We start from the raw sequence: 134871 nt of genomic DNA on the forward strand, positions 1-134871 counted from the left end.
TATTGCTTGGTTTAATGGATTTAAATTAGACGTAGGAAGATTATGTCCATCATCATTTAGTGTAAATGTTGCTTTAAGAAATTTTGCGAATAAATCTGCTTTTTCTTCGTCACTTTTGGCCCATGATATGCCATCTGCTTTAATAGGAGGATTATGTTTTATAGGATGTTTTACTGCTTTCACGGCTTTCCACAGCGAGTAATCTGTGCGTTTCTCATAGGAAAGGCTTCTAAGATTCTGTTGTATCTTATCGTTTTTAACATTATTGATAAGTTTTCGTAGTTGTGCAGTTTTCCTATTTAATTCCGTTTTATCAGTTGGTGATCGTGTTTGTTGCCATTTTTTACGCAATTTCCTTTTTTCCTATAATAGTTTACATATTTATTTCTTTTGGAAGAGTTGGTCTAATCTGGTGTTTAGAGAACTGTGAAGTACTCATCCTTGCTGATTTTTGAATCTGCTGTGTAAATAGAAGAACTTCGTTATCCACTTTAGTCGCTGAGTTTAGATCAGAGTTAAGATTAAGAGTGTTTTCAAGATGCAGCCTAAAGTAATCCCAGTCAGTAGATCTATTTATTAGGTAAGGCTTCGGTTCATTTATGACTACACTTTTATTAATAGAGAGGTGCACAGGTGAATGATCAGAAGAGAGATCGTATCCATTTTCTATTTGTAAGAGTTCTTTCGGTATTTTTTAAGTTATAAAAAAGTCAATCAGATCCGGTATTTTCGCTGGGTCAGTTGGCCAATATGTTGGGCTTCCAGTTGATAAGACATCACATTCTGTGGCTTGTATGGCTTTTAATAGTTCTCGGCCCTTAGTTGTAGTGAATCGCGAACCCCAATGGACATGTTTAGCGTTGAAATCGCCGCCAATAATGAATTTATTTTTAAATTTAGAAAGGAAGTTTATATATTGATCTGTACTAATAGAATGTCTTGGAGTACTGTAGACCGAAATAATTAATAATTTTTGATTTTGTACTTTTATTGTAACAGTTGTGGCTTGAAACTCGCTACAGCTGATATTTTCCTCTTCATAGTGACTGATGGTTTCCTTTATTCATAACCTTTAAATAAAAGGTTAAAGGTTTCATAACCTTTAAATTTTATATGTGATTCCCTCGTAAAGTGCGTTTCTGCTATTAGACATATATCGATGGACTTTTTGTAAAGAATAGTCTGTAGTTCGTTTTGTTGATGTAGCAGCCCATTTGCGTTCCAGAGCATAACTTTTATTGAAGACTGCATTACATACGGTGTTTGGGAAGGATCTGTTCTAGTTTACTTATCCTTTCATCTAAAACTTTATTAAATTTTTCCTGGTTTTGTAGCAGTTGAAGTACCAACTGCAAGGTTGAAGAAATTTCTCCAGGGTTTTGAGAGTTATTATTTGATTTTAGTGCTTGGGCATATGAAGGTGTTTCATAATTTTGTGTTAGTTTAGAAACTGGCAAATTTTTCATATATTCAGTGGCAGCAGAGTTGGGTTTATCTGGCTTACTACTTTGGATATCTTTCTGAACAGTTTTGTTTCGCATCTTTTGTAGCTCTTTGGCTACAATACATCCGTGATAGTTAGCTGGATGAGATTCGCCACAATTGCAGCATTTTGGTTTCTGTTGGTTTTGTACAGCTTGTTGTTGGATGCTTTTCCGTACATTTGACACATCTTGCCATTTTTGAACAGTAGTTCCTTGTGTGACCAAAAGTTTGACAATTTTTACACTGAGGTATTTGGTTTGGTCTTTTTACTGCTTCAATAGAGACAATAGTAGCTAATATATTATTTATTCCGTTAACCTTTTTAATGTCTTCAATAGACTCAAAGGTGAGCAGAAACATATCTAACGGCTCCTTTGTTTTCCATTTAAATTTGCGATCTGCACTTATGGCTTTGAGCCTTTGTCTCTGTAAGTCCTCGACAATAAGTTTAGGTTCACAGGAGTGATGCAGGTTTTTAACAATAACACGAATAGGTCTTGTTTGTTTATCTTCATATGAGTACCAATCTATCTTAGTATTAGACAGCAGCTTTGTTATGCTTCTGTAGTCATCTGCTTCCCTGGTATTGAGCTTATACTTCCCGTTATTTATAAGCTTGAATGAAAAATCAGTTTTCGCAGTGTTTTTAATGTCTTCGTAAATCTTTATGTAATCAGTAACTCCTGATATCATTATTGGAGGGGGAGAATGCACTTTGGGGCCTTTAGTATTTAATAGAATTTCCGGTTTCGGATTGGGATTTGTATTTTTATCATATGAAACATGAAGCTCTGGAGAAGATTCAGCTTTTCGTTTTTTATTCGGACGTTTTTGTTTCAATATCCAGTCAGTTTCTAACGCCAATTCTTCTTCATCAGTGTGGTACTGAACACTCGTGCTATCTAATTTTGCATCAACAGCATTCTTTTCAGCTTCTTTCTTTTGTGATAGTGTACTATTCTTTTCTGCCTTTAGTTTTTGATTTTCTTTTTTAAGACTTTCACAACTGATTTCTAATAGATTTATTTTTTCTGTTAAAAATTTAATGTTACGTTTTAACTCAATTAGCATGTTATCTTGAGTCTGATCCAAAGGCCTTTCATTTCTACATGAAGGGGATGGAATATTCCTCATGGCATCTTGCATCCTTTTAGGCTGAGCTATTCGCTGATCATAGTTCAAAGCCTAAAATAAAGTTTATGTCGATGACAGATTTGAAAAATGTCTGGTTGTTTAAGTGTTGTAGTTATCCTGTAACGCACAGTTTTCACGAAGTAAACCAAAATTACGAAAACAATTATAAATAATTGAAAGAATTGAACAAAATATAAGAGTGTCACAATATATTTACAGTTCGTTTATTTAGTTATTTAAAATATTTTAGGTTTATAAATAAATAAAAATTTATTTTTATTTAAGTTTTTAAAGGTATTTATAACTTACACTGTGGCAACGCCACATTTGCAATTTCTTACTTTCGTTAAGAAAAGCATATGCTGTCTCTATCAGCTGTTGAGCAAATAAAATTTTATTTTTGTTTTTTTTTGCCTTTGTTTAATTTGCAAATTAAAGTTTAATTTTTTAGAATAAAAAATTTTTAAATATACAAAACTGAACTTCACCTTTTAAAATCGGGCACCGTTTTGATCAATTTTATTTTATTTATGATCAACGGATCAAGTGTTTATAACTTTGAAATTTAACTTTTCGGATTAAAAACAATAGAAATTGCGGAGCGATCACTTTTCAGAAAAAATTGTAAATAGCTATTGCTGTTGATGAGTCCATCATTACTTCAATAAATTTGCTAGTTGGCAACTGATTTTGGAGCCCAATTGGATGTTTTCCATCTGGTCCTGTCTTCAGGTTTACCTTGACAGAGTTAACCGGTGAGAAATTTAGGCACTCCGTGAATGCAATTGTTGAAGCAGAGGAAGTTCCGGTAAGTGAGTATCTAGTAGTAAGTCCAGTAAATTATTACTATTGCTAGACCATATCCCATCAGGTTTTTTGAGTAACTCAGGGATAGATGAGTTCTTGAATAGAATTTTACCCAGTCTAAAGATTTCAGAATTCCTGTTTATTTTCTAGCAGTATGAATGCCAGCTATTCATTTTAGACGTTTTAAGATTCTTCTTATATTTTTGCAGAGATATCTTGTATTCTAATCAATCACTCACCTTTATTTAGTTTCCCCGTATTGAACAGTCTCGTACACCCTTTTTTGCAAAAGACCTTAGTCTTTATTTCACCAAGATGGATTGCATTTCCTACTAGGTCGAGTAGGGAGACAGGCATGATTAAAAGCTTTATTGAGCATTAAAGTGAGATCTTGGATTTGGTTTATTGTATAGAACTTAAATGTGTAAGACTCTTGGAAATACCAATGATCAAAAAATAAAATAAAATTTTTCATTTAATATATGCTGACTTTTTAAGTCTAGCAATTTTTTTCTGGTTAGTATTACTATCAATAACATCTATATCAGATTTTATATCAATATCTGCATTTGTTTAATAGTTACGCATGTGGTTTGTGAACATCCCAAAGTTAATTTAGCGATCTGATTTTCTTGAGGAAAGATTTCACATCAAATTTTGTTTGTCATCAGTATTCCCTGGGGGATCGAAGGACATACTTAACATCAGCTCAGTTACAACTGATTTGTAATTTTTCCAGTTAGTATTCTCAACATTTTTGAACTATTTTTGACTGCAGACACTTAATTCATCTAGGATTAAGTTAAATTCTATGATCATATGGTCTAAGAACGATTTACTTTTTAATTCGTGAATAACATGAAGCTTGGCAGTAGCGAAGGTAATGCCTAATACTTCCTGCCTGTTTTTAGTAATAAAAGTTGGTCTTTTGCCATCATTGCATATAAAATGATTGCAACTAAAAATAAAATCAAAAAGTAACTCACTTATTTTATTTGTATTTGAGCTGCCACAAACCTCATGATGAGCATTGGCATCACAGTCTATAATCAGCTCCACACCAAGTCTCTGGCGCCGCTTGTTAGCTGTATTAGGATATCCGATGGTAGTGGAGCGTTGTTATGTGCCAGACATGCGGATACTGTCCATATTTCGCCCCAGGAGCTCTCAATACTTATTGCGGTTTGATTTCCGTCATTAAACTGCAAGAGTAAGAGATTATTCTTTTTTTTTATTAATTAGTATGCAGGATCACGGCTTACCCTTGTTTATCGCATACAATTATTTTTTGTCCTGATTTCGCATACAAGATTCTTGTAAACAAATGTTTCTTGTACCAGGACCATGTCAAGCACGTTATTGTGAAGGCGCTACTGTAGGCTGGCGGATGCAACCTTCCAGTGATGCAGATTAATTTATTCGACCCTCATGTTGGTATTGTGTGGATTCAGTCCTCTCCACCACTGTAACATGTAGAGCGCTTTGTTGAGGTGGCGTTGCCACGTTATTTCACGTATTTAACGGTTGATTTCGAAGCTGATTATCCAATTAGTGCTGACGCTTCGATACCGGTTTCTTTTTGTTATTCTTAGGAGCATTAAGGACCTGCTTAAGCCAAGTTAATCTAAAACTTAATGATTGGGGTGTAACCGAAATATTTTTGTACCTTTTAAACAGTCTGGTCGCCGCTCGCACTTTTTATAAATTCTCCTTGAAGGAGGATCAGATCTCGTAGACGAAACAGAATGCGTGGAATTAGCAGAGTTGTTAAAAGGTACTCTTTTATTACCGCCAGAAGTCGCGGTGGGTACCTTATTAGGACATGTAGTGTCCGAAAAAGTAGAACTCGGTTTTAACGAGCTTATTTTCGTTATATTTATATTTGGTTCATAATTTTTAACCCACAAGTTGCGGATAAGGGAAAGTCGATTCGGACAGAGATTACCTATACCCGGACATGGCTATTTTACAATCGGAATAGGGAATAGGGAACACAGATTACTAGATTTTTCGGCCTGAAAGGAAGTAAAATTTTTAGGAGAGATTAACAAACGTTTTGGTTCCCCCGCATAGGAAAGGCCATTAAAGATTACATTGCTGCGTAGACCGAATGCTGTTATAAGATAAAGGACGGACAAATTTAAGGTACTTTTCATTGCAATGTACTGGAACCTATATCCGTTTGCACGTGGATTACTTATATCTTTGTGATATCTGATGCATTTACAAAATTTGGTGTTGGTAACGCTGTTCAAAGTACTAACACAACCCTTATTATAACCCTTTTTAACGTATTCAATGAACTGTAAAGTTGTTCTGCTTTATCAAATCAAAAAATTTCGATCACAAAACTACGTTTATAGTAAAAACAAATAATTATTATAAATATTAATATTTTAGGTTCTTAATAATAAAGTCATAACATTTACATTTACAACAAAGTTGTATTTGTATTTGCTTCGTACTCGAAAATCGTATTTTCGAAGGCAAACGCTCTTCTTTATGTATTTCTACAAATAATTTACGTTAAGGCTCATGCCTTTGTTTTTTTCTTTTTCTGGTCATGACCGTAAAACTAGTCGTAAGTGATTCATTTTTCATCACCACTTACCAGCCATTTCAGAAATGGGTCGATTTTGTTCCCGTTCAGCAGCGATGTGCAGATATAATTTCGGTACATGAGATTTTTTTGCGTTAACTTGTATGTCATTTATACCATACATCGAACTAGCTTTTATGCAATCTTTAGCTCTTGTGCAATTTCAATTTTATTTTATCGACATTTACGACAGTTGGCTTCCAGTAGGTGATGCATCTTTGACATCGAAATCACCAGAACGGAATTGACGAAACCAAAACTTAGCGTGATTGGCTGTTACAGTTGATACTATTTAGATTTTCAGCCGCCTGGCTTGCGTTTTAAACTTTATTAAAGAAAAACTGTAAATGTGGCGTATTTTCTTTTTGTTAGTGTCTATCTTTGACGCACTTTGACTCAAACATAACTGAGTCAACCAATTAATGAACTGTTTTTTAGTACGAAATTCATTTTTCTAACACCATTTAGCGTAATCCGATCGAATTTATACAACGCGAGATACAGATAACTAAGGCCATTTATTAGGAAAATAATGGATTTCTTTTTACTACACCCAATATTTTGGTTCTAATTAAAAAAGAATTTATGGGAACGAAATATTAATTGAGAGAGAGGTAGTTTTGATTAAAGTTAAAGTTTCATTTGAATATTTTTTTTAAATATTTTAAATCACAATTAAAATGTCTAATGGGTTTTTTATCTTTAGAGGATTTGAAATAGATTAAAATATTGTAGTACTAAGTTTTTTTTATTATCTGAACGTTATCTCTGATTTGTCAAAATATGTCTGTCTATCAAAATATTATCACTTTACTAATATCATCTATTTTGATACTTCATTTAAAATTTGATAACATTTAAATTAATTAAATTCAAATATTGTTTTTTAGATTAACTGAGGACATTTCTGTTTTCTCAAGTTCAATTGCTCATTTATATAGCAGTTTAACTAAGCCTTGCTTTGATTTGATGTTAATTGGGTTAACGTTGATGCGTTCGTCACAGAAAATGAAGGCAAACATATTATCAGGTATGTATAATTTAGTTACATTCTATTGACCTATATTAGAATTAACTTGTTGTGTATTATCTAAACTGATGAATGCCTTATAAACCTTATAAACGTATAAATTTATCTTCTTGGTAAATGAAGTGTCAAATTTTGTATGAAAAAAAGTTGTTGTTGTTGTGGTTTGAGTTAGTGTTGTTGCGCACTTTTACTCTTTTGTGGTTTGGTGGCCATTGTTTATTTTAATCTTCCATTTCTGGAACTATTGACACGGGCTTAAGGTGGGGATGTCTGCCGTATATATATTAAACAATGTGGGTGACAGTGGCGACCCTTGAGTTACATTTGCTTCTATTGTTCGTGCGGACGAAAAAGTGCTGTTGATTTTAGTTCGGAAAGACCTTTCTTGCAGGAAACTACCGATGATTTTAATCAGTCCGCTGGGGACCCCAAAATGGGCCATTTTGACTACAAAACTATCATGCCAGACCTTATCAAAGGCTTTGGCTATGTCGAATATTATCATCCCGGTTGATTCCCGTTTACTTATAGCGGTTTATATCAGCTGCACTGTTCTCCATTTGTTCGTCCGGAAGGATATTTATGGCGTTCACTACTGTTGCGCTAATGGGACGCCAGTTCTCTGGAAATAAGGGATTCTTGTCCGGTTTAGGAAACACTACATATCCTACCGAGGCCATCTTCCAGGCCTTTGGGAACTTATCAAGCCTAAACATGCAGTTGATGATGTTAACGATGCATTGGATTGCGTCTTCTGTAAGATTACACAGGCATTTGTTGCTGATATTTTCATCGGGTACCTGGTCCCTAAGAATAGCAGCCTCTTGTTTAATAATTTCTTCCTCCTGAGTATCATAGTCACTATCAGCATTGGGTTGAGATTGCAGCTCCAGAGAATCTGTAAATGCCTCGGCTTTGACTATGTCTGTGAGAGCCATGCTGCTCCATTAATAAGCGGCACTGTCGGTTTACTTTTAAGTCTGAAGTACTTATTCAAAGCTCAGAAAGTTTTATCACCTGTATCAATACCTGACAGAACTTCGCACCATTTTTCATTACTATTGTTATGGACTATACCTAATTTGATACAGCTTTTAGCTAATCCGGCAAGTAAACCAGCTTAGCTTTTACACGTATGTTTTCATGCGTATCTAGTCTGATACGGATTTAACTAATCCGGCACATTAACCAGCTTAGTATTCACTTACGCAATCCGGCACATGAACCAGTTACGTATTTTATAAACAGATATGTATATTTATATATATATATGTGTTTATTTAATTAATTATTTATTTATTTGTTTGGTGTTATTAGTTATCAAATTCGGCACATAAACCGACTTTGATCAAGGTTCCTTTAGGCACTTAAACCAAAGAAAATGCTTGGTTGAATTCAGGTTTTGAAATTGAATTGAATGTTTATTAAAGAATGTTCTGCTTTTAAACAAAATTCTTAATACTGAGCTTATGGTAAATGAGGAAATGCACCTAGTTCCCACGATTTGTTATCCGATGGAGTTTGAACATTCAAGACCAAGAGCATTCATGGGAAATATGTGCATTACCTAAACTTATACTATTTGATGCAATCAGCAAACTGGTATATGTATTTAGCCATATACCCACTTGTTTCACAAATATGATGACTTAAATGTGCTATCACTTATGCCATGCGTCAACAGAATTGTCGCAGCGGCTATTTGGGCAAATTTTCGAATCGCATTACGCCGCTTGATGATTTGTTTGATGGCCTGCGGCAGATAGAAGTAACTACTTGGTTTTCTGATTATAGTAATGAAGCTATTGTCCAAGGCCTCCTTAATCTTGAGCGTGACAATTGTTTATACTTGCAACATCAACCTGGTACTTAAATGCGTCCCAATCGGTGGTTACGTACGTGTGATTCATGTTGTTTACTGGGCAGTTTTCAAGAATAAAAAGGACTGGTTTGTGATTCAAATCCAGTTCATCAAGGACCTCTATGTGAACGTTCAGCTCCAGGTTGTTCGATATGTCGAAATCAATTACATGGCCTGTAGTGCTGCCATAATGTGTCGGTTCGCCTTGCGCATGATTTTGCCATAAGTGTTCTGTGACGAGCCCGTCAATATCCCTGCCAGTTCTGTTTAAACTTCTGTCACCCCAGCTGCTATGGTATGCGTTCATGTCGCCCGCTAGAAAAATTGGTATGTCGTTTTTGAGGAGAGCCTCAAGGTTATTTGCGAAAATTTGCAAGCTCGGCGACCTATATGCTGATACGAAATTTATATTTCCAAGCTGGCTTTCGACCGTTACGGATGTTGCTTCGAACGTTTGTGGGTTGTTGGTTGTAGCATGGTGCTTAATGCTATATTTAATCTGGATGGCTGTGCCTCCACCTCTTCTTTAAACTCTATCTGACCTGTAGACGACATAGTTGGGGATTTTAAGTTGGATAGTTGGTTTCAGAAACGTTTCTTGGATCAACATGATGTCTATTTCGAAATCATGCAGGAATTGGATGACCTCATGTATCTTGTAAATAATGGGATTGGAATTTCACGTAACAATTTTCAGGCGATGTGGTGATGTACTCATTTAGAAGCTAGGGTTGGCACTAAATTTTGTAACATGGTCTGCATCAGAGTTTTCATCATTGTATTGAGTTGTGCTTGCATATTATCCAAAAGTTTCTTCAAGTGGGAATTGGACTAAAGTTGCTGGACTGTAGTTGCTTTTTTCACAGCATCGGCATAAGATATTGATGGTTGCACTTTGGAGCTGACTTTTGAGATTAGTGTGGAGAAATTATTTTTCTTCAGGATTTGCGGAGCGCAGCGGCAACTTCTGTAGTTGGCTGGGTGGCCGCCACAAATCGGGGCAGTATCGCGCGGTGTTGTGCATTGTTGGTGACGGTGCGAGCCCTCGCACTTAGCACACTTTGGTGTGGCTCTGCAGTTAGTGGCGACATGCTCGAACTGCTGACAATTATGACATTGTGGGGGACCTTTTAGAGGGCGCTGTGCTTGATTATCATCTTCAATTGACAAATGCTGGAGACATTATAGATGTTCTTCTGGTCTACTGGCAGTCGGATTTTGACTAGATTGCTGGTTAATTGCCTAGTTTTCAAAAAGTGGCATTCGAAGATGCTAAATCCTTGACCTACAAGATCTTTATTTTTTCATTGTTCTGCCCCTCCAAATCGTTAATTATAATATTGAGGTGTTTTTCATCGGGAAGAAAGTGGGTGTGGAATGGCTCACTGATCTCATTCAGATATCTTGTTATCTTGCGGTGATGGTCTATTATGGCAGTAGTGATATGATATTTTCATTTGGGTTTCTAAAGAGAGGACGGCAGGCGACTTGACTGCTGCATTAGCCGCTGGACGTGGTGCTGTTTTGGGGAGTCTTTTCTTTACTACAGATTTCACCTGCTTGGTTGATTTGATTTTTGAATCATATTTCGAAAATCAAGTTCGGTTGCCTGAATCTCGGAAGGGTTAACCTCGTCTACAGAGATTACCATCTCCATGTCTTCCTCGCTGGAGCCTGCGGAGTTACGGGGGAACTGACTGGGGAATGCAATGAGATCTTCTTCCTTTTATTATTGTTTAATTGTTTCCCAGCAGCTACTGGGTTTGATATTGCTGCCTTAGCTTGGTGTAGTTGGCTTGTAGAATTTCATTGAATTTTTTAAGTTCAATGAGGCCTTTCACACTGATGTTCACCATTTCAGTTGAGGTTTCATAATTAACCTGTTACGGGATGTCAGGGGGTTCTGACACACCCGCTTCATTAACCACTTCTGCTATGGTGCTTAGTGACCGCTTCTCAAACTTTTGCTCCGACCCAGTATCTGTCCAACTGTTTCACCGGTCCAATGTTTGGCAAACTGTACCGCCCACTTGGAGGGCCCTTGGTTTTTTTGAGTGTTTGATAGACCTTGAGTGCTTAAGTACTTGGTAACCTTAATAATTTGCTATTTGACTTTGCGGAGTAACGCAGTCAGTGACCGTACACCACAATTGCCAATCAAATACTGGACAATGTTACCTAATCCAGGGTAATAATTAACTAACCTTGAATTCTTGACTGAACTTAAGTTCTTGAGTGTTTGGGTGCTTGCGTACTTCATGACTTTGAAAATTTTAGTTTGCGAACAACACACAATTTCACATGTTATTTAAAAAAAAGAAAAAATAGAAAAAATTTGTAACGCACAAATATTTCACTAAGTGCGTTCATATAACTGTGTACGTAAACGCAAAAAATTATACGTTCGATAAATGTATGTGCTAAATGTATGTACTCCTATTTGACTTAAGTAAAAAGTCAATTTTTAAAGTTACTGCTAAAATTAACGAAGTGATTATTTTACATTTTTTTATTGAGCAATGATTGCGAAAAGTAATATTTACAATTCCCTGGTAATCTTGATGATAATTTGTCATGCTTGATATTTGAGTGTTTCGGGTTAGTGAGACACATTAAATACCGCACACAACGTATTGTGTGTGGTCAAGGTTAATATGCCACTACAATATAAATATGTACACCGCTTTCCAATAAAGGATAAACTATTCGATTTTTGTACGTCAAAAATATCACCTGCTAAAAAATACCCTTTATTATACATTATAATCCAAAATTTACCTAATCGAATCGTTTGTTGCTTCTATAAATGCATTAATAGGTTTTTTTTGACTGTAAGTGTCAAGTTTGAAACTTTTAATCTGTCAAATTTAAAACAAATATATTCAAAGATAATTGATGAAGAGTAATTAGCAGTACCCGAAACTGCAAATTTAACTATTAAGTAAAAATTTGGTAAGTTTTTTATTAACATTTAGCCCTTTATATTTAAAAAATAAATTTCATTTAAACCTATACTACTTTAGCTTAAAAATAACAATTGATATTTATTGTGTTAACGTAGGACCTACTTTAGCTGTATGTGTTATATCGCTTACTGCATACATTATGCGAATTGTGTCGCCAAAATTTGGACAACTTGTATCAGAAGAAGCAAATCGTTATGCATATCTGAGGCATATACACTCTCGGATAATCACGAATGCTGAAGAAATAGCTTTTTATGGAGGACATAAGGTAATTATTATTACTTTTTTTAGAGATATGACGGAATATTCTGGCAGTATCAACATATCATGATGTAGAGTTTACGATGTACTTACAAAATTGAATGAGGGCCTAACAAGTCCAATATGATATCAACGAACATAACCATTTTGTTAAAACATAGTTCGATCAGGTGATCATATGTCGTCAGAATATCTACTTAAACTGTTTCAAAAATCCAACTTCTATATTAAGATTGTAAACTATATATGTATACAATTATTCGTATTTCACGTTAACATAAGTCACATCAAAATTTTCGTTACGTCAATTGTATATTTACATTTTGTTATTCGTAACATGATTAATTAAATTAAATAATTAAATAATATTTAAATAAATAATGAGATTTTTTCGAACAGTAGTGAAATACAACAACAAAAATTTATTTTTTATATTATTTTAATTAATTGAATTTTTCGCTGACCATACAGCTGTTTCGAGTATTGCCAAATACCCATCATCAGTGGTCTTGGAAATAATTCTTGTATTTAATTATTCGTAAATAATTATTTTTTGAGACTGCAAGTACCAGGAATCGAACTCGGGTCCTGTCAAATATGAAGCTCAGAATCAGCGCACCTTAACCAACTGGTCCAAAGCCGTACTTGACTTTTTTTTTTTTTGTTCGCATATTTTTCTGGAGTTTTGTTACTATTACTATGAAAGTTTTTATTAACAATTTTACTTGCTGTGTTCATATTAGAACGAAATCATAAACCAGCTGTAGAATAATTGAATTAATTAATTAATTATAATTTTATTTTCAATTGTTAAATTTCAATACTATTTTGTTCGTGGAGGCATTATTTGTTGTATGATTTGTTCTTTCTTATGTATAGAACCTAATCTAGGAACGTAATGCTATAAATAAATAATTAAATAATGTATTTCGTGATTAAGTCACTGTTATTGTACTAATAATTAACGGTAAAGAACATTTAAACAAAAAATAAGCGAATCGATTTTGTTGAATAGCATAAAGCATCTTCAGTATTTCTTTCCAAACCGTATTTTGTTATTGATGTTTGAGTTATTTTTTATTGTGACTAGTTAACAATTTATTCGAATTTGCAACAAATGAATGTAGCAAAAAAATACTCACAACTTACGAAAGAAAACATGTGAAGCAACAACACTGCTCTTAAAACATTCAGAGTTAGGTTAAAATTATATGAACATTTCATTCACCCATAAATTTAAATACATATATAAATTAATTAATTTATTTAAATATATAATAAAAAAATGCTAACTATTACCGTTCTAATATTCATTTTGTTTTCTTTTATTTAAATAATTAAGTTTTAGTGTTTTTACTCTTTTTTACTCTTTTTAGTAAAGTTTTACTCTTTTTAGTATTTACTTAAAAGTACAGATAAAAAATCGTACACTTTTTCTGTTGTTGTTGTTGTAGCCCGCTGGGATCTGAAAGCAGATAACATGTAAGGATTACAAAACGAATAAATGGGTAAGGGAGTGGATAGGTGGGGTTAGAGTTAAGGGGATAAAGAAAGAGGGAGATGTTATAATAGAAATTAACCAGGGTCCAGCCGAATAAACCTAGCTACCTCTAGGGGATGAGTCTAAATGTCGATTGGCCTTAAATCACTGTGTGCATTGGGGCAAGAAAACAAATGGGCGGCGTCATGAGGCAGAGCTGCAGTTTGGGCACACATTAGGAACGGACGTGTTTATGCGTGACAAGTAACTGTTTAGCACAAGGCTGTATCCTGATCTCAATTGAGCTAGGGCAATTTTTGCTGCACGGAAAAGACTACGTTTATCCTGGACGATATTAGGCGGATGCCCATTGAGGACCTTGTTTGAAGTCAGTCTAGGTCTCGAAGAAGATACTGCATCGGTATGGAGTGATATTAGTTCACGTTTGTATGCGATCTCTGAATATTGGTCGATATGATTATAGAAGGTGGTAAGGGATCGACGAATGCATCGTGGAGAGAGGGCTCTACTAGCCATGGCGCCATTAGGATGTCCATCTGTGTGACACGAAAGTAGAAATTGCTTGGACAGCGGTTGGTTGTGTTCCTTTACTAGAAATAGTTTCGATTGCGCATGAAGGAGGTCAGAATGCGACATGCGATGGCAGCCGGTTGCAATTCGTAAAGCTGTGTTTTGACATGTTTGGATGTTATTCCACTGCATCTCGCAGAGTTGCTGGGTCCATACTGGAGTTGCATAGGCAGCAATAGGGCGACCTATTGCTTTGTATGTGCTCAGCAGGGTTTTTTATCTTTACCCCAAGAGCATCCGGCGAGGGCTCTTAACACATTATTACGGGATTTCAATCGTTTACAAGGTTGAAGCATGTGCGGAAAAGGTCAACATGCTGTCGAGAACGACACCCAGGATTTTGGGTTTCGTGGTAGTGGGGATCGTGAATTCACCAATATTAATGGGCAGAGTCATGGATATCTCACAAAGAGTGATCTCGCAAAGAGCAGAGGTGGTGCTATGTCGTTTTCTAAATCCATGCGAATGGGGAGCTAAGTGAATATATGAAGATATCTGTTTTAAGACTAAAGACTCCAGAACTTTGGCTACTGGAGATAATAATGGGATCGGTCCATATGGTTCCCCTAGGCCGGTTTCAGCAGAGGGATAATCCTATCAGGATGATGTGGGAACTGATAGAGGTGTTCAGAATATGAGTCAGAACTGAAAGGCCAATAGACCCGAGATGCTTGAGCATGAGCATCGAGCTTTCGAGGCTGTGACTTGTCTGATCACATTATTTACATCATTGGGGGCACGAAAAGATGACAAAATTTTTGGGAGCAATGCTTGGGATTGGAGAAGGTGATCCCATTAAAAGTTATCGATTTGTTGTTGGGGCGTGAAGGGTTAGATAGTGCTGTAATGGTAGTCCACAATTTACTATTTTGAGAATCGCAACTGTCTAAGTGATCCTTCCACTTATTTAAATGATGTTTATCTACCATTTTGCGTATGTTACTGTTCAGGGTAACTATTCGTAGATTTGCTGAGTCAAGTCTACGAAAATTATCACGTTCGGCCTTAATACTTTGATCCTACCAGTAGGAACAGCTGTGGCAGCGGATTTGATGATAATACTGCGAAATTGTTCCTCTACCTTATTTAAATCACAGGACAGGGAAATATTGCCAAAGTCGCCTTCGGAGACGTCTTTAAATAGAGCCCAGTTCGCCTTTTTAAAATTTTTGAAGGTTTTCTTGTCAGCTTCGTAATAAACCTCGAACGACGGAATTGAGATGGTAATGGGAGTGAGATCTGAGCTTTAAGCTATTTGCACACTCCGATTCGAGACAGCAAGCAGCCTGGGGCTGGCGAAACTGGCATCAGGAAAGCCAAAGGAAGTTGGTGTTACCCTAATTGATGAAAAGAAGAATTATCAATTATAACCCCTCTGATCGGTTGGTAGGTTAGAAAACCACATAAGGTTGGTGGGCATTCAAATCATCCAACACAAAACGTGAGTCCCCTTCGAGAGGATGAAAAATATCAGGGGAATGCTGCAGTGGGCAGCTAGAATTGGGTGGCAGGTAGATGTTTATAACTTCAATGACTTTATATATCCTTCCAATAAAAATTTTTAACCCTATTACTTCTAAATATTCGTCATTCGACTGGGGTAATGTCAGCTCACTATGTGATATTGAATCCCGCAGGAAAAAGGCAACTTCACTTCCGGCTCCCCTGAGGTGGTCCGTACGTATAATGGTGAAATCTGACGATGTTGTGCAACTGCGATGTTGTGAGAGGTCATAAATGCTGCAATTTCAGAAAGCTTCCTTCTAAGGGCATTACAGTTAATGTGCAGAATTTTAAGAATGGAATTATGGGTGGAAGTTGGCAACAATTGCCGACGAAATTTAAATTCAGGCCATGGTGCGAGTTTAATCCAGAGCAAGGTCTAAAATAGCAGAAATTGCTCGATTGCAGACTGTGCATACCCAATTGATAAAAGATGGAAATGCCATGGAGAGAGGTTGGGTGGCATTGATTGAAAGCTGATTGTCAGTGGTTGATTACGATAGAGATAGTCTAAATGGAGGAGTAGTTGGACAATAGGCTCCTGTAAAGGCAGAGTTCCAATCAGTATGGTTATTACAACTGTTTTTACAACTGCTGCACCCAACAGTTGTTTGGTTTCTGCGAATGAGAATGTTGCAGACAGACCAGTGGCATTTTGAAGCACCAAACCAAGTTGGTGAGCATCCAACTATTCCTTCCACCGCACCTGATCCTAATTTGGAACTAAAGTCTTCAATGATGAGATTCAATTCATGGGACTTCGTATGTTTCAGTAGTTCGGAGATTACTCGTTGCTTTCTTGCAAAGAGTTACAAAGAGTTTTGTGTCAACCTTCAAAAGCATTGTTCTGTTTGTTTTTTGAAAGAATGATTCTGACTTCTTTATTATGCCTGTTAGTATCATTGCCTGAGAAATATATAGTTTTGTCATCGGATTGCAATTCACCTGAGCTTGGCCAGAATGTTTCATGTCGTTTCCTGTTAGAATGTACGCAATAAAAATTTATATAAACAGTATTAATTTAATCGTCCTAGATCATAATTTATATCAATAAAACCAATTCAATCCATTCTGAAAAATCTTTAGCGTCAATCAAACAATAATTAAAAATCTAATATACATCTTATATTACGTTTACATTGTGAGATTAAGAGAACGAGATTAAGTTAATTTGCATATTTAATCTCCACCGTTTACATTATATATTGGAGATTAATTTTGACGTTCCTCTTGTTGTGTTTTGGTTCGTGCGTTTGATAAATTTCTGTAAATAAAGCATTTAATTACAATTTTGTATAAAAAAAATTGTAATACATATTCAATAAATAGTTTTAGAACAATAATTTAATAAATTTTAGTTATAATTATGTATAAAAATATTATTAAACGAATTTAATAGAAATTTCACTCAGTTCGGAATTTTCAAATTTTCAATGCTTGTTTTGAATAGATTTTGACATATTTCTTTAAGATCGTAAAAAAATCTACGATATTAAGACATTTTTTAAGGTCGCAAAAAAAAAATACGATATTAAGCCATTTGTAAAGTTGCACAGACGAAAAAAAGATTAACTTTAAAGATTAAAAATATTAACGATATTTGCTCTGATCTAATTTTAATCACACAATAGGCGTTTTCTTTTGTAAGCAAATCACAAAAGAACAACGGCTTATTTTAAAAATAACATATGAAACAACAACACTGCTCCGTTATTTAGTCTAACCTTTTTGAAACCGCTTAACTAATAAGCAGCTCAAATTGCATGGTTGCCAAGACTAAAAACTTGTTTATTGTGAACGATTTTTGGAAGTACATATGAAATTTCCAGTTCATAATTGGAAAGAATTATTATTCATTTTTGAAATTTTAACTTTAAATTTTGCTACGCGTTTTGCATATGTAAGCCTAACAAATTTTCCGTTTTGTCCAGAGTTGCCATCGAAAGTAGTGCTTATTTTATTTGTGCTTTTACGACATGCTTACAAAAGAAAAGGCCTAATGTAAACGTTGTATTAACAGACTAAAATTGACACTGTGGGATTTAGACTAATTATTTATGTATATATGATAAACGCATATATATAGTGTTTTATTTGTATTAAAATATTGTTAGTTTTAATTATACTCTTTACACTAATATATTGATATGCAAAATATTTATGTTCCGTGTATTTTTGACCTAGGTGGAACTTCAACAACTTCGACAAGCATATAATCGACTTGCAATTCAAATGAATAATATATTTGTACAAAAACTTTGGTTTATAATGCTTGAACAGTTCTTTATGAAATATGTTTGGTCTGGAACAGGCATGGTTATGGTATCTTTACCGATTCTTACCTCCTCCTTTCAACATAATGCAAGTAATGGAAATATAAAAAATGGTGATAAAACTGTTACAGATCCAAATATCAGCGAGCGAACGCAATACTTAACTACAGCCCGTAATTTACTTATATCAGCGGCTGATGCAATAGAACGTCTTATGTCTTCTTACAAAGAGATTGTTGCCTTAGCTGGTTATACCCATAGAGTAGCTGGAATGATTGAAGTTTTACAAGATACTGCACAAGGTGTATATAAAAGAAATACAGTGGATGAGAAAATGATTACCAATAATATTATCGAATTTCGTAATGGGACCCCAATTGCAAAAGGAAAAATTATATACTTTGACGAACAAAATGAAGCATGCATATCATTACATTCGGTTCCAGTTGTAACACCAAACTGTGATATTGTTATACCTAATCTAACGTTGTGTATTAAGCCAGGGATGCATTTATTAATAACTGGGCCAAATGGATGTGGAAAATCTAGCCTCTTTCGTATACTTAGCGGAATGTGGCCTATATATTCGGGTGAATTGCATATTCCCCGACCTGTTGAAGGAAAACCCTGCATGTTTTATATACCTCAGAGGCCTTATATGTCGATTGGTAGTCTTTGTGATCAAATTATATATCCTGATAATAGAGACGATATGAAGAACAAAGGAATAACAATAAATGAGCTTAAAAGAATTTTAAAAATGGTTAATTTGGAACACATTGCACAGAGGTATTTGTAATTTAATGTTAAAAAATTATGAAATTACTAATGTAATATATATATAAAACAGAGATAGTTTTGATGGAATTAGGGATTGGAAAGATATTTTATCCGGCGGAGAAAAACAGCGCATGGCAATTGCAAGATTATTTTATCACAAGTAAGTTTAAGTAGTTGTAAGTATTTAAAGTTAAGCACTCAGTGGATTTATAAGAAATTCATCACTATAATGCATCACTATTCATGGTATTTATGAACGTTGTATTATGACTTAATGATATGGTTATATTATATACAATGTACTAATCTACATATTAAATTGAAGTAATAACATGGACTGTTACTAATCGCAAACCAGATATTATAGTTTCTTTACCTGTTGTCTTTATTGTTACTCCTTCAAATGCATTGTAATTGTTGTAACTTATACAAATTACGTTGTATTTAAAGAAATATTAACATAATTAATGCTACTACTTGTACGCTAAAGTAGTAAGTCAATCTATCATTACTTATGACAACATGTATCGGCAATAATAGATATCTAGAATACCGAAAAAAATTTTACTCAGTTTAAAAAATAATAGTATTGGTAGTTGTAGTCTGTATTGAATTCTTGCTATTTGAAACCATACATGTGAAGTTTTTAAACGAAACCACCTAATTTTAACTTATTAGATTTACAAGATTTTATGATTTGATTCCGCACCTGTGCAGTAATGATTACTTTTATAAGTAGATTACCCTTAATTAATAATTACAGGGTAATTTTAATTGGTAATTGAGATGTTAAATTATAAGTGTAATTATAATTACAAAACCCAATTACTAATTACAGGGTAATGGTAAATTTGTAATTGATTTCTATATTACAAATTATAATTGAAGAATACTGCTACTGATTATAGGTAATTTGTAAAAATAATTGATAGAAGAAGAAGCATCAAAGCTTCAAATTTATTAAATTATGATTAAATATTAATATGATATAAAATTTTATATAAAAAAATAGAAATTACAGTAATGAACGCATTCTTTTTTATTTTATAATATTGTATATATCAGACTATATATGTTCTTATATCTATTATGAGTTTAGTTAATTTATCCTTTTTATTAAGTTCGTTATTTTATATTGATCAATAATTTCTTAAGCAAATTTAAATAAAACTCCAAGCAACAATATTGACGGATAGAACCGAAAGACAAAAAAGGTTGAGTTTCAACCAATTGTAGAACTAGCTATTAAAGTATTAGTTAATATTTATATAGTTATAGTTATATTTGAAATAAATAATAAAAACTAAAACAAGAAAAATAATAATCACATCAAAACAAGACTTGAATCTAATTACAAAAATTAATTTCCTAGCTATTTTCTCAACAAATCTTTCGTTTAATTTTTTAATTTTAGACCTAAATATGCTTTACTTGATGAATGCACTAGTGCTGTTTCAATTGATGTCGAAAGCTCCATATATGAGGAGGCAAAAAGTATGGGTATAACTCTTCTAACAATTACGCATAGACCGACCTTATGGTATGAAAAATAAAACGAAATTAATTTTTATTTGCAATCTATATATAAATATTTTTAGGAAATACCATACACACATTCTAGAATTTGACGGACAAGGAAGTTGGAACTTCCGCAAAATGGAACCAAATGAGCAACAGAGACGAGTAGCAAAATAATTAATTATATACGTCTCTTATAACAATAAGAGACGTATTTGAATTTGTATTATTGGTGTGGTAATAAAAAGAACAATATTATAATGTAATATATTAATAATAAAAATTATGTATATTTTATGTAAATTATAAAAATGTATGTTATTATTGGTGAATGCATGCTGTGGTTGAAATTTGGGCGTTAATTTAACGTAGTTTTATAGTTTTTTTTTGTGTACCATAAAATGAGTTCTCGTGTTCATCGAGATTAATTTATAGTGAATTGTATGAGAGGACAACTTTTCATTTAAAACTGCAATTTTTTTTTTCAACAGTCGTTTACGAAATTTCTTAATATAAAGATTACTTTGTAATTTAAAGAATACAGTGTTTAATACTGGCAAAGTAAAGTCTACACAAAAAAAACTGAATCAGCTACTTAATTCTTTTTTAATAAAAATGCACAAATAAATTTAACATTTTTTGTAATTTTAATTTATAATTTTGAAAACGGAGATTGAGCAGGAGATGCGCCATAACTCCTGCAGTTCAACAGTACAGTTAAAAAATATTGACATTGACATCCGTCAAAAATAGTTTTTGCATTTGCTTTAAAATTAATTGTATTTGCTTTTTCATACATTTGTTAGTGCCGAAACCCGGGAGTTTCGGTTGTTTAATAAAAACTTTTTTGGTGTAATACAAAGTTGGTGTCATATGACGAGAAAAATGGCTGCCCTAAATAAGCGTACGGCTGCGTGGTCAGCATTGAAACGAGTGGCTGCAAAAATATTGATAGACGATTATGTGGAGGATGGCTTTGGCATGTAACAAGGTCAGGCATCGAGATCGAAGAGATCGAAGACCTGTACAACGAGACATTCGTTGCATTCCGGCATAAGTTGGCCCGCTGTGATGCACAATATATAGATGCAGCATCTAACAATGCAGGCGGTGCTGCGTCTCCTCATGGCTTGGCAATTAAATTAGAACAGTTGGCGATACCCAAGTTTGATGGTACGATGCGTAACTGACTGGCATTTAAGGATACATTTCAAACGTTGGTGCACTCGCAAGAGTTTCCGGAGGCATACAAGCTTGGTATTACCACACAAGCTTGGTGACGCAGTGGCATTAGTCGCAGGCATGTACAGTGGCGGATACGATGAGGTATGGGCAGCACTCAAGTCTTGGTATGACAATCCGAAGCTGCTGGCTGAAATACACGTGGCTAGGCTAATTGGCTTCAACTCACCACAAGCTGAGTCAACATATGCGTTGCTCTCGGTGGTTGACACAGTGCGAGAGTCCTTGCGAGCGCTTGCGGTAATGAACCTATCCGTGGATCAATGGCATGCATTGGCGGTACCCATTATAGTGGCCAAGTTACCAACCGTTACGCAACAGGGATGGGGCATGAGCCGCACAATAAATACCTCTTTTGGCAGATTTGGCTTGCATTCTTGGAGACTCGAGCTCACAGTCTAGTTGGCAATGTTTGGCGAGCATTGAAAAGCAAACCAAAATCTGATGGCAAGGCTACTACACTGCAATATCGTGGCACATCTCAGGGTGATCATAAAGGCCAGGCTCACGTGTAATGAGGACAAACCTAATAGCAACTATTCCTGGCCACTGCCAGTTTTGCAATGACGCAGCGCACCAAATAGGCAACTGCAGCAGGCTATTGGCTTGCCCCCCCCCCCTCAGCGGAGCGCTTCACATTGTCAAAGGCTCGAATATTTGCTCCAATTGCTTGAAAACTGGACATTTCATTAAGGCATGTGGCTCAACTAATTGCCACATATGTAATGGCAAGCATCACACTCTACTATGCCGAAGTTCACCAGTAAAATTCCTCCTTTGTAAGAGTCCAAACAGCAGGCACAAACTACACCTCAAGCACCAGTGAAACCAAACCAGGCTGGCGTCTCACCACGTTTGCATCAGTGACTACACTATCCAATGCAGACATTCGCTACTACAGGCAATCGGATTATACTCTTGGCAGCAGCACAAGTACGTATCTTAAATGGATTTGGCGATATCGACTCGTGTCGAGCTCTATGCGATCCAGGGTCCCAGGTAAGTCTAATCACTATGCGATATTTCAATCAATTAGCTCTGCGGAAGCAGAAAAGTGCATTACAAATACAAGGCTTTGGCAGTGACAATCGCTCATATAGTGGTGGTTGGGCAGTCTCACGCATATTTTCGACTGTTAATGCTTCATTTGACTTGGATGTTGAATTCTTCATTATCAACAAAATCACCTCAGCAATCCCTGTCGCTCATATCATGGAAAACTGTTGGCAGCATTTACGACATTTACCTTTGGCAGACCCGAAGTTTGGCGAGACAGGTGCCATAGATGCATTGCTTGGCTCTGACTTGTGGGGCCAATTGTTGGCAGATGGCATAGTTCGTGGCGAACTTGATGATCCTGTAGCAAAAAAATACGCAATTAGGCTGGGTTGTATTCGGACCAGCCGAAGCAACCAAGCATAACTACAAGGCGGAGCAAACTATGGCATTGACATGGCTAAAGGCGATAAACTACCAGCAGTTGAACTTTCCGAATGCATTTTCATGAACACACATAAACGTTTTGATGATGGCAGTTACGGAGTACAAATACCATTTACACCAGATGCTCCAAAACTTGGCAATTCACATCAGATGGCACTCAGGCAATTTAATCAGTTGGAATGAAAATTGGCGTCCAACTCAGAGCTCAGGCAAAGATATGTAGCCTTTATGCGCGAATACGAACAGCTTGGTCACATGCACCCTATTCAGCATCGTTTAGGTGACCCAACTCAGGTATACTACATTCCACATCATGCAGTTATGGCAAAATTCCGAGTCGTTTTCAATGCTTCCGCAAAAACCTCGAATGGCATCTCATTAAATGATATACAATTGGCTGGCACTCCAATACAGGATTTATTGCTCAACCTTTTGCTTCGCTTCAGGCAGCATCGCATTGCATTCACAGCTGATGTGGAGAAAATATTCAGGCAAGTCAAAATTGACGTTAGGCGGGAATCGTCCGATCAACCCATTCGCACATTTCAATTGGCTACCGTGACATATGGCACAACCAGTTGCACATATTTGGCAGAGACAATTCTCATAAACTCCCAGATGAACTACGAGCTAAAACTGCTAAATACCTTTCATTGGCATGGCAATATCTCATATGTATTGACAGAAGGACAGTTCCATTGCAGGATATGGAAATCAAATAGCACTGAAGTCATGGCACACCTTCTTGGCGATGCTGATCCATGTCAGCTTAATCCAAATTTGGCAGAAACCACTGTTCTTGGCTTGCATTGGGATCCACTTCCCGATGAACGCTTTTATCAGGTCAGCTCTTATGATACACAGCATCTCACTAAAAGGCAAGTGCTTAGCGACGCTGCGAAATTATATGATTCAATTGGCATTTTAGCACCAGTCATCATCACGGCTAAGCTTTTCATACAAAAACTCTGGCAGGCAAAACTTAACACGGGACGACCCATTACCACTTGAACTGTTGCAAGAATAGCTTATATACCGAAGGCAGCTGTCGCAACTGGAGGCAGTGCGAATACCGCTTTGGATAGGCATACAACCCGGGGATGAAATACAACTTAATAGCTTCTGCGATGCTAGTGTCAGGGCGATGGCTCTTTTTGGCAACAAACCACGATGGCAATATCACTAGTCACGTCATTGCATCAAAAACTAAAGTGGCACCATTACATTCGGTAACAATACCCCGATTGGAACTTTGCGCTATGTAATTGTCGGCTACCCTTTTATACGAAACAAGGCAGGCTTTGCATTTGGAGCACGTACCATACACTCTATACTCCGACTCAAATATTGCTCTATCAATGAGCTGAACAACTGTGCACTAACAGAGCTGGCAATAATGGAAGGGGAGTTAAAACCACTTAAGGTAAAGGCATTGCAGGTAATAGGTCAACCCGCACTACAGACACAGTACACTTCTGGCGTTGAATTGGTCGTCATAGATCTGTCATCTTGGCAAGCTATTGCGCACTATTGCATACATATTGCGTTTTCGCTCGCATACACACATCTGTACAGGCGAAATGGAGATAGCTTTAAATCACCACATGAAGGCAGAGCAAGCAAAATATTTCGCAGCGGAACTCACGCAGCTGCAAAAGGCGCAGTCCATATCCATATCCAGCAAGCTCATTGAACTGAGCCCGTTCATCAGCTCGACTGCGGACAAGATATTGCGAGTAGGCGGACGCCTACATAATGCGAGGGTGACAGAGGCATGACATTATCCAATCATTCTTCCTAACGGTAGCACATTGGCTAGGCTTTTAATATGGCAGGTGCATCAAGATACACTTCATGGCGGTATACATCTTATACTGCATACTGTTCGACACAAATATTGGATTTTACAGGCATACATTTTGATTAAGCAAAGCATACACTCATGTGCGATATGCAGGCGGCATAAACACATAGTTCTAAAACAACGTATGGCGACATTACCAAAGACTCGAGTCACTTTATCTCCACCATTTGCAAGATCTGGCTTAGACTATTGCGGTCCATTCAACATACGAATTGGCTCCAAGGCTGTACAAACTGTACGGAGGGCTTACGTGGCAATCTTTGGGTGCATGGTGACCAAGACAGTGCACATCGAATTGGCTGAAGATCTCACTTCTGAGGCATTCATAAACGCATACACCTGTTTCGTAAACCGGCGTGGTCCATGTAACCACTTATACAGTGACAATGGCACTACATTCATTGCCGCAGATTGTTTAATGGCTGCTGACTTACAGGTTTGGCATAATGAATATTCTCAACAGCAATTGACCAATCGAGGCACAAAATGGCATTTTCTACCACCTGGCGCACCACATCAAGGCGGTCTATGGGAAACTGCCGTTAAGTCAGCAAAGAAATACTTATCACGCATTGTTGGCACTCATTCAATTTACTATGATCAGCTACATACTCTACTTGTGCACGTCGAGGCTTCCTTGAGCTCACGTCCGCTCATACCATTGCATGACACTTGTGACGATAAGATGGCTCTATCACCTGCAGATTTCCTAATCGGAAGATCTCTACTGGTAGTACCAGATGAACCTATTGGCAAGGTACCTAGCAACAAATTGTCATACTGGCGACAATGCAGCAGCATTTTTGGCGACAATGGCACGATGAACATCTTTCAACTTTGCAACCACGTTCCAAATGGCATCAGAATGGTTATCACATCAACATAGGCGATGTCGTGGTTATTCGGCATGAGAATCTACCAGCAACACATTGGCGGCTTGGCAGGGTGATCAAACTTCACCTACGCGAGGATGGGTTGGTACAAGTAGTCACAATCAAAGCATTCTACTGGCGAATGCATGCGATCTATCCAGAAGATATGCAGGTTTGTGGAGCATTCTGAACGTACCCGTCCAGCCGGGCAGGATGTTTGAGATTTGGCACAACAAGCAGGCAGTATGGCATCACTGTTGTAGTGATTTTGACAGTGGCATTTCAACATCTGGCAAACAATAATTTTTGGCTTCGTTTTTGCTTTTTCTTCCTTCTTCTTACTTGGATACTGGCAAGGTGTGCGCGCTTTTACTGCCTTCGTGAAATTACTTATATTATTCCAGTCTAATTTTTGTAAATTAAATAAACATACAATTTTGCGAGTGAGAAATTGATTGTATTTGCTTTTTCATGCACTTTTTATTACATAACGCACCAATTTCAAAATTTTTTAATAATCAAATTATTCTAATATTGTAATTTATTAGTTATTTATTTGGCTATAACAACCCGTTAGCTGGTTTTAACCTGAGGTATCATATGTCTATAGGCGCCTATGCTGCGTGCGCACCTTCTCCAGTCTCGTACATTAAGTTTTGTTAACTTGATCACTCCACCGGAAGCACAGTATGCCTTGCCTCTACACTTACGTTCAACTACCGCTTCAAATATCTTTTTTGCTGAAGTACCTTCATATATTCTCTATTTTCAGAACATGACCAAGACAGCGAAGCCGCTGGATGTTAATTTGCTGAATTAAATCAGTATCGTGATAAAGCCCGTTCAATTAGTGACTCATTCGAATGCGATGGTCGTCCCAACTCGTAGGGAACTAGAAAATTGACTAAGAACTTTTCTCTCAAAAACTTTCAGTGCTGCGTCATAATTCTGTGATAACGTCCATACTTCTTTGCGAGGGAAACCATTACATCCCAATTGCCACTTGGATCCATAGTAGCACCTATAGATAATGGTGTTTCTTCGTTTGGTCTACAGACTGACATAGATGTTGTTCGTAACGGCGGTGTCAATGTAGATGACGTCCGTGACAGATTTTAAAGTACAGTCGTCAGCCACTAGCACGGCATCTGAGCAACACACTTTTTTACCAGTAGCCAACATATAATTCGTTTTGACCTCATTCGCTGCTCAGCTAATTTTTGTAGATTCCTTTTCGATAGCATGGCTGTTGTTACATCTCGGTTGCTACGCCCAATGATGTCACTGTTGTCGACGTAAGAAATCTGGACACCATTTCATTACAATGAATACTTCCCTTGTGTATGATTACTTCTAAAATGAAATTGAAAAGATCACATGATCAAAAACTGCGAAGAGACACAATCCTGCCATGACGAAGCTACAGTTATTGCTCAACGTAATTCTGCAGACTCGTGTTAACTTTTCAAGTATACCGAGCTCTGACGTTGCGGCATTTAGTAAGTCGGCATGTAGTTTCAAAGTTTGAAACTTTCACACAGTATATTTTAAAGGACCTTGTACGCGACAGTTATTAAGCTGATCCCGCGAGGGCACAAATCATCGGACCGCTTTTTTTTAAATATGACAAGCCTTTCATGATCTCGTTTTTTCCATCTGAATTGGAGCCTCTTCACCTTCGTCATCTCACGGTATTATTTACGCACGATTCGAGTAGCTGATGACTGCAGGTCGCGTTCTTCGCAGCAGTACTTTGACAACATCGCTTGTTGTACCATTGGTTTCGTGGCGGGGGATGTTGGAAACGAAGAACTTCTTCCGCTGTTGTGTGTAAAGAATGAGAAATATGTCCCCTTTGCCGGTGTTATCGGGACGAGAGGGCGGCGAAGACTTCGGCTGTCTCGCGTGACCGCAGTTTACCGATGTCAAGTCTTTTCTGTGTACGGGAACGTATGCAGTTGGCAGTACTCAGCCACATTCGTACATTGGCTGTGACTAGATAGTGGTCTGAGTTGAGGTTTAGACCGTGGAACGAAAGTACGTCCATCACACTTGAAGCGCGTGTATCACGAAATAATAAATCTAGTTTTTTCTGTCGTTCCATGAGCACAAGTCATGTTGAAGAATATTCCCTTGAGTGGCTCATAGCCCACCGTAGCAGTAATTACTTAATTAACAAAGCTACGATCAATTAAATATTTACTTAAAAATTGTAGAGCAAAAACTTCTGTCACTGAGATGTGCTATGCTATACTGAGGTGTAAATTGAAGGAAGAACTTTATAACACAAATATACTGGCACATATAATCGAATTATTCGTGTAGGATCATCGCAGTATAAGGATAAATTGTCGTTTAATTAATTGTAACTCTAACGCAATTAATTGTAACTCTAACGGTGGCTCTTCTTGAAACAGTGTCTTTAATTTGTTTTAGTTTGTTGTTCCGTAGCAACGATTCATAAATTGACGATACAGCTGAAATATAAGAGAACGCATCTGTCACAACATTGTGATTTCCAGACAGATGTAAGATTGCGAATTTGTCGTCGCGATACCTTTTCTGGTTTTCGCTTGAAAGATATATCAGCGGTTTGTAGTCTGTTGTAATAACGAATACTCGAGTGTCTAGAAGGTGTTTGAAAAAAACAAAAGAAAAAAACGCTGTAGATTGCTTATATTTCCTTATAGTGAGCCCTGTAATTTTTTTCTGCCGCTGATATTTTTCTCAAAAAAAATTCGAGTGACACCCAACTATTCTAGTCATATTGTTAACAGCAGCGCCAATAGCAACATCAGATGCATCACGAATTAGTTCAAATTCATCATCAGGTGTAGGATTCGCAAGTAGTGCAGTATTTGCAACTGAAGAGTTGTTAAACACTTCAGACTTTCGAATGTCCTAGAGATTTTTCGTTTGTCTTTCTTTTTTATGTTTTGTACCAGATCACTAATTTATGCTTGATGTTGCGATAAGTGTGGGATGCAATGCCGACAGTAGTTTAGGACCATTAAAAAACATACTAACTGACTGGTTGTGTCATGGTGTTCATAATTCATTGTTGTATCTATGCGATCCTGTGGAGATTTAATGCCATTTTTGTTGACAGTGTGGTCTAGAAATAGAGTTTCTGATTTATCCCAATTTGATATTTGTTGGCATTTATACTGAGTTTATGTTAACTCAAATTGGTACATACTACATGAAAATGGCGTTCATGTTTCTCTACACAAGTTGATGAGAATGTCATCAATATAGCAATATACGAAATCAAGAACCCGAAAAATTTAGTCCATGAAATGGTGGAATGCCTGCGTTGTCTTTTTTATCCGAAAGGCATGTACTGAAATTTAATCAGTCCAAAAGGTATGCACACGGCTGTCTTTTGATTATCACCCTCTGCTATTGGAATCCAATTATATGCTATTGCCAAATTAAGTGCTCAAAATATTGTTTTGTCATGCAATTTTACAGCAAAAACATGCGTTATACTGGACTTTTTGACAGGTGGTAAACACCCTGGTCTAGTAGGAAATTTATTTCAGCCTTAGCAACAGCAACTTTTTCTCCAGTTATCCTTCTAGGACGATCGTTAACAATGTTGTCTACTGTTTCAATTTGGTGTGAAACCATATACTTTTGAGAGTCGGAAAATGACTTTCTCAAAACAGGTCATATGATAACAAATTTCTTGAGAAGATCGATTATGTCATTTGTGTTACTGTGAAATTGGTTGAGGGTGGAGTAGCCGAAAGGTTACCTTGTGTGTTAAGTTTCGACGTAATGTTTAGAAGTTGTTTGTTTCTCAGATCCACTAACAAATCAAAATGGTTTAAGCATTTGGCATCGTAAACTTAAGTCTAATTCCATTGTGTAGTTACCAAAGGTAGTAATGACAGTTCACCTTGTGTTGTCTTACAATTCCTCGACATTCCATGTCGAGAAAATGTTATGTGTATATTTATAACACCAATCAGTTTTTTTTCAAGTTTACTTCAGTTTCACTTGAATGAATTTTTGAATAGCTAATTGGGTTCAATATCTATGATATGCGCTTTATCACTTAAACTCATTTGGAGTATAGCGCCAGCCTTTATGTTATGATATAAATCTTATAAATATTTAATTTGGAGGAGTATAAGGATGTATCAAGCCACAATAGTTTTCCGGAAGAACGTGTACTTTCTACTTGTGTTAACTAAGTCTTATTCCTGAAAGGTGACCTCATAGTTTACGTACTGGGTTGAGCAGATCTTTTTCTACTGTATGTAACATAAAAAATATTAAAAATACAAACTGAACGACATATAAGAGTGGTTAAGTGAGCTGTTATCGAGCATTTCCTCCGATCTCCCAGAGAACACTGTTGATCTAGACAATCAAATCCAGGATCTGGCGTCAGTGCTCAATGAAGTTTTTAATTATGCCTGTCCACCTACTCGTCCTAGTAGCGACTGCAACCCACCGTGGTGGAATAAAGACTTAGGTCTTTTGCGAAAGGAGTGTAGGAGACTTTTTAATGGGGCAAAATTAAACAATTGTGAGAGTGACTGGCTAGAATACAAGATCTTTCAGGAAATAAACAGCAATTCCGAAACCTCTAGGCTGCGTCAAATCTAATCGAAAAATCCATCCGTCCCTGAGTTACTCAAAAAATCTGATTGGATATGGTGCTACAGTAGTAGTGAATCATTAGAATTACTACTAGATACTCACTTTCCAGGATTTTCTACTTTGGTAATTGCATCCACAGAGTGCCTTAATCTCTCACCCGTTAACTCTATTAAAGTAAACCTATATTCAGACCCTATAAATCACCAGGACCGAATGATATCCATCCAATTGAGCTACAAAATTCTTGGGAGCTAATACACAACCAGCTTTTGGCAATTTTTAGACATTGTTTCATTTTTAACTATGTTCCGATTAAAAGGAGGGAGGTTAGAGTAGTTTTTATATCCAAAGCAGAAAAAATCTCACACCATAACCCCAATGAACTCCGTCCAATAAGCCTCTCATTTTTCATGTTGTAGGCTCTTGAAAGAATCATATATACAGAAGTAAAGCGTGCTGTAAACCCCAATCAATGGTCCCTCTCCCTGCACGCCTACACTAAGGGAAAATCTAAGGAGACAACTCTCCACTCACTCACATATAGAATAGAAAAATCCATTTAACTTAAAAATTTTGTCTGGTTGCTTTCATAGATATTAAAGGGGCTTTCAACAATATACTCTCAAGTGCAATAGTAAGCGCGATCTCGCATCTGGGTGTTGATGATGCGCTTATTAGCTTTATAAATCAGTTGCTAACCAGCAGACTCATTGAAGCAACGATGGGCTCTTCAACAACACGTAGAAGAGTGAATAGAGGTACCCCCCAAGGGGGAGTTCTCTCCCCTCTCTTCTTCAATATAGTGGTAAATGAACTGTTAATAAAACTGAAGGATGAGGGCTGCGAAACTATTGCATATGCTAATGATATTGCGATAACAGTCACCGGAAAATGTACTACCACTCTTAGGGATATTCTGTAAAACGGTCTTAATATCCTAAAAAAATGGACACAAAAATGTGGTATTGGGGTAAATCCCAAAAAAACTGAAATCGTAGCTTTCACCATAAAGCATGCGATCCCAAATCTTTTTCTACCCTCTCTACGAGGTTCTGTGTTACATGTGAAGGAGGAAGTTAAGTTTCTAGGTATAGTTTTCGGTAGGAAACTCGTATTGAAGAAAAACATCTCAGAACGTGATAGGAAAGCTAATATTGCGATCCTACTATGCCAAAAAGCTATTGGTAAGAAGTGGGATCTTTAACCGCACATCACTCAATGGCTCTATATAGCTGTTATTAGGCCCATATTGCTATATGGTATTACGGTATGATGGACAGCTCTTGATAAATCTTCGTATTATTCGGTACTTAACAGGGTCCAGCGTAGAGCTGAACTCTGTATAAGCGTTGCGCTATGCACTACACCATCCATTGCACTAGATGTGTTGCTTCAGTTACTGGCAATGGGCTTTATCAGTAAACAAATGGCAGTCTCATCTGCTCTTAGGCTAAAAGCTACAATGAAGAGCCAGTGACTATGGACATGTCTGCATTCTTAATCTTATCAATTTTACTCCTAAAAACGTCGACTACACCTCTCCCACTCTCAACTTTGACAGAAAATTTAACGTCAAATTTCCACCTAGACAGGTATGGATGTCAGATGGTGCCTTCAAGTAGTGGTGTAGGCAGTGGAGTTTTCTCAAAAGAATTGAACAATTCTTCCTACGTCAGGCTTCCAGATCATGGTAAAGTCTTTCAGGCGGAAGTGATCGCCATTAGGGAAGCTATAGCTTGTTTGAATGTAGATGATATATTAGGCAGGAATATATACATACTCTCAGATAGCTGCTTTAAAGTCGTTGAGTTTAGTCCAATTTACATTTATTATTATGTTGAAGCTATTTTGAGCTAGTGCACTAAAGTATTTATACTCTTTTTTAACTCGACTAAGCAATAATTGACCTCAGATCTGCATACCTCTCCGAGGAAGCAGATTGAATCAAAGTTTGAAAGTTTATGCAGCCTTGGTTGCTTGGAAAAACATTAGTCATCGCTTCTAATTTGACAGGCATGAGTTCTAAGCCTGGTACCTGCAGTCCAAACAAATAATACACGAACTATAAACTAATTAAAAAATTTGAATATTTCCTAGGACCAATGATGATGAGTACTTAGCAATACTTGAAACAATATTGTATAATCAGCCAAATTTTAAAAATTTATTAAATTTTTGTTGTTGTCTCATTTCTATTCAAAATCTTCAAAAAATTTTTTATTTAATCATATTATCTCTTATATTTAATTTTTTAAAATTAAAAAACTAAAAAAGTACTAAATTAGGCTGAACAAAATTATTGGCACATTTGCATTATAATTAACTGTTTTGACATAATTTCATCCATCTGTCGTCTTTTTTCTGGAAAAGACTTGTTATTTCTACATTATAAATGACATGGTGGTTTAGTTTATACCTATAAACGGCATAATGCCTTATTTATTTTGAACAAACTTAATCCATTTTCCACAAAATGAGCAGTGAACATAAAGAAACCACCGAAACTTGGCGGAAAATAATTCTATATCAGTACCATCAAGGCAAATGTTATGCCGTTATTAGGGAAATGATGGATAGAAGCCACTACATCAATTGGAGCATTGTGCAGCGTTCTAAGATGGCAACATCATTGCAAAATGCAAAGCAGATAGACCAACCTAAAACTTTGAGCGATTGTAAAACTACAAATTAATAGGAAAGGTGAAGGCCAACCTAAAATTATCTTTAACCCATATCGCAGCTAAAGTTAAGCGAAAGTTCGTAAAGAAATTTATAGCATAATGGCCAAAATGATACCTTATGATCCTAATTATAGTTGGCGTGTTACTAGACGAAAAGCGTTTATTTTGCAGGTCCACCATCAGCAAAGGAGTACTTAAGAAAGCCAATTGGCTTTTGGAGCAATGCACCCTTCTAGGATGAACAAAATTGAGGTTTGAAGAAAATTAAACACCGAATTGCAAAAAAAATAATCCTGCTATGTCTGTGAAACATTGCGATGATATGAAGGTGTATGTCCGCTACAGGTGTCGGCGAATTGGAATTCATTGTTCATTTTTTGATGAACAAAAAATATATAGTCATCATTAAGAGAAATGTCAAAGAAAGGGCCGATATCTTAAGTTTACTAGCCACGTTTAGCATTCAATATGACAATGATCTGAAACATACCTTGTGATCAAAAAAAAAAAAGAAAGAAAAGATTTTTAATTTTTGAATTCTTATCATTAACCAAGCACCGTACTTTCCAGATATGGCCCCGTGTGACTTTTTCCTCTTCCCCCGATTCAAATTGCCATTGCGAGGAACGCGTTTTGATACCATAGAGGTCATAAGGTAAAAATCGGCAAACGAAAATATTTCGACTTTTTGTATAGACGCAAAACAAAAACTAATCGAACGATGTGCGGTAAACTTTGACAGAATGTGTATAATAGTGTTGCCAGCGTGAAAATAAAAAAATTTACCGATTGGATAAGCGCGGGAATTCAAAAACAGGCCTCTGGTTCTTTTTTGGTCGTAAGGTACGGCTTATTTTGTGCGTATGTGACTTACATATCATGCAAAACACATCCCCCTCAATCTCCAGATCTCAACCCCTTTGAACATTTGGGGGAAGAATTGGATGGACGTTCAAAAAAGTTTATTATAAGCACAAAGGCAGAAATAAGGGTGACACTGCTGAAGAGTGGCAAAATATTGGACCCAAAACCATACAAATATTGGTTTCTTCGAAGTCAAAGCGAATAGTATCTGTTATTAAACAGAAGAGCTTTCCCACTAAATATTAATTGTCAACGTAAATATTTTTTTTAATTATTTTTTGATTTTTTCAAATGTGCTAATAGTTTTGTTCAGCCTAATTTAATATTTTTTGGTTTATTAATTTTAAAAATTTAATTTAAGTGATAATATAATGAACTAAAATGAATTTAATTGCAGATTAAGTATTTTAGGTAAAAAAATTTGTAATTAAAAATCGGTACAAACAATGCTATAGTTCAATTTGCTAGCTGTGCCAAAAATATGTTCGTCACTATATGTAAATACGTGTTATTAAAACAACTGTTTACTTTAATAATACTCTGACTATACACATTAATTTTCTTATGCGTTATAATTTCAGTACTTTATTTTACAACAATTATTTAAGAATGAACTAATTGAACCGTAACCAATTAGCTGATCCGTTCTACTCTACAAAAACAATGCATTCGATTATTTGCTCCTAAGTACACATAAAAAATTTGCAGCTAATATTTATCAGCTAAAACGAAAATTGAGGACTTATATGGCGTTTACACTGGCCAAAAATAGCTCATTTTGAGTAAGCCATTTGAAAGTGTTTACATTCGTTGTAATTCGTTTGCTCTCATTTCAAACAGCTGATTTTTCAACTTGTCTGTTGATCTTGCATGAAGAATAAATATGCCTTCAAACCTTAAAATATAAACTTAAAACATATTTTTAACTTCGATTAATTACTTTTTGGGAAGTAGAAGTTCTAAGAAGAGGTGCATCGTTTTCAAGAAAATGCAACCACCAAACATTTGTTTACCTTTTTTTGTAAATATCTCAAAAACAGTTTTCTCAAACTGTCAAAATGCCACGAAGAGCTTTTATTTAGGGTATGTTCAATGTATTCCTTTGTATTTGAAACATTCGATGAAATGGATCGCATTTGCGCTTGAAATTTTTTATTCGCTTCTCATTTTCGTTTTTTGACCAAAATGAGCCATTTTCGGCCAGTGTAAATGTCGTATTACTTTGCATTTCTTTTAGTGCGAGCTTTTTGATGATCGGATTATTCTTGTGCTCTTTTTGTATTTATGTTGTTATGCGTTGTGTGTACTCCATCATAATTAATAGTGTTTCTGCGTTGTGTCATTAACGGTTTCAATCTTCGCTAAGCTTATGTCATCTAATTCAGTCTTTAAGTTAGAACGACTGAGCTGACTAATTACAGTGAACTAATCAACTAGCATTAACTTAAAGCACTATATTTTGTGACGAATTGTATCATATATTTTAATAATATATGTGGTAATTGATCAATTCATCTTCAGATTTTTTAACGCAATTAAAGTACATCCTTAGAATGTTTTGATTAATATGCACTTTTGATGGTGTTTTTTACTTTACGGACCTACCATAAAAGGTATTAAAAACCCAAAAAGAGTAACGTCGTGAAATATAGTTGGTTCACGCGTTGTACAGTTTTTTCCGGTGATCAATTGTATTTTTTTTTCTCTAGCATAGTGATTCGAGAGTGCCCAAGTATTTTGTGAGTTGTATTTACCCATGTACATTTTTGGATTTCATAACTTCTATATTTTAACCAGCTGTTTTTATAATCAAAAATATTTCACAGTATGTATTTCGAACTATTGAAATTATATATATATTATACATATACAAATATTTTCTGTTAATAGCTGTGTTTTATTTTTGTCGCACACGTACATACCTATATGAGTCCGTGCTAAAACATATGCATATGCAACAAAAACAAATCATGGTTAATGTCTAAAGAGAAATTAAAATTAATTAAAATATGGTATCTATAAATATCTATGAATTATTATGAGTTGATGGTGTTCTAAAAATATTTGTATCTTATTCTACATATGTTTTAAGTTAATTTGTAGTAAATTCGAAATTAAGTTTATTTTTTTTTTTATTGGTTGTTTTTTTAATCAAAGTATGGATAAAATTATATTGACAATTATGTAATACTACTCAATTTTTATACATATCGCATAAAACTTTCTCCATAGGTGTGTTTCCAATAGTTCGCTGAAAAAATAAACGTTCAATTTTCTGAGAACTTAACATTCTTAACAGAGGAAGCATAAGTAACAATCGACCGAACCGCGCTATTTGCGCAGAAAAGTTTGCTTTTGTGTGTTGGGACAGCATAACCTATAAAGAAAGTATAAATTGAATGTTTTCAAATATAAAATCAATTTTTACATGGGCTTGATCCTGTAAATTTTCTATTTGGTTAGGGTCCTTCAAACCTCTTGTTTCTGGACGAAAAAGAACAATAGCTTTTAGGCAGGCGAACTCTGCAGGATCCACGAGTACAGCTTTATATTTACAAAATATATTATATAACGATCGAATATTTGTTGCAGTCTAAAACGAAAAAAAAAAAAACATTTATACAATTAAAGCACTGTGGTTTATTTAAATATATGTTTCTAATATAAAATATGACAAATGTTCAGAAATAATTTTTATTTTACTCTTAAATGCTTGTAAGGGCGTATTGTATTGTATTTAATTCAATTGCATACTTTAAATGGTTTTTAACAATAGTTTATGAATACCGTAAGAATTGTTTAAATTTTTGTGCATAATGGGGAGTTGAAATTATTCCGAAAATCTCGAGTTATTTCGTAATATTGGCTAAGTGCCGCAGAAAGAAGAATTTTGCCATAAAAAAAAAAATTTGTTAAGTGAGTTAAAAATACATTAAGCAATTTCCTATAAGAAGAAAATTTAACAATTTGTTTTTAACTCATTAACTATTTAATTCAAATATCAAATATGAGTATTTCATTAGCGTTAATTCTAATACTGGATTCACACTAGTCTTTTGATTGTAATTATAGTTATCATTTCAAATTATTCTTGATTTTGAAAGCAAAGCAAATTTAAATTAAAAAGATTTGTATGAACATTCTGACAACTGAAAATAAAACAGAATCATAATTTCTTCAAAATCAAGTTGATTTTAACATAGACAGTTCACCGTAGTACAGTATTGTGCAGTATAATACGGCGTTTACATTGGCCGAAAATGGCTCATTTTGAATGAGCCATATGAAAGTGTTTACATTCGTTCTATTTCATTTGTTCTCATTTCAACAGCTGATTTTTCAACTTGCATGTTGATTTGATTTTTGGCATGTGCCAAAAAAATGTTGCATGAAGGTTAAATATGCCTTCAAACCTTACATTAGAAACTTAAAACATATTTTTAACTTCGATTAATTACTTTTTGGGAAGTAAAAGTTCTAAAAAGAGGTGCATCGTTTTCAAGAAAATGCAACCACCAAACATTTGTTTACCTTTTTTTGTAAATATGTTAAAAACAGCTTTTTCAAACTGTCATTTTCATTTAGGGTATGTTCAATGGATTCCTTTGCATTTGGAACGTATGTGGAATGCATTCGAACGTCATTCATACAGAATGTGAGAAAATTGCTCATTTTTGTGCTTGAAATTTTATATGCAAGAATAGGCGTATTCGGTGGCTCGCGAGTACGGCAAAAAACAGCAAGTTGTTGGCCTATGCAGGCCTATACTGGCCGCAATGTACGCAAAACAACAACAATATTTTCTCTACATCGGCCAGCATAGTTATGCTGGCCAACCACATCGGCCAGTAAAAAAAAAAATGTTACCAACGCAATAAGCGAACTATTGTGAACCTTCATTGAAAATTCCAACGAATAGTGCAATCAAATGTCAAAAATTGAGGAAATAAAAATTCAAACAGAATTCAAAAATTTGAAAAATCTTGAAAAGTAACGAAGAAATAATAAGAATGGAGAAATCGTAAGTATTAAGCACATTGAATTTTTTATTATGTTAGTTATTACCAAGTAACATTTATTTTATTTCATTTAATTTGTAGTTTACATGCGTAAAAAATTTTTTTATAGAAATACACTCAAGTAAAACGTTGCTTTCTTCTCCCAACATCGACAGTACCTACAAAAATTTACTTATCTTAGTGTTTTATTTTTAAATTTCCAATATTCTTACCATTCCTTTTAATTTCTTGTTCATTTTAATTTTATAATATTTTTATAAAAATATATTTGATTTATATGCACGTATACAAGATTTGCTGTTTGTCAAAACAAAACATTTGACAGATTGCAACAGTGATGCCAATGACTCGCGTGGCCAACATAGGCCAACATGCATTTTTTGCCGTACTTGCGAGCCACCGAAAAGGCCTAATGACCCATTCGATACTCATTTTCGATTTTTGACCAAAATGAGCCATTTTCGGCCAATGTAAACGCCGTATAACATTATGCTATTATGTATAGTTTTAAGGAATAAATGCAATTTTCATACAAAGTAAATATTTTATAAAAGTAGATAAAAAGTGTGGACAAACAATAAATCTGACAAACAAATTACAATAATTAATCGTGTGAATCGATACTTTTGCTTTTTGATTTCAGTTTAGAATTTTTGTTTGACAGCTAAAATTACATAATTTAGTATAACAATGTAAGTTTTATGTGCTGAAATAACCATTTTTTGTGTCATATCAGGTATTAGATAGATACAAACATGATTGAAGAGAAGATCACATCATCCGGCCTTGAATAACAAAATCATTAACAAAGTCATTTGTCACGTCACGTTAGACTGCGCTTCTATTGGTAAAACACATCATTGTTTTTTTATTTAGAATTCCCACCTCACATATCATATAGTATAGCAAATATGCGTAAATATTTTTACTTTACATAGCTTACATATTTAGCCTTGACTATGGCTTACAAATGTGATCTTCCGGTATTTTGGCCCATTACTGAACAATGGCTTTCTTTTAGTCCTCACTTTACTCTCCAAAATGGTCCAAATGAAATAGTCCATCGGATTTGGATCTGGCGAATTCGAAAGCCATTGTGTGGACGAAATTAAGTATGGCACATGATTTTTTAACCATTTCTGGTTCCTTATGTGAACTTTATGAGACCGAGACCGCTTTGCAACCAGAACTTACTCTTTGGCATACGTTGCGTCTACTTACTAATCTCCACCCTAACGCCGTACATTTTCTTACCATACATCCTTTCAGAACCACATTTAAGCAGTACTTTGGAGATTTGTGATTCAGCGATGGCTATCACCTAGTTCTGCAGATCTAGCTCTCTCTGCTGCCTTCTTTTGGTCGAACAATTTGTTTTCGGTATGATCTCATGTGTCCCTCTTCCTTTCGTGGAAGTATCCCAACTCTGTTTTCACTTAATCAATGCTTCTTCTTTGAGGTCGCTGTAGTTCGTGAGCCCAGTTCTTTTAGCTGCATGTTTTTCATTTTCAATTTATGCATCCATTGTCGCATTAGTACACACTGTGCGGAAAGCGGAAACAACTCTGAGCGCACACCTCTTGTAGGCTGCGTCTATTCCAAACCTGTATGTCTGTTTATTCATTACATCTGCCCATATGGGAGCCGCAAACATAGCAATAGACTTAACTATATTTGTCAATAACTGCTTCTACTGTATTATTCTGATTATTCTGTATTATGCCTATATTGGTCAGTATACGCGATAATGCAAACGCTGTTATCACATACTTTACAGCAACAAGGTCCTTCATCGCGATGTCATTGGCGAAACTAATGATTTCTGCTTTTTCTGAGAGCTCAATTCTCAGCAATCCGTCATACATAACGTTCCATAATATTAAACCCAATACTGATTCCTATTGCTACTTGGTATACATTACTACTTGCCTCTGTTTGTGTAGTATAAAAGCACCATGTCTTTAAAAAAGTCGACAATAATTTCTATTAGATACTTCAGGGCGTTTTTTCTGTCGAGTTCTGGTAGTGTAGTCTGGAACACTGCCGAGATAAATTTATTTTTGACGTCCGATGTAATGATGACACAGTATTCCTTATATCCTTCCAGCCAGCGGTCTGCTTCAATGGTATCTTTTGCTATCGTTATGATGGCTTCTACGACTTCTATTGTGGAGTGTGCCTCACGAAAACCGAATTGTCGGTCTGACAAAGCGTTACTGTTCAAGACGAGTCATTGGCTGATTATTTCATTCAGTAGTTTACCGGTCGTATCAATCATACATTAACGGGTGGTGGCCCGATGCATCTTGAACGTAATTGTTTTTCAATATAAGCACCAACCTTTGTATTATATCTAACATATCTAGGGAAATTCTGTTTTCTTTATGCATGTGTCAAACACTTTCGACATTGATTTCTATGGTAATTTTTAGTGTCAGATTTGGTATTCCATCAACCCCGAGTGCTTTATTTAGTTGCTGTTGTTGTTATCGTACATTAGCGCTAGCATATGCAACGCTAGCTACTTCTTAAAATAGTCTTTTGTTAACCTTGAAATATTATATTTATGATCTTAATCACGATAAAAAATAAAATAAGAATAAATTATGTGAATAAATATATGACCTGATTATAACAGAAATAAAAATAATAATATTTGTAGTAAATAAAATAAATCAAATATATCATATTTTGTTTTATAAATTAATTTCATAATATATTTTTAACTTTTGTGTCTACTACAGCTGCCATGCAAATAGTCGTGCATTCGGATGCAGTTTTGTGGTTAACAAGATACTATCAAAATCAGTTCAGCGAATCACACTAGTGAACAATCCGTATTAAGGGAAAATTTTCCAGTATCACTATAATTTGCGCTCACGCGCTAACAAAAAAAAAAAAAAGACGACCATAAATACTTTTTACGCACGACATCTCACTAATGCAACTCGTATCTTAGTAAAATTAGATGTCGGTACGAATAATAACATGTAACTGCAATTTGCATGGCACAAATGCATACATGTAATGAACTTAGTTACAGAAAGAAAACAGTGGCGCAATAGCAAAATATTTTGCGATCCGAATTGAAATATTTTTTTAGAATATAATTGTTCATTGTTCGATATTCTCTCTTATTGATTATTATACATTTTCTAGATGACAAAAATGTGATACAATATAGAAATACATATTCGCCATGGACGCTGCTTATTTTAGAACGCTCGTTACATGTTGCGATTATTATGGCCGATTTAGCAACGTGTTTAGCATTACAGTTGTTGCGAATAAATGGTTAACTATTTAAAAGAACACTTAACTAAAGTTTGTGCTTATATGTACGACTACGTATGGCAGACATTTTCATCTTTCTTCTAAGATTAATCTAAATTAAAAATGGATTTGGTTGAGATTGCATTTTAAGATATACGTCACTGTGGGGTGTTTCTGCATCTCACAATATATTTCTGGGACATATTAAGTTTTGTGATTGGCCAAATTAACATGAAATAAGAATAAAGGGTAATGCAATTTTTAGAAACAAAAAGATAAAGTCGTGTTTATAATTTTGAAACATTTTTTATTTTTGACTTTATATGAACACTAAAAATGTCCTTTAGCCTGACGAATTTAAAATTTTACTAATTCTAATTCTTGTTAGTATCGTATAATGAACATTATACAAATTCTGTTTTATTTTTTAAATTTATTTCATAACATTTCAAATGGTTTCAGAATTTAATGTTTGTTTCAAATAATGTACCTCTTCTTTAGTCATTCCACATTCATTTATATTATCACCATTACTGCAATGCTCACTGACTGAAAATAATGTACACAGTTTTGGTTCCAAGGGAATGCACCACTGTATTGCGTTCAGCATAAAAAGTTCTGACCAAGATTCTTCCAGCAAAATAACCTATTGATATAATAATGATAATAACTAGAACTTAGTTTTCAATTTAACTTATATTTAAGAAATAGTCCCGAAAAACTATGTTCAATATATAGATTTTTAAAACTTTTGCATATCTGAAGATAAAATTTATGTGAACGATTAATCATCGTATAAGAAATATTTACAGGGAAAACAATAAAAAAAAATTTCACTAAATAATAACTTGTCTTAAAATAATTAATATTGGATAATATTGTCAAGCATAAAGAAATGTAGGAATCCATGTAGGAATCCAAGACATTAGTGGTTGCCCAGTATATTGCAGAAATCAAAGCAATAGCAGATTTAAATACCGACACATTATTATATAGAGCTAATAGATAGACACAACAAAAGACTGTTACTGTGCGAAGAAAAAAATTACAAAGCAACACTCTTTGATTGCGTGACAACCAATTTTGATTAAAATTTTTCATGACGAAAGTTTACTGCACGAAAATATTCACTGATCGTAAAGTTCCTCTACGGATTGATGAATGAACCTAGAGCAGCGGCTCGTTAATATAACTTTCTCACTTACTATTTTCGAACGATTTATCTCACTTTTGTCAAACAATATGAGGAACTAATTGTCAAAAGTGAGAAAAACTCACACCCTCGGCGGATGCGAGATATTCTCTATAATTGATTTACGCAAAGCGTAACATCAAATTCCAGTTGAAAACTCTAATATACCAAAGACTGCCATAACGACTCCATTTGGCATGTTCGAATTTGTGTTAATGATTTTTGGTCTCAGAAACGCGAGTCAAAGCTCTCAGCGCTTCATGGATCAGATTTTGAGAGAGTTTGAGTTTGTCTGGGCATATCTGGATGGCATATTGATATCTTGGAGACGCGGACGAACATCGTTCGCACCTAAGAATAGTTTTCGCCAAACTACAAGAGAATGGCATAATCATACAGCTATCGAAATGTGTATTTGGAAAACCGTAACTAAAATTTCTGAGTTTTACGGTTAGCAAAGACTGTGTTAAACCACCACATGAACGCGTCAAGGCGAATATAAATTGCCAGATAGAAAATGCGACCTCAAAGGCTTCTTGGGTATAGTGAAGATGTCTACCTCATGTCGCCGAGCAACAGGCTGTACTTTCAAAAATGCTAAATGCCAATAAAGAGAAAGACACGACCAAAATTGCCTGGTTGAATGAGTCGCGAAAAGCTTTTGAAAAATGCAAGGAACAACTAGTTGAAAGTGAACTGTTGACTTTCCTGATATCTAAAGCACCACCGGCATTAGCAGTTGAAGCATCCCACATAGCAACAGGTGCAGTTTTACAGCAGCTAATAAATAATAACTGGTAACCACTGGGATTCTATTCCAAACGTTTAAATGCCACCCAACCAAAGTATAGCACCTATGACAGGGAGTTACTAATTACTTACAGAGCCGTTAAACACTACAAGCATATGTTAGACGGACGTCAGTTCTCGAACAGAGCTTAGAAAAGGCGTCAACCAGACAACCACGTCAGCTAAACTATATTGGCCATTTTTTGTCGGACATAAGATATTTGCCAGGAAATCTAAATCGTGTCCCAGATGCTATGTCACGAATTGACGCATCTGATTATGCAGAACTAGCTTGACAGCAGAACGCAGAGTTTATATACCCCGAAGCAAGATTCGAGCATATCAACATCGATTTAATCAGATCTCTACCCGTGTGCAAAGGTTTTCGTTATTGCTTGGCGATGATAGATCCATACACACGATGGACAAAAGTTTGTTCTCTTGCAGACGTAACCAAACAAGCAGACGCTCATGCATTTTATAGCAATTGGGTAGCAAGATTTAGTACAACGTTACGAGTCACTACAGACCAAGGTCGAGGTCAATTCGAATCATCATTGTTTAACGAATTGACAAAAATCTTAGACAATCCATCCATTCGGCATCTAACGGCATCATAGACTAATTTCATGGCTCACTCAAAGGCGGCATAAAATGCTATCAAACTAATAATTGGGTCGATGCATTACCGCTAATTTTATTAGGTTTTCGAAATGGTGTTAATGAAGACATTGGCGCATCTCCACTTCAGTTAACCTTCGGTTGCAGTTTACGATTACCAGGTGAATTCCTCGTTACTGAACATGGCGATAAAACACTGCAAAGCAATGATGTTGCCGAATTTTTTAAGCGAATGAGGGATCTACAACCAACAAGTATGTCCAATTATGCAAAACAGAACATATTATTTGAAAAACATCTGTTTACATCACTGTTCGTCTTTGTTAAGAACTCAATGGTTCGCAAACGATTGTAACCGCCATACGAAGGTTCGTATCCAGTGCTTGAGAGAAGCGAAAAAATTTTTAAAAGCGACGTAGATGGCCGAAAGAGCAATATCAGCGTTGACCGGTTCAAAGCAGCTTTCATATTTAACGATTCTCAGGGCACCGTGAGTGACGACGTTGATCGAGTAAACGATATCGCGAACAACAGTCCTGCCGCCAAGAAGGACATGGACAATGGCAAGACTAAAAGGTTGACAAAAGACTATATATCCAGGTATGGTCGCAGGGTACGTTTCTCACTCAACTGTAAGGGGGAGTGGTGTGGCAGCCATATAACATCCATGTACATGAACGAACGTCCAAATGAATAATACGAACGTTGCTATTAGAAGAAAAGAAAAGTATGTAGAGAAAAGGCGACAAGCCAACATATTAATTTTAGTGTAACTTAGTAAATGTGATAATAAATCTTTTGAGTTTTAAAAGACACACACAAGCGTTTCATTCAACACACCTCTACATACTGATGATTTTTATAAAGTTGTCTTATAATAAAGATGTTTTAAAAAACCTATGCTTGAATATCTGATTTGGTTACAGGTAGATAAAAAGGGTTGAAAACCAATTTTAAATAAACATTCCAATCAACATTTTCAGTATAAAAGTTGCTAGCGTTTAGCCAGAATATTGTTATCAATGACAGCTTATATAATTTATTCAGTAGACAGAGCTGAAAGTGTTGGGTTTGAATAAATTTTCAAACGACTTAAAACACATGTGATATTCGGAATAGTGTTGCTCCTAGTTCGTCCAAAAAATTGTGGAAATTACAAGAAAGTAGCTCGGTATTATATGCAGACAGCATTGATAGATTAAACTATTAACGGCTAGATACCTGTTCTGACAAGTGAAGCAAAGTCGAATTAGGATTGTAACGATTTGTAGTCGTTTGCGTAATACTAGTTATAGGGTAAATATGTAGTGATTAAGGTTCGTAAAATACACTTAAAAATGAGATTGCCATAACTCAGGACACTTGAAAGAACTTTTGGCTTAAAATAATTGCAATCAGTCCTTTTATATTGACTGAAAGCAAAGATTAGTATCTTAAAAAAATAGTGAGTCATTTGTTCTTCTCATTAAGGAAGAGAGCCTCAAGCCATTGAAAAAGACGGACAACAAACTATCGCATGCCGTGAGTTAATAAAAAAATTTTTCAGTCTGCAAACCAGAGAGAAGAGCTGCGCAACGATATTGTCGCTAAGTAACTTCTTTGTCGCTAAGAAAAGGCCTTCTTCTAAAACTTCTAGCCTTCTAAAACTGTTACGGATTCAAAGTAGGAAGAGATCAAGTATTATAATAATATTTTAAAAATCTTCTTATGAAAATTTTCGTGATAGTCGCCTCGTTCGAAGGATGTTATCCTAATATCTAATAACGATGAAGAAAATTAAAATAGGACGGTGTTTAATCAAAAATCGATTTCTGATAATAGCTGAATACTTTATAATCTGAATTTTACTGTAGATCCATTTGTACCGAAGAGTAAACCTAAGTAAAGAGTAGGAAAATTTGTAGTTAATTGAATAATGTCTACATGCTTATAAAGAGTGTTAACGCTTTGAGAAATCCACATATATCATTTGAGATACCATACCTATAAAAAAATAGTCTGAAAATTTTTCCTCCAAGAATATATAAATGTTCTAAAGTGAAAAATTGCAACTATACAAGAAAAGCCAAAAATTTCCATTCAGTAAAGATTAGACTGTAGGAAAATAGTTTTTTTTAATTGCTAGAAAGAATCATAGACTTCCAAATAAGGCGTGTTATTAATCCCAATCTTTAGTCCCCCTCACAACACGCCTACATCAAAGGAAAATCTACGGGGACAGCGCTTCACTCTTACCATTAGAAAATCTTTCAATTTAAAGGAATTTAGTTCAGTTTTTTTCGTAGATCAGTTACTAACTGGCAATATTATTGAAGCAAATATGGGTTCATTAACAACACACAGACGAATAAATAGAGATACTCCCCAAGTGGCGTATTATCTTCCCTCCTCTGGAATGTAGTGGTCGATGAACTGCTACAAAAACAAAGAAGAGCGGTTTGGGAGACTTTTACATATACGGATGATATTGCGTTAATAGTTCTTCTGGAACAGCGTCATATTCTCAGACGAGTCTAAATTCAATATTTCTAACTCGGATGGCATGACTTACGTGTAGCGAAAAGCTAATACTGAACTCAATAAAGGAAATTTATAGGCTACAGTAAAGTACGGTGGAAGTATTATGGTTTGGGCCTGTATATCAGCCGCCGGCTTTTGGAATCTGGAGTTTATTGATGGTAACATGAACAAAACAATGTACCTCAACGTTTTGAAAAAAAAATTTACTCCTGAGTGCCATGATACTTGAAATTCCTAAAACATTTCGCTTCTGCCAAAACGATGACCCAACACATAAGACCAACATCGTACAGTCTTGGTTGATTTGGAACTGCCCCCATCTGACGACACCGCCGGAGTAGAGTGCAGACATGAATGTCATTGATAATTTATGGGCAATATTGGAACAAAACATTCGACAATATTGAATGTTTTTAAAGCTGCTTGATATCTCAAAATGATAATACAAGAAAAAACCTTGTACACAAGACAGAAATAATAAAATTTTTTTTTTTATAACCTGCTAGATAATTTCATGGCATGTACCGTGGCTACATGGTCTTTTCGATTAATGCAATTTTTGACTATTTTTTGCAATAAATGTGACTCTTGGGTGTCAATGGTGGCAAGAGTTGTTGGTTTGTCGACATAAACCAAAGACTTTACATAACGGCATATAAACTAATTGAGAGACATTAAACAGTTCGAACGAGAGGGCCAGTTAATAGGACCACTTCTGGAAATAAAGTTGTTACCGCCTACCAAATTATTTTGTAATAAATCGATTGTTAAGCGCGCTGTATGGCAAGTTGCGCCGTCTTATTAGCACTATTAATTTTTGGAAGCAAATATTCTGTCAGTATGGCTCGACGCCATGACATTCATAATAAATTGATTATTATGATTATTATTATTATACAGGTGCCATTCTCAGATGTCAAACCACAATTATCGTTATCGATAGTTCTCATACAGTGAAAAAAACATCCGATAAAGCATATCAGTAAGTACGTAGAATTGGCCATTCACTGGCAGTACGGCTAAATGACAATTTTTAGTTATAGCTGTCTTACTAACGGTACTTTTTATATTTGTAGAACAATGGATTCAAATTAAATACGAGTTTTAATTTATTATACCTTTTTGGTAGGAAAAACGCAGTTGTACAAATACTGAAAGAGTTGATAATACCGAAAAACATCAAAAAAAATAAACAAGATTCCATACTCTGCGGTTTTGGTGAACCGTATAGCGAATCTGCAGAAGTGAATAACTGACACTTTAAAGATTTCAAACGGACATGTCTATGAGAAAGCTCTTTTCGAAGTGGGCACTGCTGTTGATGAGAGTTCACTAAAAACCAACACGTGTGATGAATCTAAGAACTATTTGGAACAGTTGAAGCAAAATAAATAAGGTTATGGGATACGCGAGAAAAATTTGTTGATAAGCTTGAAAAATTTAAATGCATTAATACCCCTACTGGTGCATTAATAAGAGGAAATCACGAAACAACGGCCTCATATGAAAAAAAAAATTCGTTTTTTACCAAGACAGTGCGTCAAATAACAAGTTGTTGGCTAATATGTCTAAATTGCACGAATTTGGCTTTGAATTGCTTCCACACCTACCGTATCTATCAGGTTTAGTCTCCAGCTAGTAATTGCTGGTCGAAAATGTCAAAAAAATGTTCGACGAAAAATGATTTGCACGCCCCTTTTTTTTACACTCATAAGTATAAAAGCAAATTTCAGTTGTCAAATAAAAAATCCAACGAAATGCGGACCATTTATAAAACCAACAGTGGCGGTTCTATCTATAGTTGAGACTTTGTAGCTAGATTGACAACGATCGATCTTTTGATACTGATGATAAAATGGGAATTTTAGTGTCGGTAGTGAGTGTCGTTGACTTATAAATAGAAGAAACTTCATTATTGGTAGTGGTTGGAATGTAATAAGCAGAGAAAATTCAACGTTTATAGTAGAGTGACTCTTTAGGCAAAAGTTGAAGAGAGCCTACACCAAAGACTCATCTATGAAAATCGACATCGGTCATATGGTAACATTAATTTGTTTTGGAGTTTACTTTTGTGAAACAACTGAATGAGTGAGTCAAGTCTAGTATTAAACTTAAACTTATCGATCATGCATTAGGATTATTACACAGTAGAATATTTAAGGGTCAAACTATTCAATGAGCTATATGAACACGACTAATCAAAGAGAGAAAATAATGGACAATCAAAATAAATACTAATTATGTTTTGAAATTCTTAATATATAGGTGAGTTTTTCAATTAGTCCAACGTTGAACATTATTTTTATTTTTAAAAATCTGAAAGTCGACTAAACAACATCGTCTTCCTATTCCTGTTTTCTTAATTGAAGTAGCATCCTTGCATTGCGAATATAAGTATCTTTCAATCACTCGATTGCTTATTTTACAATATATTACTCCAAAATATATGAAAAAGAAATTTATAAGAAAAATTCTATACAAGGCAGTAAAAGACAGATAAATCAAAATCCGAATAATTAAGATGGGATTATTATTATATATTATATATTACAAAAATAGGTATGTATGTAATACATTATGTGATATGACTGTAATATGTATTCAATAGATTCATTTAAAAAAAAATATGTTTTATAGTTTGTTAGTATTACCTGGTCACGAAATGATAAACTGGAAAAACTAGGCAAATTTTTCGCCCATTTAACAGCCATAAATAAAAGTCGGGCACTAGTTTCGTATACAGTTTCTTGTGGATGAACACATACGTTGGACGACATGAATTGCGGCTTACAAAATTGAGTTATCCCTTTTTCGGTTATTGTAAAAGCTTCTTCATCGTTTGTTACATCGATGGAATCATCTAAAAGTGTAGAATAAAATGAAATCAATTTGTTTAATGAGAAATAATAAATACTTCCTATAAAAAATGAAGGTTTAAAGAAAGTTTAGCTTCATTAAACTCTAAATAAATTTCACATATATAACTACATATAATATAATGTGAACTAACGTTCTCAATGCAATATTTAAGTTTCTGGTTTTTTACTTTTTTATAAACACAAGCCTGTTTGATCTACCTCATATTTTTAGAAATCTAAGTACAATATCAACATGTTTGGCGGTTGTTAAACGAACCATACAGTAAAATGTTAAAACCTATACTAGACATATGATGTCATGTATGTAGTTCTTTTCGACATATTTTACTAAAAAAGTGCTTATAAATCAGAACAACTTTACTTTAGAAATGTGGTTTTAGGCAAAATTCTTATCGGCTAGTTTATACTAATACTAATACTAATACTAATACTAATACTAATACTAATACTAATACCAATACTAATACTAATACTAATACTAATACCAATACTAATACTAATACTAATACTAATACTAATACTAATACTAATACTAATACTAATACTAATACTAATACTAATACTAATACTAATACTAATACTAATACTAATACTAATACTAATACCAATACTAATACTAATACTAATACTAATACTAATAATAATACTAATACTAATACTAATACTAATACTAATACTAATACTAATACTAATACTAATACTAATACTAATACTAATACTAATACTAATACTAATACTAATACTAATACTAATACTAATACTAATACTAATACTAATACTAATACTAATACTAATACTTATACTAATAATAATACTAATACTAATACTAATACTAATACTAATATTATACTAATACTAATACTAATACTAATACTAATACTAATACTAATACTAATACTAATACTAATACTAATACTAATACTAATACTAATACTAATACTAATACTAATACTAATACTAATACTAATACTAATACTAATACTAATACTAATACTAATACTAATACGAATACGAATACTAATACTAATACTAATACTAATACTAATACTAATACTAATACTAATACTAATACTAATACTAATACTAATACTAATACTAATACTAATACTAATACTAATACTAATACTAATACTAATACTAATACTTATTTGTGAAGTATTTTAGTTTTATGTTATTGAAATTAAACTTTCAAAAAAAATTATTTCTAAAGAACTTACCATCATTATCATTCCCTTGAAAAAAACTCGATGAGCTGATTGATGATATGCTTCCAGAGATTTGATTTTCATTTGAATCTAAAATTAGAAAATAAATTCTTTATTTAAACTTATTAATTTAAAGTAAGGAAAATAAATCATAAGCTTATGTTATAATGATTTTACTTTTTACCGTAAAGTAAAATTGAAATTAATAAGAACGATATTAAAAACAAATGGAAATTTTGGTATGTAAAATTAAATGTGTTTGTTAGTCAATATTTTGCTTCCATTTAGATTTCTAACCTATAAATTTGATGCATATGAAAATTTAACAAGGACTAAAACAACTTCCTTGTAAGGCTTAGGTCGTGTTTATGTTATATTAAAAGTTTGCAATTATAAAATTTTGTAAAGACTTCCTATAATTCAATTAATTATTTGAAAACTGATTTATAATTTAATGTTATATGAGTCTTATTACAGTCTCACATAATATATCCTTTTAAAGTCGTCCAGATAACTGAAACACATTAGCAGACATTAGGGCCCCAATAAAGTAAATGGTCGAAAGTAAAGAAGACGCTTTATAAATAATAATCACCAAACTTAAATACCAATATAATACATATGTACTTCCCATAGTATACCGCCATAAGATAATAAACGTTTCTATTTGTCAATGAATTATACCGAATCTGTAAGTATATCAATACTTCAAGTTAATTTAAAATAAGTTAAAATTAGATCCTTTCCGTAGGATTTTTTTAGGAGTAACAATAAGTTACTAATTAGTAAAGTTGCCAACTCTAATATCCAAAGGTCACAAGTTGCTCAAAGTTAGGCTTTCCGAAGCCTCTATAAAGTGTCATGGTACATCCACACGAATGACAAAGCGCTGAACCTATACGCAAAAACTGACAGGCTGCCCTATATAGCACTATCTAATCTTAGAGCAGTCACTAGCCGTAAGGGACGGTATGCAGGTCTTAGATCAAACATTGAATAATCAGCGAAGATTGTTAGGAATACATAAATTAGTCAAAGAGAAGGATGGAACTCTATAGAAACCCCCCAGCTAGAGAAAGAGTAAAAGTGTCCAGTTGCACTAATTAGGGAAAACCTCCACATAAGATATTTAGTTATAATTTATTTTATATAAACGTACGGTTGTTATTTAACAATGTGTGTTGTTAATTATATGACTTATTATGATTTCTTCGTTTAAACAATTTTATTTTTAGAATATTTTTCGTTGTTTTAAGAAGATTCATGAAAGAAGAAGATTTATTTTAGTAAGACGAAAAAGTGATGAATTTCACCACACCTGGAACCACAAGTAGAACAATTGGTTGCTGAATTAATTGTAATTAAATAAAAGTTTTCGCTCCTAAAATTATTAACAATTAAGAGCTGTACAAAACAAAATACAATACTTAAATAAGTGTGACCTATTTTCCAAAGAAAATCAATTAAACATTAAAATAATATTCTATTAAAAGAGTGTTAATGTGAATGGGTTAGATGTGTCCTATTTTATTCTCCATTGCGTTATAAACAAATTGACAAACACGTTTGAGTTATATATGAAATGTGTAATAATATAAATTTTATTACTTTCTCTTACAATATAATAGTAACCGTTGATAAAAATATTGCTTACCAGCTTGGATCAAGGAAATTGGATCGATTGAATTGTTAGAGCTAGAATTAGTGGAAGTAGATACTGTGCTGCTTGAGAGTTCTAAATTTGACTTATTTGTACTATCACTTGTAAGCATTAGAGCGTTATTTGGCTTACTTATATCGGAATGCTTGAACGTTGAAGAAAGTTGCATGGAAGAGGCTAAATGGCTTTGCTGTAACAAACGTATTGAAGGTAAGTTTGTCAGATCTAAAATAAATGTATTAATACATAAAAAAAAATAAATTTAATTGTATTACTTGATGTTGGAAGTAAGCCAGGAGCGTAGCATGTTGGTGATAGAAGTATGGGAGGTCTGTAATTATTGATTAAATGAATGTACATTTAGATACGATAGACACGTTTGCAAACTTACCCAAACACACCAACAGCCACCGCTGCTTCTCGTAACGCTCGCCCATGCTCCATATCCCGCAGAGTTTCAGGCCTTATTGTCGCCGTATTACGCGGCTGGCGTTCGTTTTGTACAGCTAAACATTATTAATAATATTGTTGCATGAAATACTTTTATTGAAAGTAGTAATTTAAATAAGGTGTTAAATAATGTGATGAGTTTTTATTATTCGTTTGAAAACCAAAAAAGTACTTCATATAAAACAATTATAAAAGTGTTACGTTCTCGACAACAATAGGACAAATGCATCGTTGTGTGTAAATCGCAGCATGTGTTTAAAGTCACGTGTTTACAAAGATATTATAAACAATTACTTAGCAAATTTTGGTTTTGAAAACTAATTTAAAACAATGTCAAGGTGTGTAGTTCAAATGGAGGAACCAAGATCAAAAAGTTGAGATAATAATAAAACTATTCCTCTTACATAGGTTTTTCCATTAATTTTTAAAAGCCTTACGAGAAAAGTTATTAGATCACAAAAATTAAAATGGATATCTACTGAACCGCAGTTAATATCTATTTTGTATTATTGTTATCCACCATCGCCCTAATAAACTTTCTAGATTAACTCTGGATTAACATTTTTATAATTATTTATACACTATAAGCAATTATTTTATAAACTAATGTACATTTGTATGAAAATTGTCGTTTTTAGTACAAGTTTAATAACTATTTGTACTTTTCCGATGAAATATAGTACTTCTATATTTGTACGCTTAGATATATATATGTACATAAAAAATTGGAAGAACGTCTCTTACTTTGCAAGTAATATACAAATTACACTTAATTAATTTATGTTATTTGGTATAATTTTTTAATGGGTTTCGTTGTTTGGTGTAGATATTCTAATTAAAAATTATACAATTTACTACATCGTCATATAAATATTTGTAATACTATGAAAACATTATTTTTTATTGTTGCCCTGTCAGCATTGAGACGATTCATTAACCGCTAATCCTTAAAATCGCATTACAAACCTTTAGGATAGTTCGACGATGTTCGAATTTTCTTTTTTTTTTTTTGTTGTGAAAAAATTGTTGCTGATATATAAATTGTAATTCAAATTATATTTTGTATATCATGAGGAAAGCATCATCTATCACTATTAGAAGCGTGCATTCCCGATTAAATTATACAGTTTGTATCACGATTTGCGGAAAATGTTTATGTAACACAAAATGCTCGCTTCGTAAGTTTTTGCTATGGGTTTTTTAACACTTATTCAGGAGTATTATCTGATAACACTTAGCATAGGAGATACTCTCTAGCTACCAAACACCAGTTTTATCTCCAGATTTGCACAGTATCTGGTCTTATAGGTTGCGGGTTGATCACAAGGTCAATAACCATGCATCGAAATCTTCTTTACCCGCTCCGCAACTTCTTTAAAAAAGAATCAAGCTAAGGTTCACACTGGACTGTAGTGCCAAATAAGAAGAAGAAGATTCCATAACTTTGAAAACTGTGTCTAACAGTGTTCCACAGCCTTGTTTCGAGTCTTGCGCAATTGTACATGCAAAATGTACAGGCAAAAAATATACAGTAAATATGAAAGCAATTAATTCGAAAAAAGTACGTTCTTAGGTATTTTTTTAGCAAAATTCAAATCAAATATACGGCTTATATTTTGAAAATAATACAGAATAAAATGTTTTGAATATATAATATTAAAACTATCAGTTAAATGTAGCCTTTGAAATGGAGAATTACAGAACATCAAATCATTAAATATACAATATATTGTTAGAAACCATATACATCATCAACAATATATATGGTAAGTATACTCAGAAACCGGGGAAGGAGCACCCAAGGAACAGTTGCATAATTGGCATAATACAATATGTATGTATGCATTGTATATCTATCAAGATGCAAAAATGCTGAAGATATGCAAAACATATGCAAATATTAAAATATGCTTACACATTATTAAACATATTTGTGTCCAGATTCGACATTACTACGATGGAAAATACAAATATGCAATTTTATAGAATTCTGATGTCTAATTATTATACATCTAATTAAAGGTATGAACTAATCAGGCTACAAGAAGAACCGTCCTCAGCGGTAGAATAAATAATGATCTTATTTAAATGAGCTTAAAAATATATCAATAATAATTTTCAAGAGGTTTAAAACATAAACGAGGAATTTCGACAGGCTATGAAATTAGAAACAAATGTGAACAAACTACAATTTATTGGGAACAAAACTCTACTAGGAAGTGCTAAAATCGAATTGCCAAAACTCGGTTTAACAAGCTATTGGTCAATGCGCACCTATGACAAATATTAGATATTTTTTCCATCAGAAATGCATGACGTGCATGAATGTCGAAAACGAATCAAGTGAAAACTTTGCAAACGCCTATGAATCCCGACGAAAATATCGAGAAACTCAAATTAAAATTAAAAAGCTGTAATCAAAGTCTGATCTTAAAACTGAAATTAATATACCGTATGTATAATCAAAATAATAATATGAGCTAGAAATATTACTTAATAATATTAGCGTTTTTAGTATCATAAGTCCAACATTTAACGAGGGTACTGCCTCAGAATTTGGTTGTAGACTACATGAATTGATCAGCACAGTAAACTAATATTAGCGCAAAACCACATGCTAATTTTTATATATCCCGGAAGCTCTACATACCATTATTTTCTTGTTGACCAAGTAATTTACTAATAAAGACACTTTACAACGGACCTCACAAAGTAATGAAATGAAAAGTTAAATATATACCATCATAATACATATTCAACTAAGGACCACAATGAAAATCCCTTAAATACATCGACGCTGTAAACAATTAAAGGCCAAATACACATTATATAGATAGGGTTTAGCATACTTTTTAAAACTGTAAAGCTCGCATAAGATTAATAAGAAAATTTAACGAAATCAATATAACAAAAAATAAATAAAAATAAGTAAAAATAAACAAAAATAATTATAAGTAATTATATTAGTTATGTTGATATACCGTCTTTGTTCATTCCCATTTGTAGACACTTTTTTAAGCGGCAAGCCTGGCATTGGTTCCGGTGTGCCTTATCAACAATGCATCTTCCTGTACCCGCTTGACATCTGCAAAAAAATTTTTTTTTATCATTTATATAAATATATACTATTCGAACTATACAATATTGTATTTTCTTCGTAATCATACGGAATTAATACAAAATTAATGTTAAATATATGCTGACATATTACGTTGGTCAAGATATTTTTTATATTATATAACTTTTATATATAAATTGAACGCGTTTATGCAGTTTTAATAAGAAGATATAAAGAAATTAAATGTAATATAATAAATATAAACAAAATCTAACATATCAAGAACCATGGAAGTTTATATATGAACTTTTTAATCACATCCAAGGTGGTGGACCACATATGGCGTCAGCACTTTTCATTGTTAAAATGTTTATAGTTCTATATGATAATATTTATCGTAAATTTTTGTAGCTAAAGTAATCTTCAATCTGGTATAGTGGCATCATGCAATATTGTGTTATTGTAAGTACAAAATGTTTAAGTTGAATAACGTATTTTTAGCGTTTATAAAAAGACTATAAGATTCCTTTATAAAGCACAACTAATCTCCTAAAACTTTTATTTTCTCTCGATTAAGTTCTTCCAATTTCAGACGAATTTCAAACTGTCCGAAAAGCAGGCTAACAAAATCTTACTAAATCAAAAATACTCATTTTTTTCAATAGGGTCGTCGTAAAAGAGGGCATAAAATTCTAAATGATACCGAAACTAAAAAAACTTTTGGGAAGTTTAAGCACAGATTGTTATCAGTAAAAAACCTACTAACGACTTCATGCTCTTAGTCGACTGGAGAATTGTAATTATAGAACCTAAATAAATATCGGAAAGTAAATTCTATATGCCCATCACACTGTCTGCAACATCACAGATATCCATAATGGAAGTGAATATGTTTCCGAGTATAATGAAAAATGGGAACCCCACCAAGAGTAATCTAGCGTTCTCAATTCAATGATTGTCCAATAAAGAGTGTCAAAATAGATCTCACTATCTCCATCAATAATATAATGTCTACATAAATGGTTTCATAATATATTACGAAGTTGGGATAGACATTTTCCGGAAACTTGACATAATTATGGTATCACACAGAATGCCATTTATTGTAAGATATATCAAGCAGAAATCAGACAAAATCAGAGCCTTACAATGTTCATATAGATATTTAACCAAACTTTAGCTAATTCTGAATCTGATATATGAAGCTATATAAAAAAAATCCCAATTATTTAAATAGGAAGCATCTGATGACAAGAATTTTGTGAAAGGGTGTCGGACTTAGACGTTGTATTAAGTTGGTATGTATTATGTCTAAGATATAATTTATAATTTAGTTCAATGCCACTTTAATTGATTTTTTCTGATTATTTTTAATTTATTTATTGTTAATTTATTATGCTAAAGCAGGGCACACGTGCAATATATTGCTAATAAACAAAAAATTATATAAAATTAAGTAGGTCACAAAATTATTGCACGTTTGTCTTTTCTTTAGAATTATGGCGTAAATGTTTATTTTAGTAAGAAGCTTGTAAGCAATAATTATAAGAGAAAAACTGTATATATAGATAAGTAAAAAATGAAATAAGCATTTGATTACACAAGTAGATTGCACATTATAAAAAAACACAATCATACCTTCCAACAAGTTACAAGTGCTTGGAGGAGTTTCAGTATAAACATTAACATTTATATTAGTAGAAAATTAAGGATAAATGCATATTTAACATTTTTGTGACCCCGAATTGATAAACTTATTTAAAAATTTTATCTTCATGAAGGAATTTGATACAATGATTACCCAACAACAAGTGATTGGAGCCAGTGACAGTAGTCAGAAAGGCTGATCGGTATTTCAAAGACAGAATTCAAAGGCTATCTGAACAATAGACGAGATTAGACAATAACCATACTATCACGTAAAGTCAATACTGAAAATAAAGATGACTACTATTTCGTAAAGGAATACTTTGAAAGGATAACTATGCTGGCAAACATATGCCTAGATATATATAACAGGGCATTAACTGAAGGTAAAATTCAGGACCTAAAAACTGTTTAATCAAAGTAACTTCGGCGCGATAAAGACTCATCAAGAGTATTGCGCAATCAACGAACACTCATAAATATCATTAAAAAAAACAGTCAAAATATTGAAGTAGCAAGCCAAGAACTCTAATCTGAAGTGTTTTATACTTGCAACCTTGCTTTGATGGAAAATGGTTGCAAATCATTAAATGATAACAACACAAAAGTATGTAATTTTTTTTCAGTAGAAACCATTGAGAGATACTCTTGGGAATTATAATTCGAAATTAACCAAAAACTCCAAGACATGGAAATGCATCTAAAGTTTAATCTGAACTTATACAGTTTTAAAAACTAACAGAATTAAATATTACAACCCGAGCCGCGTTTGCGTTCAAGTAAAATTAATGAATGGTTGACTAATAAATTCACTGCTATGCTTTGAGTCTCCTGTTAGAACTGTGTTCAGCCCTTTTAGGAGCAACACTGATAAAAAAGGACAAAAACAATCTGAATCATGTAGCAACAACGTTTCTTTGAATCAATACAATCCAGGATATTAGCTTGAATTAGCAGAGGCATCAGGGACAATACAGCTGACTCATTATCACGCGTCATAAAACCATCTCAATTAACTTATGGTTATATAGTCCACTTTTTCTACGTGGTTCTTTCTAAGTGGTCAGGCGCATTCAACAAGTACCTCTGTATTAATCCGGTAAATCCTGAGTGTAAACAAACTACAAAGGAAGTACCATTAATCTCAAATGATTATGACATTAATTAGATCCGCCAAAATAAATCTCAAAAATTCATTCAGAATACTATTATATGGTATACTGTAATGCTGCTATTCGTAAATCTCGCAAGGCGAACTAGTCTAAACAATAATACTACAGCCCTTAACTCTAAGAAATTGGAGAATTGGAATTAAAAATAATGAAGAAATACGCTGGTCATTTTTAAAGAAGATAGTGTATAATCTCTGCAATTGGCATTTGGGGTGAATAATAAAAAAGACCTTTTAAAGCGACCCAATCACAAACTTGAACTGAGAAGCATAGTTGATCAGTAGTGAACGCAGTCTTGTTTTTAATTATTGGAATCATTGTCTTAAAGATAAATAAATTCGTACAGATCAACCAAATATACAAATGTTTCAGAAGCTAAGAAGACCGAGGTCAACTTTTGATATTACAACAACATATTGTATAATATCACCATAATAAATTGAATTACAAAATTCAAAGCGGAATATGTTAAAAATTATGTCCAAAATATATTTTATTAATTTAGTTCATAGCAACTTTGTTTTTTGCTAATTGTTTTAAATTTACTTATTGTTAATTTACCACCTCTCATGCGGCAGAGTCAAGAATTCTAAGAACCACGAAAACATTGGTGGAGCTAACTCAGCGTCTGAATCAGATTAGCATGTCAAATGTTGATAGTGAAATTGACAGTTACATTGTGATATCAAGCTTACAAAAATCAGAAGAAAAGAAATCAGGTCATAAGAAGGTCTCCCTGGCGGCCGAAGGAGAAAGCGACAGATCCAGCACTAGCAAAAGATGCAGGTCAAATAACACATTTTCCAAAGAAGCACAACGCCCTCAGCTCAAAATGCCAAAAGCCGGTCGACCAGCTCGATCGAACACCAGCAGATCCTGACTCCATCTTACAGGGACCGTACCACCGCCTGCAAAGCGGCTATTGCCCATAAAAAGTATTCAGAGGTACATCTTACTGATGATCAAATGGAGCTAATAAAATCAAAGCTACGCTAATTTCAAAAGGAAATTGAAATTCCTAAACAAAAGTAGATAGATGGCTCTTATTAACCTGCTGCAATGGCAAAATGCAAAATTGGCTGAAAAATTGTGTCCCAAAGCTTTAGCCATTCCCGGATGTCATTCTAAAAGTGTTTCAGGGTGGAGAAATGCCCTCGACATATGTGAGCATCACCTTTGTTTCCCCCCTCCGCTGTGGTACCACTGAACGTTTCGCAGCTATGCTTAGAATTGAGTTCCGGAGAGTTTTTAACAATACTAAAAATATATTATAACACCGCCCTCACCGCCTACAATAAGGAAATCAGAAGTACAAAACAAGTATCATGGGGAAGCTTCTGCTCTGAGATTCAACACTTAAGCAATAGCGCTAAAATCCTCAGAGTTATCTCGAAAAGCCACACTAATCCCATTGGGTTTCTAAAAGACAAGATGGCGTTTATACCAATGACTGCAGAGAGTCACTTTTGCTTATAGAAACAAACTTCACGGTATCCACAGTTTACTGGAGGCCCAGAGTCAATAACTAGTAGTTTATTCGTAAAATCTTCACTGCCTATGCACTTATAATAGCATTAGACAACATTCCCCCAAAGGACATAATATCATTTTTAACTGCTATGCGAACTAAAATGGATTTGTCACACTAATCCTCAAAGGATGCAGTAACGTGGTGACATAGTTCCTAAACTTTTCAAAATCTGATCTAATTTACTTCTTAACAGAAATGTTTAGTTGTGTTTAAACCTTTTATACATACATTCTACAAATTTGTACAAAGGTGAGATTGGATTTCACACCTAAAGCAGATAAAATGCTCGTCATTGCAAACCAAATTATTTTATTATCAGTCTAAATCAATTTTCTAGGAAAGTTGGAGCGAATTCTTAAATTTCACATAAAATATAACATAGAACTTATCCAAATCTCTCAACATAAATATATTTTACATATACTATAGGTAAATCAATCAAAACAGCGTTTCATAGTCTAGCATATATATGTATTTTGTCCAGTCTATATGTATTTCGTTGCATTCCCCGATATGGAAGAAACGAATCCTATAACCTAAAAATTCGCAACCCCGTTTAAGAGAGTTAATAAGGCAGCTGTTAGCAAGATGAATAACACACAAAGCTTGGCTTATTTTATCAGTGGTCACGATTCGCTGATTGTATTGTGAATCAAATGTCTTTGCAATATCTAATTTTAAAATTTAGTAATGTACTTTAAATCTGAAATTGAAATAGGTCTATAAATCCTTTATTAAACTTTTACTATTTTTATATTATATTAATAATATATATTATTAAGTTTTTTTATTCGACTTGCCGAATCTTAACTGTATGCATCGAAAGAAGAGTCTTAACGTAAATATTTTTAAGTAACATTAAATATTTTGCAAGAGCTGTGAACTGAAATTTTTACATGGCTTTTTAAAGGAACTATTTAAAATTGCTTTAATTAGTTATTCAACATTTTCTATAATATTTTTTGTATTTGATGTATAATTTATTTGATTTTGACTTTGATAAATACATTAACAGAGAATATTAAAGATGGAAGTATAAAACACATGAGGTATATCACACCATAGTCATCGAAAGTGAGTCAGTATAGTAATTTAAAATAATACCATTATTTGTCCTTGAAATTAATATAACACTATTTGGATTATTATTTGTGTTTTAAATATTACTAATCCTATTTGAACTTATAATTGGACTGATAAAATGATATCATCATACTGCTCCAGTATTAGGAGTAATTATTGTGTTTTTAATAGGTCTCACAAAGAAGGATGGGCTCTACTGATTCTAGCAGAATGCCAGATAGATCTTAATGGATATGGGTTTTGTGTGGTAAGGAATATTTATTCTAAAGTTTTAGTTTCCTACTCTACCTGATTAATATGAGAAACTTTTTTCTATCTTGGAGAATTGTCTATTTTGTACTAACTTAACGGCTCGGTATTATTTTTCTCCAAGTATTCTGTATCAAGTTCGGAAGAAGATTGAATTCTGTATCTAAATTGAAATGATCTGCCTAAATGATTAGTACAATATGATGTGGCAAGCATAGTGACTATCTGACGTAATCTGTCTAGTTCTACCTGAACGTTTCGTGGGCTGCCAACGTAAGGACCATTGAATGAATGCCTTCTTTAATCTATCCTGGACTTCTTGAATATTCCGGGGAGTCATCTAATTGTGTTTTTAGATTTGTAATCTTTGTTATAAGCTGCGTATGCACGTGCTCATTCCCATTGTAGATAAGAATATTGTTTACTTCTTAGTTGATGTCTACAAATAAAAGATATATTAAATATTGAAGTTTTTTCATATCGTACTAAATGGACTTATTAGTTAAAAATAGATATATATTTTAGCAATGGATGCAATAATAATTTTTATCGTCCTCAAATTATTTCTAACGGGAAATGGCCAGTACATACCCATTAAAATTTTGGTAAAAAAATTATTAATGTAAGTATCAAAGTAATTTATTCTATATGTATTTTATTTGTAATATAGAAAGCATATGTTCTGTACTAATGAGCTTTGTACTTTTCAGTTGTCCGTGAAAATAGGTGATATATACTAATATGTGTAGTAAGATTAAGTCTACTATATGGTAGGCATAGCGATGTACAAACATTCTACTATTTGAAAAGTTGGATTTAATTCAAGGCATTGTTCTATTTGTATTTTAGCATTATAAACTCCAGTAATCAAGACACTCTTACCACCAATCTCTAACATAACATCGGATAGCTTTTTAAGATCGGCTTCCTAATTGTTACAATTAATACACACTGGAACGAGGTAGACTGACTCCATTTATAACTTTAACTCTACTACAATCAAATATAAAATAGTAACAAATAGCATTCCTTAGTCTGTAAATAAATCTTTTTTTATAACATTCCACTATTGGCTCTACCTCATTTTTTAAAACGTGTTGCTAGGAATCAAAACAGTTAATAATTGTTCAATTCTCTTTCGGTGAATTCTAACGTATGACGACACCTGATTCAGTTAGTATTTTGAGGTATTTACTTTCAAGGTATTTTCAATGTCGTAGGATGACAAATTTATATAATTAATTTGATAGCCATAGAATGTTCGAAGTATATCTATTCCACATTTAGATCAACATCATCAGCAATCAATTCTACCTACAACTCATATAGGTTGTAGTGTCTGATATGAAAATTCGCAAGACCTCATGAACCCATATCTCCATGAACCAAAATTTTAAAAAATTTTTTTCCAAAAAACGTTTTGTAAAACGTCTCCTTTTAAAGGAGTTCATAAAAAAAATTCAGTCAAATTGGAGATGATGGAAAGAAAATCCATTACATTTGTTAAAGAACGACCCACATTTATGACTATTTCTTTTGTTTAGTCCTTACTGTATTAGTACATGCGATAGTCATAACTTCAATCACGTTCGAAAAATTTGTGGAAAAAATAGATATTGTCAGAAAGTGAAATTTTACTTCATTTAGTACTAAGAAAATAATAGTTTCCAATCAAAAGGTTCTAATAACTGGTTGGTTGGTTATTATTAATAATTATAATAGTATATTAGTTTAATATAAATCACAACGATTTGATATGTTGCGTTTATTATAATATGTTATCAAATTATTGAGAAATTATGTATAATGTTATGTATAATATAATGACGAGAGCGCACATAACTCAGTTGTTAATAAAACTTGGACGGGTTTTCGAATTCTTTACGCCATCCTAATAAAGTTATATATCTAATACTTCAACTATACCTTTTTGGATGTATTGTTTTCTTCTATATTTTTTCTTGAATAAAAGAAAACACATTGAAATATTTTTAAAATTAAAAATTTTTTTGAATTATTACATTTGCATTGAGCATATTCTTTGGCAGAAGGTATTCGATAAAAATTATAGTACCTGCATCTCACACAACAGTGATCATCATTCATCCAGTTGGATTTCAGTGATCTTCGCCATTTTGGCTTAACCTTTCGAATTCATTATTTTCACCAATGTACCATTGGTTCGAGGTTTCATCCATAGTTGAGTGATCAAAACTATGTGTGTAAGAAGTAAACACACAATTACATTTAAATTAATTTACCTATCTCTATATAGTTGTAAATGCAGTGAGTTATATTTAAAATTCAATAATAGCATTTGAAAGAGGATATTTCTTATTTAGAGGATTTTTTTAAAACTTGTATAAAAATATAAAAAATTCCTAATAGTCATATCCTGTAAGTTAAAATAAAATCAAATTTATAATTTCAACCCCAATATATTTTTCTTCATCCCCAATATATTTTCTTTTTAATATTTTGCTATTTATTTTATTTTTGTCACATTTGTTTAAGTATATTCAGCTTAAGCTTCATTTCAGTCTCTTGAGACCAGATAATGTTTACTGGGCGATGAACATAGAAATTTTATTTCTAAATAAACTTTATTAAATATGCGGTCTTTTAAAAAGGACAACAGACAAGTGTGCTGTGAACATATTCAAAATAAAATCCGTTTAAGAATAATTGTGCCATTTGATTTTTGTAGAATTTAGTAAAATTATATGCGATTATGTATAAATTTTTTTTTTTATGTATAAATTTTATTCAAAAAACTTAGTTATTTTCTGTTAAATAAACTGCAATAATACATAAATTATACATCTATATAACATATCACATAGTACTTCGTGTTTAGCTTTATATTGTCTTCATTGAAATGTTTTGTTTTTTGATTTGTTCACGTATTCACTGGATGCAATTCTATCAAAATTTATCTGCTTAATAGACTCTCGCAAAACTCTCGCTTTCTTTTATATTTCATATGTTTATGACAGTAGAAATTTGTACGATTCTTTTAATAATACCTATAATAAGATTATTCTGTTAATTGATATCCGAGTAAATAGAATAAATAAATAATAGACGTTTTCAGTGGCTCGCAAGTATAGCAAAAAACAACACTATTTTCTCTATTTAGACCAGTAGCTGTTAAAGGCCAAACACATCGGCCAGTAAAAAGAAAGTGTTACCAACGCAATAAGCGAACTAATGTGAACCTGCATTGGCACTTCCAACAAATATTGCAATCATATGTCAAAAATTATATGTAAATAAAAATTCAAACAAAATTCAAAAATTTCATAAGTTTAAAAATTAAAGAAAAAGAAAAATTTGTGTTTTACTTTAAAATTTTCAACATTTTTAGTATTCCATATAATTTTGTATTCATTTTAGTTTTTAATATATATTAATTATTTATTTTTATACAAAATGTAATTTGAAAATGTAACAGTGATGCCAGTGTCTCGCTTAGCCAGCATGCATATTTTGCCACACTTGCGAGCCACCGAAGAAGACATAATGTTAGTTATGTTGTTCTCATCGTTGTGCTGTTTTTGGTGTACTTTTAAATAATTCTTTTTTTTGGGTAACAAAATGCAAATAATAATTTAAAGTTGAGTAAAACTTTCAATCTTTCAAATTAACATTGCTTTGTTCTTCACTTCACGTTTACCTTTAATTTTTTTCCGCTCTAAAATCACTTTCACATCTCTTGTGAACGCGTGCACAGTCGATTAAAAGTCAATTTCAGTGGCCAAAATGAAAGTTGCAGATCATTAATTTTTAAAATGTTGATAAAACATTTTTACAATTCCTTCAAATATAACCAATTTAAAAATTTTTATAAAAATATTTATTATTGAAAAATTCAACGAAGTGGAAAGTTGAGTATTCCCTGCTTTTAAAAAAATTGATTTTTTTATTTTTAAGCAATTTTTATACTTAATATATAATAACAACTAAGAATTAATTTTTTATTTTTTGTTCATAAATAAGTATGAACAAGAGATAAAAAATGAATTCTTAATTGTTTATGGAGAAATTGTTTAAATAATTTAGTATTTAGTGTTTCAAAGTTTTAATAGAATAGATCTTTTAATGAACTGGACGGGTCAACCAAGAAAATATATTCTCTTATTACTGAAAGTGTGTTTTACCTACCCTATTAGTTTTGTTAAAAACTTTTGGAGTATAGATCAATAAATCACACTTTTGTGAAGACGTTTAGATTCCTCGTGGGTATACAATGCTTCTAAAAATGGACACAACTATTTGAAATATAAGGGGATCGTTTTTTAATATCGTAATTAAAACAAAATTCTAGAAAAACATAATTATAATCACAATTTCGTAATTATTAATATATATTATAATACATTAATATATATATATATATATATTATTATAAATTTCATATAAAATATTATACATCATTGATAAAAAATTGAATAACAGGATGAAAGCAGCCAAGTATATATTTGTTTAAAAGGATTAGGTTAGTATTTTGACAGTTAAGTGAATTTTTCAATATTTCATACATACAATCATACATACTGAAAAGTTCGTTAAATTTTGGCAGATACTAATGCAAATAAATATCCCGTCTACTGAACCAAAAATAAAAAGTACTACCCAATTTAAAAGCTTTGAAGTTCAAAATATCTTCTATTCATAAAAAAATTAAAATTAGGGACTACGTCCTTTAAATAGATTATGATCATATTTTGAATGATCAAGATCAGAAAGAGGTGATTTAAAAAACAAATCGTAGAGGAAAAAGCATGTTGAAGTGGTGTAATGGAAGCCCAACTTCAATTTTAACAAGGTAAAAGCAACTTAAATGATGGAACTACTGGTCAGAGTGCTGCAGGTCCAAATATTGCGAAAAATATTACAGAAATTTATGTTCCATGGAAATAAAATTATTTAATTACCTATACTTTCGTAAAGACAACTTTCGTGGAGAAATATGAAAGAAGAGATAAGGTTTTTAGCATTTTAAAAAACTTGACAAGAATAGCATGAAGAATGACAAAGTAATACATAAATCCTTATTATTTATGTAATATTTTGTTACCTTCTTCAGACCCATTAATATATTATAATCACTTTTAGCGAATTAAGAGTTACGAAGACTTACCTAAAGAAGTGAAAAAACTCTTTAAAACAACTCTATTCCTGTAGTAACAGCTTTATAATGATGATTATTATTCTGTGAAAATACATATAGAGTATAGACTCTAAGATAAAAAAAAATAATTGCATTTTTTTAATATTATTTATTCGCCTTAAAATAATAAGAATGCACATTGTAAGTAAAATGTTTTTTCTTTTATACGCTATTAGATTATATGGAGAAGACGCAATTCTTTTTTAAGATTTAAATTGCTAAAATTTATCTGAGGAAATTTGGTGAAATAATAGGGGTATTCAGGATGTCTGTGCATCGTTGAGTGTGTATCATTGCAAACTCAAATAATCGTGAACACACTTTGTGCATATTAGTCTTGAAAATATTTAGAACAGCTGATTTTTGTTTACGTATTTATTGCTTGTAAAATATAACTCAGATTCATTATGAATAATTTCAACAAATGCCAAGAACAAGCATAAGACATTGACATTGTCCGACATTATTGGACGTAAAATAAATAAAAATCAAACAATTACACAAAATCATAAAATTACAATATAACAAAATCAAAACAAACCTAACAGTTTCGCTGAAGTATTGCCCAGCGAACAGTAAAAAAAGTAGTATCATTCACAATAGAGTCTTGAAAATCAAATATGAAATAGGTAATTGGTGTTGAAAATATGGTCTTGAATATTGTCTTGCAAATCAAGTGCAGAATTATAAAAAAAAAGGAATTGTTTTTGTTTTTTTGATTTAGAACCACTGTGTGCCGTTGTTTTGCAGTTTTGTGCACAACATTCTTCTACACGTGCATGCTTCGTTTCCGGTCGCACAAATGTTTTTCTCGGTTACAGTTTCATCTTTGTTTAGCTTTCATACAGTTTAGACGGAAAAAAATGAATCAAAGAAACTGCGTACAATTTTATTGCTCAAACGTCTAAGAAGGCGGTACAGGCTATTTAGATCCATGATGCATATAAACAAAGAGTGGGATGTAAGTAGATCAGTCAATTGGTTGTTTGCCAATTTAAAAAATATCTTCATTCAATGAATTAAACAATGAACTTAAAAGGTGTCTACAGCGGAAAACAAATATGAGCGCATATTTAATTTACTGAGATGTTGTACAGTGTATTTATTATAATTAATTTCTAATTATTATTATATTGAGAATATAAACATCTATTTTTGACATAAAGCTGAATTTTTACATGTACAATGAGTGGATAAAGGCGTGTAAAAAATTATTTTAAATATAAAAAAATAATTTTTGCAAGGGGATGGGTATTGCAGTATATAAAATATTAGAAAACTTCTGGACCTTAGTAATGAAATATCGTACCCTAAATTTATTTACTTTAACTGTCATAGTTCTTGATATATTGTAAAAAATCTAAAAGTACGCTATTCCTAGAAGTTCCAATACTAGTTTTTGGAACACTTTATTTCAATATATCTAGTGGTTCAAAAAATATTGAATTTTATTTGGTTAATTTTGATTCTGACACATTGTGCACCGAGCCGCTGTGTGGATTTTTTTTCCTCATGGAATAATGTTCTTAAAAGAATCATCAATATCGACCAAATGATTCCTGCGTGAAACAGTTTAAACAGAGAAATTAATGTACAAAATTTCATTTCATATATTTCACAATATGGAATATTTTATAGAAGTCAGCTAATATTAATAAGTATAAACATATATGAATTATAAATTATTTTATAAATACGTATTTATTAATAACAAATTATGTTTTGAATCGTACCTGTAAATAAGTTTTCGGCGAACACTGCGCTTAAAAAACCCGGAACATCCATTGCACGCTAGAATCCCGTAATGTTTACCCGAACTTATGTCCCCACATACAACACATATAAGCCCAACACCAGAATTTTTTGAACGAGAAACCATAACATTAACATTTTCTTCAGAAATGAGACTTATAGATGACTGATGACTCCAATTTGAAAGTCTGTCAGTTGAGCAGATACTTTTCGTAGAGGCAAAACCATTGATATTTTCTGAAAGAATTAATATAATAAAATTGAATAAAGAGCTTTTCAAAAACTGATTTCATTTTAATTTGAATTTATCTCATTAAACTTATGTACTCGTATCGAAGCCCCTGATGGTATTTAAACCACATTTGAATTGAATATATTGTGAGCTTAACGTGTTGACATTCAAACGGTATTATCCAAATTTATTCCTACATTAAATTAGGGTGCCATTAATGCATCACATAAATCTGTGCACAAATTTTTCTCTGGGGACAATTACTTTACCATCACACCCTAATTCAATTATAAAAACTTTCGATGTACTTAACCCCCGTCACACCAGCAGCCACATTAGTGATAGTCAATACATTTGCAATTATAATAACACCAAGTGTGGCTTATATAGAAGGGATTAGAGTCATATGTTTAAATTTTGGCTGCAATTTAATGATTGCTACAATACATTTTTTTACTACTTATTTTTAAATTGAATTAATTTCTATTTTTTCAAAAAAAAAATACCAGTTGTTATATTCCAGCTGATACAAACCTTGCATAATGCTTGACTTGCATAGTGCATGCCCTTCTTACTTCAGTATCATTTATATACCTACATATGCATAATAAGTTTGAAGTTCATATTGTACCAAAAGCAGAAAGTGTAAGGATTTGCGGACAAGGTTCTTTGGAAAAGAAGCTACAATGGTTGTATCATGGTCTTAGCTGCATTTAAATATCAATCATTTATAGCAGTAACAACATTAACGTTTTATTATTGCTTACGGATTTATCAAATTCTTTAAAATGAATTGACTTTTTAGTGAAATCATCAACATCAACAAAAACTCCTATGTATATTAAAATACCAAAAATTCAACAAATTTAATTTTTAAATTTTAATTTTGTTTAGTTGGTATTAAATATTTCACTAAAATTAAGATATTAAACAAATTTTTTAAACAATTTTTTTTATTTTGTATTTTTATTGCTGAAACTTTTTATTCCTATCCATAGTTATCCACATTATAGTTATCTAGTCGTGAATCCCAGACAAATTCATTAATAGAATTAAAGGATTTCTTAAAGGATTATTGTGTTATCATCTTGATTTTTTTATTGTCAAAGAATTAAATCGTTTAATTTTTTTTACTCGCCAATATCCGATTACATTCTATAAGAATGTCAGGTAAGTTATTTTAGCTAAATAGAATCGTGGATAAGAAACTTAACCATAGTTGCAGGGTGTATATGTTGATTTCCTATAATACTGCGGATACAGATAAAGATGCATCTGATGTAAAGATAATTCGACAGAATACATCTATCTTCCGATTTATACGGTATGGGATTTGAAAAAAAATTGTATTTTTCAATTTTATTGAAATTATAATGACATATTAAAAAAATTATGTACAAAATTATATCCTCATAGAAAATTATTATGAAATTTATGTAAATTTTTTGTGCGAAACAGAAGTTAGTAGTTGTTTTAACTCATAAATAAATAATAAAAATTACTAATTATTTATATGAAAATTAAAGTATTTAATCAATATATACACAATTAATATTTGTTTATGTGGCATACATTAGCTGCGTTTCAGGAAACAATGATCTGGATCATCTTTGCTGAAACGATATGGATTACATATAAAAGTAATGTGCAACGCATGAATTATGTCAGTTGGGTTTGTGTACTAATTTTTTTTTTGATTTGTGTGAATTATTTAAGCGCTAAAAAAATAAGTGAGAAAATTTTGAATATAAAAAATCTAAAACATAGAAAAAACATAAAATCTGTTGAAATGTCTGAAATATTATATCTAAGTTTTTATTTAGTATTCGCTTTAAATCTTAAATTTAATTCTATAGTAAATAAATAAAAATTGCAAACTTTATAACAATCATCGAGCAAAACTGACTCTTCCATTCCCTTTTTAAACACTAGTGTATTAAGCTGTATAAACTGTATAAATAATTGGAGGGAATAGGTCTGTTCCCCCAGCTACTTGTCGTAACTTTGAGTAACTCTGTGTATACACAAGTGCGTTCCACCATCAAATTTTCGAGTAAATAAGAGCATCTGAGAGAGCGTAACATCCCTGTCGAAATTTGAAAATGCTACACAGACTTTACTCCTACATTTTATTTCAATTAAAATTTGTGTGATATGTGATTCAGCTGTTTTAAATTCAAATTTTTGTATTGTTTATTTACGCGGCATTGTAAGAGGTTCGATTTGAAATAGAAAATAACTTGGATTGAAGTGTTTATATGTATATTGCTTATATTTCAATTTTTTATTTCATTAATATTAAAAAAAAGAACTTTATTCTAACTTGAACTAGCCTTAAAATAACATGTAAATAAATATTAAATTCTAATTAACATATCCCTAAGACGGTAATATTTTGAAATTATGTTTTAACTTCCATTTCTACTATTTTGTTTTTCGATAAACAGCTGTTCTAACTAGACTTTACACAAAGCTATTCTATGAAAATCTATGTAAAGAGCGAAATTTGCCATTTTATTTGTGTTACGCTCTCAGTTTGTACTTTACTTGTGTTTTACTTGAGTTTTACTACGAGTAGCTCGTGAAAGAGACCTATTGCCGATAAAAACTAACATTTCCTTGTTCTTTTTCTTGCTCTTTTTAATACGTTTTACCGGTTTTTGGCGTGAGAGAAGGTAAAATCAGAAAAAATTGGTACAAACTCTACATACGGGACTACACTTTTAAATTCGTGGAGAAGCTGACTTAAAATCTGAAAGTGAACCGATGTGTAGCGAACGTGACTTCATGATTCCTGATGCAGAGAATTCATAGACAACGGAATTACACTCACAATTATAATATATGTATATTATTAAATGAAATTTATTAAATATAATATGTGAGCTTTTATTTCTTTCTATGCCATTTCACTAGAATTATGCACTGTATGGCATGACCAGCAAATATATAATATAGATATATATAAGTTAATTATTAGTTAAAGTATCATTCATACATATAAACATAACATACTTATGTCTCTCCACGATTAAAACCCAAGGTAGCAATAAATTTTCTTTTATAGCCCCATCAGCTATGCATATAATAGTTTCAAACGGCAGTGAATTTGTTTATAATAATGTTAAAGTCTGATATAGACGACAATACTATTGTAGTTGTTGATCAATTTAAAACTCAAAAAATAATTTTCTAAAAATAAGGTAGCGATACTAACAACAAGAAAACTTCGGAGTAACAGAAAAGAAGAATACCTAGTAGCTTCAACAAAAGAAAATCCCTATAGAATTAGTATCCCTGCCAATAAAATTTATTCGAAAACATACTGCGAATACAAACAAACGGTGGTTAAAAGGAAAATTTCTAATAAGCTGCAAAATGGCAAATATACTTACACAGAAAATAAAGTTTTCCAATAAAAATAGGGATCAATAACCTCCTGTTTTCAATAGGCAAACTAACAAAAAATAATAATTTTTTTAAGAATAAAAGGCATAGAGTGAAAAAAAACCCTACAAAGAAATTTGCATCAAAAACGGTGATCTCAACTGAACTATATTTTTCCGAGGTAGTCCACAGGAACATTAATGTTAGATATAGAAAACATTTTTGGCCAAGTTTGGATAAAATACTAATTACGAAATTAAAAACCCAAGGTTCTTATCTCAACATAATCATCATGAGACGGTTATTTTAAATGTGACACAAAATTCAAGTGCTAAATACCTTTTAAATCTTTTACAAATACTAGTAATAACGTTCATAAAACAAATGGGAACTACATCCAATTTGCTGGCCAATTACGATAACAATATCGAATGCTAATGGCATGGTTCAGAACTGTTAAGAAGTTAAGCTGTATGCATCAGGATCAGTTAGAGGACGAACAGCAGTCGTTGTTAAACAAAATATTCAATATAATTTACAGAACTTATAAAGCCTGGAATGGGATGATGATGAAGCAAATTCTATATAAATAAATATACATATGTATGTAGACCTGCGTAGTCTGAGACCTTACTCCCATAATGTGAGAAAAACATTAGGTATAGTATAATTATTTATTGTCATTGTGAGAATATCACGTTTGGTTTAAGTCTTTTTCTTAGTTGCTTATTCAAAGTATGCTCTGTATGTTATTTTACATTGTTTGTGTCAAAGGTAACATTGTCTAATCTCTTTTATCAGAATTTTTAGACCTTCACAGTGTCACTTCAAATGTGCCTATTGAAAGCATTATACCATCAGCACATACCGTCAGTGACACAACTCCTATATATCAGAACAAACGTTGAAACATATAAAAACACAAAACCCACAGACTCGTAACACAAAATATGACCCCCAGATAAGCTAACTACGACATAGATAACCGCCAAGTGAGTCAAAGCGCAACAGCGAAAAAATTAAAATGAATTAATAATCTTGCTATTGCAGTACAGAGGGCAAAGACATTATCTTACCCATGTAATAAGCAAAAACTAACACGATGGGTTTGGTGTAGTGCTTCTACTCGGGTGCTTGGGATGCATAAGTAAACACAACACGGTTAAATATGGATTTATATTCAGCTTATGTAGGAGACTCAGCTAAGCTTAGACAACATTTTCTCTCTTACATCTTTACATAGATTCTATAAAGGCTCCCGCACTGACAATCAATATTACCGCAAAAAAATCGATCGGTCATCAAATTTCAAATAAAAAAGCTGAATCATTAAAAATGTCTCTGATTTCAACAGGACTTATAAGACATATGAAATGTAAGCAAGACTTTGAAATCCAACAAAGGTTTACATCAGAGAACTGCCAGAAGCATTCAACTTCTAAAAGAATTTGCCGACCCTTGGCTTCATATCGAACCAAAAGTATAAGCTCAAGGGGAAGAAGCAAATCGAAATAGAATTTTGACTTTTCGAGAAGTGCTGGAATCAAACTATGCGACTGGCATCCAAATGAGTTCTACGGAAACTATTTATAACAATTGTAAGTATTAAATATATGTTATGTGTTATGTTCACATTGATGACATTTATTGTTTTGGTACCCAATACTTCTATTGCTGTTATGGCATTGTAATGCTTATTAGAAGCATCATAATTTTTTATACCAAATTAAGTAGGTAATGACCGTAATAGTTATTACTTCGATACAAAAACGGTCAACCAATATATGGATTACTCATATTTTATAATGAAACTCGATTACTAACCTAAAATAAAAGCCAATTTTGTCTTATATAACATGTAAACATATTCTTTATGAGTAATGAAAACTACAAAGTGTATAAAGAACTGAACGACAATAATAATATAATTATATTTTAAATACTTATTTTTATTCAGAAAATTGATTCAGGGTTCAAAATTGTCTAAACTGTCTAAATGTTCATATTTTAGCAAACTACGTTCTCAATGCTAACAACTACGATATACCCACTATGTAATTACTCATATTTTCTGATAAATACAAACTTAACATATCTTCGTTTGCTGACGCAATTCGATTTTCAAAGAATTTTTTAAGTTATTGTCTCTATTTTTTATCTAGCAAAATCCATAATATAATCTCTTTACACACTTCATTTTAAATATTTTCACTTAAATTGGCATAGCGTAATATATTTTTGTAGAGGTAAACGAGATAGCATGTCAGCATGACCCATTGAAACCCCGGACACACTGGTAAAAATAATGCATATCATTACAATCGATTTACCAAAAGCGGTAGCATATCTTTTTTCATTTAAAAAATATATCTTAACAGCTAGTGGTCAATCCCAAAAATATACTTCTGAAGTTTCTACAATACAAAAACTATCGTTAAACCCTCTCGATGCAATTGCAAGTTCTTTCTTGAAGTTAGAGATAATGTTCTTCTTCTTCTTTATTTGCCAATTCGATTTCGAATATTGGTGATCATGTAACATAACATAATACTATATTGATTAATTGTAACATAATAATAATTATAACATAATAACATAACATAATACTATATTGTTTGATTAGTTTTTAATAAACACAATTACAAATTTTTAACTATTTCTGCGTATTGCTCTCTGCATCTCGCTATACCATATTTATAAGGCTGCTAACCTCTCGTATTTGAGTCCATTGACGAATGTTTCGCAGCCATGAAAATTGTTTTCTGCCAATACCGCGTTTTTCTTCGATTTTTCCTTGAATAATCATTTAGAGTAGCTCATATTTTGAATTTCGCATAATATGTCCCAGGTAAGCCGTTTTTCTTCTTTTTATAATTGTTAACAATTCGCGATCACACCTCATACTTCGTAACACTTCATTATTTGTAACATGATCTGTCCATGGAATTTTGAGAATTCTCCGATAAATCCATAACTCAAATGCTTCGAGTTTGTTAATATCAACAATTTTCAAAGTCCAGGTTTCCATGGCGTATAGAAGTATAGACCAGACATAGCATTTTACAAAACGGATTTTAGTTTTAATATTGAGATCATGACTATTAAGCACTTTTTTGTATCTAAGAAAAGTATTTCGTGCTATTTCTATTCGGCATTTGATCTCTTTGGAACAATTCCAATTTTCATTTACCATACAAATCATCCAAGATATTTAAAATGCTGTACTCTTTCTACACCAATATTATTAACCATTAAATTTGTGTTGCTATACATATTCTTTCGCCTTACAATCATTTTGTTTTATTTATATTTATATACAGTGTTAACACTGTTTACTAGCTCTTGTAGGCCACTTAAATTGTCGGCAATAAGAGCGGTGTCGTCCACGTATCTGATGTTATTAATGAAAACGCCGTTTACCTTCACACCTTGTCGAATATCGCTAATGGATTCTTCAAATATTTTTTCTGAATACACATTGAATAACAGTGGCGACAATATGCAACCCTGTCTAACTCCTCTTGAAATGGATATCCCTTCTGTTATATCACCATCGATGTTTACATGCGCAGTTTGTTGCCAGTGCAAATTTTTAATGCATCGGATTTCCTTGTCATCAATATCAATGTTTTGAAGAATTACTATAAGTTTATCATGTTTCACGTTGTCGAACGCTTTCTCGTAATCGATAAAACAGAGAAAAACGTCTTTGTGAACGTCTTTACAGTTTTGAACTAAAACTTGAATACATAATAGTGCTTCCCGAGTTCCAAGTCCTTCCTTAAAACCAAATTGTGATTTCCCCATCACTTCTTCGCATTTTTTGTATATTCTGCCGTGTATAATTTTTAGAAAAATTTTTAGAGCATGTGACATAAGGCTGATAAGTCTGTATTCACTTCATTTTTTTGCAATTATTCTTCTGGAATCTGATGGATGGAATCTCGTCTGGGACATTTGCCTTATTATTTTTCATCGATTGTATAGCTTTCTTGACTTCGTCTTTAGTTATGTACATTCCAGTTGGCATACTTGTAAAATAAATATCATTATTTAGTCTACTGCTATCAGAAAAAACGTTTTCAATATATGTTTTCCAAATTCTTTTCTTTTCATTTATGTCAAAAACTATTTCATTGTCATCACTAATGAGAGATGAAGGAGAGTTTTTTCGATAAATTCCTGCAGTCTGTTTCAGTTTTTTGTGTAGATTGAAGTCATCATGTAGTGATTACAATCGTTCAATTTCTTGGCATTCATTATTTAACCAAACTGTTTTTGCTGTACGGATCTTACTTCTGATGTCTCTGTTTAATTGCCAATATAGATCTTGTTGTGTATTTTTATACTGACGGCGTTCATTTATCAATTTCACTATATCTTCGGTCATCCAATGATTTTTTTTATTTCTTTCCTATATGATCCATGTGGTACCACAATGGGCCATTATTTGTGCTTAAGTGGGCTTTTTGGGATACAAGGCCGCCACTCCAACCCAACCCCAACCCTATATAATCCAAGAATTTCTTTCGATGAAGATGTAATCGTTGTCTAGAGTTGCTCCCATATATTATTTGGGTTCCTAGAATCAATACTACTAATGCTATGATTTATTTTATTTTTTAATGAACATTTTATGTCATCATTTCGTAGTTTTTCTAAGTTGAGTTTGAGGCTTGGTTTCTTTTTGCGATTTGATGCTAATCTTATGCAAATTTTCGCCATTAGAAGATTATGACCAGATTGTACATCTGCTTCCGGGTAAGTTGTAACTTTCTTAACTGAAGAGCAAAAATGATCATTAATTAGGATGAAGTCTATTTGATTTCTGATAATATTATCAGGAGTGTCAGATGGAGATTTCCACGTATATAGTCTACGAGGTGGTAGATTGAACATAGTATTTGAAATCTTTAATTTATATTCTTGACAGAATTGTATTAGTCGATCTCCTCTATCTTTTCTTTCACCTAGTCCATACTGGCCCACAACTCCATGAACTTCTCCTCTTCCAACCTTTGCATTAAAGTCTCCTTGAATAATGTTTATTTCATGTGATTTGGTCAGTCGCATAAGTTCATTTAATTCAGCATAAAAAGATTCTATTTCGTCGTCACTTTTGTCAGGAGTTGGTGCATATACTTGAATAATATTTATATTAAGTGGTTTGGCATTTATTTTCACCATCATAGCCCTTTTGGATTTGGGAATGAATCCAGTGACAAATTTTGCAATATCCTTTTTCATTAGTATGCCTACTCCATTACGATGATGTTTGTTTTGGTTGCCAGAGTAATAAACCTTTGTGTTTTGAGAAAAGAACTCTCCGCAGTCGGGCCACCATGTTTCGCTTACGCCGATTATATCAATACTATGTTTCTTCATTTCTAAAATCGTGTTAGCTAATTTTCCTGCTTCATACAAGCTTCTAGTATTTCATGTTCCAATGTTTAAAGTTTGTTTAGTTTTACCTCCGGGGATTCTTAGCACCCTTGTATTGCCGGAGACTGAGAGCCTTGATTGTGGTTGTACTTCCATTGTTACATGATATGCTGGGATATGTACTTCAGTGGTTTCCCGTTGCCTTCTGAAGAATTTATTGTTTTCCGTCAATGCACATTTATATAGCGAGCCAAATACATTTGTCCGCTTTCAGCTGTACCTCTGGTATCAGACGCTGACGATAATGTATTAGAAATAAATTGACCTGGGCGTCCATCACCATTAATAATATGGTAAAGCACCTCCCCTACACCGTACGAGTTCGCAACGCATGAAAAAATAAGCGGTTTTTGTGGATAGCGCGTTAAAACGAAAATGTTTGCAAAACCATTTTAATTCCTATTTATTTTTAGGAACAAGGGCTTCTCAGACTACGTTAACTTTATCTTTTAATAGCGATATTCTATTTTCATTTGCTACGTTTACTTCCAACACTCTATCCAACATTGTTTTAGATGTTTTTCACATTTTTCAATAGGTTCTTTAGCAATTCTAAGATCGTTCTAATAAACTTTACTCAAGTCGTTTAAAATTTTATTAATGTTAGGAAAATATTGGTGACCGTTTTTATCGCGTAGATCATTCTAGTGTAACAGTGTACCAAATATACATATTCACGGTTAAAAATTCTTGTGAAGTTTCCTTATCTTTGACTTAGAAGTATGCGTCATTTGTGAAATAATGGTATTCTTATTCTATTTCTTCTAATTCTTATTTCTATTCTTATTCTTATCCGTTACTAAAATTCGTTTAGCATTAACTAAAGATTTCATTACGTATAGGGATACTTTGCTTAATGGCCACCTCGTACAACGGTAAATACTTTGTATGGCCCAGCCATATTTCTGATCAAGAGAAATATAATTTATATAAACTATTTAAAATCTTATTTTACTTGTGTATAGTATTATATATATATGTATGTATGAATTGCATATCAAAAACGTTTAGCAATTTAGGAGCACTGAAATGATGTACGTTCTTGTTTTTTGCTATTGGATTTTTTGGTATCCACGAGTTATTATAAATTGTGAATACCCTATTTACTAAGTATGGAATTAAAAATGGGGAATCTCCGCTGTTTATTGATATTTCGTATTTAATCTGAATTGCAAACGAAACGATATCAGAATGTTTCCTCCAGCAAGTACAATTTCATTGAAAAACTACTTTTTAATATATTTAACTGAAAGTTATGTGCCGTTTAAATGCGCGATAAACAATTTCACAAGTTTGTTCGCCTATGGAATTGACAAGATATATTGTGAAACTGTGCGAAACAACGAAAAAAACATAAAAAATTAATTATGGCTTATTCAGCTGACAATGTGGCAGATGATTTTTCCTGGGAAAGCTAAAACTTTTCAAAACTGAAGACTGAAGTGAAATCAAGAAAGCGATAAACATACCTTGTTTAATGCAAGTAAAGGCGGGCTTAATAATCAATGTCAAGGTAAACCTATATCAGTCATGAAAGGAAATAAAAATGTCATTTGTTTAGAAATTTTGGAAGCAGTATAGCTGGAATGCGTTGTCAAAACCCTAAACCTAAAATTGATACCATTATAAATGAGCAGAGAGCTGCTTTCGATGAAGAACTACTGTTGCTAGATAAAGAGGAAGAGGTAACCACACCACATTTGCAAGCGTAGCTCAGACATTGCTAAAAAGTTAATGAAAGTCATTTGAACAGATTCTTAAAGCAACAAAATTCTCAAATATACCTATGAAAAGATCACATTACATACCTATTTAAACGATCATAAAGTTCTTAAAAAGATATGTAATAGGAAATAAAAACATATCACATCTAGTGCCTGAATTTAATTTTTTTTCGTTTTTTGAAATCGTAATACATATGTTTTTTTTGTTTTAGAAACTAATTTAATCATTTTCGATACATTTGTTTGAAATTATTAATTTCGTTTAACGGCATTTCATTTTACGGCCCACTGGAACGAGTTAAGGCTATTAATCGAAATATGCGTATATTTAATTCCACATTATGAGAGAGAGAGAGAGATATGGAGTTATTATAAGCACATATATCGAATGTATAAACATCAAAATTATAAAAAGACAAGTGACCGCCAAACTTTGTTTTTTTTTTCAAACTCTAAATATATAACATAATATATCTTAGTTTCATATACAAAGTTAATAAGCAGTGAAAAAAAGCATGTGATTATATATAAAGTTGAATTTGTAGTAAGTGAAACACTCAATAGTAAACTTGAATTGAGAAAAAAAGTGAAATGTAAGTCAATTCAAGGTTGTGCAGTTAGTTCCTATGGGAGTTCCTGATTATAGCCGTAAATCTGCCAAAAATAGGAACAGATTTTTTTAATAATTTTAACTTGGAAGTAGATCTGAAGAATAAAATGATTTACTACGGTATTACAAGTATTCAGATAAGGGGTACAAAGAACAATGCACACTATGCGTAAAAACCCAGTATACAACATTCTAAAAGACTACGAAGAAATACGAAACCAGCTACATTTAATAGAACAGAACGAAAAGTCTCACTGGTTCAGTATCAAAGTGCCACAAGGGGAGAACCAATTTTTGCAAAATCTCAGCGATTAAGCCCGAAAAATTATAAAATAGTATGGAGGAAGTTTGAATATAGTGACAGTTATTGGACAAACACATTGCATTTAGCAGCGAAATGAAATGGTATATGGCTATCAATGTGAAGACCACAGGAAATCTACAACTTAATAACACTGGTATCCAATCCGCCACATACACGACTTTACCCGTATATTACACAATTCAAAATTTTGTTCAACTATCGACCTGGAAAAACCATATAATCAAATTCCAATACCCGAAGCAAATAGCTCTAAGACAACCTCTTTCGGCTTACATGAATTCAACGTGATGATTTTTGGTGTATAAATTTCCACACAAAAGTTTCGAAGATTTGTGAACGATGTATTAGAATACCTAGATCATGTAGTAACGTATATTGACGACATATGCGTGGCATCAGCTGATCAATCTGGGAAAGTGCACGTTTTATAAAAAAGTGATTACCTTCCTGAAGCATGTACTTAACGGAAACGGAATTAGTCCCAAAGCCGTTAGAGTCAAAGCAATTAAAAAATTTAAAAAATCAACAGAAACACGAGAATTAAGAAGATTTTGCGCTTTGTTAAACTTTCACGGGCGTTTTCTTCTGCACACTGAAAAGAATCAGGGTATTCTGTATGCATAAATGAAAGGTATTACCATATTCAGGTCTGCGAGTGTGATTTTATCGCACAATGTTTCTACCAATAAAAGTATAAATAAAATTCAAGAACCACAAGTAAGAAAAGATCAAGTAAAGAGTAATGTCGAGATTTTCAAGAAAAATGGGAGCTGCAACATTTTTGTGTTTAAAATGAAAAGAAAAATACTATATCTAATATATGAATCCCATCAGATATGATGGTTGTAGAAAAATGTGATCTGGTTTTTGACGAAATCATTCGGAAGAATCAATCCAATATGGCTTGTGCAATATGCATTACATTTTGTTAAAAGCATCACGTAAACATATTTCTGCGTAAGCTTTGCTACGCTTAAATAAAGCCTTATTAAGAGTTTGACCCTATGAAACAAATTCATAATGAACCTTTTCACTATAATCGAAAAAAAGTGTTAACACGACATTAATTTTAAAATTAATTAAATAAAAATTAAATGCGATATTATCGGTTTTGAATCACCTTTTATATGCTATACAACCCGGCTGTTTCCGGATTGTATAGCTAGATTCTAATATCATATCGTTATGCATTTCATCATAATCCTAATAAGCACAAAGGATTATTTGGTAGACTGCAACTAAACGCTGCTTTTCCAAAAAATTTAGTGTTTTGGGAACCAAACAAGATTTCTCTTCTTTTAGGCAAAAAACATTTTTCAAAATGGTCTGGAGTTATAGTATCTTTGATTTGTTTGATGTGATGTTCATCAGTTTAAATTGTTTATACCATTTTTTTTATATAGCCTGGTTACTGGAGGTATTTCTACGCAAGCGAAATTTATTGAATTATTTGATCAATAAAATCAGAATTTACAAATCTTCGAATTAACCTCTTATTGTTCGCAAAACTTGTGCGGAATTGTAACGAATATAGATATTAGTATATCTACATTTGCTAGCTACGTTTTAGACAAAAAGGTTCGAAAGTCGTTGATTTTTTCGTATTAAGACAAATAGTTTAATGAAGCAATATTACTTAATAACAAAATTAATGCAAAAAATGCAATTCTATGTAATAACATATTATAAGTTAAAAACTAGCTTTTTTTAACATGTTACACATACTATAATATGTTACACGTAATAGGACAGAATACCATGAGTTAGGATGAATATTTAAAGATTAAACTTCGTTTGATTGGTAAGAAAGATAAATAAAGTATGGATTAATCATGTCCATTGAGGACACGACGAATATATAGTCAAAAGACAATTCATAACAAATAAAATAATACACAGAAACAAGATCAATGAAGATCAACTAACCTGGTACTGACATAAACACTACTGACTGTTTATGCTATTAAATGTTGTTATTTTAGTTCCTCACGTTTTAATAATTTAAACATAGTGAAATAATATCATATTGTATGTTGGAACTTATTAAGTTAAGACTTCTTAAGTATATGAAATCATAGAATTCCAATAAAATATTTTCGATATATTTTTTAGATATTTTTCATTAATGTTCAAAAATTTTATTTCTCACAATTCAATGACAATTCAAACTTTATCCATCAAAAATTCATTCCAATTATTTTCCAACATTTCGAAGTCTTTTTGTGAACAGTTTAACTCAAAGGAGATTCAAAACAAGTTTTAGTAATCAATATATATCCATAGTAATAGTAATTTTTGAAATATGTTATGCCAACAGGTAGTAGTTGGTCAAAATGGAGTGCAAACAGTGGGGTATGCAATGGGAATGGTTTTGGAGTTTAACCCTCCAGGCACATTTAGAATTTTTTTGCATAACATTAATTAGTTGCTTTGCTTAGCTACCGACAGTTGTTGCCCATTTTGAAGTAAATAATGAATACATATTTCATCTATTGTCACATTGTTCAGAGTTGTTAAAGATCCAAATAACAGTCGAAATTAATAATACATTGTTGTTTTTACTCCACTATAAGCAAAAGAGATATTCATTTCGATCACACCTTTCCATAATAAGAAGTTAACACAACCTGAATTTTATACTTTTTACTGATATTCCTAAGGTGTCAGCTAAGCATTATTTGTATTTTTAGGGATTTGTTTCCACATAGCAAATGTGATAATGACACATCACAGTGATTATTTATGTTAACTTTTCAAACCAATACTACATTTGCAAAGATTTTAGATCTCTATCAGTAAACGCAAAATACACTTTTTCATTAGTTCTAAAATTAAAAAAGTAACTTTATTTAATCTACTATTACCTATCAACTTAACTTTAAATTTATACAAAGCTCTATAATTTGAAGTTTCATGTTGACAACTCAGAAATATATATACCATAATTACATTTAAGACGTCGACGTTTCGAACTTTATAAACTTATGAATTTAGTCGCGGCTATCCACACAGAGATGGGAATAAATAACGAATAAAAGCGAAACCAAGAACTACAAAAAGAACACATTATTAACAAAGATAACAACACCAACTACTTTCCAGCTGTCAAATATAGTTTATCAAATAAAGTGTAAAATGAAAAATGACAAACGAATACAAGGATGATATTAAAGCAGACAGAAACCACAGCAAAAGCACAGCGCGTGATAGAAACGACACCTAACTTTGATATATTCCACATAATAGACAAGGAAATGGCGCACAGTAAAAAACTAACACTAAAAGGATTGTGGCAACACAAGTAGAACCCTAGGCCTGGTTTTATTATTCTAACAAAAGGTACAAAAATAATTTATTTAGTATTAATTTTTTCTTGCCAAGAGTGACGCGTCTTTATAAAGAAAAGAAAGTATTTAAAAGTTAGACGAATTCGAATAGCAAAGAAAAGACAAAGACAATAAGTCATTGGTTCTAATTTGACAGGCACGAGTTCTTAGCCTACCAGTTTCAGTCCAAAGAAATTATATACGGACTATAAACTAATTAATTATGTTACTTAATATCTGACACTAACTAAATGCTTGAAGAATTATATAATGAATCACAAACTAGGCCATAAATCACAAACTCAGTTATATAGGTTATTTTCAAATTGCGATCCTTGATAACTGCTACGCATAGGGAATAATAAATATGTGATAAAAATAATCATTTAGAGCAAAAAATTTATAACCACCCGATCACTATATAACGAAATATTAGATATATCATTGAGTTTAGTCCCCATGAATTTTTAATTCTACTGATATAAAATAAACATTTAAACAAAAATGTGGATATACAGAGGCTTACAGCTTATTTTGTGCTAGCAATATTTTTGTAGATTTTATCGTGAAATTCCAAAATTTGATTGAAAAGAAAAAATTTTAAATATGCAACTTTGAAGAATGTTTAGTTTTTGTTATACAAAAAAAAAAGGTTAACAAAAATATCAATATTCAAGAAGTTAAGTGAATATTCTATTGGGTAAAAAAGGTGTCGGAATATTCAGCCTTCAAACAAAAACTACTGATAATAAAAGAAGCCTGATTGATTTCACCGCGGGTAGAAGCATGGTGGCTAGTAGTACCCGATTTCAGTATTCAGCATATATAAGACAATACGGCTGTTATTGGAGATTACCATCTATAGTATAGTACACGGATGGCTCCAAAACCATGGAAGGGGTAGGGTTGGGATTATACGGAGTTAAACCAGAAAAGGAAATATTTGCGAGTATGAGTCAAGAAAACTCTATTTTCAGGCTGAAGTACATGCAATTGAACTATGTCTTAGGATATATAAAGAAAATTCTGTCACAGGAAAAAACATATATATCTTATCTGACAGTAAATCGGAACTCCTGGCACTACGCTCACCTCAAGTAACCTCAAAACTAGTGTGAGAATGTCTTCTTCTTCTCAAAGACCTTGCTAAAAGGAACAGGGTTCACTTATTATGGATCCTAGGGCACAGCGGATTTGAGGGGAACGAAAAAGCAGATGAACTAGTGAGAAAAGGGGCGACCTCATATTATATTGGGCCACAACAATTCTGCGGTCATTCATGGAGCTTTTTCAAAATTAAGATTTCAAAGAGCAACTCAGACTGATTGTGATAATACAAATGCCTGCAAACAAGCCAAAGAATCCATGCCGTGTCGATCAAAAGCCAGAACTAGGGAGCTACTTATGCTGAACAGAAGTGACATCTATCGAACCTAGGTATTACTAGAGATAATAGCTGAAGACTTTATTGCGAAGAAGAGGACACAGCAGAACACATTTTGTGTCACTGTGATAGTCTTGCCAGACTCAGACTTCGATACTAATCTACTGTCTATCCAAGTATTGCGAAGTTTGGCAACATCTCTTCAAAGGACATATTGGCGTTCTTAACTGCTACTCGTCTATGGAACTGAAGTGGGTATGTCACAATAATCCTCAAAGGATGCAATGACTTGGTGACAAATTCCCAACCCATGTTAAATCTAATCTAATGCGGCTGTTACCTGATCAAATAACAATATTCTAAATTGATCACATTATTATAAATGGAATGCTTTAAGTGACTTGAATGTGTGTACTATCCGAACAGTTAACATTGTGCGATGAAAAGATAAGTATATAATTATAGCGAAAGCTAGACGTCGTATGGCTACAATCACAATAAATAGCCAATGACTTTGCTGAACGACCTAACTTGAACCAACCAATATATGCGCATAGTGGAACCATATCTCATATCTTATGCATACCGCTGCAGAAAAGATAATTGCTTATCACCGTGACTAGAGAAACAACTGATACGATCAAGAGTGGCATGTGGCTACTATAGAAAAAAATTCAGCATATCAATCCATCTGTGCGATTTATGCTGCTATAGAACGATATCTACAAAAGAGAAGGGAAGGGAAACGAAAAGTTTGAGAAACTAAGCGGCAGGAATATGACTCGAAAATTGTGCTAAAAAATCAAATTCCTGTCAAATAGCTACAAGCTGGAAGTTAATTCCTGCAAAGATAAAATGGTAAGTGGTGGTAGATCTCTAAGACATGCTTAATATTTAAGGGAATCACGTTTCAAACCTGCTAATATGAATAGTAATAATATAACTGAAAACGAAACTGATCCCAATTTTTAATCGTTGACGATAAAGTAATCGTCCCGTCTCCAAACGAAGAGCTATAAGGCCGTTAAAAAACAATAAAGCTACTAACGCCGATTGTTTACGGACTGAGCTGTATAAAGTCAATGGGGAAGAGTTATCTAAGTACATGTTACAACTAATTCGCAAAAAAATGGTCGGATAAATGCATGCTCAACACTTCGATTTTAAGTGTGCTTTGTCCGATCTACAAATAAGATGATCTTGCGAATTGCATTAATTCATAAAATCAAACGTACTTAGTAAAAGATCAAAGCCAACCGTCAACTTCTTGACTGTAGCTTATCAATATGACTTCAGGTCTGGCAACTCCACCATAGACCAAATATTCACAATACGTCAAGGTTTGCGAGAAGATCCAAGTAAAATAAATTGACATACATCATTTATTCGTTGATCATAAAGCTGCTTTTGACACTACGACTGGACAACCTATATATATATACATATATATAATTATAATAATATAAAATATAATATAAAATATAATAATATAAAATATAATAATATAAAATATAATAATATAAAATATATATTAATACTAGCTGACCCAGCGAACGTTGTTTCCCCTTGCAATTAATTTTCCTGGCGTTCGTTGCGTTGCTCTTGACTTTCATTAGCACGTGTGATTGTATCCTGGTTTCTTACATTTTCATTGTTTTCTGCCGTTCTATTTAACCGACGGTTCTAGAGTAATTGTGAATTCCGACTCCGTCGACCAATATTTCCTCCTCATCCACGAAGACGTGGCATTATTTTTTGTACGTTATTTATATCTTTATATATAATTATATTATTTTTTTTGTGTGTGTTCAAGTGAATTCAACGATAAGTTAGATTCACAATTTGGTCCACTGAATAACGGTTTTTTAATTATTATACAGTTTTTTGGTATCCATATACATTTATATTAGACATTTAAAAGTTATTCATGCTTACTTTGATTTGTTTAAAAAGTTTAAACTCTAAAATGAATCGTTCAACTATCCTGTTGAATTTTAGAATTCGCTGGATTTACCAGGAATAGCATCACATAACTTAAGATTAAAAATTGGGTCACCTATAATTATGCTGCGGAATTTAAATGCACGAATAAATGAATAAATTTTAAATTTCTAATATAAATGTGTATGGATACCAAAAAATAAAAAATTAATCAAAAAGACATTATCCAGTGGGCCAAATTGTGAATCTAAACCTTCCATGAATCCACTTGAACACACACAAAAAATTTCATCAAAATCGGTTCAGCCGTTTAGGAGGAGTTCACTGTCAACACACGTACAGAAGAATTATATATATAAGATATATAAAATGACGTATGGAAACATTACCAGCTTTATTAGTATTGGGCTGAAACTTTCTGAGACATTTAATTTCTCACGAGGTTTCAGTTAGGGTGAATACTTATCATGCAATTTCTAGAAACTACCTATCTAATGTTAGAAACAATAATCCGGGTAGCAGATTTGAACCGTACTTATAAATCTCATATTTTATGTATTTTATCCTTATACATTTAAGTTTGCTATTTGAAGTTAGATGGATTGATTTTAATTTGAATAAGCACTAGGTGAATTTAAGAGCTTGACATGAGTGGACATGTGAATATACAATGTGTGAAACATGTATAGAAAAAATAAGGAAAAATGAACACATGTATTAGTAGTATCATTTTTTCAGCAGACTTGAAGCTGGTTGAATAATTCATTCCTAAAACAGTGTGTGAAGTCTTATAAATACCTATTTTAATCAGCAGAATTAGTTTTTGTGTGATCAGACACTTTGACACTATTTCAAAAAACTGTGTTTGTTATAAAAGAACCGGTAGATAGGTAGACTGGAATGACGGCCTTGTCTCCAAAAGCCCACTTGAGCTCAAATAATGGCCCATTGTGGTACCACATGGATAGCATTGATACGTACATAGATTGAAATCAGTATACAACTAACGCCGTAAAAGATAACGACCTATCCCATTAGGTAAAGGAAAACCAACCTAACAGTTCTATAACCGGTAATACACTTGAAAACAAGATAAGTGGGAAACCAACCCTATTATTTTTTATTATATTGGCTTTTAAAGCTGCTGCAATCAGCATTTTGAGCGAAATATGCATATAAATAGAGTTGATATATAAATAAAAATTTGACTTATGTCAGATAAATAATGTTCTAATATGAAGCTGAATGGTGCATCATAATTTTCAAACGTGCCATCATAATGCTAGTCAACACAAAGGAGAGAAAAATAAAACTGTGAATGATAGCTTAATACTTTCTCTTCAGCTTTTCTGTCAAAAGGAGGTTGTAAGACAGTTTGAAAATACAAAATACAAGTACAACAACTGCAGTTCAGGATTTTCGAATGCCCGTTAATTTGCCGTTAATGAACATTAACACATGCCATGAAAAGTACTTATTACTATTTTAATGTGTCTTTTTTTTAGACCTAGTATAATGAAACTTTAAAGTATTAGTGAATCTACATGAATTTTCAAAACGAATGAACTTCTTTAATGTCAGTGTCTTTTTGTTATACTATCCTTATTCTCTTGTGACGATCGCCCTTGAACTATGGTATATGGCCCAATTAAGTTCAAACAGGCCCATTGCCTGATATTGAGCGCAATTAATTGATAAACCCTTTTATGTGTTTTTGCAAAGAATACTTCGACAACACCATCACGTCATTAACCGCACAATACATTTTTCGGTGTGTGTAAAGAGCTCTATGATAGAGGCCCTATGCTCCACAAGAAGAAGAGGACAACAGTAAGTAAGTAAGTAAAGAGCTAAGAGAACACTATTGGATAGTGGCAAATTCAATCCCCATTCTTGAAACAAATGTTGGAATTTTGCTTATTGACAAAACCCCTAAACCCAAAGGATTCTCATCGCTGAATACAATTTTCTGATGAAAAAGTGGATTGACTTTCAATCGTTCAAGCACCTATTTACGAAAATCATAATACAAAAAAGAAACTTGAAAGAAAATATGTTTTCTATCTGCGCAAGTCATGAAAATGAATGAAATAACACAATTCGCAAAATATCAAATACAATCATTAAAAACATAATTTTCAATTGAGAAATTATAAAAAATAATAAATGTTAATAAATAATATAAGGCAGGAGTAGGTATAAATATCATTAAATCACATGTTAAATATATTATCGATATCAAACAATTTAAAAATAGGTTTATATAAAAAATATATACTTTTTTATATAATTTAATTTTTTTTCATTTTGTATTATTAAATATATAACATTAATTTCAGAAAGAAATTATAAAGATAGCGAAGATACAGCTAAGAAACCAAAATATAGTTACACTTATAACAAATCTGAAAGGTTTTGGTAAATATTAGAACATCTTTAACAAATTAACTTTAACAAGAACAGATAGTTGCATTTGTTAATTATTTTAATATAAAATTTCCTTAAACAGAGTTTAATTGAAAAGTTTTTCCAGTTATTCATTTTATAAAAGCACTTTCTCTCAAAACCTCAATTGCACTGTAAACAAACAAAAGCTGTTTTACATACAAAAAATGGTTTCATTGCATAAATCAACTTATGCCTGTGTGAACGCTCAGCGCATTTATCTCATTAAGAATGTAACAATAAATATATTTAGTTACAGCATGGACTTTGCAATAAGGACATTACTGATAATAACACACAATTACTGAATAAGTACAGTTTTTTAGTCACTTAGGTCTGTATTCACATAATTTTAACTGATTCTTTGTCCGATTAATAAGTTTTTCTCTTACTTCGAAATATGATTTCGATCGATTGCAAATTGAAATATACAATACTTTAGGAAAGTTTCATTAGCAATTCTAAATAATGGCTTAATAATTATTTCATTCTATATTTTATTCAAATATATATATAAATTTAGAGGATTTCGAATAGCAAAGAAAGAGAGGACAAATACATAAATTTAGTTAATTTATTGAAATTTCGCTGACCATACAACGCTGTTTCGAGTATTGTCTAGTAGTCTTCATAAGTGGTCTTAAGAATTATTCGAATTTATTTTTAATTAATTTATAGTTCGTATATAATTTGTTTGGACTGCAGTGCCTAGAAGCGATGACTAATCGTGTTTATCGACAAATAGCCAAGGCTGCACAAACTTTCCGTGCTCAAGTTCCAAGGTTTTTGTCACTTTCTTATTTAATTAGTGACACTAAACACTAAAAATAGCTTCTTTATAATTATAAGAAAGCGTAGCTTTATTGGCAAAACTAATTAAACTTTATATATGTATATAAATAAATTTATTCATGATTCTGTGAATTCATTCCAATTGATATTAAATTAATCGGTATTAATGTAGTCATTATTTCCTTGAACTATCTTTATTCAATTAATTCAAATCACACCCATTAAACAGAGAATTATTCATAAAATGCATTTTTAACAGTGTTCTAGTACTCAATATTTATTGGAACAGTTTTCCACCGAATATTTCATCTATTGTTTCTGAAAAGTGTTCTATGAAAACTGTTTGGAGAATTAACTTCATGTGAAATTTTATTATATTCAACTGCATCGCGTAAATAGAGGATCTTGAAGAGTAGGTTTATATTTTTGTTTTGATTTCTTTTACATTTTTTTGGTATTTTTATTATATTTTACTATGTCTAGTTATTCTTAAATATAAATGACTTTTGGTATTACGAAAAATTATAATTAAAGCGAAGAGACGAGTTCTATAATTTAATGCTAATCTGTTTACACTGTGCACTTAAATCTAAAGGAACGTTGTCTCTTTGAATTAAAATTCAGTAGAAATGAAGTGCGAAAGTAATAAAATTTTAGAGTATCTGATGGAATATGAAACATAGTTATTGTTAGTGGTTTAGCATATTATTGGAATAATATTAAAATGTTAAAACAAACGGAATTAATTAATCTTAAATTTTTAAAAGGTTATTTAAAATCATAAATAAATTTATTTTTATACCATATTAACACTTAAATTCTTATTATTTAATTTCACACACTAATATTATATTCTATTGGTGGTTAAAATTTTTTGATATTACCCGAAGCGATTATACTCTTCACTGGTTCTGTTTCCTTAAGATTCATTTGAATGGTTTTTAATTAAAAATCACATCACTTTTAAATCAATAATACATATATTTTTTTTAATCTTGTTAATCTATCATCACGTTGGTCATATTATATATATTAATTTAACAGAAATACACTTTTTCCAACTGTATACATTACAATTAAATATTAATATTATTATTTTTCCGAAGCGTCATATGTTGCAAAAACCGTCCGATTTAAAATTTATCATAAAAGAATAATACCAGGGCAAACTTGAATAGCTACTCCAAAAGTTTGCAGACGTATTATTGCATCCCTTTTCCTTCGCTACTTTTTCAAAATATACAGTCATGCATACACACTTCATCAAATGAAAAGCCAAACGTTGAATAACGGCACAACCCAGGCGCAACCACAAAGAACTGTTTATGAAACACCCACTTTCAGTAAATACTTGCAATGAGATTTTTGTCTTTTGATTCGTTGATTTTAAATCAAAATGTTTAACAATGCCTACATGTAAGCCATCACGGAATCCCCAATAAGAGTTCAGCAGTTCAATTTATCACTCCCCCCATATATAGTTCAGAGGTTACAATTTATATACATCAAAATTTCATCAGAAATTATTATAGGGAGGTGATTCCATTGCTGCGTACAATGAAAACATTAAATAGGGGACAATTTTTTATTTATGGCTTTACTAATCAACATACACTGTCATAGAGAGGATTGCTAGAACGATGAGGCACGAATATGCATTGAAAAAAATAAGTATGTACCTATAAAGCATAAATTGTGAATTATGTGAAAAATTATTGATAAAACTTTCAACATTATTTATAAAAATAACTGTCATTTATTGCTTATTTTGCACTGTATATGTATTGACCTATTAAATTGAATTCATATCAATTGTCAACTAAAACTCTTCACTCTCACTGCACAGGCACTCAATACCCAAGTTAGTCCATATACTAGTATACTACATATTGTAAAATAAGCAAACGTCAATCTGTTAGCTAACAGCACCAACAACACCAACAAACGGAAAACCACTAAACGAGCAAAAATTCCAGCAAACAAGAACAAAAAATGCTAAAGTACCGTTATATTTAAAAAGTTCTGAATAAGACTTCCATAAAAATATTTCTTGAAATCTATAGATTTTACTTTGCTTTTTGATATATTGTACATATTTACTACTTATATCGTATTATATTGGTATTATATCTCATATATCTTATTAGTTGTATATGTACTTATTATATACTTATTTAGAGATAAATAAATTATATACTTATTTAGAGATAAATAAAAACTTGTGCTCTTTATCAAGCCCTTAGCCAGAAATTGAATTCAATCATGGAAATAGGTATATAGGTTTTTTCAGATAACTTAAATAACTTACAAAAAAATTGTATTATATTAAACTATCATGATACATTAATATTGAATATGCTAATGTATAAATACCTAAGCCTATGATTCTTTTTCGAGAAGGGGGTTACAGCTTATTAAGATCCTCCATTTGCCACGGCCTTGCTCTTTAAATGTAACGAAATAGTTAAAAATCAAATTTCTAGCTTACATCACCGAAGACTGGTAAAACAAGATAAACACTGAAACAATTTACAAAAGAACCACCAGGAGCGAGCAAAAATACGAATGAACAAAAGTTCCAGGTATTAACTACACTGACGGACAAGGCAAGAAAAACAGACAACGCAATGTGCTTAAGAAACGCTCTGTAAATGCGTATTCAATGTTAATGAAGTAAGAAATAACAAGGGTGCAATCCTCACGCCAGTACCGAATAATAAACGAAAAAAAAATTCCTATGTCAGTATCGGCATTTAAACGACGTAACGTCTTTTTAGGTTTTTCCAAATTTTTATTATGTTAAAATGTTCAATCAGCTGGAGTAATAATTTAAGCCTATTGTCGAAAAATAAAAATTTATATATTAATTTTAATATCAAAACCGCTTGTATGCATTACCATCACTTTGAACAATATTGGAAATTAAATTTTTAAATATTTTTTATCTCTGAAGAAAACTTCACCAAAACCGACCAAAAAACAAAATGGCAACCTAGATAAATAAAGCTAAGAAAGGTTTGAATAAAGACATGATGAAAACTGTCCCAGGCATCAGCGTAATAGATTCTTCATGATCCTCTTATTAATACTGACAGGTTATAATTATGGCTGGCATTAGCAAATGTACATAAAGAAGAATTAAGTGCATGAAATTAAAAAGTGTAGAACTCTTGATAGAAAATATAAAGGGTTAGGCGATTGAAGTATTACCACCTACACACAGGCATATCTGTCAAACTGATATTGTACACTACAAGAAATTCGTACGAATGACAGCTGTTTACATTGTTGACAAGCTACCACAAGCATTTGCACCTAAGTTTCATAGAACAAAAGTTATTCGAAATGGAATTCAAACGTAATAGTGTGATTCCATTATATTTGGCTACAATAACACAACCCGCTATTGTTCGTGAGCTCAAATAAAATGTTTGTATATCGTACCATAAATCGTTATAATAGTACTAACGGCGGCGCCACACTCTATAGTGGGCGACAACAAAAACAGCTACATTACTTGAAATGGTTCTGAAATTGAAAGCTCGACTTAAGAGAAATCGACGTCGTAGTGGTAATCATATGGCCAAAGAACTGAAAACATCCCAGCGAAACATCTGACGCATATTCCAAAATGAGCTCCAGGTAAAGCCTTACAAGTTCTAAAAGGCACAATATCTTACATCCAAGCAACAAAAAGTTAGACTCGCAAGAGCAAATGAGATGGTACGCTTGGACAAACATGGCGAATTTCCAAACATTGTGTTCTCTGATGAAAAAAAAATTCCCCATTGAGCAGCACATAAACTCGCAAAATGATCGTGTTTAATTAACTGAACGTAGTACCGAAAATTTGAGACTACGAATGGCCGCCTGAATTAATTCCCCATCTCAAGTAATGGTATGGGCAGCTGTGACCGTCAATGGATACTCTCCAATTGTTTTCAAACGAGCCTTGTGACAAACTCAATGCGACTTATTATCGGGAAAACGGTTTGGAAGTTGCTTTAGAGCCGGAGGCACGCAAACATTTTGGACGTAGATCATGGATATTCCAATAAGACTCGGAACCGATCTCGGTCACATGAAGCTCATGTGCACCAAGAATGGTTAAAAAATCATGTTCCACACTTTATTTCGTTTCCATAATAACCTTTGAATTCGCCAGATGTAAATGCGATAGACTATTCCATCTGAACCATTTTCGAGAACAAAGTGAGAACTAAAATATATGCCAGTATAGATGCGCTGAAGAAAGCCATTGTTCAGGAATGGGCCAAAATACCAGAAGATCACATCATGAAGCATGCAACTCATCTGTTAACCGTTTGAAGGTCATAGTCAAGACAAAAGGTAGTCACATTGTTGGAGTGAATGGATTCTGAAATTTTGCTTATTTCCACAAATTTTTGTAATTTCAATCAATAAAAAGTAATGTAACACATAAAAAATACCCTATAATTATAAAATTTGATAAGAATGAAAAAGATTGTTCACAGCATCAAAACCGTCATTTTTATTTTTAAACTCGAGATGAAATACGTGTGTTTTATTATTGTTATATGTTTATTGTTATATGTTAATATGTGTTTAGGAAGTACACTGCAAAAAAAAATTAAAATATTAAATGATGAAAAGTGGTAAATTCTCTCTGGGTTTGCAAAATATGCAATGATACAGAAACCAATAAGATATAATAATAACAAAAAAAAAAAAAAATAAGTAAATAATTAATTTTGGTTACTTCGCTGAATCCAATTCCTTGTGAATCATATACCCTGTGTTATTGTCTTGAGAACGAAAAGTATGAAAATCTCTCAAATTTTGAATCAAAGCAATAAAACAATATCAAATAAAATGTGTTTGAACATCAATAAATATTCTCTAAATGACTATAATTTTGTACATGCAAAATCCATATGAAAGCGGTCATATGCATAAAGTTTGAAATACCAGACAGGATAGGTGAAAAATTGTCATTTAACTTGAGCAGGAAATCTCACACGATTTTTAAATATGTATTTTCTAAATTGCAAACTGTTTGTCTAAACCGATAAATTTGTTAAATTCTCGAAAATCGCTTTACATAAAACATAGCTGCGTGAGAAACTATTAATAAATATACTCTCAGATCAGAAACAACAATGTGACCCGAGAGATTTTACATGGTAGTGGTCGATACTTTATTACATTCGTCAAAATAAAAATGAATTAATAGAAAATTCTTAAGATTTGTACTTCTACAATATTATCGCATTTTAATCAGTAATTCAATAAGTACTAAGAATTTGAAGCCCTAACACTTTAAGACTATTAAAAACTGCTCCTTTGGATTGTTCAGCCTGGGACAGAAATCAAAGAATTTATGAAAAAAGATATACTGTATAACTCAGGACGTGTTAAAACAAAACTTTAAACTTCTACAGACCCCAATCAAAATTACAGAAATTTGAAAGAAAAAAATAGATCAATCAATTATCCAATTGCGGATGGTTATATGATATGATAGTAGGTTATTGTGCAATAATGCGACGAAGAAGTCTTTCTGGGTAACACTTATTATGACAAATCGCTTCAAATCGATAACTTCTAGCTTTGGACTATTCTCCAAGACATGTTTTTGACTAAAGTTTCTCTTTTGATAGCTTTGTGCTTCACTGATATAGCATTTCGTTATCTAAATATGACTAGATAGAGCCTGAGCAGATATGACTTTCTGGATAATGTGCTCTCAAAATTTACTGTAATACCTCCGTTAACTGAACAGAGCGCATGTTCTACCACTCTTACTATTCTGGCAACCAATCTGAAAAGAAAGTGTTTCAAGTTCAACCGCACAATGATTTTCTTGGCATAAATTGAAATAGTGCCTCGAGGGCTCCATGCTTCGAGTAAAGATAATGCAATTGCGAATGGTCTTAAAACTGCATTCTTTCTTAGTCAGCGCAAAGTTATTTTGACTTCAATGGTGTTCTAAACAGCTTTTTCAGCTATCTCTATAAGTACAGTTTTTATTTTATAGTTTTATGTTATAAATCGTTTTACGATACGACACAACTACGGATACATCGAATACGACTATATAGCTATTTTATGTTTTAATAAAGGAAATTTGCATCCCAGCTATCTTGGTCGGTTGTAACTACTGTTATAACAGTTTTAATCCTTACTCATTTCTTGTATTGTTTAGGTTTTTTCTTACCATTTTTAATAATAAATTTTTGATGTTTTTGATATGACAGCAACACTCTACAGAGACGTCAACAAATTGAGTCTGGTTTTTATATACCTAGGTGATTTTCAATAATAAAGACTGGTACTTCGTTTATAAGACACTAGAAAACTCCGAACTACGTAAAACTATATTCTTCTGACGGCTGGTACGTTGACTGCAGTGGCAAGTCAACAGATATATTTCCGCTGATCTCAATTAACAATTTATCATCGTTTTACTACTACCTTTCTCGAAAAAAACTTTATGATATAAAATGGCAAAGACTAAATCCGACCCGTAGAATTTAGATAACTGAATAATTCTTTATTACTGATAACCAGAGTAAAAAATTGCCAAAGCAGTATTTCCCAAAAATCTATTTCTTCTGCAGGCCAGCGCTGTCTATTCACGAAAAAAAAAATTTTCTTCTAAAACATTAAGTTCGCCCAACGCTAAATCCTCTCTCCCACGCTCAGTCCTTTTTTTATCTTTTCGTAACTCGAACTCTCCTATCCGTCTGTATACTTATCGATTTGTATGTCTGTGTTTCTATCTATCCGTTACTCAAAGCCAATAAATAGAAAATATCATTTGGAATGACAGCAGAAGCGAGAGTGTATTTATAGTCGTAGTGGCCGATTTTCATTACTATTTTTTAATTAGCTTTTACTTGTTCTAATCACTTTTTAGTCACAACACATCACCTGCACCGATTAACTCCATTCATTCATTCAGAGGGAAATCAAGAGACTACCCCTCCATTTTCGACAATAAAATTTCCAGACAAATCAAAGAATACAATTCTAATATTTTTTTTCTTTATATTTTAGTATTAAGATTAACTAGAAATTTTGATAATATTGTATAGCATTAGAAATATTGGGGGACCTTTTCAACTTTTAACAATAACATTTCTTATTGTTATTGTTGATCATTTATGCCACTAAACGATACCATGTAAATAATGTAGCGTGAGTATTTCCATAGCTACACGATGACGTTTGATTTTGGTTAAGGATGATGCAAACTACTATTAACTTAGTAGAGCATTATACATTATTTTTCTTAATTTTATAAGCAAGCAGCAGTTACAAAAGCTTCGATTAGCAACCAAAAAAATTTCAAAATTCTATGAATCGCGCAACCAATTTTCATGGAGACTTCTTATTGTTCCGTTAGTTCCCTTAAGCTTGTTTGATAGGAGTGGTGGGCAGCTCAACTTGGACGGTGATGTTGACGCCTGACTGTTGGAATCATAAAGATTTTTTAGTTTAGAAGAATATAAAATTATTTGGTTTGAGATTAAATACTTAGTAAATAAAATGAATTTTTTGTTGTTTTTAAGTTCTTTGTGAGTGAAAACACTTGCGAATTAGCATTTGCTGAATAATGGCTCTTTCACTTCTAATGTTTACTATACTGTATATATATACGTGCATAAATGTATTTGTGAATATTAAATGACTCCTGAGTCTATTATTTACTCTCAAGTAACCGTTTCAACAAAAATTAAAAATCATGCAATAGAAACTAACCACACCTTTCTAGGCGGAGCATAATAATCCCTTTGACAAAATGTTATATACACAAGAAGAAGATAGAAAAAATCCTGTAAGGGAAATATGTATTCAAAATGGTGTTGTTTGACGTTTGAACAATGAATAGAAAATAATTCCATTAAGAATTGTGTATCATACACTATTTGAAAAACAGGGTGTGATTTAGGCAAACAATCAATAGAACATTATATAAATTATGTAATATTAAGTAACAAAATTAAAAACGAAAAGTTTTTATGTGTTAGTTTATATTATGGATTTTAATGATCATTAATTTTACACCGTACTATTTATATAAATTATATTTTTAAGTATATTATTTATATGAACTTCGTTGAAAAACGTCATTCATCAATTTTTATGATTTTCGTGCAAAATCGTGATGTAGAAAAAAATAAATCGAGGTAAGTGCACGTATAAAGAGAAGGAATGATGTTTATTACGGTTATATTATATTTTATTAACTTGAACACATATAATATATGTACATTTTTATGAATTTAGAACCCGAGTAATCTTAGAAATAGTCTTCTAAAAAGGATAGTTGACTAGGAAATAATTTGTGTTATATAATGCTTATTAGAAAAAATGGTGTATTGACGATTGCTAAAATTTAGAGCAATAAAATATGGTTATGGACAACTAGAGTCAGTTATTTAATTGTTTATCGGGACCAGCGATTGCGAACGACTACACCGAATTTGAAACGCACGCAACATTATTTGTAAAAATATGCAATTATTTTAATAAATCCTTTTTTGAATAGGTTTGAAAATAAAAAATAGGCAAACTCAAAAGTTAACTTTCAATTCGTTGAACTTGTGTTCCCAAATAAAGCTGCAGTTTATAAGCTCGTCCTAATTTAAAGCACGGCAAGTGCTTTGTTTAATGTCACTAACTTAATAAAAGAATGAGAAAAAACCTGGAACTAGAGCACCGAAAGTCTGTGTAGCCTTGGCTACTTGTGGATAAACACGATTAGTTACCGCTTCTAATTTGACAGGTATGAGTTCTAAGCCTGGTACTTGCAGTCCAAAACAAATTATATACGGACTATAAACTAATTAAAATTCGATTATTTCCTAAGATCACTGATGATGAGTACTTGGCAATACTCGAAACAGCGTTGTATGGTCCGACAAATTTCAATAAAATTAAATAAATTTTTGTGTTTGTTCTTTCTTTCTCTCTTTGTTATTTAAATTTTAATATAGCTTCTTTGTCACCATATAAAGAAAGCGTAGCTTTTTTAGCAACACTAATACTTACTTCAATAAATACTTTTGCAATTTGATATTCCAGTAACATTTAATTATCGTAAATTTGTATAAAAAATATTTATTGCTTTAAAAAACTTTTTTGCGCAATTCACTAATTATAAGCGGAAATTCGAAATTCAAAGACACATTTCATGATGTATTCAATTATATGTTCACAGGCCATCAAAAAAAGTCTAAACATAATATACAATATAAATCAGTTCTTATTCTGAAGCGAAACTTGTTACAGATTGCAATAACTACAATACTATAGCATACAATATTTATCTGGTAATGCATATTCTATAATATTCACATCGACAAAGAACGTTAGATCTTGCAACGACAATAAAACTTTGTGAAACCATATGGGTATTTACTAACATATATCTTGCAAAGTCATTGCAAGGTGAACATAATGCAAGAATGCTATATTAAAATTTCAAAAAAGTACGAGAACACCTTTATCGCAGTATTGCAACAACAAATTGAAACAGCTGTTTTTGCAGCATACCACATCTACATGAGAAGCAACAGATGACATCTGTTGACAGCTGTTTTTTCCTTTTTTGTTTCGTTGCAAGCATATGTACATGGGTTTAGGTATAGCAAGATTGCAAACAATTGCAACAAACTTTGTGCGTGTATTTTGTTGTTTTCCATTGCAAGCTCATGCAATCTGTGCATTTCGTGTACCTTTCAATGAGTTTGCAAGGCAAAGTGAATAGCCTTCATATGCAACAAACAACATTAATAAACAACATTACAGAAGCTCCAATATTTTTTAGATAAGAAAAAAATATCCGCAACAAAAAAACAACGAAGGAAATAAAATACCAGACAAATGTTTTAATCGCAGAACGCATTCTGCTGTAGTAAAAATTGAGGATATAACAGAAGCAGTAGCAGTATTTCATATATAAAAATTAATCTTTAATCGATTTCTATTCTTGAATCGGAAAACACATTTTTTTCCTTAAGTAGTTTATGTATTCTAAAAAATATTTTACTCTAAAATTAAATGAGATAACATATTAATTACATTATAAAATGATGAGTGAAAAGTATTAATTCATCTTTATGTACATAGATTCAGTCTGCGTTGGGCGGGTATAAAGCATATAAAACGTGTTGTAATCTAATGTACAAATAGAAAAGAGCAAACCACATTTTTGATGTATAGTGAATAATTAATTTTTTTATTTATTGGATTGACCGAAAAATATTTTGAAATTCTATTTTTGTGAAAATAAAAGACGCTTTTCTTATAGAGAAAATGCATATGTGCGTTTTATGAATAATTCTCAATTATATTCACTACCTTGCATTCACTCAGTCTTTCTGGTAGTAGAATCATTCTGCACTCATGAAACGTTTGATCTTTGCTGTCAAAAATTTAACATTTAAAGTCTAAAAAATTTTATAAATTTGTATAACTTATATTATTAGATAACCTAACGGCATGTAAATGGTTTGTTATACAATTTTTTAATTAGGATTTGAAATTAATAGTTCTAGACTAGATAACACTAATATCCAATTATAGTAAGTCTTAAAAACACTGTTCTTTGCTTATCATTCAAAACTGGAAAATAAATTTTTAGATATTCCAATTTCATTGTAAGGACTTACCAAAATAAAGTTGGTTAAAATGATCAAAGTACTCTTTGACTCAACTGTGTCTTTCATTTTCAGTACTCTCAAAAGTAATATCTTTTACCTCAAATATGTTCGTTTTTGTCATCTGAAATCATCTGGAAAAAATAATGACACTGACTATGCTTCGGAAATGTCATACCACTTTCAAGACATGGATCTTAAACAAATTGTCTTTATAAAACTAATAATTTCAGAAATACAAAAACATTCCATAAGAAACTAGAGTTGAAATGTGTGTAATTACAAGCTGTAAACTAAAAGACAGCATGTTTGAAATCTTTTCACAGTAAGTAACTAACGCGTATACAATGTAATCATCTCCTGTAAATTCACATTCAAAAAAGTTTTATAGAAGGAAACAAAATAAAATATACATACCGAAGATATGTATCCTTCAACAAGAAGACAAGCAGTACATTTTGTAAAAATCTTAAATCATTTGTAGTCAATCTGAAGTCTAACATATATCAAATACTCCTTCCAATATTATCACTCAAAAAAATATTTAAAAGTCATGTTCCTAAGAATTATATTAAAAACTTTAAATTAAGTATAAATCTGCACTTGTTATTTAGATATGTATTATTTTGAATTATTTACTGAAAGGTCCGAACTCCTTATAGAGAAAGTACATCTATGCAACTGGTTCATGTGTTCAAGAAATACAAGGCTGACAGTAGTGGTCTTTAATAAATGCGATGGACGGGATCAAGATCTCTAGATGATCACATAGTGATATATACTTTAACTGTCATACCACTAAGCATAACTTTGAAGGTGGATTTGCAGTAAGACTAATGCTAAGAAATTGGGTCTGCATAAAACTATCACTGCGGTCATGATATCAAAATTGTTGTAGAAGATTTTAATGCACAGTTGGGTAAAAAAGGTAACTTTGATTCTACTGTCATAAAGTGCAGACTTCTTATAAAAACTACTGTTGTTCGTATCCGAGGATTGTCCAATATCTCGCTACTAAACCTGAACTTTCGCTTCCCGACAATAATGAAGTTAAACAGTTATAGCGTGAGCATCTTGGGACCCATGTTACTGTTGACAACTATAATTTCGAAGATGTGAAACACTTTGGTTATTTGAAAAACCGTATATAAACTAAAAATGACGTCAACATAGAGATTTAACGAAGCATCACTCTTCTCGACAGATGTTTCTTCAGGATAGATAGTAATTGAGAAATGAAACGCATCCTAGACAAATACAACTTACGCTCTACAAGTCTCTTATTATTCCTATCTTGCTGTGTGTTGCAGAAGCCTGTACAATTGTAGACATTGAAATGTTAAGCGAAAAAACTTGGCCCATTCGCTGACTTGGGGGCCGATTCCTCAATTGTGAAAACAACAAACTCAATTCTTATCGCAGTTCACACTTTTCTGTAAAATGCTACTCCTCAAGTGCTAGTGAGTTTTTTGTGCTGAATGTAAAATTAAGACGTACTGAATATATTTTTGACAGTTGTCAGTGAAGGCTCACTATTCACAGTTGAATATATGCTCCATATCCATATAAAACCAAGGTAAATAAGTAAATTTTACCAAGCCCTCTCATAATCCTTTTGAAAGAACAATGTTTCAGCCAATATAACTTAAAAACAATAAACCCTGATCAAGTTAAAGTACTAACTATCATGTCCGATGTCTATATAACAATTGCACACAATTGGAGTTAAAAAAGACGGAACTCTGTACTTATAGGGCAAAAAATGGGCGAAATTTTAGGGTCATACTAAAAATGCGCACGTAAAATAGTGAATATGATCAGCCAATACAGAAGAATACAGAAGATAACAAAACTTTAAGGGTTTGACCATGCAGCCGTTAATGTATAGAACATTACAACTTTAATGCTAAGCACTTGAATTGGAATTCCCATCTAATATCACCAAATGCAGTGGCGTCGCTAGGCGTCAGCGATGTCGGCGACCGCCGACGGCCTCGCGCCCAATGGGCCTCGTAAAAAGTTACCGACTGTGGATTCTAAGCACTTAGTAAATATTTTGAACAATTTGGTTTGATAATGGCATTAACCATATTATATTTAGTAACCAGATTCATGTTCACAGTTCCAGTCAGTATAGCTTCGACGGAAAGAAGCTTTTCAAATTTAAAATTGATTAAGACATACTAGAAAAGTATGATGATCCAAGAGAGACTATCTCCTTTCGAAATTCTATAAACTGAAGCGAAAATAGCAGTTGACGCAAATTATGATATAATTTTAAAAAAAATTGAGTGAAGCTAAAAGTAGGAAAATTCATTTATTTTAATTTGTGTTTATTTTAAATTGATTATTTACTTTTACAACTGAGTTATAAAGGGGGCCTCGCAATTCTAATGTCACCGACGTCCAGAGTTGGTCTAGCTCCGCCACTGACCAAATGGATATAATCACTCCGAAGCAATATGCACGATTTAATTTTGCATTATCTCAACCTGACTATGGAATAAAATAAAAGTGTTTAACGATGAATTCTGCAGTCCCGCAAGGAGTACACTTTTAGTTAACTACTTGCAAATCCAGCTTTGATTATTCCACATTAAATTCTACTATTTATGATTATTGCACTGCTACTGAAATATATGCTCTTAACAATAATTTTTTTAATATTTTTTCCTCATTGGAATAATTTTCGTCAGTTAATAACTATTAAACTGTATACTGAAATACACTTGAAATCAGAATCAGACATAGGAAAAGCTGTTAAGCAACAAAAAATAATATTTTAAGAAATAGTTGAAACTGTTTTAAACAAAATATATTATGTTGTTGCGTCAATTGCGCCTCCTTGGTATATTTATCTGTGTTACATTTCCCGTATTACGTAAAATTATTGCAATTTACAGGCTATTAATTACTGCTTAATTAGCATGACATGACGATTTAAGAATTTTTATAACTGCAAATAAAGCGATGAATCAAGTAATTAAGAGCCGATCTCGGTTCTAATTTTTCTGAAAAATTTCAATAAGCGTATTTGACTCCACCTGTTGCACGATTTAACCGTTACAAACCGGGTAATGTAAAAAACAAATAACTTTGTTTTAGAGGCGAGCCATGACACAACAAGGTTGTGTTCACATACACGTTTGAAAAAGAGAATAATTGAAAAACACTATGTTACTATAAGCGTTTTCGGTGGCTCGCAAGTATGGCAAAAAATGCATGCTGGCTTATATTCGCTTAGCGAGACATTGGCATCACTGTTGCAACCTGTCAAGTGTTGTGTTTTGGTAAATACCATAGTAAATCTTGCATAATTTGCTTGCATTATAACAAATTACATTTTGTATAAAAAAAAATAATTAATATAAATTGAAAATAAAATGATTACAGAATTAAAAGGAATGGTAACAATGCTGGAAATTTCAATATAAAACCCTGAGAATTTTTCTTTTTTCCCAATTTTTAAATTTATGAAGTTTTTGAATTTTGTTTGAATTTTTGTTTAGATATGATTGCAATATTCGTTGGAATTTCCACTGAAGGTTCACAATAGATCGCTTAAAGCGTTGGTAACACTTTTTGTTTACTGGCCGAAGTATGTGGCCAGTATACAACTACTGACCTTGCTGTTTTCTGCCATACTTGCGAGCCACCGAAAACGCTTTATGTTACTATGTTATATACATTACATATATCTGTATATATTTTTACTCTGAATGTGATGTGGTTTTATCTTAATTGTTTTGATTTTTTATAAGCACTACATCACACTACTTTGATAAAACTAAACGCTCTTTTATATAATATTAAAGATGCGACTTGATTGTTTCGTCGACTTCTGTTCACCATTTTTTCCTAAATAAACAGTAAAAAATACGAACTACTATATATTATAAATAACACTTATTTGGATTAACATGAATAGATTTGCTCCCACTAAAAGGGGTAGCAAACATAATTTATGTAACAGTATTAACCCTAACAGCAGGACCAGTAAGTACTCAACTTATTTTAAATGAGGCGTGCATATGAGCATTAAAAATAACGCAAAAACAGATATTCCAAGAAAAATGTTTCCAGATTAATAAACAATAAACATGATTTAAGTGTATCGCTTGTACGACTGCAAGGATCTGAAGATTTTCGTATATTACCTGTCAATTCAACAAATCAAAGGCACGTGCCAGATTGTTACCTGTCTGAAAAATGAAAGGCAGGATTTTGGCTGCCTCCTTTCATTTAAAAATTCAAGTATTTATTTTTGTTAATTGAGCCATGACAATTTTTTTCACAGACTCCAATATTTTGAAGCTGTGTAGATGAGTTTTTTGTTTTATAACAATATATCTTTATATTATGATTACATGATTGATTATTCAAATAATAAAAAGAACTGTAAATTACTCTACCCGAATTTAAAATCAGTGAACCATCATTATTTTGTATGGTATAAGGACTATAAAGACAGGTTTGTCACCATACTTTTAAGTAAGAGTCAACTAAAGTTGAAAAGAATAATAATATCATATTTACTCTCTAAGAAAAGCAACTTAAGAAAAAAAAGCACTCAACTAAAAATCTAGTAAATCATATGTCTTTATTCCTACTGACCATATTATTTGAATGTAAAAATGACCGAATAAATTACGACTACAGCGCCCCGAACTAATCATAATAATTACTTTATATCAACATCGCTGCTTAATGTACACTGCTAATCAAATTCAAAAATATTTAATATATAGACATAGGTATATCAATTTATATAAGTACTGATAAGTTAGGAAACAAAGTTGATATGTGTACTTTTCATTTTCTTTCTTTATTGCAGACCTGAATTTATTTTAACCTGTCTTAAGCAATTTGCTCAATAAGTGTAATCTATTTAATTGGTGATCCCATCCAGAACAGATTTCCTTTAATATCAAACTGGAAGCATTATTTCCGCAACGTGTTCTCTACTTTGTATTCCATACATAACATGGAGATGTCGTTATGGTCGATAACTGTAGTTATTCTTCCTTATAAATTTTAAATTGTAAAAAAAAAAATTCAATTAAAAATTTTAATAAATCTTACTTAAACAATACAAAAGGTCTTCCTTAACTGAATGAGGTCCAGATTCTGTAAATTAAAAGGGATGCAACATATACAAAAACTACAAGATAAATTATTTTAACAGCTAAGGCAAAAAATATACATACAAAGAAACCAAGCAATAGTTATTGGTACTGTATTTGTATCCCACGTATTCATAATCAATAAATCTGGCTAAAAAACTATTAACAAGAAGTTTATTTTTCTTAAAACAAATAAAATTGAAACCCATTTCACTGAGAAGAAGTACTTGATATGAACGGATACCGCTTATGCAACACTAATTGTCCTGTTTTTAGAAACCAAATAAAGTATAGTATTCTACCAAACAACAAAGCCCAAATACAAGACACAATGACTGGTAATGATTCTCAGGGTCCTTTGATCCTAACATAGTAGTTTACTACCCACCAAGATACTCCATCAAAAAGAATATTGATCAAAAATTTTTAAGAGAGCTTAAAATCGCGACCTTCTGGTTGTAAAAGGTAATAGACAAAATGTGAACTTGTAAACTTTGATCCAAACTTTGCTGCACTTTCTGCCTGGTTCTGCTGGACATGAGTTCGTGTTCTTAATGAACTGGGTATGATCAAGTATTACTACGTTAGTAATACTACGTTACTACGTTAGTATAGTATTAAACGGTGGCTTCCGAATAACTGACGCCATCCGTTTGTAATATAGTCTTGTGCGAAAATAGCGGATCTTTGCCCGGGACGAGATCTCTCACAATAGCCTATCATCATTTATGTTGACGGCTCAGAAGAACTATGCATATAGAACTGTTGCGAGTCGAAATGTTCAGATTATGGAAAACGTTCTTGGTTTGTTTTCTATTCGATCAGAAGACATGCCTAAAAGTAGGCAGCATCGTTTACGGCTTGCACAATAGCAAGAACTAAAGTCAGGTCGTCAGCTTGACGGTAAGAAATGCTGATTTTTGGTCTTCTGTTATTTGTGTCAAACTGAAAACGACATTGAAAAAATGCAATTAAATTACTGATGAATTACGCAAAAACTATTATTTAATAACAAAGTGGGGTAATTTGGGGTATCTCGAATTTACGGCATACAGCATAGGTAAGTCTTTTAGAAACTTTTGCTTTAAATAGAACAATAAGCAGTGGAGAAGTGAGCTCTGTGAAACCGGTGGTCTCAGGAGTTAATATAACTGAATAAGAGTTAAAAATATTAGGAAGTAATATAAATAGATATTATTAATATATATGTAATAGGAAGAACATTTTTATAAACTTAATTTAATAATATATATTATGAATTACATAAAGTGAAAAAATAATAACATGATTTCATATTGAAAATATTTGACTAATGTATAAGGATAATGAAATAACATTGTAAACAACTACCATATTGCGACCACATGTAATCGATTGAGATGGGGACTGGCAGATCCTAGTTCAGCATGATCGCGTGGCCTATATCAATTCTTGACCAGCGGGAAAGAATGTTAAGTCTGGTTGCCACTATTTTAGCTTGCTGTTTTACAAGAAGCCGAGACGGCAGCCAATGAAGCATGGCCAAGATGGCCTTCGTGGGGATGAAGCATAGAGTTTCAGTAATTTGCAAGGCAGCTATCCTTCTTGTTTTGTCAATTAATTTTGTGCAGCTCGTCTTTTCAGTTGCCTGCCACCAGAACACAGCCCTATAGATAAATATTGGTTTGATAATGGCTGTGTAGAGTCCAAGATGCTTCGAGGTTGGAGATTCCAACTGTGACCTATAGCTGTTCTATAGCAGTTAGTGGCGCTTTTATCTTTACGGACTCTTTTAGCCAGTTTTCCAAATAAGTTTAGAATCCAGTGCAAGGCCTAGATATTGAACACTCCTGTTTATATTTAGCGTGGTGCCTTTTATCTTGTGTAGGAAAAGAGATCTTGTAACTATTCAGTTACAAAGACGAGTGCAGAGTTAATAACAATGAATAAAATCTGGAGTAATTTCTCTGATGAAGCGATAGTAAAGTCATCTGCATAAGCTATGACGCTGAAACCGGATTATTCCAATAGGTTAGTTAAGATATTAACCACTATATTCCACAAAAGTGGGGAAAGAACCCTGCCATGTGGTTTTCCCCAACAGGCTGCCCTACAGGATTTAATACTTCCGATGCCGGAGGTGATAATCCTAGTTTTACAAGAACTATTACAAATTTCACCAATCTATCATCAAGGTTTAAATTTTAACACGTTAAAGACCGCATGCCCACCGGTAGGTCACTCCGCAACAACATTACCGGCCCGCGTGCTCACGGGTGGGCACACGACATATTTTACCTGGAAACCGCTTGTTCATCGGTGGGCATGATTTAAATTCAATTTATGTACAGTTGTCCATTCGCCGGTTCCTTGAAGATATACTGCATATAGCGGACTTGGTTAATTTGACATAGCCTCGTTTTTAAAGCGGATTTCAATGTGTTAAAGGTAATTCATAATACCATTAGGGCAAACCTTATACCCCCGATACCTTGAAAAGTGGCAAATGTGCATTCTCTGAGGCAGACGGAATGATCAACTTGCGAAATGCGTACATGTAATGCTATATCGACAGATCGTATTGTTGTAAAACTGCGGATTCATAGTGTTTCTAATCTGTACCTCAAGAACACTATTTAGTGCTCTCAGAAGAAAGGAAGACAGACTGATTGACATGTAGTCCTTAACGCTACGTTGTGCTGACAGTTTTTGGAATGAGTAGTACTCGAGCGATTCCCTATCATCTGGGGATGTACAGCAGTTTAAGATAACTATTGTACATGTCAAAAAGCGAAGGATGACGTATTCGTCTTGTTGAATATTAGCGGTAAAAAAGTCGTCCGGACCTGGATATTTATAGGGTTTAATAATTTGAATGGGCCACTTGATTTGAGTGTTGGTCACTTGAAAAGGAGTAGGATTGTCTAGGGGTGATGAGCCAGCCTGTGTTGATTCTTGATCACCGGAAGACACACTTTCTGAAAAGGGAGTGCCTTGAAGAATCTCAATGGTCACGGATATTGCCTTGTGGGTGGAGTTGAGAAAATTTACTCAGTCAGCTGGACTTAGAAGAAGTTTCTATGTTACCACAAAATATTTTCCAGGCTAGCTTTGCTTTTCTTTATGTGATGCCTACTTTCTTTCCATTTAATAGTTTTCTACAAGTTTTGCGGAGATTTAGAATAGTTAACTTCTACCATATAGGTTAGGATTTACCCCAAAATTCGGGAGGCTTGCGGGCCGCATTTGTGGCGCATTTAAGTTCTTCTGTAAGAAGATCAACTGCCAAATCGTTGTCAAAGCTGTTATGAATAGTGGGAGGAGCCGACTATAAGCTGGACTCAAAGGTAGATCAGAAAATGAATCATTCAGTACGTTATCCATTGATTGGCTTGGTTGATCATTTTAGAGTTCACCGTCAGATCAAGGTTAAAACTTATATATCTATGGAACGAGAATACGGTTCATTAGATATATAACCTACACAAAAGTGTTTATTAATTAGGATGACGTTGAGAAATTCCTTTCTGCTTAAAGTCACTAAGGTCAGTTCACACCCTATATTGGCAAAAACCAGATTACCATTATATATCTATGGTAAGAGAATACGGTTCATTAGATATATAACGAGCACTGTAGTGTTCATTAATGAAGGTAATGTCGAGAACTGCCCTTCTGTTTGAAGTCACTAAGGTCAGTTCACTAAGTCACTAAGTTCTTTACCTTTGGTTACCTTTGGAGATTAGCTCCAAAGCTAACCAAACTTTGGAGTGCGGGCTTGTGGAATATTTTCTAAAGCGACAGCTTTGAGTAGTATGCCAGGCCAGAGTGCCTTAACCTTTTCGATTGTCTCTTTTTAAAAATCCGCGGAGTGTTGATCAGAACAGGCGATTCTCTTGATGTGATCCTGGTACTAGCCAGCGTTTCGACAGCAACGTGAAGGGCCAGGATGGAGAGCGATGCTCTCTATATAGATTTCTTTTGCTTACACAAATAAAAAAACTCTTGAACTGTTTTTGTGATATTTTGTTTGTTTTGGTGATATTGTAACTGGACGAGTAACTAGAGGTCGTGTGTTTTCTTATCTCTTCTCTGTAACGTAGTGGTGAACAAACTATTATTAAAGCTAAGAATGACTAGCTCCAAAACTACTACGAAAAATATGGTACAACTCCAAGTGACATTTTACAAAATAGTCTTAATATTCTAGACAATAAATTAACAATAAATAATAAAATGAGCCTTTGAGCATGGGGTTCTTATTCATTCTTAAGATATTTTTAAGATAAAATATTGTTTTGAACAGAAAGTATAATTGAAAGCAAAATAATTTCGAGCGCCCTAAGAAAGCTAATAGTGTGCTTTTTCTATGTCAAAATGCTATCGGGAAAAAGATTGAGCATTTAACTTTGCGTAATTCAATTAATGTCCTTAATTTCGAAAGACCTATATTTTTGTATGTTCTCATAGTATAATTATTATTAGGCTATGAATGCACCAAGATCTATTGTGCACCTATGGGCCCAATTGAAACAATTCTACAATTCCTATAAATCTCGTAATTACTGTGGGCTTAATTTTATCTATTTCATTTGGGACTAAGATCCCGCTTCCAAGATAGTCAAGTCAACGTCTTGTCGCCGCTGGGCAGTTACATAGAATATAGTCTGATGTTTTCTTCTTCTCATGACATAGTCGACAGGAATCACTTTCTACTGCACCTATATTCTTCATGTGGTGATTGAGTCTACAGTATCCTGTAAGAAGTTAAATGAAGATTTTAATATCGTTTCTGCTAACGGTAACGATAGCGTCAACTTTAATGTGTTCAGGATCAATGAATCTTCTTGACTGCGTCATGTCTATTTGGGCTCTTCAGTGTTCAAATAGGTTTTGTTTCACCCGTTTATATATCAAGTTTCATATCAGGTTTTTTGTGAAGCTATTTGTTACCCCGCAGAAAGGCTCTGGACCAATGAAATAAGCACATGCACCCTTCTTTGGTAGCGTCTTCATGTCCCGGTACACACATAAAAGTAACATAGTTCCTCTATGTTAGGGTACTGAAAATTTAAATGCATTACCAGATCAACTTTGATTGGAATGAAAAATTTGCTAAAGATTTTAGACCTGCTTTGTTGTCTGAAAGAATGCATATTTCAGTACATCGGGTTGCCTGCGTAAGCAGTCTCTTGCATATAGCTATAAGGCATGGACCTCTGCCTGAAAAATGAAAGCGGTTTTTCCTATTGCGATTGCTTTGCAGAATTTCGATCCAATAATTCCTGCACTTGCACTACCATCTTTCACCTTGGACCCATCAGTATACCATTATTTTAAATCATTTTTTATAATAAGTTCATTATATTTCCAAGTTGATCAGTCACAGATGACCACTTCGAATCCCCTAGGGAAAGCTTAACTTCTATTCATCTTATCAAAAACTTTAGGGCATGAAGAGTTCCAGACTTCATCCAGAATCTTTGCATGCCCTGTTAGATTGGCCTTTTTAAGATTACAAAAATGATGAAACCTTAGTGCGGCACTGGTGGCAGTGGTGTAATGGAGTGACTCCAGTAAGCATTGTTAAGGCTTTTATGGGGCACGTTCCGATTGCTCTCATTACGCTTAGACAAATTGTTCGATAAATCTTGTTAATGATCATTTTAGCCTTTGTCTGATTTATCTTTGGCCACCATGCCAAGGAAGCATAGGTAATCATTGGCACTACTACCACCAATGTCCGCCAAGTCATCATTTTTGGTCGCAAACTTCATGTTTTACCGTACAGTCTTTGGCATGCATATGTTGCTCTTAGGGCTTTGCCAGTTATATATGATAAATGGTTTTTTCAAGTCAGAGTTTTATTTGGAATTATTTCTAGATATTTCATTGCCTCGAATAATATTAAGTCGGTGTTCCTAGCTTTAGGGTCCCTAGACTCATCTTCTTTCTTCTGGTAAAGGGTACCACGTTTGTTTTATTCGAATAAATCAAGAATGAGATAAAGCTTAAATGTGTTAAAAGCTAGTTGCATCCGATCGATTATGGTGGAGTCCAATTTGCCTCTGACTATGATAATCACATCATCTGCAAACCTCTAAACTTCGTATCAGAGGTCAGCAAGAGTCTGTAAGAGCTCGTCATTGACCAATAGCCATAAGAGTGGCGATAGAAAGCATCCTTTAGTTGACTTGAGAGTTAATCTCTTTGCCCCCGTTTCAAATATTATCGTACTAGAGGCCCCATTTTGGTGTAGGTGACCTATTTAGTTTTATTGACTGTAAAGATTTTATAAGCCAGTAAGAGTCTCTTTGTGTAGCCACCAAGAAACGAGTATCCTCGATAGATTCCGTAGTCTTAACATACATGGCACAGCCTGGAAAGTGAGCGTCCAGCAATAGCTGTCCCGTTTTCTCCAGACTTTCGTAAAGCTTCCGTCAGCCTTCTTTAGTACAGAGAGATCGTTTGAGTGACCTTTGTTGAGAGTTTTCTTGAGTCTCGCAGCCGCTGAGAGCGTTTGAATCTCCTCGTAGTGCCTCCTCCGGAATTCTCTCTTTGATTTCCTCAATTCCTTATTGTACGCCTTTAAGGCACATTTATATAATGCCCAGTAACTGACGGGTTTTTTTTTGCGCAAAATATGCAGTTCCTTATTCCACTATGGGACGTTTCTTGTAAAAATTTGTTCAAGTTTTTTTATTTCAAGGTTTAATTCCTGACAATTAGTTATATTTTCCCTAAAACAACTAATGTTTTATTTTAAATAGAAGTTATATAAGAACCACTTGCCTGCCCTACTAGTCACGTTGGTCGGTTTTACTGCCAAGGCCCGAGCGAATTCCTACAGCATGCCCTTGGCAAGTGAAGCCTTCAACCGTTTGCGTTTAGGGCGAAAAACTATCTCCTTGTGTGAGACTTTTTAGTTGACCAAGAAGACCTCTCTCCTGTTCCGAGAAAATAGGCATCCCCGACTCTTGACAGCGGAATATTCATCTCCTCCGACTTGTCCGATAAAGGACCAGGTGCCCGGGTGTCAACAAAACGTGGTAAGTGTGTTCAACGGAGAGGGTACCGCATGCCTCTTCTGCCTGTGGTAGGTTTTGACTGTGTAAAGCCACATTTTGCACATTTAAAGAACAGTGAATGTCAATAAATTTTTCCATACTTCCCCCGCGCAACTATTGGCGACCCACAATTAGCAAACACAGGACTATATTGAAGGCGAGCTATTGGTCTAATGGATAGCCGCACTTCCGCGAGGGACTGGCCAATTATGGTCTATATATTTATATTTATTTATTTTTAGAAAGTGCAAGGGAGACGACCTGGTCAAACGGGGTCCTTTTGGTAATTACTTGGAACACCTAACGAATCTGATCATATCGTGGATATCATATAAACTATTGACGAAACTCTTTTTAATGAAAGATGGGAAAACTCATCGGTATATCGGTACCTATATACAAGTTGACTGTGTTCTACTTAGAAAAAATCCATCACCATTATTGAGAAATCCACAAGATTGCTCTCCGCAAAGATATCAGTCTTGTGATATATTGGATCACGAGTCATAGCCATTTAGATAGCAGAATATGGTAGAAAACGAAATCTCTCTTTTTATCACTCCTGTTGCAGATGTAAAGAGAATGATGAAAGTGCCTTACATCTGCTTGGCTTGCGTATGTGCAACGCGGTTTTAAAATTTTAGGAGCATCCTTTTTTTGAAGATCTTCAACAACTTCAGAACATCCCACTAAAAAGTACTTCGAGCATCAAAACTGTTTTAAAACCTCTGTTTTAAAACCATATGATTTTACGAATCCTATGTGCATCCTTTTGATTGCAACCATAGTTTACATTTTTTTAAAAAAGCATTCGAACATCCGTGACGTTTGGAAAAGCTCAAAACCAAAGCTCATTCCAGCTTTAGAGATACCAACTAAATTTTGAGCCGGAGTTTGATTATGAACTACGAGATACGTCGGTCGAACTGTAAAAACAAAGAATATAGAAATTCATGGTCAACTTTTGCTCACCCATAAATATTCAGCCAATATCATCTAAAGCATGTGCTATATTCTAGATTTTGTCAAAATGATTTCCTCCACGATGTGTTAAATGCGCCGGCAAACATTTAACTTTGGAGTGCCAAAAGACAGTGTCCAATAAGCCTAAATGCTGCAACTGTGGCGAACCGCATCCAGCGAACTATCGTGGTTGTATAGTCGCTAAAGAATTACAAAAAATAAAATTGAAAAACATAGCTGACAAAACTAAGGCTGACGGAAATAATCAACTTGCTGTAACAAAAAGTAAATCCAAAATTACTGGATCTACTAGTGTTAGAACAGTCACTTACGCCCAAACTGTAAAGAGACCCATTCAAAGTAGTGACTCACAAAGCAAGAACGCGTTGTCAATTATCTTAACAAAACTTAATCTACAAGAAGAGGTATTTAAAACCCTCGAACAACGTCTGAGCGTGCTAGAGCACAATATGCAATTTTTGGATTATGACTAATCATTTGAATCTATTCTTATAGAATGCGAATGGCTTAACAAAACATAAAAATGAACTCGAAGTCGTATTAAATAGCGAAAATATTGATATCGGTCTAATCGCTGAAACTCATTGTACTAAGCAATCGCATATAACGTTTAAAAAATATACTCTACACCATACCATACATTCCGATAATTGCGCTAGGGGTGGCACCGCTGTCATAATTAGAAACTCGATAAAACATCACTTACTAGAACAATATAGCACAATTGAATTTCAAGCTATTTTTGTTTCCATGGAAACCTTTAATCAGTCGTAACTGCATTATATAGTCCTCCTAGGCATCAGTTGAAGTGCGCAGACTACTTATCTCTTTTTAGCCGGTTTCAAGGCCGTTACACAATTGGAAGAGACTCCAACGCTAAAAATACGTTTTGGGACTCAACACTTACTACAACGAAAGGAAGAGAAATGTACAAAGCCATGCAACTTGCTGCTTGCAACTTAATTTCAACTGGTAAACCAACGTACTGGGGGTCGGATACTAGCAAAGTTCCAGACCTAACCGACTTCTTTGTCTACAAAAACATTCCAGCATCTCACCTAATCATCTCAGAAGGCTTCGACTTTAGCTCTGATCACTCACCAGTGCTGCTAATAGTTTCGTAAAATCCAACAATAAACCAGAACACACACAAGTTAGCAAATACATTTACCGACTGGAAATATTTTCAGCTTCAGCTTGTACATTTGCACAAGTTTGATCATATTGGTAACAGTGAGCAACTAGATGACGCAGTACTTCATTTTACTCAGCAATTACAGATGGCAGCGTGAAACAGTACACCAACACCAAAACTCCAAACTCTATATGATAATATACCCACCCTTCATCACAAAAAAGATTACGGAGAAGCGAAAACTGCGAAAACGTTGGCAAGCAACTAGATATCCGTTAATTAAATCGCAACTAAACCGAGCAACTAAAAAGTTACACACAGCCATCAAATCATACAAAAATAATACCTTTAATAGTTTTTTGATTGGCCTCACGGCAGACAAAAATAATGAATACTCTCTGTGAAAAGCTGCTAAATCATTTAACAGACCAATGCAGCAGTCTGCCCCAGTGAAAACAAACGAAACTCAGTGGGCTGAAACAAATACTCAAAAAGCGAACCTGTTTGCTGAACACCTAGAGAAAACCTTCAGTCCAAATGAAGGCCAAAATGTTATTGGGTCAAGTACAAATTGGCCCGAAGGCGACATTGCAATTGTTCCAGTCACTACGGCAGAAGTGAATGAACAAATTTTAAAAATGAAACTCAAAAAATCTCGTGGTTTTAACGGCTGAAGTTCTTCGAAACTTGCCCAATAACTGCATCATCTACCTATGCGATTTAATTAATTTGTGCCTCCGTTTGAAACACGTACCCATATTTTGGAAATTCGCTGAGGTAATTATGATATCCAAACCGGGGAAGTCTCTCAATGACGTATCCTCATATAGGCCAATATCTCTATTGCCAACCTTATCGAAGCTTTTTGAAAAACTACTACTAGCGCGTTTATTACCAATAACTGAGAGAAGACGCTTAATTCCTGATCATCAATTGTGCTTCAGTAAAAACCACTCAACCATCAACCAAATACATGTAGTCGTAAATGCCATTGAATCGGCGATGCAAGAAAAGAAAGTGTGTTGTGCCGTCTTCTTAGATGTATCACAAGCCTTTGATAAGGTTTGGCATGAAGGACTACTTCATAAACTTAAGTCGTTATTGCCTAAACAATACTGTGAGCTGCTATCATCGTATCTAAACGACAGGTACTTTAGTGTTAAATATGAAGATGCACATTCAGCACTAAAGAAGACTAACGCTGGCGTCCCGTAGGGGAGCATTCTTGGGCCCATTCTATATCTCCTGTATACACACGACCTACCCTCTGCAAACCAACTAGTTACAGCAACATTTGCAGACGATACTGCGGTTCTAGCAATCGAAAACAATATAGAAGACGCGACGGCTAATCTACAACACACAGTCAACCAAATTGCTTCATGGGCAAAAAATGGAGAATCAAGCTAAACAAGGAAAAATCTGTATATATAGTCGTCTCATTGAAAAATTATAACCATATTCCAATTCATATCCATGACACAAAAATTTCACACGCCAACAAAGCCAAATATCTAGGCATTACGCTCGACACCAAGCTGCGCTGGAAAGCGCATGTTAAGAAAAAACGAGAAGAGCTTGACCTAAAACTAAACAAATTTTACCACCTCATCGGCAGGCGCTCTAAACTGGCAATCCATAACAAACTAATGGTTCATAAAGAAATACTGAAGCCGGCTTGGAGCAAGAAACATATTGCAACTATCCAGCGCTTTCAAAATAAAGTATTACGATACATCGTAAATGCATATTACATTAGAAACAGTGATCTTCACCGTGACCTTGGCATGCCAACAATCGACGTCGTGGCTAAAAGATGTGCCATTGCTCACAAACAGCGTTTGAAAACACATGTCAACTTTACAGCATCCAGTCTTCTCCAGGTGGTTGCAATACCTAAACGGCTAAAAAGGAAAACAGTAGCAGACTTAATGGACAGCGAGTAGCAAAATAGCTTTGTTTTTACCATAAATATTCAAATCAAATTGCTTATTAGTATCTCTTATTTGTTATTTGTACTAGGTGCAATATTAAAACAATTTTTGTCTTTATTTTAAGAATCGTTAATAAAAAACAAAAAAAAAAACAAAAAAACTGAAATTGTATTACTAATTCCAATCTAAATATGCGTAAAACTGGTTAAATTCCTACTTTTATGTTCTATTCGAATGGATCAAGAATGGAAAAAAATTTTTAATCTAACTTTGTTATCCATAAGCTATAAGTTACGAGTTAAAGATTGAAATATGTCCAGTAATGGATCTTTCTCAGATTATAGATTCGTCAATCATCATATTTATACTTGAGCTCAACTAATAGGTGAACGTAAAAATTAAACGTTTGGAAACATCTGTAAACAATATCCAAATCCTTCGTTACTTAAAATGTAAAAAGAAACTCATACCACCATAGTGAAATAAGGAGTTATCTAGACTAAGAAAAGAATTTAGACATGGTATTTGACTTTTAATTTTTTTTAAATAATCTTACAAAGCAGTGTTACAATCAAAGAAGAAGGTTGCGAAAAACACAACCAATCAATGGAAGGCATTTAAGACACAGTTGGACTCAGCTGGACGTAACCCATTGTAGTAGAGCTGAGTTACAATTAAATGAGAACGAAAACCCTATTTCGTAAAGCTACGATATAAGGATCAAACATATAGCCAATAAGCAGCCGTTCTAAAAATTGGGTACCAATTTTTTCAACCAAAAATGCAGGAACTGCTAAGACGAATGGGGAAAAGAAACAATTGAAAAATCCACAAATTTAAGAGACTGACGAACATCCCACATATATATATTCAACCGCCGTTATCAACCACACAGGTTAACCTTAAAACTGAGATTCTCATAACTAGGTTTTTAATATCAAAGCGACGGCCATGCGCTACTTGAACAGAACAGGAAGCTCTTCCAACCAACCAAAATTGTTGAATCACCAGAAATGAAAAAGTTTCTAAACAGAGAATCAGATTCTTTGCCGAATTACAAGGAGAATCAAATATCATAACTCATAAAATAATTATGAGGGACGTTGCGCTAATCAAAGATATTATCCGAAAACCCAAGCAATGCAAAAAATTTTAAATCACTAGATGGACAATTTATTGAATAAAGGACGCATTGAACGTTCACACAGCGTATGAATAGTACTCGTAAAAATGAAATATAAAACTTGGAGATTCTGCATGTGCTGTTTAATGCACACTCAATTCCTGATACGTTCCTACTGTCGCGAATACTACACAAATTATACGAACCACAAGAAGCCAAATATATTATACTGAACTTTAAATATAAATGTTGACAAAAACTCACCGTCTTTTTGGTTGCATGCAACGCCTGCCATCTTCCAGTGAGAATTGAATTAAATAATCGAGCCGAATATAAATTCCCACGCTTTCATGTATATAAATGATATTATAGTCACTAAACAGACTCCCTAAGAAGACTTAACATATTTGTTAAAAGTATTGTATTTAAAATATTAAATATCAATATTCCTGAATGCAAATTTTTCTTCGAAGAAATTAAGAATATTGGGCAAATTGAAGCAACCGAAGAATTTCCATCGGCTCACATAAGATTGTTGATATGACAATTTTATTTAAATTGATGACTCTGATAGTGTATGGGAAATCATAATGGCATAGGTCATACATAAGTTATAACTTATACCTATCGAACATTAGACAACGCAGGTAAATACTACACAACCACTGAATATAAATGAGTTGTAATTATCTGAGGAATAATAGAAATATGACAGCAATTAAAAGAATTGTTTAAAGTATTAACAGACCACCTCGCATTAAAATGGCTTAACTCAATAAGGAACTATTTTGGAGGTATATCCCGATGGGCGCTAAAGTTACAAAAGTATACTTTTGTTATCAAATATCGAAACAAACAAAATGGCATGTAAACCCCAAATTGAAGACACGGTTCTGTGTAAAACAAACATGTTCTCCTACGTTTAATCTGAATGTGCAGTCAAATTTCACCTAAGTTTTCTTTGCCATACTGTACGCCAACAGTCAACGAATAAATGATCCAGACCACCAACCATACCGCATAAAATGAACGGAGTATATAAAACTAATCATTTTTTAAAAGAAAGAAAATTACAGAAAGGGGTTAGTTAAAAAGCTAAGTCAAGGCATACAAACAAGTCAAGTACGGCTTTGGGTCAAGTGACAAATGAACAAGGACTCTGAGGTATCATGTTTAACCCTCGATACTAGCAATTTCAAAAAATTATTTATAAATATTTAAATTTAAGATTAAATTCAAAGACCACTGATGATGGATATTTGGCAAGACTTAGCCAAAAATTCAATTATTTAATATATAACAAAATTTAATTGTTGTATTATGTAATAGTAATATATGTAATAAAATGCAATAAATATTTCGTCTGGAAGATATGCTGCACTCCAAACTAAAATTATCTGAATACCTTATTATCAGAATTCAACGGAGATTTTATTACAGTGAATCATCCAAGTACTTACAGACACAATTGAATAAAAGTGCTTTAGACACTAACTCGAGTTTCATTAAGCAAAGAAGAAGAAATACACATATTTTACGTAAATGTTTACCACATTTGTAATGTGTTTAAGCTCACAAAATGGAAAATTCGCATTTTCTGTCTGCGAAACAGGGTCTAGATCTATTCTCAGACACTTCTCTCACATAACGAACAGCTACTGTTGCACCAACGGCATAGAATCTGAGTGGCTACTGCAATACTAAAAGTCAAGGAAGTATATAGCGCATCTTCATCTCATTAGGGGTAACTACTGCTCAAATAATTCACGCAATCCTATGGATAGATATCCAAATGAATCTTGAAATGGTTTCTGAATATTATTATAGCTTTCTAGCTAATATCAATGACCGTTATAAGTTGGTGTTTTAAGGCCAATTGATATGACTTCTGTATAAAACTAATCTAACCCTGAACATAGGCCTACACACGAGCGATAAAAGTAATAAACAATGCAAAGCGCACGCTGTAGATCCAGCTCTGAATAAATAAGATCCTTCCAAGCGATCCCAATATTATTGCTCACAGTCTGAAATCGGACAAATACTGCCCGTGGCGACGGACGAGGTTCTCAAATGCCTTAACGAAGGCAACAAGGCACCATTGATAAGCGCAAAAAAGCTTTAACTCCTCGCAAACAAAAATACATATATTCATATGAAAAAACGTGCTTATTAAGGATTTGTAATATATTTTTTACTTATTAAGTAAAACAATTTAATACAAATGTATACTTTACAAGTGTTAATATTTATTTAAAACTAGTTACATTTTTTTCTAAAAAAACAAAATTATAAACATTTTACATGAAATTTAGTATAAATAGTGATAACTATTAAATTAATCTCATAATTTGTGATTAGAAGTTAGCCATGTAAGACCTTCATAAAGACCATCTCCTGTTGTTGCGCAGGACGGTTGAACATACCAATTGCGGTCTCTTATTCTAGTTAAACCCAATTTTTCTTGAATTTCATGTGGTTTCATTGCTGTAGAAGAAATAGAAAGTAGTTATACAATTTTCTTACATATTTTTAATTAGTAATAGTATTTAGCTTTATTTATTATTTATAACTAATAAAACTATAAATTAAATGTATACAATTACAAAATTTTAAAATTAAACCATTAACTACCGCTGTTGCAAATACACCACAGTGAAATTATTTTGCGCAGTTATATCAATACTATTATAAAAAAAATTTGACTAAGAATTTTTTCTGATAAATTGTTGAAAGAAAATCTCATTTAGAATATTATCCATCGAACGCAACATCATTTCCCAAACTTTTAATCAACTTTTTATGATCAAGAATCAATCGAATCAATTTTTACTAGATTAAAGTGAATCGTATTTCAGTGAAAACATTTTTTATTAACTGAAATTGGTGCGAATCAGATGGATGAGTGGGATAAAGCTTCCCATCCACTCATAGCGTCAAATTTTAAACCGCTATAGATTGCAACATGCGACTAAGAGTTGTGATGGAAAATTACGAATTTCTGCCTGTTCGCATACTTCGAATTAATTGTTTATATATCTCTCCTGTAACAGTTTTATCATGTTTTAAAAGCCTATAGGTTAGGTTATACCGGCGATCACTAGGGGATCCACTTAGGCCCATTGTGTTACTGAATATAGAGAAAAAGTCAAAGTTTAAACCCAGCTACAACATTTGGTGAAGCTCAAAATGCTTAGCCTTGTGTGAAGAAGAATTTAAAATATAATATTACAAAATTAAATCTGCCTGTCAAGAAAACACCAATATATGAGTTGGACTACTTTAGTTGTTTCTAGATTCAATCCTAGTCAGTTTCAAATAAGTATGATCAACAATAGGGAAAAGTAATACAACTCTGATAAAACTTACATACCCAACAGGTTAGGAGTGTAGATAAGGATAAGATTTACGTGGTCGAGTTAAAAACAAAACTCAATAGATGGAAGTGGTTATTCAAGATTCTTGAATTAGCATCGGAACCTGAGAATGATCAGATTAATTGGTTAAAATCATTTACAGAAGTTCGTAGAATGTACCAAGAAATATAACTGAATGTGAACCCAAAATCAAATTTAAAGTCTACAAATCAAACAAATTGGGAACGTTTAAAATCACTAAAATGTCTTCAGAGACAAATTAAAATTATTCAAATATGCCATTAGATATGCGAAATAAAATTGATTAAATCTTGTTATAGAAACAGCAAAGTGACGTAACTCATAAAAACTTTTACTGATGTTTGACTGCAATTTCCAGAAATCCGCCTTCCAGATTATTGACCTATCGATCCTTATATGCTTCCTTTGTACATATAACATAATTCACTTTTCAGATTATTGACCTATCGATCCTTATATGCTGCCTTTATACATATAATGTATATAACACCTTACGAACATTTTCGGCTAAAGAATGTTTTTATTTTTAGCGCACAGTATTAGATTGATAACTACCTGACTTCACAACAGGTTTCAACACCAAAACAAAATCAATTATATTTTGTATATCTGCCAAGTTTCGACTTCATCTGATGTTTGGTTAGCTTTTTACAAATAATAAAAATAGTGGACCTTGGTAAAAATAGAAAAAATTGAATATCGTTCAGCAATAAAATTCCTCCATTTGAAAGGCATGAACAATGCGCAATTAAATTGGAAATGAATTCTGTTCATGGCAACCTTACACCATTGTTAACAACAATAATATATTGGAAAGCTGAATTTAAACGTGATCGTAAGAGTGTTTTTGCTGAAGAACGTCCGGATCTTCTAAAATCAATTATATTGTGTTAGATGATCCACAATTAAATTGCGCATTGTGGCAGAGATAACAAACATATAATATAAACGCGTATCGAATATTCTACATAAATATTTAGGTATTAAAAAGTTTTCGGCAAGATGGGTGACGCGTTTGCTCACCATTGACCAAAAACGAAAAAGACTTCGTCATTCAAAACATTGTTTGGAAACAATGTAGTCACAATTAATGAAACATGGATCCATTACTTTACACCTGAGAGAAAAACAACAAACTAGAGAATAGGTAGACCCCGAAAGAAGTGCTCCCAAACGAACTCAACAATCGGCTGGAAAATGTTGGTTTCCGTCTTTTGAGATTCAAGTGGAGTAATTTTCATAGACTATTTGGAAAAAGGAAAAACAATAACTATTGTATATATAAGGAAAGATTACTATTGTATATTAATAAATTGAATGATGAAATCAAGAAAAAACGAACATATTTGTCGGTCACACATCAACGAAAACTATCTCTCTAGTTAAATATCTTCAAATAAATTACCCTGCACATGAAACGTACAATCTGGCAATCAGACTGTTACCAGATCTGTTGTAAACTTTAATTCAATTATGGGAGTAATTTTTTTTTGTCTGTCATATTCAAATAATGACGTATTTTTTGATAGTCGTGAACAATTTAACCATTTTAACCCAGTCAAAAAAGATTGTGGATTTATTCTTAAGGACTAACAACAGCAGTAAGGTTTAAGTAAAATCAATATTTTAAAACCCTTTTCTTTACCATCAGAAAGATCCTGCTTATTAGCAAAAATTAAAATTATTGCATCTCTCATTTCTCTATCATTAATTATCCTATGCAATTCAGTTCTTGCTTCATCTATACGATCTCTATCTGCGCAATCGACAACAAAAATTAATCCTTGTGTGCCTGCAAGAATATATAATCATTTATTTATTAAATTTTTTATATTGAATATTACCTGTGTAATAATGCCTCCATAATGGCCTTATTTTATCTTGACCACCAACATCCCATACATTGAATTTTACGTTTTTATAAGTAACGGTTTCGACATTAAAGCCAACTGTGGGTATTGTTGTTACTGACTGGCTTAATTTTAGTTTATATAATATAGCTAGAAATAGATTATAAAAATATTTGTCAAATTTAAACTTAATAAAAAATATAGCTATTGTAGATTATAATTATATATAAAACAGCAAAAACAAAAGTCAATAAGTACATTGAGTTCCCGTTGATTATGTTCTTTTATTTGAATTCCTAGTTTTTTTATTTCCATGTTAGAATACTCTGTAAAATTTAAGTTACTGTAATTACTTTCGTAACAAATAATAATTAAAAAAAATTAATTGAACTCAATAAAATTAAATTATTATTCCTACAATAAAACTAATTACGAATCATATTCGCTTATTGTAACATAAGCACATACATTTCAAACAGAAGTAAACCATATAACGTTTTTGGAAAATTTTGAACAAAATAAAAAATTTATTTTCTTCAAAATAAATTTTATTATTTCAAATATTTTCTTTTTTTCAATTAGTTTACCAACACAAATAATAAACTGTCAATGCAAAGACAGAACTACACAATTTATGCCTAAAAACTACCCAGTCAATGGTTCCCAATTTTCGGCCCGTTAATTTTTTTTCTCTCATTTTATGAAAAGTCCAAACTAAAAAGGCCGAATCTGTGAATGACAACAAATTTTCATAGAGTACGTTTAAACATCACTAATGTTTTCCCAAGCATGTTGGAATTATCTAATATTATTTAAGTGCAACTCGCAGATTGTTGCGTCTACACAAATGTTTTCTTGTGTGTTCAAAGTTTTTTTTTTATCTTTTCTTCACGAACAATACGCGAGCACCAACAGCACATTCAGATCAAAACTGAAAAAATCTAAACATTTATACTAGCGATAACTTGAAGTCAATCTTTTTTTGGTATCAACATAGACCAATCATTTTATACATTCAGTGGATCAAAAAATTCTTTTTGATATACCATTTGATCAAAAAAGAATGTGAAGTTAAAAAAAAAAACGCAAAATTTTAATTTTTAATAATTTTCTTTATTATCGCCTTCAAAGTACTCTCCTCCTGCGCCAATACATGGATGCCAACGCTTGATCCAGTTTTCCATACAAGTTTTATAGGCCGTCGAAGGTATGGCCTTTAGTTCACGCAACGAATTCTCTTTTATGGTCTCTATGATCTCAAAACAAGTTTCTCGCAATAGCAATTTGAGTCGAGGGAAGAGGAAAAAGTCACACGGGGCCATATCTGGAGAGTACGGTGCTTGGTTGATGATATTGGTGGAGTTTTTGGCCAAAAACTGCGACACAATCAACGATGTGTGAGCCGGTGCGTTATCGTGGTGTAAAATCCATGAGTTTTCCTTCCATAAATCTGGCCTCTCTTTGCGAATGTCCCCATGCAAACAACACATAACGGCAAAATAATACTCCTTATTGACCGTCCGGAAGGAATTCATAGTGCACCTCACCACGAATATCGAAGAAAACAGTCGGCATAACCTTGATTTTGGACCGACTTTGGCGTTCTGTTTTCGGTTTCGGCTCACCTTCGAAGCACCATTCGGTCGATTGTTGTTTGGTGGACATGTCAAATTCATAGACCCATGTCTCATCACCAGTTATGATACGTTCGATGAATATGGGGTCACTATCTGCGTTGGAAATCACCTCTTTTTTGGCCACATCACGTCACTTTTTTTGAATGAAATTCAGCTAAAAATCGCCACACGACAATTTTTCGACTTCTTTGTATAGACGCCAAACAAAAACTAATCGTACGATATGCGTTAAACATGCGTTGACAGAATGTGTATAATAGTGTTGCCAGCGTGAAAATAAAAAAAAATTACCGATTGGATAAGCGCGGAAATTCAAAAAAATTTAATTCTCATTCTTTTTTGATCACAAAGTATATATCATTTGTTTTAGTACAAAAAGTAGTATTTGGATGTCAAATCAGGGTAATGCAACGGATATCCCATGAATTCGATCATATATAAGTGTCCAAAAGCCACCTGTTTGAATCAATGTAAGATTCAAGAATCAATGTAAGAATCAATGTAAGCTCGAATTCTCACGGTAAAAAATTTTCCATCTTTAATTTGTTATCCTCATTCCTACAAGCGCAAACAAGTAATCTTCAACAAGTAATTTAGTTCCTTATAAAACACCAAGTAAATCGACTTTTTTATTGAGAAAAAAATTATAGATATCTCATTATAAAAGCCGATTGAAAGATATAGTGCAAGAAAATACTCTTTGGATAGACTTTTCTAATTCATTTTAAAGATATTTTTTTTATTATAAATAATAAGTAATAAATGCTTCAATACTTTAAATAATCTAAAGGGCGTAAATACAACACTTTCCGCTTAAACCGAACCTGTTTCAAACGAATATTTGACTAATGCAATCGAAGGAAAAAAGTATGTACTTAATTTTTGAATAACATATATAATTTAACATTATTTGATAATACCAACAGTCTTAAGGCGGACTATTGGTTATTAAGAACTATATTTTTCGGTTAATACAATATACAAATCAACTTTACACAAAAAATAGTTTTTATGCCTATGACAAAACTATGGGGCATGTTTATATTGTCTCCTTTGCTCGAAACCGGAACATTTTTCAAACGGTTTTTTATTTCAAATACATATATTTGTCTAAATATAAATAAGAAATCATAAACTGCTTACAGGAAGCAGTAAGCCAAAAATTGGACTCTGAACAAAGTATATTTAAGTATCAAGTTTGTGGATCAGTACGACACATTTCATAATTAAAGTGTTTGTAATCTAGCACTAGCAATTCACAAATTTTATATAGACAATTAATCCATAACCGAAGTACACTGATGATGGATAGTTGACAATATTTGAAACAGATGTATGGTCAGGTATACTAACAAGTAATTGCTTTACAATTTGTAATTTTTCTCGCCCACTAAAGTTCAGTTTAAACAAAAAGTACTGTATATTTTTTGTAATTTAAATTATTTCAAACTTACTTGATGGTCTTATTTTAATTTTATTTGGATAATTGATTTTTACTAATTAGTATTTGTCTTACTTGTTTTGCCAGCTGCATCCAAACCAAGCATTAATATTCTCATTTCTTTGTTGCCGAAAATTTTTGAGAGTAGTTTTCCCATAATGGTATATCATTGATATTATTTTTACCTGAAATAAATAGGACATATTATTTATTTTGTCATATCATTTTCTATTTATTTATTTACATAAAGAAATCGAACAGATATATTTCTTCCTTAACAAATTACCCACTATGTTTTCGAGATATCTGAGTAAAATATTACTGAAAGAAAATTGAAGATGACTTAGTTATAATACAAGACTAAATGGAATAAAAAGACATCCTAAATTGTTAAAAATAATTGCATATGTTTGGATTCAGATAATATTACATTATCCACATAATTGTGTGATTCTCAAGAATATAGCGCATAAATGCAACCAGTTAAATAAGGAAGAATTTAATCAAGCACGTTTAATTACTTCTTATTACCTGCCATTATTTTATTAAATACAAAGTAAACAAAATTTATAAAAGAAACGATTGCTATTAATTCATATTCTGAAAGAAAAAACCAGCCAGTTTTGTTAAATATATAATTCTTTTTTATTAAATTGATTTTTAACGTCTGTTTTGGCGAAAGAAAAGAACGGTAGAGAAATTGCAACAACAAATATTTCTTTATTTTTAATCAATTGAATTGAATTATCTTCCAATGCGGTAAACATATTTAATAACATGTACATATACATAAGTGCATGTAAATATCAAACACAAACAAAAGATCTTTTGATCTGTGGAACAAAAACTAAGTTATATTATAGATAAATAAATAGACTGTGTGTGTGTGTGTGGTCAAACTCATACAAGTGATTGTTCCAAACAAATTTAGAAACAAAAAACCTTCAATATTATGAGATTTTATATATCAAGTCAAACTATGAACATTTGCGGAAATGGTAGAAATACAGCCGGTGTAAGCGCTACTCATAAATAAATTTAGGTTGTACAAAAAGCTATAAATGAAGAAAAAAACAATTATTAATATCCAAAAGAACATTTTTAATGATCTTTGTCATTTAATTTATCGGCCGAACTTTTTAAAGCTAGTGGCGAAGAATTATCAAAATGCATGCTACAGCTAATTTGCAATATATGGTCGGATGAATGCATACTCAACGATTGGAATTTAAGTGAGCTTTGCCCAATTCACAAAAAAGGTGATTCTGCAAACTGCGCCAACTACCGCTGATCTGTCTTTTAAATATCGCATACAAGGTTCCGTCAAACGTACTATGTGAAAGATTGAAGCCAATCGTCAACCAACTGATTGGACTTTATCAACGTGGCTTCAGATCTGGCAAATCCACTCTAGACCAGATATTCAAAAATCTTCAAATCCTGGAAAAGACCCAAAGAAGCAAATCGACACACACCATCTATTTGTCTATTTCAAAGCTGCTTTTGACACTACGACTAGAAGCACTCTTTATGCCGCTATGTCTGAATTTGGTATCCCAGCAAAACTTAAGCAGCTATGTAAAATGACGTTGAGCAACACCACCAGCTCCGTTAGAATCGGGAAGAACCTCTGCGAGCCGTTTAAACGAGATTAGACAGTGTGACTCTTTATCGTGTGACTACTTTAACCTAATGTTGGAAACGATAATCCGAGCCGCACATTAAAACCGCACTGACATAATATTCCATAAAAGTATTATACAGCTAGCGTTTGCCGACGATATGGATAATACCTGCACCGTCAGTGCGGCATTTTTCACCACAGAAAAACACACGAAAAAAAATGGATTTTGTGGTAAATAAGGGGACCAAAAATGACGTCATCCCAAAGATTTAACGAATTATCACTTTTACCAACAGATGTTACTTCGGGCTAAGGCAATTGAGAAATAACGCCCTCTCTCGACAAACAAAAATCACGCTCCATAAATCTCTTATCATGCCTGTCCTGCTGTATGGTCAGAAGCTTGAAGAATTACCAACAGTGATAAGAAAGTGTTAGGAGCATGCGAGAGAAAAATTGTTCGGAAAATCTATGGACGCTTATACGTTGGCAACGAGTATCGAATTAAATAGAACGCTGAGCTGTATGAGCTATACCGCGACATTGACATAGTTAAGCGCATAAACATTCAGCGGCCTCTGGCTGGAAAAGTGTTTTATTCGGTACCCACAGGTAGAGAACATCCACATCTTCGGTGGTTGCACCAAGTGACCAACGATTTCGGGATGCAGGATATTATCAACTGACGACAGCAAGCCACTGATCAGACTGGCTGTCGGAGGCTACTGGACGCGACCAAGGACGACTATAACGAATATAATGGCCATTTGAGTAAGTTGTGCTTTAACTAAAAAGAAACCTCTCGTTTAGGTTTCTTGCCTCCAAATTCAGCATAAAGTTCAAAAAAGTAAAATAAAAGGTTTAAGTTCTTCAAGGACATAACTCAAAAACTTGAACACCAGAAATTGAAACTTCAGAAATAGCAGGTGAATGCTAGAAAACTTTAAGGCAGCAATTGAAGACCTTGAAGCTTAACTACAACGAAGATAAATTACCGCTGATACCTACAATACAAAAAAGAGCTCCAAACCATTAAAAATGAAATAGTCATAAAATGTATGTTAAAAACGATGACAAGTGAAAAAAACGAATATATTATGATAAAATATAAGAAACTAAAGTGCAAAGACTATATCGGCTTAGAGAAACTATAATAGCTTTATGGCAATTTTGTTGAAGAAATTATCGCAGATAACGCACTGTTAAGAAATAAAACAGACAGAAAACTGTTAATAGAAAAACAGACATCTGCTACCACAAATGTCAAAACAATGATTAAAAACAAAATAATAAAAATATTCAAATTCCAAGAATAATTGTTTTTAAATAATGAACAAGAAGTCGTTAAGAATCATAAATACCTAAGAATAAATATGAACACGAACTTTGACACCTACTTAAATGAGAAGTTAAAAGAGGCCAAATTGGCTGATTGAGTTTCTGGCAAATCCGTAAGTGTCATTGTATGTAAATTACAAAGTTATTAAAGCTAGGGTTAAATCAGTTTTGAAATATGTAGCTCAAATGCGGTGTGTGGAAAAATATTAGCAGTACAAAAATTCAGACATTCGCTATTAAGATAATTTTTTGTCTTTAGCCCAGTCTCCACATGGTACATGTAGAGACTGGGCTACCATATACTGTGGGCTACTATATATCCTAACTTTAAAATTTCCTTTTGATTACGTCAACTATGTAATTAAATTGCCAGATAACCAAATTCTAAAAATATTGCTGCAGCACTTAGTTAATGAAAAACTATTATTTTCTGAAAAATAGGCTATTTTAGCATTCGACAATTAACTTGAATAAAGATGAAAAAAAAACTGTGACAGTAAAATATAATTACAAAATTAAGCATTCTTAAGCGGAGAAATGTAATCAAGATGACAAGGATTTGTATCTTTAGGGATGCTTACACTAAATTAAATTATAATCTATGTGTCAATAATTACTCTCATGGTTTCCTATGAAAACCATCACAACACGGTGTGAATTATTGCAATCGAAAGAGAAAGGTGATATAATTCATTTAATAAGAGAGTGTCCAATTTTCAAGAAACTTTGAATTCAATAGTTCGGCAAACTATTGTTCGAATTTGAAGAATCTGTACAAATTATAAATGGTTATAATCGATGCTTATTAACTATATTTATTGGTTCTAAAACGGCTGGGTCTGTGTCCGAATGCAATTCGTCGAGTTTTACGACCATGTGACGTCACACTTAAAAGGGAGTTCCCTGCGAATTACAAAAACAATAACAAATACATTAATTAAAAATGCGTTAAATTATAAACAATATATACACAATAAATAAAATTTTTTAAAAATTTATATAATAAAAATATATTATATCTTATAATATTTTATCATAAGTACTAAGAAGATTAAGATCCAAACTTTCAGCAGACGGGAAAATTGCCTTAGCCATAATCTTATACAAATATAGTCAACCTAAGTTATAAATTTCTTTGTAATATAAAAATTTAAAAATGAATTAATAAACCTACTGCTACTACTACTATTAATCACCATGATTTGTTTTAAGAAATACTAAACAAAATATAGACTTATCGCTTTAAATAAAAATACAGTCTAACTTTCATAACTCAAACTTCTATAACTGGAAATGCTACAACTCGAATAAAAATACGAGAAAATGCATTCTATAAGTCGATAATAAGCATTCTATAATCCATTTTGGAAGTCCCTTTTTCCAAACCAAATCTTTCAATTTTTTCTTTCTTATGTTGCTCCTTTGTGCATATGCCAGTTACTGGCAAACGGTAGTAAAAGGATAGCGCTCTGCTTTAAACAAGCTGAATTTGGCCAATTTTCTACATGGGACCAACAAAACGAGATTCCTTTAATTTTCTTGAATATCATTGATGAAGACCGTGGGTTGATGTAAAAGTGAAGTAAAAGAAAAGTAAATAAAATAACTTCCAATGCTACTCTTAACGATTATATTATATTGAGCTTGACAATGAAATTTCTACATCAAGCTTTCCTACAGATGACGATATTATTAAGCATTATAGCTCTGTATATACCTCTATAATGAGAATCCGATTCTAAGCGCAGCAGAAAGTGGTGATAAGGGTTCGGTAGATGAAATTGTTGATCACCCTTCCAAGAATGAAGTTGAAAACTCATTCCAAATTCTGAATTTTTATTTGTAAACGAATTATACTACAACTGATGATCACTATAAGAGTTTGAATAAAATGAAATCTATTTTTATTGATAATAAGAAAAATAATAAAATCCCAAACCCTAATTTCTGAATATTTTACTTCTCTATAACTTCTGTGCTCTGTATTTAATTGCAAATAAATAAATATCTTAAAATGTAATTCTAGATTCTTTCAAAAATAAAAAAATCTTTGACTCGAAGTCTCCATAAGTCGAACCTTTTTTGAACCAATTATACATTTTTTGTAGCAGAACTCTGCAGAAAGTTGGCAGGGTACTGTTGTAGACATAGATATCGACAGGAGTTGTTCCGACAAAAGCTTGGATCTAAAATGAAATAAAAACGACAGTCAGGTGAAAGATGAATGGTCAATAAAGCTCTCCCATTCCACCCAACAATGCAATTTTAGCTTCCGTATTTTGGTACGCGTACGATATAATCATATTCGACCATCTTATTAAATCAAAAAGCAGCAACAGTGAATGATATGTTGGAATATTAGGTTGTTTGTAGGACGAAGAAGCAAAAAATATTTCAATGAATCGTACCACAAACAATGTACCGAAACAAAAAACCTATTTTCAGGCCGAACATAATTCGATCTAGAATGATAGCCACACAAAGGATATAAAACCGTTGTGTGAGTACAAATATGATACGGAAGTCAATAAAGTCTGAACATTGCATTAAGCATCATTAATTTTTAAATGTAGAAATCCAAAAGATATGTTTAGAAAATCTTTTATCTGATTTTTAAAACGATGTGACTATGGATACACTATGGCTTCATACCTGACGTTATAATAGACTGCATCAAGTCTGTTGTCAACACTAGCTTAGCAGTTTTAGTTGTTCCAGTGATTCATCATTTCAGATAAATTGTACATTTATAACATATCGCATTTTCCATCATAAAAATATTATTTCGTAACCAGAATTAGCTTTCAATGATATTTCAAAATAAAGTCAAAATTAATTTATTATAATTTTCTGAAACTTTATCATTTGGATAATATTGCACCAAACGTCAGCCACACCCATAAATATTTTATTGAAATGTGTTTTGACTTGTGCTGAAATGCAACTAAATATCAATCTAAACATTTTATTTTTTGTGGTAAAATATAAAATACACAAAGTAAACTTTTGATAAACCTTCGCTGCATTGTTAGAAAAGGTTGACATCGTCGTCACCGTTATAGCTTATAGAACGCTTATAAGAACCTTATTAATATTTATCACAATTCATACAAATGATAAGTAATTTAAGTTATTTAGCTGAGATGTTGAATGTTGAAAAAGCTCGACAAACAACAAAGTCGGAAAATTCTGATACAGCATAAAAAGGAACTGAGCAAGGATGCATTTCTGGACGATTTTCATTTGTTTTTGCTTTTTAGCAATTTTCAATTAAATTTAAAACATAATTTTAATTAATTTTCCAGGAAAACTCAATATATCAAGATTATGTAAAAGTATGATTTCACTAATATTCAGACACATTAAATAAATCATGAGTCAAATAAGTTTATCTTAAACAAGAAATATTCGTTGCCAGCTTTATATCAACGTACTTCTCACAATAAAATTCTACACATAGACGATTTCAAATATTTTTACCTTTAGCATTCCAATTTAATTTTAAATTTCAACGCGTCAGTTAGAATTGAAGATCTTCCAGGATTCTGCCATAATATAATATAGATTACTATATTTGCCAAAATGCCCTTAAATCTTTCAAAACCACAGCGGGGCTTATGTTACTTTATTATAGATGATTTTTATATTATAACTAAATATATGTACGTATATATGCATGTAAGAACACGGATGCAGATTATATTTATAAACACAATGTTTACACATGTATCTTCACATCAACATATATTAAATCAGTCTATCCTTGCATTAACATGACACGGGAACCAAAGCACACAAACTACAGATAAATAAATTTATAACAACAAGGTGACTGTAAAATTATAAATGAATCATATCCACCAATATCGCTCACACATAAAACGACACACTGTCAAACATGAAGTAGTTTTATATAGAGACACAAGAGAATGGAAACTTCTTATCTGTTTCTGTATTTTTGAAAATACAAACTTATTGCTGGTACATGTAATCAAATTTAAACAAAATGGACAGAATATTTGAACCATTAAAAGTTATTATCACAGAATAAAAAATTCAATTATAACAATATCACATAATGAAATTACTTAAAAATGCTTATGTTTAATGAATTTAAAATAACTTTGTTTAAATGGATGCAATAATAGCTGCGTTTCAGCAAACATGATCCGCTCAATGATCTGGATCATCTTTGCTGAAACGATACGGATCTCGTTTGAAAATAATTGGCAACGCATGAAATATGCCAGTTGGGTTTGTGTACAAAATTTTTTGATTTATGTGATTAATTTTGGCACTAAAAAAATATGTGAGAAAATTTTGAATACAAAAAATCTAAAAAATAGAAAAAAAATAAAATTTGTTGAAATGTCTGAAGTATTAAATGTAAGTTTTTATTTAGTATTTACTTAAAAACTTAAATTTAATTCTATAGTAAATAAATGAAAATTGCAGGTTTTATTAGAATTATCAAGCAAAACTGACTCCTCTATTTTCTTTTTAAACACTAGTCCAAGTTTATTAAGCTCAGGGGATGAAGTGCATCAGCATGGATATAGTGGAAATTTTGTGGAAATGATCAATAATTGTTCCGTTAAAGACTATTTGATTGATATTTGCGCATAAAATATACAATTGCTATATATTAATTATGTTTCATATTTTAATAGATTTGTTAATAAATTCCAATCAGCGAGTGCAAAATAACCGTGATGATCACAATCGGACGAGAGTAATGAATGAATTTTATATATTTTTGTAGTATATGGCAAATATGAATACTTTTTCCGAATTTGATATTTGTTTTGGCATACCAAGAGCTTCTGTATGGAGAATAATTAAAAGAATTAGTGTTTAGCGTATATCAATTGGACACTAATTTATAAAATACGCACTTGCTAATAATGCAAAAGTGGAAGTTTCGAACAAATTCCCGTTCGTATTAGTTGCATAGACCGTATACATGTAAAAATAAATGCACCAAACCATAGCAAATAGGATTATTTCAAAAGGAAGCATGACTGGCTTAATCTTGCAGGCAGTTTGTGATGAAAATGGATTTTTTATAAACGTGTATGTTGGAGAGCCTGGTTCCTTATGTATTGTTCTGTTTTAATTAAATAAATATATTCAACTTAATTTATATACATTCATTTCAAATTAATTGATTTTAATAAATTATCAAACACTTTTTCAATAATAATAAAACGTAAATAAATAAAGTAATAATTTTTGTTATAGTTATAGTTAAAGCATTACTTTAAACAAAGAAATAAATAATAATGACATATTAAATAAATAAGTACATAAAATAAATAATAAATAAATAAAATCAATAATAAATAAATATAAATGTAGATTTGTTTATAATTTTACTGCACCGTTGCATCGCATTTCCAACCTCATTTGCATTAAAATGCGTTCCACTTTTATCTTTTACATACATTCCACATTGAACCAGAAAGTGAACCAGATCAATTGCTGGTTCACCCCATTGTTGTTGTTTTTGTAGTATATTCGATCATGGCAACCCTGTATAAAGAAATAGATAAAAAGGAAAAATACAAAATGCGTTGTTGTTCGTCGTTGTGCTCAAAGGAGTAAGCGTGCCGTGTCGTAATTATTATTATTATTAATAGCAAATTGTAAATCTATATAACTTTAATCAATAAAGTATATTGTATTATATATAAAGAATATAATAAAATTTGGCGACGAGGATAAAACATTAAAGGATGGCGAAGAATTTTGGTGAAATAAGTCAATATAACGTGGCGTCGGGGAAATGGAAAACATACATGGAACAAATGGAATTTTTCTTTGTTGCAAATAACATCACA

The 134871-nt window shown here is 32.7% G+C and overlaps 5 protein-coding genes across 7 annotated transcripts; 2 read left to right on the forward strand and 3 right to left on the reverse strand.

Moving 5' to 3' along the window:
- Nucleotides 1-6915: 6915 nt before the first annotated feature.
- LOC119678934 (ATP-binding cassette sub-family D member-like) lies at nucleotides 6916-20590 on the forward strand (the record flags this gene model as incomplete). Its single annotated transcript, XM_038091043.1, is given in 6 exon segments — nucleotides 6916-7055; nucleotides 11978-12150; nucleotides 17902-18779; nucleotides 18841-18930; nucleotides 20185-20310; nucleotides 20369-20590. Coding segments are annotated over 6 exon segments (1504 nt in total), but the record flags the coding sequence as incomplete, so codon positions are not given.
- Nucleotides 20591-24961: 4371 nt separating this feature from the next.
- Nucleotides 24962-25723, forward strand: LOC119675170. The gene has a single exon (XM_038086358.1). The coding sequence runs from the start codon at nucleotides 24962-24964 to the stop codon at nucleotides 25721-25723; it is 762 nt and encodes a 253-aa protein (XP_037942286.1).
- Nucleotides 25724-36062: 10339 nt separating this feature from the next.
- On the reverse strand, nucleotides 36063-68360 carry LOC119680965 (photoreceptor-specific nuclear receptor). Of its 2 annotated transcripts, XM_038094011.1 has the most exons (10): nucleotides 68123-68360; nucleotides 55458-55561; nucleotides 52418-52532; nucleotides 52302-52357; nucleotides 52021-52251; nucleotides 50379-50456; nucleotides 48934-49142; nucleotides 41651-41806; nucleotides 36297-36461; nucleotides 36063-36245 (listed from the first exon to the last, which is right to left on the reverse strand). In XM_038094011.1, the coding sequence occupies exons 1-10, from the start codon at nucleotides 68266-68268 to the stop codon at nucleotides 36063-36065; spliced, it is 1443 nt and encodes a 480-aa protein (XP_037949939.1). In that variant the 5' UTR covers nucleotides 68269-68360. The 2 variants fall into 2 exon arrangements, with proteins under 2 accessions (XP_037949939.1, XP_037949940.1); XM_038094012.1 differs by lacking the exon at nucleotides 41651-41806.
- A 7951-nt stretch (nucleotides 68361-76311) lies between these two features.
- LOC119675171 (craniofacial development protein 2-like) lies at nucleotides 76312-77145 on the reverse strand. The gene has a single exon (XM_038086360.1). The coding sequence runs from the start codon at nucleotides 77143-77145 to the stop codon at nucleotides 76312-76314; it is 834 nt and encodes a 277-aa protein (XP_037942288.1).
- A 42877-nt stretch (nucleotides 77146-120022) lies between these two features.
- On the reverse strand, nucleotides 120023-132840 carry LOC119680087 (ADP-ribosylation factor 6). Of its 2 annotated transcripts, XM_038092729.1 has the most exons (6): nucleotides 132512-132840; nucleotides 126314-126390; nucleotides 126145-126254; nucleotides 122986-123141; nucleotides 122787-122933; nucleotides 120023-120230 (listed from the first exon to the last, which is right to left on the reverse strand). In XM_038092729.1, the coding sequence occupies exons 3-6, from the start codon at nucleotides 126224-126226 to the stop codon at nucleotides 120088-120090; spliced, it is 528 nt and encodes a 175-aa protein (XP_037948657.1). In that variant the 5' UTR covers nucleotides 126227-126254; nucleotides 126314-126390; nucleotides 132512-132840; the 3' UTR covers nucleotides 120023-120087. The 2 variants fall into 2 exon arrangements, with proteins under 2 accessions (XP_037948657.1, XP_037948656.1); XM_038092728.1 differs by lacking the exon at nucleotides 126314-126390 and having other exon boundaries at nucleotides 120024-120230.
- Nucleotides 132841-134871: the final 2031 nt, after the last annotated feature.

The sequence above is a fragment of the Teleopsis dalmanni genome, chromosome 2 (assembly GCF_002237135.1).
Source record: "Teleopsis dalmanni isolate 2A chromosome 2, ASM223713v2, whole genome shotgun sequence".
Lineage (NCBI taxonomy): Eukaryota > Metazoa > Arthropoda > Insecta > Diptera > Diopsidae > Teleopsis > Teleopsis dalmanni.

Coding starts and splice junctions, on each gene's coding strand:
- LOC119680965 (XM_038094011.1), bottom strand. CDS start 68,268: ATGGTTTCTCGTTCAAAAAATTCTGGTGTTGGGCTTATATGTGTTGTA. Junction 55,562..68,122: donor CGCCGAAAACTTATTTACAG/GTACGATTCAAA, acceptor ATTTTTTTGCAG/ATGTCAAGCGGGTACAGGAA. Junction 49,143..50,378: donor TCAAGGGAATGATAATGATG/GTAAGTTCTTTA, acceptor CTACACTTTTAG/ATGATTCCATCGATGTAACA.
- LOC119680087 (XM_038092729.1), bottom strand. CDS start 126,226: ATGGGAAAACTACTCTCAAAAATTTTCGGCAACAAAGAAATGAGAATA. Junction 123,142..126,144: donor GGATGCAGCTGGCAAAACAA/GTAAGACAAATA, acceptor ATCTATTTCTAG/CTATATTATATAAACTAAAA. Junction 120,231..122,786: donor TAAGCAGGATCTTTCTGATG/GTAAAGAAAAGG, acceptor TTTCTTCTACAG/CAATGAAACCACATGAAATT.
- LOC119675170 (XM_038086358.1), top strand. CDS start 24,962: ATGGCGACATTACCAAAGACTCGAGTCACTTTATCTCCACCATTTGCA.
- LOC119675171 (XM_038086360.1), bottom strand. CDS start 77,145: ATGAAGAAACATAGTATTGATATAATCGGCGTAAGCGAAACATGGTGG.